The 106,885-nt window shown below is 51.6% G+C and overlaps 5 protein-coding genes across 7 annotated transcripts; 4 read left to right on the forward strand and 1 right to left on the reverse strand.

Moving 5' to 3' along the window:
• Positions 1 to 7,927: 7,927 nt before the first annotated feature.
• On the forward strand, positions 7,928 to 19,697 carry TMEM209 (transmembrane protein 209; the record flags this gene model as incomplete). The annotated part of the gene is made up of 14 exons (XM_084288549.1): positions 7,928 to 8,064; positions 8,181 to 8,239; positions 9,328 to 9,459; positions 10,351 to 10,589; positions 10,979 to 11,183; positions 11,798 to 11,973; positions 12,687 to 12,758; positions 13,848 to 13,944; positions 14,575 to 14,700; positions 15,151 to 15,248; positions 16,972 to 17,086; positions 17,181 to 17,278; positions 17,935 to 18,008; positions 18,600 to 19,697. The coding sequence occupies 14 exons, from the start codon at positions 7,928 to 7,930 to the stop codon at positions 18,652 to 18,654; spliced, it is 1,683 nt and encodes a 560-aa protein (XP_084144675.1). The 3' UTR covers positions 18,655 to 19,697.
• A 2,349-nt stretch (positions 19,698 to 22,046) lies between these two features.
• LOC311210218 (uncharacterized protein) lies at positions 22,047 to 27,847 on the forward strand (the record flags this gene model as incomplete). The annotated part of the gene is made up of 20 exons (XM_084288007.1): positions 22,047 to 22,104; positions 23,200 to 23,346; positions 23,420 to 23,541; positions 23,637 to 23,745; positions 23,836 to 23,952; positions 24,086 to 24,153; positions 24,243 to 24,380; positions 24,527 to 24,712; positions 24,796 to 24,898; positions 24,980 to 25,121; positions 25,207 to 25,390; positions 25,485 to 25,584; positions 25,667 to 25,785; positions 25,912 to 25,949; positions 26,121 to 26,233; positions 26,326 to 26,474; positions 26,684 to 26,778; positions 27,058 to 27,136; positions 27,383 to 27,491; positions 27,774 to 27,847. The coding sequence occupies 20 exons, from the start codon at positions 22,047 to 22,049 to the stop codon at positions 27,845 to 27,847; spliced, it is 2,250 nt and encodes a 749-aa protein (XP_084144133.1).
• A 3,007-nt stretch (positions 27,848 to 30,854) lies between these two features.
• On the reverse strand, positions 30,855 to 46,850 carry KLHDC10 (kelch domain containing 10). Of its 2 annotated transcripts, none has more exons than XM_084291310.1 (9): positions 46,683 to 46,850; positions 38,424 to 38,645; positions 37,633 to 37,787; positions 36,332 to 36,480; positions 35,716 to 35,800; positions 34,758 to 34,824; positions 34,174 to 34,221; positions 32,742 to 32,881; positions 30,855 to 31,535 (listed from the first exon to the last, which is right to left on the reverse strand). In XM_084291310.1, the coding sequence occupies exons 1-9, from the start codon at positions 46,831 to 46,833 to the stop codon at positions 31,326 to 31,328; spliced, it is 1,227 nt and encodes a 408-aa protein (XP_084147436.1). In that variant the 5' UTR covers positions 46,834 to 46,850; the 3' UTR covers positions 30,855 to 31,325. The 2 variants fall into 2 exon arrangements, with proteins under 2 accessions (XP_084147436.1, XP_084147435.1); XM_084291309.1 differs by having other exon boundaries at positions 34,150 to 34,221.
• Positions 46,851 to 47,158: 308 nt separating this feature from the next.
• Positions 47,159 to 57,292, forward strand: ZC3HC1 (zinc finger C3HC-type containing 1). Of its 2 annotated transcripts, none has more exons than XM_084302110.1 (10): positions 47,159 to 47,280; positions 48,788 to 48,898; positions 50,969 to 51,120; positions 52,392 to 52,475; positions 52,839 to 52,966; positions 54,128 to 54,285; positions 54,696 to 54,897; positions 55,593 to 55,802; positions 55,958 to 56,167; positions 56,841 to 57,292. In XM_084302110.1, exons 1-10 carry the CDS (start codon positions 47,168 to 47,170, stop codon positions 56,907 to 56,909), a joined length of 1,437 nt encoding a protein of 478 aa, XP_084158236.1. In that variant the 5' UTR covers positions 47,159 to 47,167; the 3' UTR covers positions 56,910 to 57,292. The 2 variants fall into 2 exon arrangements, with proteins under 2 accessions (XP_084158236.1, XP_084158237.1); XM_084302111.1 differs by having other exon boundaries at positions 55,596 to 55,802.
• Positions 57,293 to 59,376: 2,084 nt separating this feature from the next.
• Positions 59,377 to 102,905, forward strand: UBE2H (ubiquitin conjugating enzyme E2 H). Its single transcript, XM_084294064.1, has 7 exons — positions 59,377 to 59,659; positions 81,004 to 81,080; positions 81,779 to 81,853; positions 92,027 to 92,066; positions 92,731 to 92,783; positions 95,937 to 96,065; positions 101,500 to 102,905. The coding sequence occupies exons 1-7, from the start codon at positions 59,607 to 59,609 to the stop codon at positions 101,622 to 101,624; spliced, it is 552 nt and encodes a 183-aa protein (XP_084150190.1). The 5' UTR covers positions 59,377 to 59,606; the 3' UTR covers positions 101,625 to 102,905.
• The last annotated feature ends 3,980 nt before the right edge of the window (positions 102,906 to 106,885 follow it).

A 106,885-nucleotide genomic window follows, 5' to 3' on the forward strand; every position in this document is an offset into this window, starting at 1 on the left:
AGTGACCTGGTAAATATTTTTCTGCTAGGTAGAGGGGAATGGAGTTAAACTGAATGTTATCCCAGCTCTCACTGGGATGGAGCCCTACCATTAGATTCTTGCTCATGTTTTTTTCCTCCTGTAATAGGTTTCTAGTAGCCTACTCCTTGATCCAAAAAGTCAGCTAGCAGAAAGCTCTCACTCAAGCAAAAATACACAAATTGAGCAATTATTTTGAAGGATGAGCTCCAGATTCTGCTTGCTATACAAGTTGTCTCTGATAGACTGGGCCCAGACAATGCTATAAATTTTCTCTTATGTATAAGTTACACATTTCTAGGTGTACTCCAGGTGGTTTAAATACATCTTTATTGAAATTATTAGTGTCCCCCAGTCCTCAGCTTGGGTGGTTTCATTCAGATCCAGCCAGCCTTGCCAGTGCTTCAAGCAAATTAAAGATGCAGCAAGCTTCACATGAAGACAATTGTACAACAGGAGCAGAAGCAAAGCCACGGGTGAATAGGAACGCAGGAGCTCAGCCTTGGACAACCTTGCTAGACACCTCTTCCAAGGAAGAATTCTTCTCAAAGAAGGTGACATGGGTTTAAAGAAGTCCTGGTACAGTCACTGCTGGGTCCATGCAGCTCTACAACACCTGCAGTGCTGTTTCCTGATCCGATAGCTCTGCGTGTCCCTTTGCTCTCGTGTTGGATGCTGCCTATGCCTCATGTTACAGGGGAAGGCCTTCATCTCATTTCCCTTCCACACAGGTGCCCAGGTATCTGAGTTGTTGCTTTCCACACTAAAGGAGTAACGGTGAGCTTCGAGAGCTTCTTCTCTTGCCTTTGGTCACAGGAACACCCAGCTGCGGTCGTCCCAGAATGACAGGTCGAGCCGTAGGGCTGTTGGATGCACTTTTCCTTTGTCCCATTACAAATGTGACTGAGGAAGAGCCAGGCGTTGAGCCTGCTGCAATATGGATAGAGATCCCGGGAGCTAATATGGGAGAGAACGGAGACAGTTCAGCTCCTCCGTAATCAGCCTCGGGCCTCCCCTCCCAGGAACCACACCTTCCACTCCGAAAATCTAGGTGAAGGGCTGAGGGAAGGAAACGGCTGGCAATCCTCAGCGGGAGGTGTTGCTGCAGACCTCACCCACATAATATTCTCCTTAAATTATTTATCAACACCTCCCTGAGGGAGCTTCCCCCGGCTTCCACTCCCACCCTGCCCCTCTGGAGCTGGGGCAGGGGCTCCTCGGCAGCCGATTCCAGGTTAAGTCTCTGCTAAGGGCAGGCCCCGTGTTTTTGGGAAGAAATTGAGCTTCTGGCAGGGACTCTGCCTGTTTTGACAGATGGGAATTACTCATCCCGCAGTGGCCATATCTTGGGGGCACACTGCGGAGGAGAGGTGTGTTCCTGCGAGTCCTCAGGTCTTTGAGGTTTAACCTAACCCCGTCCTTGGGAAATAAGCAGGTATCTCCGCTCCCCTCAAAGTAAATCAGGTAATGCGAGCTTCTCCTAAAAGTCACGTTAGGATCCTAAGGGTCCACCATGAGAATTTCCTGCTTCTAGCGCTGCGATAATTCTGGTGGGAGGCAAATTCAAACTGTAGCTGATGGCCGTCGAAATGTCTTAAAGAGCTGATAGACGGTCCACACCATCTCCTGCAGATTCGCTCGTTGAAAACAGGAAGGAGGGACTTAATTTAGGGCAAAATTACAGCTTGCTTCATTATTCATGCTATATCCTGCATGGAGCTACACGCTGCCAAGAGATCCCGCCAAACATTATGTCAGGGCCCAGGGTACACCAACAAGCTCCAAGCGCCATCACCAGCCTCATCTAGGGCCTCCACCCACTGCATTTAAAGAGCTGTTTTTAAGCCCAAATCTTTGCACCCTTTCCTAACTCCTACTGAAGGAGTCGGGGGATACGGTGCTGTGAAAGCCCGTGGCGCTGTGTCCTCCCACTGCAGCCATGCGGTCCTGCAGGGTTTGGAGATAAGCCTTGAACCACACGAGAAGTCCTGTGGGCAAAATCCTGCGCAGGCTGAAAGGCAGCCTCACAGCTCAGGTTTCAAAACACCTGAGGAAATTAGGGAGCAGCAGGAGCAGGGGTGTACCACAAGAGTGAGCCAGAAGCCTGAGATGACAGCAAGGCAGGCAAGGGTAGAGAGCTCACCGCAAGCTGCATGGCCCCACAGGACCCAAATATGAGGAGCAAAACAGGTCTGGAGACACTGACCGGGGACAGCCGCGCTCCAGATCCCAGATAAATCCGCAGCTGCAAGGCAGGTCCAAAGCCGGGCCGGGATGTCACGAAGCACAACCCCAAGGACACCGTGCACCACCAGCAGAGCTGAAACAGGGCCCAAATCGAATGGCCTCAGCTTAAATGCAGCTCCCGGGTCAATGGGCGGAGGGTGCGTGGGTGGGGGCCCCACACGAGGCCGGTCTGGGCCCTGGCGCATTCACCCGGCAGGGTGGGACGTCTGAGCGCAGGCCCCAAGAGGATGCGGTCTCAGGCGGTGAATCACGAACACCACGGTAACACGTTAATAACCGAAAGGTTGAACGTATCTCAAGGTTTGCCTCCTTCCAGTTGCCTTACAAAGTTTGTCTGTGCTGTCTTTGATGCAGGACCGGAATGAGCATAACCCCTCCTGCCAAGCAGAAGGGCCTCCAAAGACATCACGCTCAGGTGGAGTCGCTCCTTTTTGTAAAGATTGGGCTCTCTTCCCTGTCTGGAAAAGGTTTTTGCAACCAAGATGCCAGCATAGTGGTCCAAGATGCCAGCACTGTGGGAAGGAAGAGGCAGCTTCTGTCCTCGCTGTGCTCTCAGGGTATGTCTGAGCCTGAGTCCATGCCTTGTGACACCATCCATGCCTGTCACCCGTCCTCTTCTGTGCCTCAAAACAAGAGTTTGGCAATTCAGCGAGGAGGGGGACTGGGAAGGGGAGATGACCAGCACTGGAGTGAGCTCTCCTTGTGCTCCTAGTTCCCCACGTGTCCCTTCTGCCTTCTCCACATACCTCCTGCATCACCTCCTGCCCTCTCACAGGGTCCCGGGGCATTTTCTATAAAACTTTTTTGAACTCTAGGCACAAATTTGCAAAACTTATCTTTACCTTTAGAATTAGTCTGCCTTTTGTCAGAACATAACCATTTATCTTGAGCTTTCTGGAGGACCTGCTGTAGGAAAATAGCATGCAGTACAGATTTTGTTACTTACAACAAAGTCTAAACATCGCTTCCTTAATATCTAAGGGGAAAATACATAATGCTAATTCTCACGGGGTGTGCAAGCTTGTGAGAATGGCAGTTGCCACGGCCCTGGGACATGAGACTGAGTGGTGTTTGCACAGCTACAGCACAGGGAGCGGTGCCAGATCGTGCCCTGCTGCCCTGCTGTTGTGCCACAGCATGGGCCAGAGGAAAATGCTGCCAGGAGGGGAGCCCTCATGTCCTTGGCCTTTCTGCTGAGTCTCCCAACAAGGCCGCAGTCCTTGGAAATCCAGCACACGTTACATATAAACATCTTTATTTTTTTCACCACCTCGAGTTCGACCTGCAACACCAGCGCGGCAGAGGGCTCCATCTGCAACTCAGCTCCTGGATGGTCAAAGTTAATCCCATGCAATTGGCTATAATGCAATTCACTTGGGATTACTGCTAGGAGAACTATTATTTCTGTTAAGTAGATTATTTAGGCATTCCTAATCCACAAGGCACCTTAGCAATGCCCTGGATAAGGAATGAGTCGGGATTTAAGTATGTGGCTCACCATTTGTAGACATCACTGGCATCATTTTAGGACCAGAACATTCATTTTGATCTCTCTGGAAAATTTGCAGCTATACGCCAATGTAGTAACACTGATTGCAGTGAAGCTACTTATTTCCAACTTAAATTTCTTCAAATCAGGAAATCAAGGCCTTCAGCTTTGCAGGGTTCCCCAGATTTCGTGTGTCTGAGTCAGACAGCACCACATACTGCATCGGATCCTGTTGTGGCTTTGCATTTTAGGACACCAAGCACACGTATGAACTGTAACTAGCAATAACAAGAGGATGGGAAGGGTACTGGGAGAGATACAATCAGCTACCTGTACCTGCAGATTAAAGACCAGTTTTAACCGTGACATCATCCCCTGAGTGAGATAGTTATAAATAATAACAACTTCCGAGGCTGTGAAAGCCTTTTAAGCAGGGAAGTGTTGTACTAGACCCACAATAACCTTCTGCTAAGAACCAGCAGATGTCAGCACAAAACGCAAAACTAAATATCTTACTCCAGCATAAGCAGAGCAGACAAGACAGGTAATCAAAATGCCAGTGCAGCACCAAGGCAGTATGTTCCCTAAAATCCCCCCAAAGCCTTCTTCATCTTCATCAGATTCCCTCTTATCTGTTTTCTGACTGGTACCAAACAGCAAGAAGTCATTTTGCCAATACCACAAAAGACAGGGAAAAGGGTTTGCCATGGAGCCTCGTTGCTGGATGTGGGACCCAGCGTTGCCCCTTCTCCGAGGGAACAGAGCAAGGGAATATCAAGCATCTGTTTGATATTGGAAGGTTAAATTTGACTTTTAACAGCCCCTCAATATTATCTCCACTTTATGCCTTTCAGGCTTTTCATCTTCTTGCCTAGGAAATGAGTCAAAGAGCAAGAGAGCTTTCAGACCTGCTGAGCTTGTCTCTTGGCATGGCTCTACAAAACCAACTCCCAGCCTCTTTGGGCACAACACCTCCCACCAGCCCAGGCTGCCCCCAGCCCCATCCAGCCTGGCCTTGGGCACTGCCAGGGATGGGGCAGCCACAATTTCCCTGGGCAACCTTTTCCAGTGCCTCACTACCCTCAGAGTAAAGAATTTATTCTTTCTATCTAATCTAAATCTCCCCTTTTTAAGTTTAAAGCCATTACTCCTTGTCCTATCCCTACACCCCCTGATAAGGAGTCTCTCCCTAGCGTTTCTACAGCCCCCTTTAGGTACAGGAAAACTGTTGTAAGGTCTCCCCGGAGCCTTCTCAACACCATGACGATGCTGTGTGATTTTCCATCCAGTCGTATGAGTCGAGCATGCCACCCAAAGCCATCCTGCCAAACAGGGATACCTTTACCTCAGGTAATACCGTCTGGATGCATCAATTCACCACAAAATTCACCCAGCCCTCTTCATTTACAGCACTTCAGGTCAGAAATATGAAGTTATGCCTGCACGGTGCACAAATAGCCAGTCTCTTTAATTTTTTATTGCAGCGTGCAGCGTGCGGTCAGATATACATCAGTGTGTCACCGACTGGTCGGGCTGTACAAATCTCACGGCGATGTGTGACTCTACACTACTGGAGCAGCACAGGGAGGCAGCAAATTCACACACATCCACACACCCCAAGGCATTTTCTCTCACACGTACACCCAATTTTCACACCTCGCACACTCACCCAGCCACCCACCCATTTTCACACCTCGCCCACGCACTCGCCCACACCCACAGACATTTTCACACCTCCTGCGTGCTTGCACACACACACACACAGAAACACAAAAAGTGATGTAACTTCCCAAGACTCATTTTGGAGAAATAGTAAGCAGATAATTCTTTATTAACAGCTCTGGGTACGTGGGGGATAATTCCACTGAACACGTACACCTAAGTAAGACAATGAGTACTTATTTATGGTACAGTGATACATGTAATGTATCATTAATTAATTTATTATTATTATTATTATTATTAAATTAATTCATGTAATTTCCAATAAAGGGCAGGATTTATGTTATTTATTTCTTAGAATTAATTATAATATTGTCCTGCCTACTTTCGCATGCACAGTACCCTCTGGTGGTCACCCTTGGGGGGCTTTCTGATGCAGGTTTGTGATCTTCTACACCTTGTACTTTCTCCTTTCCGTTTTTGTGTGTATTCTGTCATCGTTTACCACTTCAGCAGTTTTGCTTTTTTACAAATTCTGCTCATTTAACCCTTCAAGTTCTACTTTGGGCACCGCGTTCCTCCTTCAGCCTCGATTTCGTGAATAAAGCTGAGTCTTATTGCGTGATGCCATTACAATTTAACAATCCCAGCTTTCCACGTTACACATTTCGTGTTTTACACTCTATTTTTCACCCTTTTCACGCCTCGCACCTCAGAGGCGCCAACATGGCCGCCCGCCTCACGCGCCCCCCTCCCGCCCGCGTAACGGCGCGGCAGGGCCGTCGCCATGGCAACGCGCCGCTGACGTCATCGCTGCGCGCGCGGCGCCGTAGCGCAGGCGCAGAGGAGGCGGTTGTGGCGGTGCGGGCTGGGAGCGGGGCTGGGGGGGGGGGCACTGCTTTTTGGGGGGATTTCCGCTTTTTTGGGGATTTCTGCTCTTTGGGGATTTCTGCTTTTAGGAGAGGTCTGTTTTTTTTAGAGGGGTCTGGGTTTCTTTTGGGGGTGGTGGTGTCTGTTTTTTTGGGAGGGGGTGTCTGCTTTTTGGGGGGATTTCTGCATTTTTTGGAGAATTTTTGCTTTTTTGTGGAGGATTTCTGCTTTTTTGAGGGTTCTTCTCTTTTGGGTGAGGTCTCCTTTTTGGGGGACCTGCTCTGTTTTTGGGGGATTGCTTTTTTTTGGGTCGATCTACTTTTTTATGGGCTTTGCTTTTTGGGGGGGGATTTCTCCTTTTTGAGGGAGATTTCTCCTTTTTTAGTAGATTTCTGCTTCTTGAGGGGGATTTCTCCTTTTTGGGGGGGAATTTCTACTTTTTGGGGGAATCTCTCCTTTTTTTGGGGGGGGATTTCTCCTTTTTGGGGGGGGATTTCTCCTTTTTTGGGGGGTTCTGCTATTTTTTTAGGGCTTTTTTTGGGGGGGAGGCCTGTTTTTTAAGCTGGGGGGGTCTGCTTTTTGGGGTGTTCTGTTTTTTGGGGGGGATTTTCAGCTTTTTGGGGGAGGCCTGCTATTTTTGAACAGGGTTCTGCCCTTTTAGGGGGCTCCTACTTCTTTTGGGGGGGATTCTGCTAATTTGGGGGGCTCCTTTTTTAGAGATCTGCTTTATTTGGGGTGTCTGCTTTTTGGGGGGCTACTTTTTTTGTGGGTCTTCTGATTTATGAGAGGGGTTTGGCTTTTGGGGGGTCTTCTTTTGGGGGAGGGTCTGTTTGGGGGGGTATTTTTTGGGGAGGATTCTGCTTTTTTGGGGGTGTCTCCTTTTTGGGGGAGCTGGGGGAGGGTGTAGGTCAGGGGGAGATGCTCGGAAGTGAAACGGAAAATAACTTTATAAAAAAAGGTTTATAAAAAGGTTTAGGGCTGCTGCTGTTTTCAGGGCAGGGAGAGAAGCCTCAGGGCTCAAACCACATAAAAAACTTCCCCAAACTATCCCAGGCAACCTGGATAATTACATTATATTTAAATATATTATATTTTTTATTATATATTCCGTGTTTTTGTATAATTCTTCCAGTAGTCATGGTCCTGCATCGCCTCTGAGCCCTACCAGTAAGCAGCAGGAACGTGATTTTTGGTAGGAAGCACCGTTCAGTTGAAATATTTGTCCCCAAACCCAAATCATTCGTGTTCCTGTTTAATGATGAACGACGTCACGAGTTTTTAGGCGAGTGCCAGGCTGGAATGGCAAACTTTGGTGGCAGGACTGGCAGAAAATGTCCCTGCTGTTACTTCTTTCACGTGATGAGGTGTTTTGGGCGTAAAGGTAGTAAGTTTTGGAGGGAGTATTGAGATGTACTGGCTGACAGGAGGCTGCTTTATGGTCAGAAAACATAAAAAATACAGAAAATACAGAATTTGAGCCCTTTTTTGTATTCATATTAAATGACTCAAGGTCTAAAGGTGAAGCCAAGTGACATAGTTTGTTTCGGGTTACTCATTTTTCTTTAATTCTATACCGACTAAGGATCTTACTGTATAAAAGCTGACAAATTCTGTTGTTCCTCTGTGTTTGTTTTACAGATAATGACGGCGGAACAGAGTCCAGCAGCTTCCCTCATTGACAGGACCATCAAGATGAGGAAGGAGACTGAGGCCCGGAAGGTGGTCTTGGCCTGGGGACTCCTTAACGTGTCTGTTGCAGGAATGATATACACTGAGATGTGTGTTGATTGGTATATCTGCTACAAACCACCAAAGCATCCTGCTTTGTCCTTCCCTAAATACTTCCTCGGACCCAACTGCTGCTAAAAAGTAACTTAATTGGTTTTCTTTTCAGGACTGGAAAACTCATAAGCTCCTATTACAACATAACCTACTGGCCGCTCTGGTATATTGGTGAGTTGCTGCAGCATTTAAATTAATTTTCAGGGTTTTATTTTTCCTCTTTTCCTCTTTTCCTCTTTTCCTCTTTTCCTCTTTTCCTCTTTTCCTCTTTTCCTCTTTTCCTCTTTTCCTCTTTTCCTCTTTTCCTCTTTTCCTCTTTTCCTCTTTTCCTCTTTTCCTCTTTTCCTCTTTTCCTCTTTTCCTCTTTTCCTCTTTTCCTCTTTTCCTCTTTTCCTCTTTTCCGCTGTCAGTTTTCTTAACAGAGATGTTATTTTTAAGCCAGCATTATTTTTCTTTCTCTTCTTTCCTCTCTCTCTCTCTTCTTTTCTTTCTCTTTTCTTTGAACTCAAATGTTTTTCTTCCATGAAACTTTTGGCATTCTGTCATTTTTTTTAGTGACAAGTAAAGAGTGGTAACAGTTTTCTTAGTTACATCTTGAAACGGGACGAAAAGCTCATTTGGTCCCTTAAGTCTGATTAACATGTCTAATGTTAAAGGCCTTGGATAACCCTGCAGATTTTACTGCTGTGTTACCTTGTAGGTATACGTGGTGTTTCCCAATAATTAAAAAAAAGTTTTTAATTTATTAAAATTTTTATTTTAAAAAAAATATTTAAAAAGTGTTGTTTTTTTTTTTTTAAAAAAAAGTTAAAGTTTGTTTCAAGTGAGTAGAATCTAAGCTAGATGTATCAAATACAACCAGAGGATGAAAAAGAGCAAGAGGGAGAGAAAAATCACGAGATGAGTGACAGGTGATTTGTCAGAAGATATTTGAGAAAGCGTGAAACTATTGCAGTAGTTTATGTCCTTTGGGGAAATAATCTTCCATTAAAAAAAAAAATAAAATCCTTAGCAATATAAATTAATGTCAATATAGGAAGAGAAATTTTTATTTCATGTGTAAGAAGGTGAAGAAATCTTACATCCTTGCCCAAGCTGGTACTTACTTGAAGCACTGATAATGACATGTTTTTAACGAGCATATTTCTGTTTGTTTTTTTTTTTTTTTTTTTTTTTTTCCAGGGCATATACTTGTATAATTCCCCGTGCACAAACTACCCAGTATCATAAAACCTTCTGTGTTTTTTTTTATTTTCTAGAACTTGCGCTCGCCTCTCTGTTCAGCCTGAACGCCTTATTTGATTTCTGGAGGTACTTCAAGTACACGGTGGCACCAACGAGCTTGGTGATGAGCCCCGGACAGCAGACCCTGCTGGGGCTGCAGAATGCAGGTGGGTGTGATCAGTGTCTCTGGCTGCCTTCCTCTCGTGCTCAATTCTTTAGTGAAGGGTTCTGATCTACCACATCTGACACGAGCAGGAAGCTGAATTACCTTCAGCTTATTCAAACTCAGAAGATCAGGTGGTAACTTGAGTGTTTGTGAGAACTGGAGGGGAAACACACATAATAAAGGACAGGATAGCAGGCTGCTGGAGGACTGCAAAAAAAAAATCAAGTATTTTGAGGCTGGACAAGGAATTTGTAACCTGTACATGGGCCTGGGAGCAAGACAGAGAGTGCAGGTTTATATTTAATGTCAATATCCTAGTAATATGACATGAACCAGAGTAGAGGGACAGGGGTGTTGACGCGAAGTCTGCAAAATGACAGCCTAGAGAGCAGTCAGTCGGAAAGCTGGTGAACATCACAGCAAGTTTCTAAGGTACAGCAGAAGCTGGCAAGGTAAATACAGCAGGAGCAGAATGCTAATTCAGTGGTGGGGCCCTGCAGAAAGGTATGTGGATAGGAGTAGTGCTGTATCACCACAGCTCAAGGGTTATTTGCGCAGATATTTTAAGACATTCCATACACTAAAGATGGGTAAAGTATGCAGGTAGAGGAGCTGATGAAATAACTTATGCAAGGTGCCTGGTAGCATTAACTGAAATGTGAAATTGAGACCTGTGACCACAGCACAGTATAAATCCTATAGTTTTGGGCCTTTCCTTTTCTTCTGTCAGTGGCTTGATGACAGAGTTTTGTGGGGTTCAGATCTTTCTAATGTTCTTTCTAGCACCTTTATAAAATTGCCTTACAATAGCATTGTGTGTGTGCATTTACAGGGAGGAGGAAAGTTTGGGGCTGCTGCGTTCACACCGGTAATCCTGTTTTTCCTTTTGCAGTGGTACAGACAACTCCACCCCGTGAGCTGGCGGCAAAGAAAGTCCCTTCTTCAACGCCTTCTCCTCCAATCCAGGGGCAGAGCGTGCTGAGTTACAGCCCGTCCCGCTCCCCAAGTGCCAGCCCGAAGTTTGCTACGGGTTGTATGGCAGGGTACAGCCCTCAGCTGCAGGCTCTGTCCAACAACAGCGCTTCCTACAGCAGTAACGTCACCTATTCACCAAGCAGCAGCTACAGCAAGGTAAGGAGCAAGGCAAAGGCTGGATTTGCTCATCGTGTCCTCGTGTTGTGCCGTGGGAGGTGAAGAGCAGGTAGCAGAGTTGTGCATACGTGTGTTTGCTTCGTTTGTAAGGTGGATGTAAAATTGTCGTATCAGGATTCGCGTCCTCTTTCCCCGGTTTCACTTTATTTTAGAGTAGCTGGTTTGTTTCGGGACAAAGCAAAAATAAGAAACTAAAATGTAAATACAAAGCAGCTAAAAAAAAAAAAAAAAAAAAAAAACCTGGACAAAATCAGCTAAAAAAAAATAACACAACACAACTGACCAAGAGTCTTTTATATTAATGTAGCTTACAAATCAGAGTGGAATTCTGTCCTGTAGACACAACTGTCTGCTTTTCTTTGCCAAAGGTTTCCAGCTTCAGCCCATCTCCTAGTGGCTCGCCGTACCCTGCGAGTATTGGACCGATGGAAAGCGGAGGGCTGAGGTCTCGGTACCGCTCCTCACCCATCCTGTATAATTCTCCTACTGGCAAAGAAGACTACATGACAGACCTCAAGTCGCTGGACACCTTCCTTCGAAGTGAAGAAGAGAAACAGCACCGAGTTCAACTGGGTAAATAAAAGGAATTACTTGATCTGAAAAGCTTGGCAGTGAGAAGGTGTCGCTTGGATGCAAGAGGTGCTTTTGCAGATAAAGAAATTTGCAAAGGATTCCAGCAGAAAGCACTAGAAATTAAACCCAACACATGAGGTTTCACCTGTGAACCTGGTAAAGGTTGAAAAGTTTAGTCTTCTACTGAAAAATTAAGACATGAGGTAGAATGCTGTAATTTCTACACATCCCTACGGTTTAGGAGCTTCAGAAAGTTTCCTCCAAACTCCTTTTATCACGTTGTATGGGATCTAAAATCCTTTGTATGGGATAAGGGCTGCTGAGCTGAGGAGTGGGCTTCGTTGAAGTGTGTGCTGATGGATGATGAGAGGTATATCTTAGGGAGAAGGCGTTCTAGATAAAGAGTGAATCACCTGCAGGCAGTTCTTGTCCTGGATAGGGACAAAACTTATTGTGATAAAGTATGAAATCAGTGTTTAGGCAAACTGGCTTCAGTGTGTGTTCAGGGTAATTCAAGTCTGTCTCCAATCAAAGCCTTGCTGCGCTGACCTAGTGCCTGTGCTGTTGCTTCCAGAGTTACTTGGCCATAATTGCACGTGCATGGTTTGTTTCAGGAAGTTCAGACTCCAGCTCTCCTTCCAGCAGCCCAACTTTTTGGAACTACAGCCGCTCCATGGGAGACTACGCGCAGATTCTGAGGAAGTTCCAGTATCAGCTGGCCTGCAGGTCCCAGGCTCCATCAGCGCACAAAGATGAGGCTGATCTGAGCTCGAAACAGGCTGCAGAAGAGGTAAATTCAGCAGCGAGGTAGCCAAGAGAAAGAAATGGGTCTAAAATAAACAGCTTCATCCAGCGGTTTGGATTTGAGCTGTATCAGAAAAGTTGGAGAGGGAGAAATCCTGTAGCACTTAACCCATTGTCATACAGCTTGTAAGTTCCATGTCACCATAAAGGGACATTTCAAATTCCGAGTGGTCATTGAAAAATGATTTCTCCCTTGGAAAGCAAGGAGTGCTCTGGATAAAATGTATTTGTGATGTAAAAATTGAGCTAATGTGGATCTGTATATTTGTGTGTGTTCTGTATATCTGAAGGGTTTAAAATATTCTCCTTCACACTTACATCTCAAAGAAATGTGATTTGAAGAAATATCATTTATATCTTCAATTAAATTTGATCATTTTTTTTAATTATTTTGTACCTAAACCTAATGCAGCTTCCCGATTCAAAAACCTTTCAAATTTATCCTACATTTTAGACCAACGTTAGCTTAGCAGAACTGAGAACTTAAAAATGATTTTGGACTCCTGCAAGGCTTTTGTTCCACAAATAAAGAGCAGGAGTGTAGTATTGAAGCTGCTGTAGAAGTCATGATGCAGCCAGCAGTCGTATACAAATTTGGGAACACGTGATTTGAATCATGTGGTGTAGTTAGTATCAGAAATTATTTTAGTCCCTAGAAACTCCTTTGTTTTTACCATATAATTAATGCTTTTTCAATAGGTTTGGGCCCGGGTGACAATGAATCGACAGCTGCTGGATCACATGGATTCCTGGACTGCTAAGTTTAGAAATGTAAGTCCTGTCCCTGAGGACTGTGTGGCTTTTAGAAACAAGCAGAGAGGAGTGGAAGAGTGCCTCCACCTCCCCTGTGTGCCTAGGGCGGCGGGAGGAATCCCACCCTCTGTTTGGGGGCTGGGGTGGGCTTGTGCAAGGAGATAAAGACAGCGTGGTTGTAAGAGGGGAGTACTGGGATGTGTTTGCGACCTGCCCCGGGTGCTTTGTGTCCTGAAAATCATGCAGTTGTAAAGTTCAGCCTCCTTTGAATGACGAGCAAAAGCATCTTAGATAGGACAAGGTTTGTTTTTCCTTTCAGTAACTCAGAGGGCTGAGTTAATGTTTCTGCAGCGCTTCAAACATGTTCTTCTGGGTTCAAAGCGTGGAAAATTCCAACCCAAAAGTTGACTTTTTCTGACAATCCTGAGCAATGTAATAAAAATAAAAGCTCAAAATCTTGATCTTATCACTAGGACCTGCTATAGCAGAGATATAATTGCACACGATGGCCATGTAATTAGTAAATCAAACCCTGAATCCCCCTATAGTCATTCATATCTATAAAGTATGTGGTTTTGCTTATTAAAAAAAAAAAATGTAGTGAGATGGGTGGAAAACAAAGACTTGTGTGAGATCCTTACTAGATTCCTGAGCATCTTTTCACAAAAGTAGCTTGCTTCACTTCCCAAATCCCGTCACGTACAAACACCACATGGGGTGCTTATCAGCTCCTTGTTTTCCTGAAACCGACCTGGGAGGGAGCTGACCCATCTCAGTACAAATTATCTTTATGGATGAAGGGCTGCACTCCGTAATACCCCTTTCCTCATTGTTCAGAAAAGCTTTATCTCGGACTTGCTAGAGATTTGTTTTCCTAACTCCTTTACACTGATTTTTCTGGCCTTTCAGAAGGCCTTGAAGCCAGTCCTTGAAGTTCAGCATAAGTTGGCATTCTGATTTATTTGCTGTGCTGCTTTGTTGGCTTCAGTGTTCCTGTCAGTAACCATTTTTGTGACTGTAACAAGGACTAGGGGGTAAGCTGAGGGTGTTTTTTTTTAGGTATTCTTGTTGCTTCTGAGCTTTTGACTTTTCGTTTTTCTTTCCTAGTGGATCAATGAAACAATTCTCGTGCCGCTCGTCCAAGAGATCGAGTCTGTGAGCACTCAGCTGAGAAGAATGGGGTGTCCGGAGCTGCAGATCGGAGGTAGGGTGCAGCAGGAGCTTTGGGGTTCCTGGAGGGGTGCTCTGTAGCTGGGGCATCAAATGGGAGCCATTTAAATTCAGTCTGCTGGAGGTTATTGTTCCATTTCCATTGTGTGTTGGTGTGGGCTTGCTTCACATCATTAATTTCATCAAGCTGGAAAGGTTCTTCATAGGACTTCTGGAAATACTGATGAAGGCTTGGTGGTGATTTTTGTCTCGTATAAAATTCATAAACCCTTTTTTTCCCCCAAACTCAGGAATTACAGGATCAAATTATCATCCATTATTGTACATTAAACTGTCAGAAAACATTTCGAGGATAGACGTGCTGTAAACTCTGTTTCCAGCACTACGTGCTTTTGCAAACTCTTCCTTAAAATGAGCTTTCTGAAAAAACTGCTCGGGTAAAATTCTGATAAGCTAGAGCTCTTTTTCATTTGATTCTGAACATTTCAATTCTGAACAATTCTGAATTCCACTACTTGACTGCCCTTGAATATGGAGTGTTTAGGGTGCTGTGTCACACCTTAAGCATTTCTAGGGCTTAATAGTGGGCCAGAGAGGAGAGGTCTTTGTGTCGAGGCCTGTAAAGGGGGGCTGCTGATGGGTGCTGGTTGTTCTTGTGTTGCAGAAGCCAGCATCAGCAGCCTGAAGCAGGCAGCACTCGTCAAAGCTCCGCTCATTCCAACCCTGAACGCTATCGTGCAGTACCTGGATCTCACACCCAACCAGGAATACCTGGTGGAAAGGATCAAAGGTGCGTGGTGTCGCTGTGCTAACGGTGAAAGGCTTCAGTTACTGCAGCCAGGAGCTGCTGGTGTGGGATGCTGATGGCTGAACATCTCAACCGAAGCGCCATGGGGATGAGAGCTGCTTTGAAGTGGGAGAGCCGTCTTCACAACCTTCTATTTTTATAGCAATATCACGATGCAGGAGTTGGATGTAGCTGTTTTTAATGTTTTTAAAAGCTTGGTCTTGTGTTCCTCCCGCGTGCTGCGGTTGTCAAGTGCTGGATTTAATCCTTTTGTTAATTACAAAAAAAATTGTAAATTTGCTCCCCCTACTTTTATACCTTTACAAGCATTTCGTTAATTGTTTTTTTCCTATTTTGTATACTGTAAATATGCTTGAAGTCCCTGAAACTAGCACAGAATACCTATCTCATATACTTTCTACCCAGTAACTGAATAAATCTTGTTGCTTTCAGAGCTTTCTCAGGGTGGATGCATGAGCTCCTTCCGATGGAACAGGGGAGGGGATTTCAAAGGCCGTAAGTGGGACACTGACCTGCCCACTGACTCTGCTGTAAGTTTTTGAAGACGTAAAAACTGCTTAAAGTGGCTTGCTGTCAGCATCAGCTTTGGAGGTGGTGGCCAGTAAGTCTTTTGAGGAACTCAGTAAAAATCCTGTTTGCATCACTACACAGATAATCCCATTGTAATCAGTGAGATTACATGGGGAATGATACAAACGGGATTAGATGTCGTGTTTGTTACAAAAATGCAATTGAGTATCTTAGTCTTAGGCCAGCCTCTTACTTAAACTCATCTGAAAGAGCCTGAGATAATGCTGGGGAGCAGCATGAAAGTAGAGGTCTTGCTGGGGCAGTTCTCTTCTATACGTGAAAACAAAAAGCAAACTTTGTGCCTTAACTAAATCTAGTGATTTCTAATGCAAGGGGAAGCTTTCGCCTTGTTCTCACTTTATTTACTGCAATGGACAGGGAAAAATGGAGATTGGGTGGCACGTCTGCTCTTTGATTCAGTGTTTTTGGAGAAATTTGAAGATGCTGCATATTTTACTTCAGATTTGTAGCGGTGCTTATCCCATTAATCTGGAAGGTCAGGATAACACCACCTGAGTCATTAAACAATGACTTGAAAAGTCAACTGAGAAATTAATTAAAAATAATAAAAACCACAGAACAATCCAGGAAGTAGAAAACAGGCCTTGCAGTGTGAGTCTTCAGTTAAACTCTGTATTTGAAAGTAGAGTTAGTGATTTTCTTTTTCCCCCACTGTGTATGGATATTCAGTTATTTGGAAGAATATAAAATGGGAAATCTGAATGTCAGAACTTTGCAACTTGCTGACAAAGATACGAAATTCGGCTCCTAGAAGCCAAACTTGGACAAAATCAGCCTTGAAATAGAATTTACTGTGAAGATGATTAAATATTTGATTGTGACTGGCTGCAGAGCAACTCTTAAGAGCAAGCTGAACAGCTTGGAAGTGTTTAAAGATCCCAAGACAGAGTTCTCACACCCTCAAATTCAATCTTTTATCAAAACCAGGTAGGATAGGTAGTGTTGGACAGTATAATAAGCCTCTAAAAAAACGTCATGCTACAGGTAACACAGAAAGTATCATATTATAGAGCAATTTGGTCACATTGCCCATGTAAAATGTTGAGAATTGGGTTAAAATATGCAGAACGTGCAGCGTTCTCACTGTAGGGAACTAAGATATTCTTCCTAGGACTTTATTCCAAAATCTTGGCATAGTTAGTAAGGCTCGTGGGCATCTCGGGTTTCTCCAATTATTTTTGTTTTACCTGCTTTGAAGAAAAAGGCGAAATTTGCTAGATAAGGGGTAGTGTTTGCAAACCTGCAGTTTAATTGCATCTGCCCTTCTAAGCCAAAGCCTTGCAGCTAGGAGAAAACCCATCTCTGAAGCAGATGGCTTGCAGTTTGTGGCCCAAATATGCTAATAAGATTTGTGACTTTGCCAAATTCTGTGAGACACCAGGATAAAGTTACGTGTGTGTGAGTTGAGCTCCTGACATCCAGCATCAGTTCATCACCTCGTGCCTGACACTGTCTCATTTATTAGAAAAAAATGAGCTTGTCTTCGCCCCAGCAACAGGCCTGGACCACTGGAATGGTGCTAAAATGGTCCTAACCAGCGGGGTTAACTCAGTGTTGCAACCAGAGACTATCAAGTGCCCGAGATAAGGGAAAGAAAGGCGAGGTATGGTAGCACTTTGTCTCTTTCAGGACACTAAGTGCAATCTGTTTGTGTTTACCCAGATCATCATGCACGTGTTCTGCACTTACCTTGACTCCAGGCTGCCCCCTCACCCCAAATATCCCGATGGCAAAACCTTCACTTCCCAGCACTTCATTCAGACTCCGGATAAACCAGGTACTGGCATTCGCAGAGCGCTCCCTAAACTTGCTGCTCAGACCGTGACAGCACCCTTGAAATCCCCGTTTTCTCTTAATTTTTTCATTCACAGACACTTCAAATGAAAACGTGTTTTGCATCTACCAAAGCAGCATCAACCCGCCCCACTACGAGCTGATCTACCAGCGCCACGTCTACAACCTGCCCAAGGTACGGTGGTCGTGGTGTTCTGCTGTCAGAAAAGGATCAGCAGATGGGCTTTTTTTTTTTCCTTTGATTTGAGATGTTTTTAGGAACTAGCCACACACTGACTGTTTGCATTTTCAGTGCAGAAAGCAAATGTTAACTTGGTCCTACACTGCTACCTAGTACTAAGTCTGCTACTAAATAATACCTGTAATAGCTATTTTAAGGTTTATAAGTAACTAGACAGTAGCTTTTTATTGTTTTCTATTTTATTTTTTTTATTTTAGAGTAAATCATCAGGAAAAAAAAAAGCCATGTAATCTGTGAAGTGCCTCATCATCACCGCCTGGTGCTTGTCTGTAGGAATTCTGGGGGAAAGCTTTCAGCTTCAAAATCAACGTAGTGAAATTGTACAAATGTTGATTTTTATATTGAGCCCTGGTTGTAGCTGGATCTCTGCTTTCTGAGTATTTGGGGATAACACTCCAGCCAAAAAACGTTTTATTTTCTGAGATTTGCCTAGTGAAAAGAAGTAAAGTATTAAGGCCAAAAGCCTGACACCACACGCTGTGATGCCACTTTGTGATGTCCATATCGTAGCTGCTTCTTCCCTGAAATATTGGTGGGATTCCTCAGCAGTGACTTGCTTTCTCATCCCTTTTTTCTTTCTGTGGACCCAGGGCAGGAACAACATGTTCCACACCTTGCTGATGTTTCTGTACATCATCAAGACAAAAGAATCTGGGATGCTCGGGTGAGTACCCAGCGCCGTCCTCGTGCCAGGTATCCTGTTTGAAATGCCTTCGAACTGAAATTGCTACGATATTAATGATATTAAAATCATCTCACTCGAAATAACAGCTTTTAAATAAAATTAGGTACAGTTTATTTGTGTGAGAACCACGGGGGGGAAGGTTTTGTGCTTTTCTTGGTCTCGTGCTGCTGGAAAATGGGGTTGAATCCGTGCCAGGGAGCCGTGGCCTTGCCCAGCAGCCAGACTGCTGCTTTTTTTTGCTGCTGCTGGCCTGAGGTGCTCTGCTGTTTATAAACCAGGGACAAACACAACCATCGTGCCATAACCTCTTGTTTTTGGCACAGCAAGTTCTGTTCGAAGCATACACTGAAAGCCAGGAGGGGAATAAAAGCAGCGTCCTGACTTGCCCTCTGTTCAGAGCTCTTTGTTCTGGAAGTGCTCTGCTTGCTGCGGGGCAGGGCGCAGCACCTGGGGGTGAAAGGCAGAGCTGTGGAAGTGGCAGCTTTTTTTTTTTTTTCCTGTAACGAATGTTTGGTTTAAACAGGTGCTTTTATTTACTCGCGTTTTGTTGTCATAACTTTGTTTCTGCAGGCGTGTAAATCTTGGCTTGTCGGGAGTCAACGTCCTGTGGATTTTTGGAGAATAACAACTTCTCTGGCGGGATTCCAGGCCAGAAGAGCGATGATCTGATCCTGGCTTCTCTGGCAAGACAAACCCAGCAGGATTGTTACGTTACTTGAACCCAGAATTCTCTGAAACGAGATAATTTAAGCTCTGCTTTGTGGGCAGAGGGGAAGCGTTTGTAATTCTCCGCGGGTTTTGTGAACGTTTTCTTTAAAATGTTTTGCTGTTGAAATGCTCCTACATCCGAATTCCAGGCAGGTTTTCCCTTTCCAGCTCTTCACCTGAGCGAGTCCATCTTGCAAGGCCCTTTGCTGTCTGTGTTGTGTGTACCATTCCCTGCCAGATCCGTTTTCACTGATATTATTAAGGCTGATAAGAAAAACATTAATTTTTATCCCTGACTGCTGCTATAATTGGGTGTTGTAACCCTGCCAGCTGTCTCCGCGTTGCAGATGTAAAGGAAAGAGAAAACCCTGCTGCTTTCAGTATGTAAGGTGGTTTTTAAAAATACATTTTTATTTTTATAAGCAAAACAAGCATGCCAGGCACATGTGACTGTCTTATGAGCTGTGTGACACTGTGGGCATCTCGAGAACAACCGCGACATTCCCCTGCCTTGGCTTTTTAATTTTTTTTTAATTTATTTTTTTTTTAACCTCTCATCAGCTTTTCTGATAGTATAAATCCAGCCCCGCTTTGGAATGGACCTTTTGGGGAAAAACACTAGCCTTTGCTTCAAAGAAGAGCTCCTGGAATATTTGAAAAAAAAATCTTTTTTTTACAAGGAGGGGAGAGAATCTGTTCGGGGCTCTGGCAAAGCAGGGTTTCAGAAGTGTACATAGTCTGTAATTTTTATAAATAGGGATAAAAATTAATTGCTGATGGTTTTTGTGGGCTTAAGGCAAGGATGTCGCCTCGTTCTCCTCTCTGTCCCAGCGACCAACGGAGCCTGGTGTGCCTGTAAATGCCAAAAAAACATTTGTACGTGCAGGAGGGAGAATAATGGGCCTGTCACTGGAGCCAAGCATTCCGTGTTTTGTTATGAAAATATATTTTTGTACCGTGCTTTTTGTGTCAAGCTTTGTTCTGCCTTTGTCATGCACACAGAAAGGGGAAGGGGAATTTGGGATGGTCACTTTTTGGCTGATTTTTGGCGTGAGCCAAAGGGGAGAGCTGCCTGTTCCTCGTGCCTCTGCCCCCCTGGGGAGATGCGGATTTTTCCCGGTGCCTGCCAAAAAACTGGCTCGTTTGGTTCCTGGATTAATTGGGTTCACCTTATCAAACAGCTGTTGGGGTTTTTCCTGTGCTTTGGCATCACTGATTGAATTAATTGGGATTTGCACAAACGATAGCGAGGAGGAACAGCCAAGCTCTCAGCGCTCCGTTACTCTCAAATGCTAAAACCTCTTTCTGTGCAGATTTTTAATTTTTTTGACCAAAAAATGGATGTTTTGGAAGAAAAGCCTGCCCCCAGAAACCTCCCAACCTGTGCGCCCCTGGGTCCTGCGTGTTCCTGGGGTCCTGTGCACCCCCAATTCTCTAATTCAGTCCCCGTGCAGCCCTTAACCCTATGCACCCCAAAAAAAACAAGCACTCTGGTGCACCCCAGTTCCCATGTACCCCATGCATCGTGCACCCCATTCCCTATATACCCCAGATGCCCGTGGATCCCAACTCCTGTGTACCCCAATACACTGTGACCTCAGGTCCCTGTGCACCCCGGGACACCCCACAGCTCACATCTGCACCCCAATAATTCTTGCACCCCATTCCCATGCACCCCAGACCCCCATGGACCTGCATCCCCTGCACACCCCGATATATCACACCCCAACCCCATGCACCCTGCTTTCCATGCAGCCCAATACCCTGCAGCCCCCTGCACCCCACATCTGCCACATACCCCAATAAACCATGCCCCACAACCCCATAAAATCCCCATTCCAGTACACTGTGCACCCCAATAAACCACGCACCCCATTCCTGTGTACCCTTGTGTCCTGTGCACCCTGATCATTGCAGACCCCATTCCCATGCACCCCTAACCCCTGTGCACCCCAGTAAACCACGCACCCCATTCCCATGCACTCTTGTGCCCTGTGCACCCCAATACATCATGGACCCCATTTCCATGCACCCCCATTCTCTGTGTACCCCAATAAACCACGCACCCCATTCCCATACACTCTTGTGCCCTGTGCATCCTAATAATTGTGCACCCCATTACCAAGGACCCTTGTGCCCTATGCACCCTGATACATCATGGACCCCATTCCCATGCACCCTTAACCCCTGTCACCCCAATAAACCGCGCACCCCATTCCCATGCACCCTTGTGCTCTGCATACCCTGATAATCGTGGACCCTCTTCCCATGCACTCTTGTACCCTGTGCGCCCCGATAAACTGTGCACCCCATTCCCATACACCCTGGTGCCCTGTGCACCCCGATACACCGTGAACTCCATTCCCATGCACCCCCATCCCCTGCACACCCCGATAAACCATGCACCCCATTCCCATGCACCCTGTTGCCCTGTGCACCCCGCTACATCACAAACCCCATTCCCATACACCCCCATCCCCTGCGCACCCCAACAAACCACACACCCCATTCCCAAGCACCCTGTGCATCCCGATACACCGCACACTCCATTCCCATACACTCTTGTGCCCTGTGCATCCTAATAATCGTGCACCCCATTCCCATGCACCCTTGTGCCCTGTGCACCCCAATGCATCATGAACCCCATTCCCACGCACCCCCATCCCGTGCACCCTAATAAACCATGCACCCCATTACCATGCACCCTTGTGCCCTGTGCACCCCAATAAACCACGCACCCCATTCCCATGCACCCCCAACCCCTGCACACCCCCATAAAACACACCTCCTATCCCCAAGCACCCTGTGCACCCCGATCCACCACGCACCCCATCCCCACGCACCCCCATCCCCTGCGCACCCCAATAAACCACGCATCCCAATAAACCACACACCCCATTCCCAAGCACCCTGGTGCCCTGTGCACCCCCAATAAACCATGCACCCCATTCCCATGCACCCCAACCCCTGCATACCCCCATAAACCACACCCCCCATCCCCAAGCACCCTGTGCACCCCAGTAAACCACGCACCCCATTCCCACGCACCCCCATCCCCTGCGCACCCCGATAAACCACGCACCCCGATAAACCACGCACCCCATCCCCATGCCCTCCCCATTGCGCCCCCCTCCCCATTACGCCCCCACCCCACCACAGGTGCTGCAGCCCCGGCCCCTCCCGGGGGCGGCTCCCGGGGGCGCGCCCGGCGCATGCCCGGCGCCTCCCGTTAAATGGGGCCGGGCGGGGGGCTCCGGGACCGCTGCGACCCCCCCCAAATCCCCCTTTGGGTCCCACCGCCCCCTCCCCATGGCCACCGAGAGCGAACCCGGGCGGCGCCGCCGCTGCTGCACGCAGGATGCGCTGGGTGAGCGGGGTTGGGGTCCCCCCTAAACCCCCCTTTCTGGGGTCTTCACCCTCTTGTAGGGTCCCCCTCCTTATGGGGTTCTCCCCCCCTCTCCAGCATCATCCCCTTTTTGCCCGCTGTGGGGGTCCCGTCCTCAGCCCGCTTTGGGATTTCCCCGTTGTGGGGTTGTTGCCCCACTCCGGGATCCTTTCCCACTCCCCTTTTGGGGTTCTGTTCTCTTCCCGCTGCAGGGTCTCCCCTTAGCCCCTTGTGCGGTCCTTGTCCCTCTGTGGGATCCCTCTTTATCCCCTCCTGTGGGGTCCCATCCTCACTGCACTTTGTAATTCCCCCCCCTTACTCCTCCTGTGGGGTCCTCGCCCCATTGCAGGATCCCCCTTTACCTCCCTGTGGGTGTCCCATCCTCACCCCATTCCAGAATCCCCCCCTTTAGGGCCTTCACCCCCACTCTGGGACCCCCTTTTACCCCCCCCATAAGGATCCTGTCCTCACCCCACTGCGGCATCCCCCCTTTCCTCCTTGTGGGGTCCTTGCCCTGCTGCAGGATCCCCCTTTACCCTCTTGTAGGGTCCTTGCACCCCTGTGGGGGTCCCATCCTAACCCCTCTATGGGATTTTCCCCCCCTCCTTATCTCCCCTGTGGGGGTCCCATTCTCACCCCAGTGCAGGATCCTCCCCTTACACCCTTGTGGGGTCTTTACGCCACTCTGGGATCCCCCCTTACCCTCTTTTGGGGTCCTTGCCCCCTGTGGGGGTCTTGTCATCACCTTACTCCTCCTCCGGGGTCCTCACCCTGCTCTGGGATCCCCCCCCTTCCCCCCCTATTGGGGTCCCATTCCCACCCCACTGCAGCATCTCCCCTTACCAGCCCCCATAGGATCCCATCTTCACCCTACTTTTGGGATTGCCCCTTATCCCCTTGTGGGGTCTTCACCCCACTGCGGGATCCCCCCTTACCCCCTTTTGGGGTCCCATCCTCACCCCACAATACCTTTTCCCCCCCTTTATGGGGCTTGGGGACCTCCACCCCACCACCCCAACCTTCCCATGGTTTGACACATCCCCGGTGTGACTCTGACCCTATATTCTCCCCCCATAGATGTCCCCAAACCCCCCGAACCCCGTCCTGACGGGGACGCCCTGCGCCGGGGCTCCCTCTGCGACCACCGCTGCGCCGCCATCAACAACGCTCAGGGGGACCTGGGCGACCTGGGCTACCACCAGCATCGGCCCCGTGGCCACGCAGGTAGGGCCGTGCCGGCTTTTAGGGTTATGGGGATGTCCCTGCACCCCGTAACGTCCCCCTTTTTCCCCCGCAGCCGTGTCCTCGCCGCCCTGCTGCCAGCAGCACTCGGAGGAGGTGTGCGAGAGCTGCGTGGTGAAAACCACGCTGACGGCCGAGAACGTGGTGGAGGCCAACAAGCTCTCCAACAACTACAAGGTGTGGGCGCCCATCCCGTGGGTGAGGAGCACCCGTGGGTGCCCCTGTATGGCCGCACGGGGTTTTTATTACCCCCAAAAAATCTCTTTCTGCAGTTTGGCTTCAAGAAGTGGAAGAGCCACGTGACGGCGCGCCCGTGGGAGGACCGCTCGGAGATCGTCAAGGAGCTCTACTCCGACCTCAACGTCATCCGTGGCCACGGAGGTGGGTGGCTTCGGGGCCCGGATTTGGGATGGAGGAGGTGGTGTGGGTGAGAACTGCCCCCATTTGGCTCATTTTTCCCCCCTCCTGTAGGGTCCACGGTGACTTTTGGGAACGTCCTCTACCTGCTGCTCTTCGGCTGGTGGCTCTCGCTGCTCTACGTCCTCGTGGCCGCTCTGATGTTTGTCACCGTCGTGGGGGCTCCCTATGGTGAGCCCCAAATTTGGGACCCCCTTGGGAAGGGTTTAGGGAGCCACAGGGGTCTGAAATCCCCCAAGCTCTGGGTCCCGTGCCATGGGGTGGCTGTGGGGAGGACGTGTCCCTGACCCTTGTGTCCCCGCAGGGCGGCTCTGCTGGGACCTGGCCGGGTATTTCCTCTGGCCTTTCGGCAAAGTGATCCAGAAAACAGAGGTAACGACATGCCCCGAATTTTAGGGCCTGATTGGGGTGGCCACGGTGCCCCAAACTGGACCTTAACTTCCCCTCCCGATCTCCCCCAGGCTCCCAAATCTCGCCGGGCGCTGGGTGCCTGCGAGGCCACCGCGGAGGCGAGCGGCACGGGGGAGAGCTCAGCCCTGCTCGGTGGCCCCGTGCCCCGCCGCTGGCGCCCACGCTGCTGGGATGACGAAGGATACTGGGTGAGCCCCGTGTTGGCCCCAATAACACCCCCCTCCTGGGTTTGGGGACACCAGGGGTCGCCGTTGTGGCAGGGACAGCACCCACGGGTGGCCTCCGCTGCTCTGGGGTGGGTTTTTTGGTGGCAAACCCTAAATACCTGTCCCAGCAGCGTGCCGGCACCGTGGCGTGGTTGTGTTTGGGGTACCCCATACTGGCGTTGGCCCATGGGTTGGTGTGCGTCGCCGCCTGGCTCCTCGTCTTCCTCATCCCCGTGGCCAAGCTGAGCGCCCGCACGGCCGCCCGCGTCCTGCTGCTGCCCCCGGAGAGGGTGCACGTCCGACGCCTGAGGATGGTGGGTGCCTTTAGGGCTGTTTTTTATTTTTTTGGGGTGGGGAGGGAGGCCCGGTGTGGTGTCACTGAGCTGTCCCTCTGCAGACGGAGGTGCCGCTGGACGCGGAGGTGATCCTGTGCTGCTACCGCGCCGTCAACCCCTACTACTACAAATACGCCGTGGACGGCATCAACGTCTTCGCTGTCAGTATCCTTTCCTGTCTTGGGGTGCTTGGGGTGACCCCAAATCCCACCCCAGCGCTTGGTCCTTGACCGAGCAACCCCCCAGACCTGCTGCCCCTGGTGCTGGTGACGCTGGTGCTGGGCTACGTGGACAGCCACAACCTCCTGACGAGCTCTCCCGTCAAGTTCACGCTGGCGCTGCTCTCCATCATGCCACTCTCCTACTACATCGGGATGGCCATCGCCAGGTGAGGAGGGGACACACGGGGACATCCCCCGCGAGGTGGGGACACGGGGACGGCCCTTCTGATGTTTTCTGCCCCCCTTTTTCAGCATCTCGGCCCAGAGCAACTTCGCGGTGGGCGCGGTGGTCAACGCCACCTTCGGCTCCATCACGGAGCTCACCTTCTACATCACGGCCCTCATCAAGGGCTCGCGCGAGGGCAACCGCTGCTACGCCGAGATCGTCAAGTCGGCGCTGACGGGGACGCTGGTGGGCTGCGTCCTCTTCGTCCCGGTGAGCCCCCTCCCGAGCACCCAATTCCTGCTGTTCCCGGTGGCTGGGTGCTGATGGATTTGTTTTATTTGGGGTTGTTTCTTCCATCCCGCAGGGTTTGTGCATGGTGATAGGAGGCATCCGGCACCAGGAGCAGCGCTTCAACAGCCGCTCGGCGGGCGTCAGCTCGGCTTTGCTCTTCCTCTCCGTTGGAGGTGAGGTGGGGACAGGGCTGTCCCCAGGCTTGGTGGGGTGCCACAAGCTTTGTGCCCACCCCGTGTCCCTCTGTCCTCGTAGGTGTCTTTGCCCCGACGCTCTTCTCCAAGGTGTATGGGAAGCTGGTGTGTGGGGAGTGCCACAACGTCACCCAGAACCCGCTGGGCCACTACCTCTGCCAGAATTGTCACTTTGACCTGGTGAGCAGGGCCACCAACGTGGGGGGGGGACACACTCTGAGCCCATCTGGCTCCAGATTTGGGGTCAGGAGGCGGCAGTGGGGCTGTCCCTAGCCCCGTGTCCTCACTGATGTTCTTCATCTGCAGATGGAGAACAACGGCACCCTCTACTACAGCCACGTCCAGTGAGTAGGGCCAGGGGGAGGGACAGGTTTCTCCTCACTGGGGTGGCATCTCTTGGTTCCTCTGTGCCACCCCAGAGGGGTTTGATCCCGCACCACATCCCCAGCCGGTGCAGGGATGCTCCAGGGTCTCGGAGCCAGACCCCGGTGGCACTGAGCACCCTCATCCCGCAGGCCCCTGGTGTACACCGTGTCCCTCCTGCTCCCCGCCGCGTACCTCATCGGCCTCTTCTTCACCCTGAAAACTCACTCGCACATCTACGACATCCACATCAGCGACTGTCACAGTGAGTGGCCCCAAACCACGCGATGCCCGGCCTCGTGGATGGCTGTCCAACCTCCCCAGGGTGTTCAACCCATTTTTTTTCTCTTCCCCCAGTGCCTGGTCACCACCACAGCGCTGTGGTTCACTGGTCCCGCTGGCGGGCCCTGGTCATCCTCCTGCTCTCCACCCTCTGCATGTCGGCCTGTGCCGACCTGGCCACGGAGCACATCAGCCCCATCCTCACCAACTCCACCATCTCCCAGGTGAGTGTGGGGACGGTGACGAGCCTGGTTCGGGTGGCTCTGAGGATTGTAGATGGTTCCTCCAGCCCAGGAACCTGCCATGAGCCCTAAAATCTGTATGATATTAGGGGAGAAGACGCTGAGATGCTCCACGTGCTGGGGAGATGTGGTTGCCCAGGGCTTGGGTATTATTAGGATCAGACCATGCACTGACCCCTCTTTTCCTGCAGTACTTCATCGGTGTCACGGTGTTGGCCATGGTGCCTGAGCTGCCAGAGATTGTCAACGGCATCCAGTTCGCCCTGCAGAACAACCTGAGCTTGAGGTGAGCACATGGATTTTGGGGTGTCCTCCTCCAGTGAAGCCCCATCCCAGCCCCATAGCACTGCCAGCGATGGGCTGCCCTACTCCATGGTGCCAGCAGGGCAGCTGCCTGCAGTGATGGGCTCCAAAGTGGGTTTAAAACCACAAGGAATGGGGCCAGAACCAGGTTTTTCTCCACAAGTGGGTTCCCTGGGGTGGCTTTGTCCTCACCCCAAAGCTGAGCTCCCGGGGGCTGCCAGAGACCTGGTGCTCAACCCCTTCAACCCCTCTGTCCTCCCAGCATCGAGATCGGGAACTGCATCGCCGTCCAGGTCTGCATGCTCCAGATCCCCATCCTGGTGCTCTTCACCATCTTCTACGTGAGTAGCCCCGGGTGGCCTCTCCTGGTGGCGTTGGGGACACAAGACCCCATGGCAAATGTCCCCTCCATCCCTCCAGTGAAGGGGAAGTGGGTTCAGATGCCTCCAGCCTTGGCTGACGTTGTCCCCAGCCTTAGGGACTTGTGGTGGAGGGGACCCAAAGGGACACACGAGCTGCTGTGGGGTTGTGCTGGTTGGCCATAAACCCAAATAAACACCCCCAAAAAAATCTTCTCTGCTTCGCAGCCGACCAACTTCACCCTCGTCTTCAGCGACCTCCACGTCTACGCCAGCATGTTCAGCGTGGTGCTGATGAACTACATCTTCATGGATGGCAAATGTGATTACTTCCAAGGTAACTGCCAGCTTATGAGGCTGCTGCAGGCCTTGGTGTGCCCACTTTCCCTGTGACAATGGGGTGGGGGGCTTCTAGAGCCACCTTTGGGGTCACCTCTTGTTGCTTCAAGCCCGGAGTGGCGGTGACTTCACCAGGACTTTGTAAAAAGCCATTCAAGTCCTTTATGGCACACACTAAAAAGCCTTAAAAGAGGCCTTAAACCACCCCAAAAGGCCTTAAAAGTGAGCTCTCTCCCTGCTGCAGGCAGTAACCCCGTCCCCATCCTGCTCTGTCTCCTAGGCACGGTGCTGGTGATGGTTTACTTCATCCTCCTGGCCGTGTACTTCTTCGCCCCGTCGCCCAGTGGCTGCTGAGGCCTGGACTTGGTGGCCTCCATGTTGGGCAAGCGCCCACCAGGGCATTTTCCGGCATCTCAGGGACTTGGATCAGATTTTGGAGGTGTTATTTGAAGCCAAAGCTTCTGCTGCTGTCTGTTTTTCCTCCCCCATGTGGGCTGCAGTGGTAGGGAAGGTGGTGGCAACGGGATCGCTGCTGAAACTCCCGAAGCGAGGAGCCTGAAGGCCCCAACACTTCACAGAAGCATTCCCGGCTCCCGTCTACGTGGCTGGGAGGAGAATTGTCCTCGGGGAGGGTCTGGAAGGACATTTCTGGGTGGTCTCGAGGATGGACCCCTCCCCGGGATGTGTTGCACTGGGAGAAGGTGCCTGAGAAGAGCCTCCCCCCCTTAGGGCTGGGGCCATCCTGGCTTCCCCATGGCCTGGGGGATCACGCAGGGCTCCTTGATGGTACCAGAACCACACCAAATGGCTTTTTTTCAGCTGTTTTGTCATTAAAGCAGTTTTGTACGAATCAGAAATGAGCTCCTCTCTCCTTCAATGAGCTCACGGTCCCCTCTGCGCCCACCAAGGAGGTGAGTGGAGCTTTTGGGGTGACGGCAGCTTGGTGCTGTCATGGTGAGGAGCAGGGAGATCCTTCACTGTGTGATGGGTGAAGAGCCACCAGGATGTCCTGAGGGCTGTGTGACTGTCCCGGGTCCCTCCTCAGAGGTTTTTAAATTGATCAGGGCCACTCCAGGCTCTGAGCTGCTTCCCCTGGGTGCCATGTGGGGTCAGAGGTGGTGGCACTGTGATGGGGTCCAGATCCTGTGAAGGGGAACACCAGCAGCTGAGGTGAGAGGTACAACGTGAGTAATTTGGACAGATTGTTTAATTATCAGAGCTTGGAAGGGGGGAAAACCCCCCAAAAAACACCATCCAAGCAGGCACTGCAGCTCCTGTGCTTCTCAGCCCCTTGTGGCTCCTCAGGGATATTCGTACCCTGCATGAGAAGCAGGAGGGGAGCAGTGCTCAAAGGTCCTGCAGCAGATGGAGAAATTGGGCTGGAAACAGCCTGAAGGGGGACAGGCAGCAGCCTGGGATCTGCCTCCTGTCTAGAAAGGGGGGTGTGTGCTGGTTTGTGGCTGGAGATGTTGCTTTGAGGTCTTCCTTTTCCCAGTACAGCATCAGTTTGGGAAATCCTGTCCTTAATGTGATGTCTGGGAAGGTTCCTGTGTGAGTATTGGGTCTGCTGGTGGCAACAGATGGACTCAAGAGCATGGGGCAGTAGGGAAACTTCAGAAAGAAGTGGGATGGGAGGGCAGAAGCTGATGGCAGCAGGTAGGTTCTCCTGTGTCTCATCTGAGTGTCTCTCCTATGTCCCCCTGGGTGAGCAGTGACTGTGGGGAGGCCCCAAAGACCCCACATTGCCCTGAGCTCCTCTGCTGGGTGCTGGCAGCAGAGGGAAGCCTCTGAGAGCACCCCAGGCAGCCTCAGGGATGCTCTCACCTCCTCTCCTTAGTTCCAGCGGGGGAGCTGAGCCCCTTCCTCCTCTCTCAGGTCCATGTCAGAGACCCCTGGAGCACAGAGGACGAGGAGTCAGCTGGAGCTGAAGTCACTTTAAGGAGTCAGCTTGAGCAGAGGTGGTTTGAATCATCCTCTGTGATGATGGGAAGCCTCCTTTAAGGGAGGGAAGGGAGAAAACCAGCAGCTGTATCATCGGCCTGGTTCATTAAAACCTCCCCAGCTCACCCACAGGATACAGGACAGAGATCCAGTGCAGGCATCCAGTTTTGGGGTGTGAAAGCCACAGAGCTCAGGCCAGAAGAGGGAGCTGGAGGTGGGGAGAAGACCACCTTGACCACCAGGGTCCCAGAAGCTTGCTGCAGAAGAGGACAGGGCAGGAGAGCAGGGCCAAATCTTGCCAGCCTGCTGAGAAAACATTCAGAGAGCACAAAATACCCGTCTTGGAGTTGTGCTGCCCAACCTTTCTTGGGCTGGGTCTGGAAAAAAAAATGGCAAATAAGATGTGGGGACAGATCTACAGCCAAGAACGGGAAGGGTTTAACAGCAGGGCATGAGGTAACGCTGCCAGTGGCTGCACCCAAAGATGGGTGTTGGATCTAGCAGGCAGTGCAGGGCGGGTTAATGAGGTGAAGTCAAGGCCAGGGTTTATTTCAACAGAAATGCAATCTGTTAAAAGCCTGCAGAACCTAATCTGTGTCTTAGCTGATAGAAGGGGAAGGGATTGGGAAAAGCTGGTTTGGGTTTTCTTTTTCTTTTAAAAAAAAAAAAAAAAAAAAAGAAAAAAGGGGCACTTTAAAAATGATCTGTAAAGAGAGTTGGCATGAAGCTGGTGCCAGCAGGTGGAGCTCAGAGGAGGAGGGCACAGTAAATGGAGCAGAGTAAGACAAGGGACAGGCACATCCCTTCTCCTGCTGGGGCAGGGATGAATGCTTACACCATGGGAGATGTTCCCTCACTCTTCTTTTAATGCTGCCTTTCCTGGAAGGACAAACATCTCCCACCCCCAGAAGAACAAAAACTGAACAAGGGACTGCTCCAGCATGTGGGAGGGAAAGCAGAAGACTCACAAGTAAGTTGTGGAGCAGATTTTGGAAGCCAGACAGGGGTTTGGGGGAACCTGAACCAGAGTGTCACAGAGTGGCCCTGGCTTTGTGCAGCTTCCTTGGGGGCTGAGGGCTGTAGGGGAGCCCCAGCTCTTGCAGCCTCTCCTTGGGCTCCCCCCAGCCTCCTCTTGTACTTTTCACCCTCTTTGCAGCAAAATCTTCCCCCCCAGCACCCCAAGTAAACTACACAGCAGTCCAGTAAATGGTAACTTTTAACCGGTCTTCCAAGCAACCCTTTCAATATGAAAAGGCCAAGAACACAGACACAGGCGCTTCGACTCGACACACACAGCACCAGAACCACTGCACGGGCTGAGACTCGCTCAGCACCTCCTCATGCAACCTTCTGGCCCCCTTCCGAAGCTCGAAGAGGCTGGGAACGTGCCCACAAAACACATGCAGAGCCTTCAAAGGGCAGCAGTTCTCATTTTTTATAGAGGGAGAGCTCAGCTGGGCAGCACCCAGAGCAAAAAGAACAGGGCAGCTGTCGTTCTGCAGTGAGTGGCCTCTGGTAGGTACAGCTCGTGGAAATGCTAAGGTGGATGTGCCCCATGGAAGTGTGAGGGCTGACATTCATGAAGCTTCCCCAGCCCACCCCCCTGTTAGATTTGCAAGCGGGTGCTGATGAGGGTGGATGGCATGAATTAGTCCCAGAGAGTATTTTTTTTTTTTTTTGATTAACGGCAGGGATTTGGAGCTCCATAAATTAAAAAGTGGGATTTCCGACAACTGAAAGTAAAAATTTCTAGAAAGGCATCGATGTATTTGCTGAGTAAGGCGTTGAGCAGCTTCCTCTCCGTGGTTTTAGTGAGACCATCCGCAGTATCCATAAATAGGGGAGGGGAAGGGGCCTTTTTTTGGCCACGGGGCAGAAGCACGAGCTGGTCTCATTTTAGTCGCTCCACCAGTCCCTGCGTCAGTCCAAGGTGCAAGAGCTGAGCTCTGGAGAGAGTTGCTAGGCGAGGGAAGTAGCCGAGGAGCTTCTCCCACGACAGTTCCAGCAGGCTGGGCACCACCAGCCACATTTTGAAGAGGGAGCCAGTCCGTTTGTTTTCGTGGATGTTGACCACCCCACCGTGAACGTACATACAGCCGGCCTGGAGGGGAGAAAGGAATTAGAGGGGGCACAGACAAGCAGAAATGGCAAACCAGAAGGTGCTGGCCCACAATGAAGCATGAAACCATCAGAAAAATCAGGATTTGACTTCCTTTATGTGCCTCAGTGAAGGTGTCACCACCTGAGCCACTCTCTCTGGGCTCCTTTCAGAGCTGAGGGGAGGAATCTCAGTGCTGAGGGCATGCTCCTCTCACCCTGAAGCACAAATCCAGCAGCTTAGGGCTTTACGCAGTGTTTTGTTGGGTGAATTCTACCCCAAGGAATCAATTTTAGGACTGGGGCAAAATGATGATAACTTATTATACAACCATACTTACATTTAAGAAAATATATTTAGCTAAAATGTCAAAAAAACACACAAAGAGATGCTCTGTTCCTCTGCTGGCTCAGCAGCACAACACCAGCCTGCTCCAGGAATCACACAAAGGTAGAGAGATGGGAAAAGCTTGGCTGCTGGCCTGCTCTGAGTGGCATTTTTTTGGTGTACAGAAAAAGAAAGGGCAGTCCTGCTCCCATCACCTACCTTTTTCTTGGTAAATGTGCTCATCCAGCCTAGATTTCCCAGAAAAAGCTGCATTTATAACAACCTCTAAACAAGATGATGACTATTAAAACAAAAGGAGCCTGAGCATCTCATCCTCTTGTTTCCCTGAGGTGATGATTAGGTACAGGAGGCTGAAGTCACAGGTAAATGCACTTCATGCTGCCTGTCAGTCACACCTCATTCTGCTTCAAGTTACTGCAAAAAGCACTTTCCTCTCTTTTCCACAGAAGGCTGCTCATCTTCCAACCCTAGCTGTGCTCTGGAGGCCAAATTCAGGGCAAGAACATTTACTCAGGGGAGTATTTGTGTATTTTGGTGGTTTTTTTTCGTGTGTTTTGGTGTTTTTTTTTTTTCCTTTTGCAAACAGGAATTGATGCTCACACACCGAATTACTTCCTGGAGCTAGAGCTAACGCAGTTTAAAAGCTAAAATCCCACATCGCCGCTTTCAGAAACTCCGTGCTACAGCTCTTCAAACAGAAGGAGTCGGTGGAGTAACCTCAGAGCAACTCTCAGCCTCACTCAAGATGCTGCAGCCAGGTGGTAACAGCTGCTCAGCTCCGTCTGCAGCCCACGCAAGCAGCAGGGTGCTTGGACAAACGCCCTGAACTTGAGCGACGCAGGCAAGCAGTGAGTCACTTACCGGTGTGACGGCAGCACAGTGGAAATACACGGGTTCAGGCATGGCAGCTGGCAGCTTGACCCACTGGAAAGTCTGCAGGTTCAGCTTCCAGACGTCTCCCAGAATCACTTCTCCGTTATAGCCCCCGCAAACGAACACATCTGCAGGAGAGAGGAAACCCGCAGTGCTTACATCCCTCGGGAATCACAAAACGTGCTGCAGCTGAGGCACCTTGCTAAGCAGTTTTAGGATCACCACTTTGGTTGTCTCAGCACAAGCTCTCAACGCCTCCCAGGTCAGTCCCACCCCACTGAGGCCTCTTCCCAGCCCCACTATGGCAGATGAAGGGATGAGTGCCTCTGAGAAGCAGGAATTGGGGATGATTCCAGGAATTTGGGATGATTTCTGCTTTAAGGAGCTGCAGCAAGCCCTAACCTGCCTCAATTCAGAGCTTCAAGCTGATTCCAGGGTTTGTAAACCCCTAGGGATCGGTTACAGCCCTGGACTCAGGCTGCTGTGCACCAGGGCCAGGTCCTCAGCTCCTGGCTTTTTGCACAAGTTCTCAACTCCGGGACCTGCACGATGCTGCTGAAGGTGGCTGGAAGCATCCCCCAGCTCCTGCCTTACTTTTTTGCCATATTTAGCACTCCTAAGAATTGTAATCTGCTACAATGCTCTTCTGCGTGGTTCAGAACGTTTAACCATCCAGCATTCAGTAGTAGAAAAGGGTTTTAAAAAGAAGGATCAACTCTCTAACTACTTCTTCTATCTATTATGAGCTATATATTATTTATCGAGGTTGGGAAAATGCATTTTTTGGGACAGTGAGGCTATGGAGGAGGTTCAAACCCTGCTTTAGAGCTCCAAACGGGACAACTGAAGCAGACTGCACGTGCACGGCCCTCTTTAAGCTGTGCTTCCAGGAGCACTGTGCAAGTTCTGTACAGCGGGAACATCTGGAGGATTGAAATGAGGAGCAAAAGGCTCTGCTGAGCCTCAGCTCCCAGGACTTGGCCCCACTTTGACTTTCACAGCAAACTGCAAAGCCCACAGGTGAGTCACCTGTAACAGAAGCATCCTTCAAACCCCCATGTAAGCTCAGCACCAAGAAGTTGCAAAGTATCACGGACACTCGTGGCTAAATGTTATGTTATCGTGCTAAAATGTGTGATATTTTACATTAAGGTAGCCACGTGTCCAAAGGAAACCTGTAGGTTGTACAAAATCCTGCCAAATTCCAGACAGGGACAGCACCGTGCATTTCAGGAGTGAATCTGCCTACAAAATCAAACTCCCTCATATGAAGAGCAGCATCAATTAGGTGGTTTAAGGCAGTTAACAGGAAAGAAATCCTCTTCCAGAAAAGATACGCGTGCCCTGCAGTTCCCTCGACCGTGGTTTGTCACTGCTAGGCTGTATCAAGATGTACCAATTTTCAGCAGGCAGGCTTTACCATTTTTTATCTGAACACAGCTATGGCATCTTCGGGCTGCTGGGAAGCCTGAGAGGGAGAAAAAAAAAGAAAAAGGTATCAACTCTAACTGCTTTTGAAGTGCTGACACAAGTGGTGGTTTTACCTCAACATATAATCAAGGACGAGAATCCCTTTTTTCATTGATAAGGGCTGCTGCTTCCCTGCAATCACAGGTCTAACATCTCTAATTTAGCAACTGGCTGTTTCAGGAGGTTTGGTCTCTATTTGCTCTCCAGGGAAGAACGATGTGCCAGCATTTCGCTCCCCACAGCCTCCAGCTCTCCCCTCTGGCTTTTCAGGGAGACTCTCACCGCTAACCAGGCCTGCAACTGGTCCCTCAGAGGGAGCAGAGATGGGCAGGGAGGGAGAGAAGCCAAATAAACTTCTCCTGGGTTAGTTCTCACTGCTAAAACTATAAAGAAGCAGGGTCCTGAAGCCACTTTTAAGTCATGACTACAACAAGGCTTCAAGGAAGGCTTTCAGACTGCCACCTAACAGCATTTTTGCATGTTTTTGCAACTTTCTGGCTTAAAGACGATGACTCGTGACATTTCCAGACTCACCGACTTTTTCATGAGGTTTCGTGGCAATTTCCTCCCAGGTGTTGGTCTCAAGGTTGTACGCGTGGATCTGAAGGAACAAAGAGGAGCCGTGAGTTCCTCCTGGCTCCGCCAGCACGACGATGACGCAGCTGCAGGGTGACAGAACTAGACTCTGACCCGGGGAGCCACTATAAATAACACCCCTGGTTCATCAAGTGTAAGAATGAACATAGCTAATGCAGCCGGTGACTAAGCAGGTATCAAATCACCTTCAAAACCTACCAGCTTTCCTCCTCAACTTTGCTATTTTGTCTAAAGCTGGACAAAAAGAATATTGCTTCTAGGAAAAAAAAGGAACAATAAAGCCCACGCCCTCCAGTTCTCAAGGGTATTTAGAAATGTTTAGCTCATACTGCACCTAAGGAGAAAAAAATGCAGAGAATGAAGCGGAAAAGTCACGGTAACTTCTACAGTTTCAACTTTTTTTTGGAAGTGGAGCGCTATTTAAAGCCTCCTCATTTATCACCTCACCGTTCCAAGATGAATTCACTCTTTCCTCCCCAAATTTTAACGGGGAGAAATGTTTACCACAAGAAGGGAAATTAAAACTTAGGATTAAGGGAGAAGACAAGAAAAGAGTCACCACATCAAACATCAATATTCAAATTAAATATCAAGGAAATAATTTCTTTGGCATTCTTCTGTTTTGGCATAACTACAGGATTTAGAGAGAAGTCCTGAGAGTTTTTAAACAAGAATCTTTGTTAACAGAGCTGCAGAAACAAAGCTAATCTGCAGATCTGTGTTGTAATTGGGCAACATAGATTCATCATTTTTAAGTTCTGCTCCCAGTAATTACTTTAAGGCAGTTAATTTTTAAAAAACAGCTCTTCAGAGAGATGAAGTGACTGCACTGGCTATGTTTCACTGCAGAAAGTCTCCTGTTGAGGCAAGCCCTGCAGGTTTCTGATCATTTTACCTTATCTAAGGAATAAGCTGTCCAGGAAGTTCCACCTCCCAGGATATAAATCCGTTGACCATCATGGGCGATTTCATGTCTGTACCTGCAGGCGCAGAGACGGACATTGAGCAGCACGAGGAATTGGTGCAAGTGAGCAAGAAAAAAGCTTTCTGCAAACACTACCCAATTTGAGTGGTTTGAGGAGGCATCCCAAGCCTGCCCATGCTGTGCCAGTCCCTCAGGCTGCCAGTTTTCAGATGTGGAAGCTTTTGTGAGCAACCCAAGCAGCACTCCTAAAGCTGGAAAGAAGTTTTCTGAGAGCAGAGCAGCTCGGACCTGAAGTACAACAATTTCTGGAGCACCACGAGAGCCCTCAGTACTCCTTTCCCTTCTCACCCTGAGGACACTAAGAAATTTCCTTCCTCTGCACCTTGCTGCAGAACAAGACAAGGGAGAGGGCGCAGGCAGAGTCTCAGCCCCTCCACAGCACTCACCAGCTGCCCCAAGCCCCCTTCTAGTCCCAGACACTGCTCTAAAAGCGCTCAGCAGCCCGTCCAAGCTCTCTGAGCTTCTCAGTCCCAGTAAAAGTGGAGATTCCCCAGCCTAAAAGCTCCCCAGACCGACAGCTCCTCACCTCTCCTCTGGCATGTCGCAGGACATGTTGTTTGGTTTCAGCTGGATCCACTCCCTAGTGTTGAGGTCTAGCTTATGCAGGTCAGTGCTGTAGATGTAACCGGTCGTCCCACCAAACACGTACAAGGAGCCGTTGATGATGGCCATGGCCTGCAAGGTGACAGAGAGAAAACAGTTAGGAAGGAAGGACACGTGGCAGCAGCGTCTGAAAAAGAATTCCCATCCTCCTGAAGCGAGACGTTGCTTGCAAAGCTCTACCCACAAATTCTTCAGAAGGTATTCGAAGGGCAAACGAAGAGAATACACAAAATCTAGTGGGGTTTCTGTAGCAGCACGGTCACAAAATGAGTACCTAAAAGGAACAGGAAGAAAAAACTCCCAAGGGAAAAAGGAAGCAGAGGCGAGAGGAGAAAGCTGGGGCACGAGGCAGGGAAGAAAGCACAAGAGCTTGAATTCTGTAAGAAAATTCTTCAGTTTCATCAGGGAGAGCAGTGTCATGGCAACACTAACATTCCTGGAAAGAGTTTCTAAAACCCAGCAGAGAGGTTTCTTAGCAGAAGCCTCGGTGATGCTTCCTTACAGACAACAACTGGTACACCGAGCCCTTTGCAAGGCCAGGCCTGATGCTCGCAAACAGGAGCTGGCATTTGGACTGGCTCACAAATCCAGCAGCTGTAGCAAAAGGATCCCTCTGAACCCTCTGTAATTGCAAGAGTGGAGAGCTCTAAAAGCCAAGGGGAGAAGGAAGGGAAAGAATGTTCAAAGCTTCATGGAGAACGCAGGGAGATACAGGACTGGACTTCCCAGAAAGGCAGTAGAAATGGCATGAAATACTGTGTAAGCAGCAGAAGGTGCCAAAAAGATTAAAAAAGGAAGAGAGAAGCAAAAAGCCACAGCAGAGACACGTCTGAGCAGCGAGTCAGATGAGCCGAGAGGAGCTGCTACGAGAGTGGATCTAAGTTTTTGTGCTGTATTGGACATCAAGCTCATTCAGGACACCACGGACAGTTTGAAAAGTTGCTATTTTAATGCAAATAATTCCTACTAAGCATTGTTTTCATTTATATCTGGGATTTTAAAGGCTCTGAGGAGGCTACAGGGCAACTCCAGAAACCACCAGCTACTGCTTGTGTCAGATGTAGCTCTTCACTCAACTGCATCTGGCATTTAGTTAAATTTGGGGTTTTTAAACTGCAAGATTCTTGGAGATTTCAAAGGAAAGTAAGTTTTCAAGCTCTGACCCCTGCTGCAGGACACGACGTAGCGCACTCAGGCACACACACACCGTGCTGTGCCTCCTACCTGGCCGTAGATTCGATTGGGTTTCTTCCCTCGGCAGCTGAGCAGGGCCCACCTCTTGTATTTGACGTTGCAGACGTGGACGTCGTTGCCGTTGCTCTCCCCGAAGGGGATCCCGGTGCCCCCGAACACCAGCAGGTTGTTGCCGTGCAATACGACTAAGAAAGACAGAGCAGAGAGACTTGTTGCTGCGAGACTGGGCTCCGTTCAGCTGCCCTACAACTCACACCACACATTCACGGCCTTGAAACGCTCTAAAAGAGAAAGAATGCAAGGTAAAACCATGGAAACCAAGGGCTCGGTTTTAAAAACAACCAGTGAACAAAGAGAGATCTATTTTGGGTGCCGAGATGGCTGCATCAAGCACCTGTCCACTGAAAACACAGCGGCCTCGCAGCTGTTAAGCTAAATTCCCAAAGACTCCCTCCTGCCGTTGAGGTTTTTTTCTTCCTCTTGGCCTCAACCCTGGAGAAGAGGAAGAAAAACGAAAAAAAACAACCTAAATTCATGGCCTATGTGGACAAGAGATGGAAACAGGACCCAGACTCATGGCTTATGTGTGTAAGAAATAGAAACTGGACCCAAACTCATGACTTACTTGTACAAGAGATGGAAACAGGACCCAAACTCGTGGCTTACATGTACAAGAGATGGAAATAGGACCCAAACTCATGGCCTTCGTGCACAAAAAATGGAAACTAGACCCAGATCTCCCAGTTCTTGCCTGGTTTTGCATGCCACCCGTTAAAGCAGCTTCAGGAGTCGATGCCTAGGCACCGCATTTCCATACGTACGTGACATGGAGGCTAGCTCCCTGGGCATGTAGCCTTCCGTGCCCATCTGATGCCAGGTGTCTGTGGCAAAGTTGTAGCGCCAGAGCTCCCTGAAGAGCGGGTAGTCCTCATTCTCCGGCCCACCAGACTCGTCGTAATCAGGGTTGTAGCCTCCAAACACGTAGAGGTTGGCGTTGTCGGCCACGCACCGATGGCCGCTCCTTGCCGGGGGAGATCTGTGACCTGGAGAGCAAAGAGAAGGCAGAAAAAATTTAGGGGGATGTCTGCGGCCAGGCTCGTGGCTGAGGGTCAGGACCACGGTGGTCCGCAGTGGGCCCGCAGCTCAGGGCAGGAGAAGCCTTTCGGATGTCAATCCTACTGCAAAAGTCACCCTCGAGATATTTTTAGTTATTATTTGTTAACAAATTCCCCTTTCTGGCATTCTGCGTGGCCGATTTATTTCAGAAATAGCTCTGAAATGTCTACAGGGAGCTCAAGCTCAGGCCTCAACCACAAGAGGCAAAAAGATCCGGTACACGCACGGCAGTCAGTCCAGGAAAAACTCAACAGCAATCATCTTGGGCAACTGAATTCCTCGCTGATAAGCAACCAAAATTCCAAGCTCGTTCTGATTCAGTGCTCATAAGAAGCTAGCACAGAGCCAGGGGTTTTCCTCCAGTGCAACACGAGGCCACAAAAACGGAGGAGAAAGAGGAAAGAACAGAGAACGGTCGGGTCCCCGAAAAAAGGAGCTGGTTATGAGACAGGTGGAGACCAGCAAGGTTCCAAAATTTGCATTTTTCTAGGCAATATAAAGCTGCTTTGGGGAGACTACCTCTCAGCCTCCCCTTGAGAAGGACGAGATGTAACGTTCCCCTAAAATTCAATCACTCTGCTCACCACAGACTTCGGTTTAGCTGCCAATAAAGACCAAAAAAAAAATAAAAATAAAAGTCAAAAGCAGATGCCCACGGCCAGCAACCCGCGATCTGCACCACCCACCTGCTCTCACAGCTCTTTTATGGGATTTTAAGAGGGAACAGGACCCGGGGAAATGTCTAGTTAGGACCCATGGTGTTTCTTCTTAGGGCCTGTTACAATTACAGCAGTGAATCGGACGCACGGGGCGATAAGAAAGGAAGCAGCAAGCATCTTTCCTAGAGAAAAGGTGAAATAAATGGGCAACAACCATCCGTCCCTCCTGGAGCTGTGGTTTAAAGCCTGGGACTACCAGAAAAAGGGACTCTTCTGGGAATAATAAAGGTATTTATGGGGAAGGCAATTGGCCAGCCTCCTGCAGGCAGCATTTCCAGAGGGCAATTCTTCTCATCCTGGATGTCTGCAGCCAAAAGGAGACCCGAGAGGTGCCCGTGTCTCTCTCCACGTAAGGACTGGCAGCACTGAGCACAAGCTAGCAGGGAGGATTTGGTCCAGTCACGCCGTGTTGTAGGGAATTAAGAGTTAAAATATTACTTTTACTTTCACTGTGGATCCCGTTTCCCTGTTCAAACACCCGCGGGGGGAATTTTCCAGAGGGAAGAGGGGCATAAGGCTGAGCTTTGGACGAGGCGAGCACATTAAAGGGCTCAAATTGAAATAAATTAATTAATAAACAAAACCAAGGAGGCATTTTTGTCACAATGACCAGGGAAGACACCCGGCCTTGCCATGAAGTTAAGGCTGGACACGAAGGGCTCAGTGCTTGGTGCCCGCAGGTCCCTGGCACAGCGAGGTGAGAGCACCCCAAGCGCGTTTGCAGCCCGGCAGCCCTCACCTCTCCCCATTTATAGAGAAATCCATCTCCTGCCTTGAGAAAAATGCTGGTTCCTCCTGCTCCCAGAGGCCCACGGAGCACAAATCTGCCCCTACAACAGGGGAAAAATCATCAGACACCTCTTCCAAGACACCTGTGTGGACACATTCGTGTATTAATCCACGAATTAAGCAGTAAAACGTTAAACTGAGTTAAATTTGACAACTGAACTCTTGCATCCAGAATCGCAGCGGCCTTAATCCACTTTAGGAGAGAGTTTTAAACCAAGATTTCTCCACTTCCGCCTTCTAAAGAAAGGAATCGCCCAAGTTGGGTGTATTTAGGAGCTAATTAAGCTGAGTTTCTTCAGCAGATGAGCTTCTACGGCCTGGACCTCCAGCGAGGAGATCCATTTCCACTTAATTATGCTCAATTTAATGACTCACACGCTGACCTGTCGACACCCTGCTGGAGTCAACGCTCAAGGGATGCAGCAAGGGACTTCAGAGGGAGCTGCTTGCACAGCCCAGGTGAACTTCATTAGGGCTGCCTCCTAATTGCACGCCTCTCAGTAATAAAATAAAAGGAGAGCAAGGGAAAAGGAGGGGTGAGCACCTGCTGCCGGGCTTCCTGACATGGCACAGCCCAGCCTGATGCAGAAATTTGTTCCCTACCTCTCAGAGAGCTCTGAAGGCAGCACAGATCTGGGGAGAAGATGAGAGAACAGAGGGGTCAGTGAGAATAAAGAAACCCTTGAAATTAAAGGAGGAAGGTTTAAGGGTCCGGAATGGCATCCAACACGGCTCCTGGGCAAATTGTCCCTCTTACAGGGAGGAGGACACTCAAATTTTAAAGCTGAATTGCATCCTAATGGGAATATTGATCCTATTCTCACCAACACAAGCTTCAAAATGAATTAAATTCTGCCTGTGAGCTCCAGAAATCTATGAAAAATCTGGAAAAAAGCACTCTGTTTCAAGAAATCAGACTCCTTGAGGCTACACAGCAGCTGTTGGCTCACCTAGAACCAAGCCACCGTGTCAACAGCTCCACAAAGTTGGACGGGAGAAGAATTAAACGGGGAAGTAGGGGGTGAGTCAGTGCAGCAAGAGGTGAGAGGCTCTTCAAAGAGCAGCACCGAGACAGGGTGCAGGGAATGATCGGTTTTCCACCTGATTCTCCTCCCTCTGATGGCTGCAGGAAAAGGAAGGTGGGCAGCACCTCACCGGCTGGGTTAATCGAGGGGGGAACAGCTGCTGTGCCAGCCAGATCGCTTTTGTTTTATTTTTAATGACGAGAAAAGGTGTAATTAGGTGAATTCATTTATCAGAAATATAAATAAACAGCGAAAGAGTTGAATACGGAGTTGTTTTGAGAGCCTGTATGAAACTATCCCTGTCCTTCTCGTGCCCAAGCTGCCAGAAAACCAGAAATTAATCTGTTAATTAGCGGTAACGAGCTCTTGGCAGAGCGAGGTCTGCCTCCGCCATCGGCTTCTGTGGAGTTTACTTTTACTTTTGAAGGGAGTTTTCTGTAATCGCCACAAAGCCTCGCTGCTGCTTCCCAGCAAGGCGATGCTGGGCTGTTTTCCTCAGTGACCTGCAGGAGAAAAACGATTCCTGGGCTTTTTGGGGGCAAAGACACGCAAAGTGAACCTGCCTGCCTTGAGTTTAAGAGGCAGGACTCTGGAAACGGGCACAGGCCACGCTCTTCCACCACCACAGCCACCAGAATCCGCAGCCAGGGCTCCTTCCCACGACCACAAGGCCTCGTTTCTAAACTCTGCCGCGTGCTGGTGCTTGCTAAGGAGCCAAAAACCATCCTTTTGCACGGCCAGGGGGACAGAGTCCAAGCTGCAGGTGCCCTGTTTGATGTTTTGCCTCTGTTGGCGGTCCCAAAGAATCATTGAAGACCCACCTGAAGCTGGGGAGTGAACTTAAAGCTCTGACACGCTGCTTGCTGCACCCTGAGCCACTGGAACACAGAAAGCTCCTTACACCCCTAAACCATTTGTGTTTTGGTTTGTTATGTAGCGCCGGCTGGTTTCAAGCAGCTTCTCCTCCTGCTCCTTCTCCTCCTGCTCCTTTTCTTTCTTCCTGCTCCTTTTTCTTTCTTCCTGCTCCTTTTTCTTTCTTCCTGCTCCCTTCGGCTGTCTGAAGGCACTGCTGGTCACAAAAAGGCAAGCACACAGATTAAAGATGACGGAAGTCAGAGAATTGCCTGCTCCTTTCAGAATCTGCAGTCAATGAAATAATTAAAGGCACGTTTTGAAGGCTTCACTCATCATCACGGACGCCCAGCGACACGGCGAGCACGCGCAGTTATCTGGCACCTCGCAGGGATGAGCAGAATTAAAGAGCACGGCCCGTCTCGGCGATCAGGGCTTCCACGTGGAGGTGAAATTCGAGGTGGATTCAGGAGCAACGCCCAAGCTCCCAACCTCCAGAAAAGAACCTGATCCAGTAAAAGTTGCCAACGTTTCCAAAATCTCAAGGACGAGCTGCTGCTGTGCTTCGTTTCCAGCCCAGATGCGCTTGAGGAGCGACTCCAACATCGCAAACGCGCGTTTGAAAACATCCTTTGTGGTTTTTTTTTTAATGAACGTGTCCAGCCTCAAAGCTCTGTAAACGCTGCGAGCCCCTGAAAATGAGGAAAAAAAGGGTTCCCAGATCTTTACTGATAACAAAGCTCGATTGAAACATTTTACTGAGCTGATGCAGAGCAGCCATAAGCTTGCAGCAGGCACCCAGGGGTTCCAGGTGCCAGCATCGCCCCACCTAAACCCTCTTCTCCAAGCAGAAGTGTTCCCCCACGTCCTCGAGTTCCCCTTCTCCTTAAATATCGGCACCCAGAGAGGATCCTCCTGGAGCCAGAGGGCTGCTGCTCACTGCTGTGTGTCCTGGTGAAGCCACCTGCACGTCCAGCTGCAAATCCTCTCCGTTGGATGCGACTCGAAGCGCGATTTGAAGCCCGAGCTCAAGGAACCGAGGCCTTCTCTCCCCCTCCTGCAGCCCACCTGGAACAAAGCTCGTTAACACAAATTAATTAGGTCCTGGACAGGGCTTTTACACCCTCAGGGAACCTCTGGCTCCTCAGATGAGATCCTTTAAGCCTCGGTGTTTTGCTTAAGCTTCGTGGAAGCAGGAGGCACCGCCTGTATTTCCTCACTTTGCACGTTTTTGGTCGCCACCTCCCCGGAGCAAAGCAGAAAAGGGTTAAATGTTTCTGTAAACCTCCCTTTTTACCAATTTTCAAGGCTTTACGAAGACTTTTTCAACACTCTGCTCGCTGGGAAGGGAGCAGAAGGGAACAGCTCCTCCACGCGGCGCTCAGGACGGGTCCTGGGAGGGAACGGGGCCAGCTGAGAAACCAGAAAAAAAAACTTTTGCCCCGTAAAATTGAACGTTACAGATCATGGGCGTGCCTCGGGCAGCTCTCTTCCCTTTTTCTTTCTTGTTGTAAAGAGGAAAATAAAGAAAAGCTCTGGGGAACGAAGGTATCCCCCCCATGCTGCTCGGAAACCAGCCCAAGACACAAACGGGTACAGGACACTCGTCTTTTTTTTTTCTGGTGTTTTTTTTTTAAAAACGTAGCAGAAAATGTGACACTTTCTGCCCAAAAAAATCCCTCTAACCCTATTGTGACTGCTCGGCTGGGAAAATTCTAGCTCAGGAGAAGAGCCTAAACCCAGAGGATGGGAGAGGGAGGGAGATATTCGTGTCTCTGGATCATTTTTGCCCCCAAAAGCATGAGGAAAACACTCAAATGTTGCTGCCACAGCTCTGTTTTCAGCATGGACGGGAGGATTTCCTCCAAGGAGACCAAAACCCGCCCCACCTCTGCTGGAAACTCAGGATCTTTCTAAAACTTACACCCACCTGAGAGCAGCTCCTTCCTTTTCCACCTCCAAGGGGCAATTTTAGCTGCTTTTGGTTTCCAGATACCTCCAGGCAGCAAAACCACACGCAAATTGCTTCTTTTTTTCCTTAGCTGGCTGCTGCGAGCCCTCCCCTCACCTCTCCCTGCGTGATTTAAATTCTTGAGGGTATAAAAAAGGGACAAAAATGTATTTTTGAACGCATTTTTCGTGGCTGGGGAAGAAAGAAGAGAGGGAGAACGCGAGAAGAGCGGCGCCTACATAAAAAAGGATGCTCTGGTGTTTAACCTGCACCATTTTAGTGAGGAGATAACCCAAAAAATGGGAGCTAAAGGGCTCTTGAGGACTCACCGGGGTGCAAACACCGGTCCAGGAGCTGCTGGCTGCTGTTTTGGGGGCGCTTTAAACCCCCATGAAAGGGATCTGTGAGGTGGGGATGGGGTAAAAAAGGCTGGGAACCCCTCATGGGTGGCAGCACCCCAAAATCTGTGCTCCTGGGGGGTGAGGGCTGATGTGGGCACGAGGAGGGGAACGCCAAAGCAGCTGGGAGATGCATCACAGGAGCGTGGGGTGCCCCAAATCCTTCTTAGGATTGCAGGGTTGATAAAATGGGGGTGATCACCCCTCCTGTGGGATTGTGGGGTGACCCAAATCCCTCTCAGGATCACAGGATGGGGCCAATCACCCCTCCTGTAGGATTAGGGGGTAACCCTGGGGCACCCCAAATCCCTCTCAGTTTCACAGAATTGATAAAATGGGGGTGATCACCCCTCCTGTGGGATTGGGGGGTGACCCTGGGGCACCCCAAATCCCTCCCAGGCTCGCAGGATGGACGGGATGGGGGCGATCACTGCTCCTGGGGGATTGTGGGGTGACCCCAGCATGCCCCAAATCCTTCTTAGGATCGCAGGATTGATAAAATGGGGGCGATCACTCCTCCTGTAGGATTGTGGGGTGACCCAAATCCCCCTCAAGACCCCACTATTGATAAAGTGGGGGCGATCACCCCTCCTGTGGGATTGTGGGGTGACCCTGGCATGCCCCAAATCCCTCCCAGGCTCACAGGATGGACAGGATGGGGGCAATCACTGCTCCTGGGGGATTGTGGGGTGACCCTGGGGTGCCCCAAATCCCTCTCAGGATCACAGAATTGATAAAATGAGGGAGATCACCCCTCCTGTGGGATTGCGGGGTGACCCTGGGGTGCCCAAATCCCTCTGAGGCTCACAGGATGGACAGGATGGGGGCAATCGCCCCTCCTGTAGGATTAGGGGGTAACCCTGGGGCACCCCAAATCCCTCTCAGGTTCGCAGGATTGATAAAATGGGGGTGATCACCCCTCCTGTGGGATTGGGGGGTGACCCTGGGGCACCCCAAATCCCTCCCAGGCTCGCAGGATGGACGGGATGGGGGCGATCACTGCTCCTGGGGGATTGTGGGGTGACCCCAGCATGCCCCAAATCCTTCTTAGGATCGCAGGATTGATAAAATGGGGGCGATCACTCCTCCTGTAGGATTGTGGGGTGACCCAAATCCCCCTCAAGACCCCACTATTGATAAAGTGGGGGCGATCACCCCTCCTGTGGGATTGTGGGGTGACCCTGGCATGCCCCAAATCCCTCCCAGGCTCACAGGATGGACAGGATGGGGGCAATCACTGCTCCTGGGGGATTGTGGGGTGACCCTGGGGTGCCCCAAATCCCTCTCAGGATCACAGAATTGATAAAATGAGGGAGATCACCCCTCCTGTGGGATTGCGGGGTGACCCAAATCCCTCTCAGGATCACAGGATGGGGCCAATCACCCCTCCTGTAGGATTAGGGGGTAACCCTGGGGCACCCCAAATCCCTCTCAGTTTCATGGGATTGATAAAATGGGGGTGATAACTCCTCCTGTGGGATTGGGGGGTGACCCTGGGGTGCCCTAAATCCCTCCCAGGCTCACAGGATGGATGGAACGGGGGCGATCACCTCTCCTGTAGAATTGTGGGGTGACCCCAGGGTGCCCCAAATCCATGTCAGACTCACAGTATGGGAGCACTCACCCCTCCTGTAGGATTGGGGGGTAACCCTAGGGAACCCCAAATCCCACTCAGTTTCATGGGATTGACAAAATGGGGGCAATCACCCCTCCTGTAGGATTAGGGGGTGACCCTGGGGTGTCCCAAATCCCTCTTAGGATCGCAGGATGGACGGAATGGGCAAGATTGCCACTCCTGGGGGGTTGGGGGTTGACCCCAGGGTGCCTCAAATCCCAAATGTGTGGGATGGGGGCACCCCTGCCCCGGATTAGGATTAGGAGAAGAAGAAAAGGGGAGGAAAATGGACAAGGGGGAGTAATTAGGGGGGAAAAAGGGGACAAAAGAGAGCAAAAGGGGCGGCAGAGAAACCCCCCCCAAGGGGATCAGGCCAGGCTAACGCCACCCCCAGCCCCAACGACCCCAAAACCCCCCAGGACGGCTCCAAACGGCCCCAAACCTCGACCCCAACCCCCCCAGGACCCCAAAACCCCCTCGGGGACCCCAAAACTCCCCCAAGGACCCCAAAACCCCCTCAAGGACCCCAAAACCCCCCTGAGGTGATCCCTGAGGGGGGGGGGGGGGGAGGGGCGCGGCCTCCTTCAGCCCCCTCAGGGCCCGGCCCCCGCTCACCCGCCGGCTGCGGCCTGCCCGGGAGCTGCACGAAGCGGTTGAGGAGCTCCCCCCCCGCTGCCCCTTTCGGTTCCCGGCCGCCTCCTTTTTCTTCTTCTTCTTCGTCTTCTCCTCTTCTTCCTCCTCCTCCTCCTCCTGCCGCCGCCGCCATGGCCCCCAGTCCCCTTCCCGGCCGCCTACCAGGCCGCGGCTTCCCTCCCACCCCCGCGCCGCCCAATCCGCGGGCGGCTTCTAGGGGAGGAGCCAATGAGGCGAGGCCTTCTTGCGAGGCGGGGGAAGACGGGCAGGGCGAGAGGGAGTGTGGGCGCGGGCAGGCAGGCGGAAGCAATCGAGCGCCGAGCGAGCGAGCGGGGAGGGAGGCGGAACGAAAGGAAGGCGGAACGAAAGGGAGGCGGAACGAAAAAGCGGCGGAACGAAAGCGCGCGGGGGAGGGGGGGGGGAGCGGTTTCCCGCCCGGCCCCTTTTTGGGAACGGAAGGGACCAAGATGGCGGCGCCCAGCCCGGCGGGGGCCCGGGGGAGGCCGCCCGGGGTCACCCCGCAGCAGATTCGGGACCTGATCGACGGCGGCATCGCCCCGGAGGGGGACGGCACCGACGGGTGGGGGCTGTGGGGGGGGTGGGGAGAGGCCTAGAGGGGGGGTACGGGGGTTGGGGGGGGCGGGAGGGGGGCGTTGGGCCCGTGTGGGGGGGGATGGAGGTGAGGAGGGGGGGATGGGAGGGGGGTTGGGGGGGGGTTGGGGGTTGTTGAGGGGGTTAGGGGGTGCTATGGGGGGTTTTTGGGGGGGTGGGGGGCGTTTGGGGGTGATGAGAGGGGGTTTGGGGGGTGATGGGGGTGTTTGGGGGGCACTATGGGGGGTTTAGGGGGCGCTGAGGGGGGTAGAGGGGCGTTGGGGGTGTTTGGGGAGTGCTGAGGGGGGGTTAGGGGGGTTTTGAGGGGGGATGGGGGGCGTTTGGGGATGCTGAGGGGGGTTTTGAGGGGGGATGGGGGGCGTTTGGGGGTGCTGAGGGGGGGTTTGGGGGGCGATGGGAGGGGTTTGGGGTTGATGAAAGGGGTTTTGTGGGTGATGGGGGGGGTTGGGGGGTGCTGAGAGGGGGTTTGGGGGGTGATGGGGAGGTTTGGGGAGCACTATGGGGGGTTTAGGGGGTGCTGAGGGGCAATGGGGGCGTTTGGGGGGGTGATGAGAGGGGGTTTGGGGGGCGCTGGGGGGGTTATGGGGTGCTGAGGGGGGTTTTGAGGGGGGATGGGGGGCGTTTGGGGGTGATGAGAGGGGGTTTGGGGGTAATGGAGGGGTTTGGGGGGTGCTGAGAGGGGATTTAGGGGGCACTGAGGGGGGTTTGGGGGTGATGGGGGGCGTTTGGGGGCGATGAGAGGGGGTTTGGGGGGTGCTATGGGGGGGCTTAGGGGGTGGTGAGGGGGGTTGGGGGGTGCTGAGGGATGGATTGGGGGGGCTGGGGGGGACTGAGGGAGGGTTTGGGGGTGATGAGGAGGGTTGGGGGGTGGTAGGGGGGTGCTGAGGAGGGGTTGGGGGTGCTGTGGGGGATTTGGGGGTGGTAACAGGGGGTCGTGCTGGGAGCACGGGGCTCTGGGAGGCATGGGGAGGGGAACTGGGAGGCACTGGGAGGTGCTGGGGCACCAATTTAGGTCTTACTCGTGGGCACTGGGGGGGCTCCGAGAGACTCAGCTCTTACTGGGAGGCACTGGGAGGACTCCGAGAGGCTCGGCCGTTACTGGGGGGCACCAATTTAGGTCTTACTGGGGGGGCTCCGAGAGACTCAGGTCTTACTGGTGGACACTGGGAAGGCTCCAAGAGGCTCAACCCTTACTGGGAGGCACTGGGGAGGCTCTGAGAGGTTCAGCCCTTACTGGGGGGCACTGACTTAGGTCTTACTGGGGGGGCTCCAAGATACTCAGCCCTTACTGGGAGGCACTGGGGGGTTCCAAGAGGCCCAACCCTTACTGGGAGGCACTGGGGGGGGGCTCCAAGAGGCTCAACCCGTACTGGGGGAGCTCGGGGACTTCTGAAAAAGGGCCAGTGGCAAGGACGAGGTGACAGAAGGTTTTTTTTTTGGGGGGGTGAGGACGTTTTGCTCCCTGTCCCCTTCAGGAAGGACGCGGTGGCCGGGCCGCAAGCCGCTAACGGGTCTCCGCAGCCCGATGCCCCCCCCTCGGAGTCGACGAGCAAAGAGGCCTACTTCAGCAGGGTGCAAACCTTCACCATATCCTTCTGCCGACCCCAAAGGCTCCCCGCGGCTTTTCTGGGGTTGGTTTTGTAGGGGATGAGCCATCGGGTGAGGAACCAGGCGGCTGAAGGTGGAGATTGACAGGGATTTGGGGGTTTTTGTCTGTGAGGGATGAGGTGGGTAAAGGTGGAGATGAACAAGGGAATTTTGGGGTTTTGTCTGTGAGGAATGAGGTGCCTGAAGGTGGAGATTAACCAGGGAATTTTGGGGTTTTGTCTGTGAGGAATGAGGTGCCTGAAGGTGGGGAGATCTACAGGGATTTTTGGGGTTTTGTCCATGAGGAATGAGGCATCTAAAGGTGGAGATCTACAGGGATTTTGGGGTTTTGTCCATGAGGAATGAGGTGTCTGAAGGTGGAGATCTACAGGGAATTTTGGGGTTTTGTCCGTGAGGAATTGAGGAGTTTAAAGGTGGAGATTTACAGGGATTTTGGGGGTTTTGTCTGTGAGGAACCAGGTGTCTGAAGGTGGAGGTTTACAGGGATTTTTGGGGTCTTGTCCATGAGGAATGAGGCATCTAAAGGTGAAGATTTACAGGGATTTTTTGGGTCTTGTCTGTGAGGAACGAGGCATTTGAAGATGGAGATTAACCAGGGATTCTGGGGGGGTTGTCTGTGAGGAATGAGATGTGTAAAGGTGGAGATTTACAGGGATTTTGGGGAGTTTTGTCAATAGGAACGAGGTGTCAAAAGGTGGAGATTAGCCAGGGAATTTTTGGGTTTTGTCCATGAGGAACCGGGTGTCTAAAGGTGGAGATTAACCAGGGATTTTTGGGGTTTTGTCCGTGAGAAACCAGGCACCTAAAGGTGGAGATTAACCAGGGAATTTTGGGGTCTTGTCTGTGAGGAATCTGGCATCTGAAAGTGGAGATTAACCAGGGATTTTTTGGGGTTCTGTCTGTGAGGAATGAGGCGTCTGAAGATGGAGACTTACAGGGAATTTTGGGGTCTTGTCTGTGAGGAACCAGGTGTCTAGAGGTGGAGATTAACCAAGAATTTTGGGGTTTTGTCCGTGAGGAATCTGGCATCTGAAAGTGGAGGTTAACCAGGGATTTTGGGGGTTTTGTCTGTGAGGAATGAGGTGTCTAAAGGTGGAGATTAACCAGGGATTTTTGGGGTTTTGTCCATGAGAAACCAGGCACCTAAAGGTGGAGATTTACAGGGATTTTTGGGGTTTTGTCTGTGAGGAAGGAGGCATCAAAAGGTGGAGATTTACAGGGAATTTTGGGGTCTTGTCTGTGAGGAATGAGGTGTCAAAAGGTGAGGATTAACCAGGGAATTTTGGGGGTTTGTCTGTGAGGAATGAGGTGCCTGAAGGTGGGGAGATCTACAGGGAATTTTGGGGTTTTGTTTGTGAGGAATCTGGCATCTGAAAGTGGAGATTAACCAGGGATTTTTTGGGGTTCTGTCTGCGAGGAATGAGGCGTCTGAAGGTGGAGATCTACAGGGAATTTTTGGGGTTTTGTCTGTGAGGAATGAGGCATCTGAAGGTGGAGATTAACCAGGGATTTTGGGGGTTTTGTCCATGAGGAATGAAGCGTCTGAAGGTGGAGACTTACAGGGAATTTTGGGGTCTTGTGTGTGAGAAACCAGGTGTCTAGAGGTGGAGATTAACCAAGAATATTGGGGTTTTGTCCATGAGGAATCTGGTATCTGAAAGTGGAGATTAACCAGGGAATTTTGGGGTTTCCTCTGTGAGGAATGAGACGTCTAAAGGTGGAGATTTACAGGAATTTTTGGGGTCTTGTGTGTGAGGAATGAGGTGTGTAAATGTGGAGATTTACAGGGATTTTGGGGTTTTGAGTGTGAGGAACCAGGCATCTAAAGGTGGAGATTAGCCAGGGAATTTTGGGGTTTTGTGAATGAGGTGTGTAAAGGTAGAGATCTACAGGGAATTTTGGGGTTTTGTCTGTGAGGAACAAGGCGTCAAAAGATGAGGATTAACCAGGGAATTTTGGGGTTTTGTCCGTGAGGAATGAGGCGTCTAAAATTGGAGATTTACAGGGATTATTGGGGACTTTTTGGAGTTTTGTCCTTAACTCCGGCACCCGCTGAAGTGGGCGGGCAAGCCCCACGAGCTGTCGCCGCTGGTGTGCGCCAGGTACGGCTGGGCCAACGTGGAGTGCGACATGCTGAAGTGCTCCAGCTGCCAGGCCTTCCTCTGCGCCAGCCTGCAGCTCGCCTTCGACTTCGCCAAGTGTGAGTTATCCCAGGGAGGGGGCTGAGGGCAGGGGCAGCGTTCCTACAGCCGGCTTTTGGGATCCTGCACCTCGCTGGCTGCCCAAACGGCTGCTGTGGGCTTGGCTGGGTGGCGCCGGGCACCTCCTGGCCCTGAAAATGAAGTGGAAAGCTAAGAAAGTTCCTTTAGTTTGTGAGGAAGTGGTAAAACTCCCTGCTGATGCTGTTAGAGGTGGGTTTCCAGGCTCCTTGGGCTGCTCCTCGGCTGGTTTTTCTTGACTAAAAAGACTTTGACTCGACTAAAAAGACTTTGACTCGACTAAAAACACTTTGACTCGACTAAAAACACTTTGACTCGACTAAAAACACTTTGACTCGACTAAAAACACTTTGACTTGATGAAAAAGACTTGAAACTTTTCTTAATTAAGAAGGGCAGGGGGCTGCTGGTGCTGCCAGTCCGTGCAGGTGCTCGGCTCATGTAAATCAATTCAGAAAGCCCTCCCGCTGCCCTATTAACACCAGGTTGGATTTCCAGCACTAAAACTCCTCCCGTTGGCCTCAGGTTCCTCACACTGGTGCTGTGGCACACGGGGAGAGAGCGATAAAAGCACAGGGCTGAGGGTGCCAGGGAAACACCGACCTCTGCGACGTGCTCAGCACCTGCAGGACAGGAGCAGGACTTGGTGCCTGGGGGCTGTGCTGGCTCCCGAGCCCTAATCCCACCCAAATCCCACCCAAATCCCACCCAAATCCTGCCCAAACCCTTATTTTCCTTCACCTGGTTCTATCCCAGATATCTGGAAAGGGGTTTTTTTGCCCGCCATCAACGAGTTTCATCTCCTCTCCTCAATTTTTTTGTCTTTATGGGGCCGGTGCCCGCTGTTTGCTCAGGCTATCTTTGTTCAATAAACCTTGGCCCCGCTGCCCCGCTTAGAAATCACGCCGCTTTAGGAGGACCTGGAATGAGCAGGGGGCAGAGGAGGAGGAGAGGAAGCGTTAAAAGGAGCGTTTCGGTTCTGAAACTCCTAACTTTTGGTTCCCAAACTCGCAGCGTGTGGCCAAATGAAAAGAAATGGTGGATTTTTAGGGAGAGGGGAGCTGCATTTCCAGGCAGGGCTGCGATTCGGCTCCTGCAGCCGGGGTCTGGCAGCAGCCCAGGTCGAGGTAAAATCAGGGAGAGGAACCCCCCCGGGCTGGGGGCTGGCTCGGGTGCAGCTCCCCTCGCCCCTGCTCGCTGTTGGTTCTTCCCCTCCCCTTCCCCGAGGAGTAGCAGTGGGTTTTGCCTTGCAGACAAGGAGCGCTGCTCCGAGCTGAAGAAATCCTTGAGCACCGCGCACGAGAAGTTCTGCTTCTGGCCAGACAACCCCTGCCCAGGTCGGTCTCTCAGAGCCCAGCACGGCTCCGGGATCTCCTTTCCATCACTTTTCCCTTCTCCTCTTGTATCTGTGGCTTGTGTCTCTTCTGTTCTCTTCTCCTCTTGTATCTGTGGGGTGATTTGGGATGCTCGGAGGCTCGTAGGTTTTATCTTCCTGCTCATCTTGGAGGTCTGAACCAAAACGTTTCCGTGCTTCAAAGCACCAAAATGGGTCCCTGTGAAGAGACAAGAGGCTGCCCAGCTTTTATTTAAAAAAAAACATTCTCAGACCTTTCCTGGCCTCGTTTTCTCTCATCCTGTGGGCTAACGAGGGGCGAGGAGGCAGATGGCCCCAAAACCACCTTTTTTTTTCCCTCCTCCAGCCCGCTTCGCCCTGCTGCTGGTGGACGAGCCCCGAGCCCTTCTCCAGGATTTCCTGGAGCGCTTCCAGAGCCTGTGCCAGCTGGAGCTGCAGCTGCCCTCCCTCCGAGCCGAGGACATGAAAACCATGGTGAGTTCCTCTCTGCTCTGGCTTTGGGGTGTTCCAGGGCCCCGTAACGAGGCGAGCCGGGCACGGCCTGACTCAAACAGCTCCAGGTGAGGACCTGGATCGTGCGTATTAAGGGTCTGGCGTCGCCTTGGTTTTCTCCACGGGTGCTCCCTGCGGGGTGATTTTCCCCTGGCCTTTGTGGAAGCATCTTAAAGGGGGTTTGGGGGGGTTTCTGCCACTTTGGGGGGGGGTTCTTGCAGGTTTGGGGGGGTTTCTTGTGGGTTTGGGGGGGTTTCTGCCATGCAAACCCTTGCCCAACACGGTTGCAGCTGGCTCGTGCCATCGTGTTACTGGTGTCAGGGGGCTGCAGTGCTGAGGTCCTGCTCCAGGCCTGTCCTGGCAAGGTCCAAAAGTCATTTTGGGTCCCACAGCCCTCTTTGGGACTGTTTTCTGGCAGCCCTCACCCCGTTTATTACCTCCAGGGGCTCTGAGGATCCTACGAGAGGCTGGAGATGAGAGCTCAACCCTGCAGGAGGGAGGAGCAGGGGGGCAGGAGCTGAAGCGTAGCCTCTGAGGGCTCTTTTCTCTCTCTGCATCACACCAACAGCCCCAAAAGTGCTCTTGGCTTGCCCCAAACACCAATATTTTCACAATCCCTGCTTGGGATCAAAGGCACAGCCTCCTGGTGGCAGAGCTGAGATCTGCTCTGCATGCGGGGAAGCAAACGGTGCTTGGACCCCTGCAGGCAACAAGGGCAGAGGCAAACGGGCACAGGGAAGGAGAGAGCCATGGCTCTGGGTGGCTTTTGTGTGCTAAGCAGGGAATTTAAGGGCTGAGCGTGCTGGCTCGTGCCCCTCGGGGCGGTGAATTGGGACCTTTCTCCACGCCTTGTGTGGTTTGTGGTATTTTGCCGGGTTAACTTGCCAGATTTGGGGCTCTCGCTCTTTTCCCGACTCACTTTTCTAACCAGAGAGTCCCTCACCTGTCACGCCGGGGGTTTTCCCGTGCTCCTTTTGATATTTAAGCATTATTACCAGGCCAGGAATCCTGAGGACAGCACTTCAATAACAAAAAAAAGGAGCTGCAGGGGGCAAATCCAGCCCCAAAACACCGCTGGACTCGCAGGAAGGTGAGCGCTGCCTCTGACCACCCGTTCTGCTGCCTCTCTCTTCCCTTCCCCAGTCCCTGACGGAGGAGAAGATCGCCTCGCTCCTCCAGCTGCTCCGGGAGGAGCTGGAGCTCAAGGCAGAGGGCGAGAAGGCGCCGGTGAAGCTCTCCTCTGAGGCTCTGCCCCTGCACGTGTCCGCCTGCGTCCTGGCGCTGTGCGGCTGGACCTGCGGGTGAGTAGCTTGGCTGCCCCCAAATCAAAAAGATCTTTCAAAAGATCTCTTCCCGAGGTGGGGAAGGGTCTGAAGAGACACCATTGCTTTGAGTTCGGTGCCGATTTCCACGCTGAAAGCTGGTGGGGCTGGGGGCAGCGACATTTTCGGGCTCCAGGCGGATAAGCCGAGCGTGCTGCTGGGCCGTGGCAAGCCGAAATGTAAAGGAGAATTTAAATCAGGGATATTCGGGGGGGTTCCACGTCCTTCTCAGCACACTGGGCTGCGAAACCTATAACCATCCGCCCCTCAGCTGAGGCTGTGAACCCGTGACCCTTCCCAAAACCCGCGTCCTTTATGGAAGCTGCGATTTTTGGGAAGGACCTGGGCTCGCCCTCACCATCCCCCGTGCCTCGGCTCCGTCCCCGCAGCGCCGTGTCCGGCTCCTCGCTCCTCTCGGTCATCACCTGCTCGCGCTGCATGAGGAAGGTGGGCTTGTGGGGTTTCCACCAGCTCGATCCTGGGGGCTTGGAGATGGATTCGGGACCCTCCGAGCGCTGCCCGCCCGTGCCCACGTCCCCACGCAGGATGCTGACGCGGAGCCAAGACGTTTTTCCTCCAGGCTCCGAGCAGGTAGGGCCAGCAGGCTCGGGTTTTGGGGTTGCTGGGGGCTCGCAGGGCTTGAGGGTGAGGTAGTTGGGGTGCCTGCTACCCTAAAAGGGGCTTTGCCAGGGGTTTTGATGTCTGATTTGAGCTGGGCAGCGCCTCCCTGGCCCTTTCAGGCTGTGCTGGTGGCCCGAGGAATCACAAAACCACAGAATGGTTGGGGGTGGAAGGGACATTTGGGGTCCTTCTGGTGCCACCCCGAGCTGGTGCCCAGCCCCACGTCCAAGAAGATCCTCGAGGAGGGGACACCAAAACCTTTGGGTGCCTGGGGCAGGGCTCCGGCACCCTCCCAGCCCAGAAATGCTTGGTGGTGTTCAGAGGGAACCTCCTGAGCTCCAGCTTTCAGCTTTTCCCCATATCAGAGATATTTAAACCCCTTCCAGCATTTTGATTATCCTTTACCGAGCTCTTCCTGCTCCATCCATGTCCCTCTCGTACTGGGGAGCCCAGAACTGGACCCAGTTCCCCAGGGGAAGCCTCAGCGGTGCTGAGCAGAGGGCCAAAATCAAAACCCCTCCAACCTGCTGGCGATCCTACACCCATCAGCAGCGACACCACCAGCAGGAGCACGTCCCTTAGCTCGCATCCAGCAAATTTCCTGCACGATTCCTTCCCGGGAGGGTTCCCCCAGTAATTAATTCTCATCCTTTCCCCTCTGGCAGCAGGAGAAGAGCCCCTCCCCGGCGGTCTCTCGCCCACGGATTTGGGATTCCCCCAGCCCCGGGGAGCGAGGAGGAGAATTGGAGGCGGCCAGCCCCGCGCCGCGCAGCCGCCCCGTCACCCGCAGCATGGGGCAAGGGGAAAACGTGGACGTGCCCTCCAGCCCCGTCCGCAGGGCCAAACGGGCTCGGCTCTGCTCTTCCAGCAGCTCGGTGAGTGCCACGGGGCCGGGAGGGAGCAAAAATTGAGGGAGACGAAGCTCTGGGACGGCTCCCGGCCGCCGTTTGGGCACGGAGAGGGTTTTATGGCCTGTTTTAAGCTATCCCGTCACTGATATCCTTCTCTCCCGTCTTCTCTGCCTTCCCAGGACGTTTCTTCGAGGAGTTTTTTTGATCCCAGCTCGCAGCATCGCGACTGGTGCCCCTGGGTCAACGCGGTGGAGGGCGCGGAGGCCCCGCAGGATTCTGCAGCCCGGGCGCCGGAGGAGCCCCCCAAAGCAGAGCCCGGCTGGCGAGTGATCCTCAACCTGCTCCTGACCCTCAGAAAATGTGACAGAGCGCCCGAAACCGAGCCCGTGGTGAGCCTGCGGGGTTCCCAGCCCCGATCCTCAGCACCCGAGCGCTGTTTGCTGCTGCCTTCCCCAGGGCTGAAAGCCTTCGGGTGGGATTTTGGGGCAGATGAGCCTCTTTTGGGCAAAAAAACAGAGCCAGCGACGGGGTGGAGAGCACCAAGGAGGTGTTTTTAGAGCTTTTTTCCCCTCTGGCTGCTCTGGCAGCCTCCTGGCCAGGTCTCGTCTGCTCTTGACGTGCTGTGAGCGGATCTGGTGGGGGGGCTGCTATAAATACCGGCCCTCCTCAGCTCCAGTTTCACTTCGTGTCCTGCTGGAGAGCTCCCAGCAGCGTCCCGCTGGCCCAGCACCCCCAGCCTCGTGGAGCTGTGGCTTTGCTGAGCCTGGGGGAGGCTGCAGCCCACCCCGAGCGGGTGCTGGGTGCCCCCAAAAACCCCGTTAGCTGCTCCTGCTCGGGACTGAGCTGCAGCCCTCCCGCTTCACCCTTTGTCCTGAGCCCTTCGTACAAGTTGCAGCCCCCCCAAGGGCTTTTCCCTCGTGATTTTCCTGCTGGGAAACGGCTCTAACACCAAAAAGAGACGCTCGCTGACGTCCTGGTAGCCAGCGGGGGTATTTCAGGTTGCTTTTTTGGGTCTGTAGGGCCGGTCTGGAGGCTCTTTGACCTCTCTTCCTTCTCTTGCAGAGCCTCTCGGTGAAATCCTCCAAGGTTTTCCGCATTTTCCGCCAGTGGGAGAGCGTGGATCCCTCCTGAACCTGCTGCTGCCTCCGGGGGAACCTCACGCAGCCCCTCGTTGAGGGGGGACACCGGGCAGCGCCTCGCTCCGGCACCGATCCACCGGGGAAGCCTCCAACGTGTGCTGAGAAATCCCCGGGCTGCCCCAGTGCCAAAAACAGCCCCCCAAGAGCCTCCGGGGACCCCCCTGATCCCCAAATGCCTTCCTCGAAGCCCCCTCACCTTCACCAGGTGCTGCTGTAACCCTCAACCCCGAGGGTTTCGACAGCTCCGATTGCGCGGGGCGGCCGTGGGGGACGCGGTCACCCTGCTGGGGGTGATTTGGGGTCCGGCTGGGATCTGCCCCCATAAGCACGGGGAGGTGATGCCAGGTGGGAATAAACATTTCATGGTTTTTCTTACGGCTTCTGTGGCTCTTTTTTTGTGGGGAAAAGTGATCCCTGGGCCGGCAGCGGGGTCGAGCCAAAGAGCTGGGTGTTGTGCCCAAGCTGCTGGGAGCAGATAATGTCCCCGTCGTCTGTCCCGGGGTGATAAATCGCCCAGGCAGGAGCTTTGGGGCCAAAAAACGGGGTAAATGCTGCTCGGGGGATTCCTCTGGCTTGGGTGGTGATCTCCTTTCCCACGAAAGAGGGAGAAAAAGGTGAGGGAGGAAACCCCGAGCTGGTGTCTCCATCCTCGAGGATGTGGAAGGGGCTTTGGGGAGGGCTCAGACCCCACAGCTGCCCCCAGAGCAGCCTTGGGCCTCCTCACTTTGGGTCTGCTGCTCTCAAATTTGTGGGGGAAAAGGCACAGGGATGTGGTGTTCCCATATTTCAGAGCAAAAGCTCTCCCTTGTCCCTATTTTAGGGGTCGGGATGTTTCTGAGCCAGGAGCTCATCACACCGGGGGGGCCCTGCCTCGTTTCCCCTATTAAAGCATCTCACAGAATCGTCACCATCTCGTCTTTTTGGGGTATTTTCTGGTTTCCCTGTTCTCAGGAAGGCAGCAGCCGCCGTGCTTGGGGCTGGTCCCTGCCCTCAGTCACAACAGTGCCACCGTGGCCGGCCCTGAACCCCAAAACTTGTAGGTTTACCTGCCCAAGTTTTTTGGGGGGGCTTCTGGGGGACATCTAGGGTTTGAGGGAAGGGGTTCTCTTCCTTCCTGAAGAGGACCTGTGGTCCTTCACCCCATGGATCACAAATTTCAGGGTTTTTTTGTTTCAGGGGGGCTCCCCGGTCCCTTCCGTTCTCTCACCCACCCCACAAAGCACGGGGCAGTGTCACAGTGGGGTGGGGGGCGTGATGCCATAATCCCTGCTCACCCTGGCCAGCCTCAACCCCCTGTTTTTAGGCAGGGGGGGACTCGGAGGGTCTCCAACCCCACTGTGAGCCCACCTACAGGGATCCCATGGGATCCCACAGACGTGTGGGTGCTGCTCCAGGACCGCCAGCAGCTCAGCCCCAAGGATAACCCCCCAAAAAAAGGGTCAGGATGCCATCGTGGTCCCTGTCACCCCATTTTATTTAAAGAAATAAAGGAAAAAAAATGCTTTTTCCCCGTTTTTCTGCCTGGATGTGACCGAGGAGCATCAAAGTTCAAGGGAAACGGGGACCCCATAACCCCACAGCTTTACTCACCGCTGACCCCATTGCTGTTTTCCTCCCGGATTCCTCCGGGTTTAACTCACCCAGGATGTGAATCCAACCCCTCGGCAGCAGGTTACATCCTGCCCCGTGACGGAGGAGCTGCTGGGGGACGTCGGGGCCCTAAATTGAGGAAAAAACAACCCCCGGCTCGTATATAGGGTGGGGACTTTATGGGGTTCCCCGGTTGCGTGGCCTCCCCGTGCACAGCGGTGCTGGCTCATCGCAGGCACGGGGAGGTGACGCTGGGTGAATTTGTGGTGATGCCGGGGTCAGGAATGCGGGATGTCCGCCCTGGGGCGTGGAGGTGCCACGGCATCCCGAAAAATATCCCTTAATGTCACCCTCCTGCCACCCGCTGTCACCTCCAGGTGCCTCCTCTGCCCTGTCCGGTTGGGTAAACCGAGGCAGGGCGAGATGCCTCAGCAGCACGACACCCCGTGGTGTGCCTCATGATGATGCTGTGCCCATTTGATGTGATCCTAAATACGACCCCACAAATTTTTGGGGCGGCTGGAGGGCGACGTTGCTGCCCTCCCTGAGGCCACCTGAGACCCTGTGGAGTTCTGTGGGGGCATGTGGAGTAACATGGTGTTTTCACGGGCTGAATTTTGAAGTAAACCCCCCCGGAATCACCACAATTTCCCCCAAACCCCCAAACCTCCCCCTTTTCCTCCCGACAGCAGCCTCGAACCCGCGGCCCTTCGCATCCCACCCCCGCTCTGCGAACTACAACCCCCCTTGTTGGAACTACAACTCCCATCACCCCCCGCGCTCCGGGCGGGCCCTGGGCCGTCTCGCCCAATAGCAGCCCGGCGGGGCGGTGAGGTCACTGCGGGTGACGTCAGGGGGCCAGAGTGAGGCTCGGGGCTGAGGCGACCGGAGCGGGGCTGAGGCGGCGGCGGCGGCGGCGGCGGCACCACAGGAGGGGGGCGGCGGCCGCGACCCCGGCCCCGCTTGAAGGGAGAGCCCCGATCGCGCTCCCTTCTCACCCTTCGAGCTCCTTTGGGTCCCGGCGAGCCTCTTCTGCCTCCTCTTCCTCCTCCTCAGCGGCGCTGACAGCCCGCCCGGAGCCCCGGGGGCGGCGGCCACCATGTCGTCCCCCAGCCCGGGCAAGCGGCGGATGGACACCGACGTGGTCAAGCTGTATCCTTGGGGCCTCCTCTTCCTCTTCTTCCTCCTCTTTAGGCCTCGGGAGGGGACCGGGAACCCCCCCCCCGTATCGCTTCTCCTCCTCCCGGTGTCCCCCCGGTATCGCCGACCCCCTTTTATATCGCGACACCCCCCCCTTATATCGCGATATCCCCCCCTTTTTATCGCGACACCCCCCTCTTTTATCGCCACCCCCCCTCCTTTTATCGCCCTTTTGTCAGGCCGGGCCCAGGCCTCGCCTCACAGCAAGGCCGGACGGGGCCCCCCCCACAGCCTGGAGCCCCCCCCCTTTTATCCAGGGAAAGGCCTCACCCCCCAAAAAAATCCCAAATCCCTCCTTATTTTCCTTTTTTTGGGGGATTTTCCCCCTTTTTTGGCACCCCCCTAACCCTAAGGGTGCCCCCCTCCAGCCCCCTCCCCATTAACCCCCCTGCCCGCTATGAGGACTCCCCGGGTGGCCCCAAACCCCCGAAAAAAAACCCTTTTTGGGGTTTTTATTAGGGTTATTATCCCCCCCCCGTGATGGCAGCCTGCCCTTCACCGAGCTGCCAGCTTCAGGGCTTTAAGTTAAGGTTTATTTTTTATTTTGGGGGGGTTTATCTCCAAACAAACCCTTATTAGCAGGTGGGGAAAGGGCTTTTTGGGGCCGGGAGGAGGTCCCGTTTATGTAACACGCCAGGTTAGGGTAGGTTTCCCCCCCCCTCTCAGCCTGGATCTGTTTATATTTTCCCTTCCTTCTTTTATTTTTTTATTTTTCCCCTCTTTTCTCCTTCTTGCCCCTCGGTGGGGGGGGCAAATCCTTTTCCCCTGCCTCCCTCCGGGATGGAAAACATCAAGAATTGGGGTATGGGATCGCTTTATTAATAGGTTTTGTTTACAAGGCAGCAGCGTGCGCCGAGGAGGGGGGGACACGGATGACAACAGCCCCCAAAATCTTCCCCAGGACCTCCCCGAGCAAGACCCGGAGCTGCCCCCTCCGAGAGCTCGAGGTCTGATTTCGGTCCCGGCGAGATACCCAAACTTATTTGGCTTTTGGGGTTATTTTTTTAGGGGTTTTTGGGGGGTTGGGGGGGGGGAAAGGAAGAGCGCCGCCGTTCGTGGCTGGTCGAAGGAAACTTGTGCTGACGTTTGGCGTGCTCGCTGCTCCCCTCGGCGTATTTTGGTGGCGGTGGTTGTTTTTTTTTTGTTGGTTTTGTGTTTTTTTTTTTTTTTTTTTGAGCAAATAGGAAATGAGCGGCGATCACGGCTGAATCGGGGCTATTTTTATCCGGGGGTTTAAAGTTACACACACGGCGAATCGGGGCCGGGAGGAGGGTCGGCGATTCCAGCTGCTTGGGTTTATTTTGTTGTTGTTGTTTTTATTTTTTTTGTCCCTTTCTCCCCCCCAAAAAAAATCACGGATAGGGCCAGCGCCAGGAGGGCTCCGAGCTGCAGAGGGGCCGAGGCCCGAGCTGAGCTGCTGCCTCTCTCCTTTCCCCTCCCCCTGCCCTTTTTTTTTTTTCTTCCTTTTCTTGATTTTTCTTCCTTTAGAAGCCGGCACCGCGGCGTTTTGGGAGACAAAGAGCAGCTTTTCAGAGCCAGCAGCCTTCCTGAACCCTCTCCTCTCCCCTTTTCCCATTTCCAGAGGCGCCGGGGCCGTGCGCTGGTAGGTTTTTGAGCCCTCGACACCTCCTTTCTGCTCTCTCCCTGACAAAAGAAACCCGAGGGTGGCTCTCCCCGGAGCCCAGCTCTCCTCATCACCCCATAACCCTCGGTGTTTTTGGGGTTTCGAGCGGCCGGCGTCCTGCGGCCAACAAACTTGGGAAGTTGTGCGTGTGTCAGATGACTGCTCGCCGCTCCTCCCTCCCTCCCTCCCTCCCTCCCTCCCCAGCCTTTTTTTTTTTGGTTGTTTGCCTCCCTAGGCCCCGCTTTTGCCCCCCCGAGCCCTAAAAACAAATCCCGGGGGGAGCCCAAAATTAGGATTTGCCCTGAACTCCCCCCTTTCCAGGTGCCTTTTGGTGGGCACCGAAGGATCGGGGGCGTCTGGAGGAATGTTTGTGGTGCCCGCACCCCCCCGGGGCTGGAGGGTTTTGTTGTCGCGGCGCTTTTCTCCCCGTTTCTGCTGCCATTTTCGTGGCGTTTTTCCCTTTTCGGCCTCTTTTTCGCCTTCCTGCTGGGGAAATAACAGCGGGGATCCACGCTGGGGGGGTGCCTTTAGAGAGAGGGGGGGGGGCACAGCTCGAGCAAACGCCTCCTCCCCAACCTCTGACAGCTTCAGGAGCCGAGCGGGGGCTTTTGGTTTTTAATCATTTTTAATTTTTTCTCCCCGTTTTTTCAATCCTAACGCGTCCGGGGGCCTTTTGTGGACGCCCCCCCCTGCTTTGTGAGCGGGGAAGGGGGGAGCTCGGGCTCTCCCCGTGGATTTCCAGCGGGGAAAAAAGGGGGGAGAGAGCCCCTTGCTTGGGGTTTTTAATAACCCCTCCTGGGCGAGGATGTGCTGAAACTCTGAGTCACTCATTGTTTCTCCCCTGCTCACGCTGCAGCCGCCGTCCCCGTGTCCTAAAGGGGGGGGGGGGGGGAAGGTTTTCAGCCCCATTTATGACCCCCAAGACTTCTCCAGGTGACCCCAAACCCTGACGGAGCCGGGGGGCGCCGTGCCCGCACCCCAAAACCTTTTGGGATCCGCCGGGCGCCGATTTGTGGAGGAAAAGGGGAGCGCCCCCAACTCCGGGCTCCTGATGGAAGGGGTTGGGGGGGGGATCTTTTTGCTTCCCCCCCCCCCCCCGAGCTTTTAGGGGCGAGCCTTCGGCCTCCTCCTCGCCGTGTTTTTGCAAGCGAGAGGCCTCGGGCAGAGCTCGCAACTCCGCGGATTGGTTGCTCTGTTACTACCCGGAAACCACGGCCGGGGCGGAGCGAGCCGCCAGCTGATGGGGGAAACCTCGGCCCCGAGGCCTTCACCCCATCAAGGGGGGAGCACCCGAGGGTCCCCAAACCCCCCCTGGATCCCCGACGGCCGCCCCGGAGCCGCCTTTTGTTGTTTTACACCAGGAGTTGGATTTGGTGCCGATTTCTTTTGTGGCTGGATGCTCCCGGCTCTATTTTTAAGCAACGGGGCTGGCAGTGGGGGAAAAAAAGGAAGCGGTGCCCTGCTCGGTGCGTGGAAGGAATTAAAAATAGTGCCTGGATCACCAGGAATCTCCCAGTTCCCACCAGGATCTCCCAGTTCCCACCAGGATCTCCCAGTTCCCACCAGTTTATGGGGTCGTGGAGCTTTCGGGTCTTTTCCCTGCCTTAATTTTAGGCTCGTCCCGAGGAATAAAAGCACCGAGCTCACCCACCGAGCCTTTACTGCTGGCAACCCGCTGTGTGCTCTGCAAAGACGGGCCGAGGGTAGGCCGGGCTTTGTTTTGGGGCTAAAATTCCCCTTTTCTGCCCGTCGCAGCGGGCTTATCGGCCGGCTTGAACCCCTTCCAAGGGCGCGTTGAGCAACGGGGCCGTCACGTGCCTTTGTTCTCCTTGGCCTGTCCCCAGGGGAAGAGGAGAGCGAGCGTTGTGCTGGAATGTCTTGTTTTGGTAGGGCTCGGCGGCCGGCTTTCCCTCACCACTTTTGTTGTTTTTTTTTCCTTTAAGGAGAGACGATTCTGGAAAAAATCCTTTATTTTTTCCCCCATCGGGATGTGGATTTCCCGAGGCCGTGCCGCGCTGCCTCCTGCTCTGCTTTAAACAGGTCCCCGGGGACGAGGGGAGCGGCGTGGTGGCACCTGGGGACGAGCAACGAGGTGCTCGTGGTCTGTTTTTTGGGGGCTGGGAGAGCCCCAAAACTCCTCACCCCGCACCCTAAGAGCTGCTGGCACAGCTCGGGGGTTATAAATAAACCCCAACTCAACGCCACCCGGGGCGGGCAGAGCTACCTGCCGTGGTGGGGGCCCTAAATCCCTGCTTTGTCCTGCCCAAACCAAACCAAAAGGGGGCAGGGGGATCTCGGTTGTCTAAATACCAACTTTTAGGGCATCCTCTTGATGTTTTTAGGGCTGAACGTGGCGTTTTGAAGCCTTCCCCTGCCTGGACGGGCTCTTGGCTGGAGCTGGAAGTCCTCCACTTTAGGGTAACTAATTATTTCCCTGCCTCAAAGGGATTTGGGGTGTTCCCAATAGTGAGGCAGCCTCTGCCGGGGCTCCGTGCCTGGTTCTTAGGACCCTACTGTTGTGGGATCGCTGATGAAACGAATCTCGGAGGCTGTTTTTGTGCAGTAACAGCTGGATTTCAGTGAAAAACAGGTGGCTCGTGTCGTGAAATGGTGTCCCCGTGCTGCCGGGCCTCTGCGCCCGCTGTCCTTTATGGGATCGGGGGGTGCGGGGATCCCTGCGGGCTCGGCCCCGTAGTAGGGGGTCGTGGTGGGTGTCAGCGTGGCTGTCGTGTGATCCCGGTGAGTTTTTGGAAGCCCGTCTCGCTGAGCGTCCTCCCACGTGTCCAGAACCAATAACAGGGACTTGTAACAGGGCTGGGAATCTCCCAAACCCATTAAATGCCTCACTCTTGTAGGATCACCCAGAAGCTGCCCCACAATGAGGCTCTGCGTGCTGAATATTGCCTCTAATCCGTGTGCGTGCCTCGTCCTGGCTGTGCAGCATCATTAAAGTTAGGTTCTGGGATATTTTTTTAATTAAAACACCGACGTTGTGGAAATCCTAAAGCCTTGCGGGGTGCTCTGCGTGCAGCCAGAGGCAGGATGGGGCTGGGCCGTGCTGCCTGCTCTCGGGGGAAGCAGGGCCGTGCTCTAATTTTTGGGGTGTTTTGAGAAGAACACAAATTAATTACTCCTTCACGTGCACTTTCCTCCTCATCCCTTTTCTTAAATTTCTCTTGAAGCGAGGCGGGGCGGCAGGAGCTGGCCGGGCTTTTAGGAAGGGAGCCGTGCACCCAAAACCAGCCCCGTTGCGGCGTTACTTCCCTCTGAGGCCATCTCAGCTCAGATTTTTGCCAGGTTTTTTTCCCCTTTTCTCCCTGCTCGGCCCCTTCGGCCGCTCCGATCTAATCGCTCCATCCTCATCTTCGTTCCCCGTCATCTTCCAGTTCCTCAGACTTCCTGATAACGATCTGCCTGTGGATTTACAGCCTCTCGGAGAAAGGTGACTTCACTCCCTCGTGTAGCCGTTACCATTTCCCTGCAAACGGGGCTGATCCTGGACCAGGACTGAGGTTGGTTTTGTTGTCATCACCACTGCAGCTTCCAGGAGCCATCCTTTGCCCTTAAATCATTCGATTTCTTCTCTAGAGCAAATTCTTTCTGCCTTCAAAGCAGCCAAACCACTCAGAGTTCATTTTTTTTTGGCGTCCCGTGTTCCGGGGCAGGTAGAGGGCGTATCTGCACGGACGGTTTTTAAAGCATTGTTGTTATTTTCTTGACTTTAATTCCTTTTAACCTGCAAGTTTCAGAGCCTACCTGCACAGCCTGCCTGCAGGTCACGCAGGAATGATGTGCAGAGGCTTCCAGATATTGGTGAGGCAGCGTGGGGAAGGGGTTTTCAGTCCAGCCACTCGGTTATTCTCAGAGGGTCGAATAATTTCTCTTCTGTCCTGAAGGAAAATAATTTCTTTTCCTTCAGAAATTATTACATTGCCTTGGTGCCTGCCTTCCTGGGAGCAAATGCTGATAGAAACGTAAAATATTTTCTCTGAGATTGTACAAATAGCACGTCGGGGTGGGTTAATCTAAAATATTTTGTGCTATTTGGGTGTAGCCAGCTTCATTTTTCTGTGATACTCCCTTAAATATGAGCGTTTTAAGGGAGTGTTTGATATTTGATTGGATAATATTTCTTATTATCCAATACTAATATTTAATAATTTGATATTGGATAATATTTAACTAATATTTTAATATTGGATAATATTTCTTATCCAATCCCTTCGGAGGCGCAGGGGTTTCTCACCTGCTCCTGTGCTGCTCACCCCAAATCCGAAAGAGCTGGGGGAGGTGTGGGACGGTGCTCGGGGCTGGTGTGGCCTTCAACGAGGTGCCTCGAAGAAAACATTTGATGTTTTTTAAATACTAAAAACAAAGAAACAACCCAAAACACGCGGTACCGAAGCGGGCTGCCGTGTCCCCGCTTCACCTCCCGCGTGGTAGATTAACAGCTGCGATGTTGCAAGGATGGATAAATTATTAACTGCACTGCTTCGTGGGTTTTTTTTTTTTTTTGGCCCTTTGCTTTGCTTTGTTTTGTCTCGACGGCGGCCGGATCGGCCACGTGCTGGAGCCGTGAAGCGAGGAGTTGGGGCGGGGAGAATGTCCGCTAGGACACCCGCTTTTTGGGGCAGAAAAATAAAAAAACAAACAAACAAACAAAAAAAAAAACAACAAATAAGAACCTAAAGCAGGTTGTCTGCTCAGGGCTGGCTGGGGCTGGAATAAAACTTTGCTCTTCCAGGTGTTTCTGGATCTAAATGGTACTTAAAAACTACAGTTTAACATCGGTTTTAATCACCACTTTGAAGATTTGAGATTCATCTTGGTTTTAGGGGCAGGTGAAGCTGCTTTGAGTCTTGCTTAGTGAGCTGTGAATGGCTTGAAGGCCTTTTTTATTCCAAAAAGAACCCAGTTTGGCTTTCGGATGCGTTTATGGAGAGAGTTTGTTGGCTTTTTCTTTTAAACCCAGTTTCACCCTTGGGATTGCTGCGCCAGGAGGAAGCTGATGCTTTGGAGACGTGGAGGAGCGGACGGTGGGATGGAACTGGTGATGGATGCAGAGCAGAACTGCTCATCGTGTCCTGGTGGTGCCCAAACTTCATTTTTAGGAGCAGAGAGAAGTTATCTCCTTGCAGTGAGAGCTTCTTCATCGGAGGAAGACTTAAAGCTGCTGGAAGCCGATTCCCTTTTACCATCTCCTTTCTGCTGAAGCCAAATGGAACCGGTTACATCTTTCTCCTGCCTAATATCATTAATTAATCCTCGCCGACCTGCCCCTCAAATCTTTAAAGCCCCCACGGATAAATGGGAACTCGTGCAGGGCGCTGGTTTCATGTAGCAGCCGTGCAAACCCTGAACCTCACGAGAAGTGGGCTGCTTTTCGTGATGCTTCTCGAAGGTGTCAGCTTCGTGGCCAGCAGCACGTGGGGAAGAACTCGTGGTGGAACTGATTTCCCTGAAAGTTTTGGGGCCGGCCTTGCTTTGTGATCCCCTGTAAGGCAAACAAGGCTCCACCAGCCCTTCCAGGAGCCAGGCACTTGTGGAAATGTCAAATCCAACCCCGGCGTGACTCAGCACCCTTCAGCTTGCCCCTCGGTGCTACCAGAGGAACCTCCCACTTTATTTTCTTTTCTTTTTTTTTTTTTTTTTCCTCTTAAGGCTTTCGACCTGCCACCCTGCCGGTTGCGAAATGAGGGAAGCGGCGAAAAGAAGGAAGCTAAATCAAAAAGAAGGAAGCTAAATCATTGTTGCTTTGTTTTTGGGGCCTCCCGTCGCAGGTAACTCAATACCTGCGGCCTGACAGAGGAATCGGGGTGAGCGGAGATCCCAAAAGGAGAACGTGGCTCGGAGGGACAGAGGGGGAGACGGTGACAGCTCCCAAGTGGAGTTGTCAGAAATCAGATCCTGGTAACCTCGTCCCGGAGCCTGTGTGCCTTGAAAGGGAAGGTATGCGGGGAGGTGTGAGCTCCCCCTCGCCCTGCCCGATGGCAGTAGCTGCCCCGTGAAGGGAGCTCCCTGCTAGCACTGCTTCACCCTTTTAAAAATCTTAAAATTTTAAGACCTTACTGAATTTGAACACTTTGCGCAAAGATTTGTGCGGAGGTCTCGGATTAAAACAGAGTCTGGCTTGCTTGCAGCTGCTGAGAAACTTAATGGTAACCTTTTCTGTTATTTTTAACTTCCCGGTTTCTGCCCCGTTTCCTTCTGTTTGCTGTTGGCAACGTGACCAGAAGCTTGCCATAAAAAAAATAAAAATAAATAAAGGTAGATTTAAAGACTTTTCCTCATTTGGGCCACGAAGGAGGAGAGTCCACCAGTAAACGGCCGTGCTCTGCTACCTGTGCCCAGGGGAATCTCCGAGCCCTGGCTGTGAGAAGTGCGAACCAGAAGAAATAAATAAATCCCCGTGGCCTCAGCGAGGTGCTGGAACTGCGAGTCCCCTTCTAAATTATCAGACTTCCACTTGAATTTCCTCGGGATGATTCCGGGATTTGCGTCTTGCCAAATGGGGAAAAAGAGAAAATGGTGAACCTGAAACGATGAGCAGGAGCGTCCTCGTGATGTTAAGCCCCTGCATCGAGGAGAAAGCTCGAGGAGGAGGCGTTCCTTTGCTCGTAAAGGCACCCCACAAACCTGTCTGCTCTAAAAGAGGTGAGAGAATTTGCTGACCCGCTGCGTCGAACTCCGTATCGAGTCCTGCGAGGCTTATTGACTGCTTAAACCACCTGCCCACCTCTGGTCTTCAGCTCAATTTTACGGATTTAGTGCCTAGATTGGCTGGGAGAGGAGCTTTTGGTCCTCGGCACGCGGTGAAGCCGAGGGATTGGGTTCTCGTGGTGGGATTTGGGGCCATCAGATCCGAATGTGGGAGCTCCTCGCCCTGAGCTGCTTGCCGTGGCTTCGTGCAGGTCCTCAGCTGCGCCCTCCTGCCTCACCTCTGCAGGGATTTGCCGAAGAACTTGGCCTTTCAGACTGCCCTGCTTCAGTTTTTTTTGTTGTTTTGTTTTTTAAATGTCATCTTTTGTGAAAGGAGAGATCTTTCATCGCTTCGGCGTGATGCGTCGGAAAAAGATCTCGAGTCGAGCAAAGATTTGTGCCTGCTTCCTCGTACCCAGGAGCACGTTTTGTTGTTTTATTTGATCTGCACAGGTTCTAGCAAAGGAGCTTTGAGCAAAGGGTGCTTCAGGAGATCCGAACCCTCCTTGTGCCTCTGCTTAGCACGTGTTTTTTCGGTGCCTTCCAGGCTTTTTTCCTCCTTTTGGCTTTTATTTGGATTTTTTTTCCTCAAGGGGGGGATGGTGGCTGAGAACAGCTTATATTTTAAGAAGCTGGCTGGAGTCTGCTCCCGTTTCTGTCTCGTTAGAGCCAAAACCTTGTCCCGCACTCACAAATATTGCACTTGGTGTAGTTTCCTTTTTTCGCTGGCACTTTCTTTGCAAGAGCTTCCTGCGCGGCGAGGCTGGGGTGTAGCCGGAGTCGTCGGGGTCAGGAGCTGCGCTGGGGCTTTGGGGTTTTGCTGCTTTTTTTAAGAGCCTCAGCGTACAGCCAGGTGAGTCCTTAAGTTGTCCTCCGTGCCTCTTGGTGGCTCCCAAAGTCGGATTTCTCTCCTGCTGCCTGAAGTTCGTTGTAATTAGGACGCTTCAGGGCTTTCTGCGGACTCAGACAGCGCGAGGAGCAAGTCCTGAGGCACGTGAAGCCCGAAATCCCCTGAAGGTTTCACTTCAAATAACCGGGGACCTGCTGCTGAGCACCCGGGAGGAGAAAACACCCTCAGGTACGCGGCGCTGCAGTGGCGAGGGCTCTTCCTCCCCTTCACAGGGGGGTTTCAGACCTCAGGAAATGCCCCCCTCGTTCCTCAGCAGGACGTAGGATGGATCAGAAGCCGCCACCACCAAAGCCAGAGGATTTCGGTTTGACTCCCCGTCGGGTTCTTCCCTTCCAAAACCTCCCAGGAGGCGCGTGAGGACTCCGCGGGTGAGCGCATCCTCCTTGTGGGAGCTGGATGGAGCTGCCCAGGCTGCCCCGTGAGTCACAGAAAGCCCCAGCAGCCGTTTTTAGGTCATTACCAACCCGGGCTAAATTTAGGAGATGAGGCAGAAGCGTGAGGCTTCGCATCCAGCCTCCTTGCTTGGCTCCTGGGCTGTTGGCTCGGGCTGCGCCCCTATGTCTGCTGGAGGCGATTCCCTGCCTGCTGCTGCTGCTCCTGGAGCAGGTAAAGCACCAGAGCTGCTAAATAACACCCTGCGAGGCGGAGGGGGAGCTCTTCATCTCACAAATTATGAGCTCAAACCCCATCTGGATTGATGGCACCTCCAGGAGGAGAAGCCTGTCCCGTGTCTGATAGATCCTGCATCGACCGCCCGCTGCTGGAGGTGTGCACGAGGTCCGGGGATTCTCCTCTCATTAAGGATTCTCCTCTCATTAAGGATGCTCCTCTCATTAAGGATTCTCCTCCTATTAGCATTAAAACACCCCTCGAGCAGACAGCATCCCCTCCCTCCTTGCTCTGGAGCCTCACATCCCTGCTAAAATCGCAGAGATGAGTCAAAAAAGGGGGAAAAAACAGTTCTGCTGAAGGTACAGTGGAAAATTTGAAGCCTGCTGGGAGCCGAGCAGTGCTTCTGCACCTCCGAGCTGGTCTTGATTTATTTTTTTTTTCCCTTGGTTGTTTCGGGATCCTGTTTGTTTGCTGCTTAATTGGGGGGTTTCTGGGGATTAAGTGTGTTATAAAAAGTGGTTTAGAGTGCGTCGAGTCGCCTTAATTCTGATTTATTGGAGGCGTGTTTGGCTTTGGAAGGCTCTGCCGGGGGTCACCTGGAATTGGGAGCATCTGGCAGAGGTCGCTGCTCGGCTTTTTGTGCTGCCTCCTGTGAGCTTTGGGTGCTTTTTTTTTTTTGTTGTTTCAGCTCATTTCTGAAAGAGGAGGCGCTACGAACTCGGGGACAAAATCCCCCTCCCCAGGCAGCTGCGCCGCTAACGACCGAGCTGCGTTAATTAACTCTCCCTGCTCTGAGGGTGACCCGACCAGACGATGTCAAGGAATCTTCTTTTTTGGCCAGATTTAACTAATTACACACAGTTTCTGCCTTCTCTCTCCGGACCAGCAGTGGCCCACCGGTGGCCTGGCTCGAATCGTGGCTCTGGATGCGAAACTCGGTCGCAAAATTCAGTTTCAAGTTGCCTGCTGCTTTTTTTTTTTTCCTGAGCCACATCATAAATCTGAGGTATCGCTGTCCCCGCAGGAGTAGCTGGAGGCCAGTTCGTGTCCCCCCCGGCTAGCAGAAACACGCGGGCGTTAATTGGGCTGCTTAATTTGTCGGAGGGTCCCCTGGGCTCTGCCGGTGGGCCTCTCGTTAGGGGACCGAGCGAGAAGGGGCTAATTAAGCCCCTTCTGATGGACTAGAGCAAGCTCTTGGCTCGGAAGCAAGAGGGGCCGGGAGATGGAGCTGCTCCTGACCTGAGCAAACACAAACTCGCCCTGTTCTGCTCCCCCTCTGGGGAAGGACTTCGGACTTTGGCAGGGGGAGAAGCCCCAGGAACCTTTTCCAAGGGCTTCGAGGTTATCAGCCCTGAGAGCTCCTTCCAAACCCTTCCAGGGAACGTTCCTGGTCTGCCCCTGGGGCTCGGCGAGGTTGTTTCGGAGGAAACCACCGGGTCGGGGCACCGAGGACTGCGTGTTCCCTGTTTTTTTAGTCTTCACGTTGTTGCATTTCTTATTTTTAAAGATTTTTTTTTCCCCTTCCTCCCATTGTGGCGGCGCCGCGTGCGCCAGAGCAGCTCGGATGCCCCCTGCGAGGTCGAGTTTTCTTCGTGGAGCCTTCACCACCGGGACAGAGGCAGCCACAGCACTCGGGACACAGCCTGGACGACCTCGTTGTCTCTTTCTTCTTGCACAAAAGCCTGGCCTGCAAAATCCAGCAGGTATTTTGGAGGATTCAACGCCGCGTGGCCACCGGCCTAGGGCGAGGGCTCTCTCCGGCTCTGCCTCGGTGAATTTTTGTCCGTGGCTGGCGAGCTGGGGCCTGCTGCTGCATTCCCAGCCCCGAACAAAGCCCCGAAGGCTTTGTTCAAGCTTCTTCCTTGGCAACCTTTCTGCCCCAGCCCTGACGCTCGCCTTTCCGTTGCACGAGGAAGCTCGTGGGGGGATCATTGTTCGTCTCCGGGTCCGGCTCTTTTCATGTCTTCCTCTCGAACACAATGTCGCTTTCTACCTTAAAACTCCAGGAAAATCCTGCACGGTTAATCCTTTGGGAAAGGCCAAAGGATTAAATTCTTCCTCAGAAGAGCTCCAGGATTTTAAAAACCTTTTTTTTTTTTTAAGGCGAGCGTTTCGATTTCGCTTCTGGCTCCCAAACTCGGGGCTGGATGCAAGCAGAATCGCCGAGCCTGGCTGGCGATTTTTGATTCTTTAAATTTCCAGGGGTGATAAATGAACTTTTTGCAGGTGGTTTGCTCATTAAGCAGCAAGGCCACGCCGTGGTGGCCGTTAGTGGCTCGAGGGGGGGTGGGAAATGGTGTGCACAGACCCCGAGCTCAGCCTTGGGAGCGCGTCTGCTGGGATTTTTGGGGACCTGAGCTCGGCTCCAGCTCCCAGGCCAGGCGCAGGAAGCTGAACCCGTCTTATAAAGGAACCCAGCACGTACAGGTGGCCAAAAGGGCTGAAGGGAATAAAGCAGAGGCCAAACTGCTTGCCCTGCACACTTTGTGTTTCTGGGACGTGGGATCCAGGTTGGGGATCTCCAGAGGAAGCGCTGGATACCCCACACAGTAAGGATATGAGGGATAAGTCATTTAGCAGGGGTGACAGTGGCACGTGGGGTGGTTGTAGGATCTGTGTACCAAGCTGTCGTCCACGGGAAGCCCTACACCTTTTTTTTTCAAGCCCTACACCTTTTTTTCAAGCCCTACACCTTTTCTTTTACAGCTTTTCTTTCAGCCCAGCTGAGCTGGCTTCCTGCTTTGGTGCATTTTGTTTGTTTTTTTTCACCTTTCAGACTGCAGATGACCCAGAAAGAAAGAGAACAGCGTCTGTAGGCTCCGACTGCTGCGTGCAAGGGAGGTTTGAAAGGTGCTCATCCCTAAATGACTTCTTCCTGCGTTGCTTTGAGGGCAAACAGGGTTCGGTCTGTGTTGGAAACCGTGGCTGTGGTTGTCATAACGGGGCCAGGCCTGCTGTAAGGCAGCTCTCCCTCCGTCCTTCGGGGCTTAAAACAACAAAACAAAGCTCGGTGTGGAAAATCCCACCCGAGCTGTTCCTCTAAGACAAAGGACGTCTTTCCTAACAAAACCGGGGTAGGGAGAAGTGAACGTGATCCCTCCAGGAGTCGTGGGGGGCTCCTTGCTGGGGCACAGGCGAGGAACAAATCTGCTCCTTATTTTTGCACCTGATTTCGAAATCCTTATTTTTGCACCTGACTTCCAGCAGGCGTTCTGCCCTGGTCTCTGACTTCAGATCTGTGCCTGCCTGGTGTGGACGTGGTATCAACAGGCTTGTTAATGAGCGTTGTGTTAACGAACCTGCCGGTGTAAGCCCCTCTGTGTAGGTAATTGCTGCGTGGTGCTGTTCGTCCTGAGGATTTCCTCCTGCTAGCGAGCAGCCTGCGTCGTCTGCTGAGCCCCAGCGGCTGAGGAAGAGCAGAATGCGCCTCCTTCTTGGGGGAAAAAAAGGAAAAAAAACACATTTCTAGTGGTTTGCAAGGCTCAGAAATCCCCAGGTGCCTCGGGGTGCGACCTGCCCTGAAACCACCTGCGTGGGGAAGGGCATCGCGCGTTTCTGCAGGTCTGGCTTGAAGCCACCCAGCAGCTTTACCCCGTGTCACCCGAGGTCAAGGGAACTGTTCCGATCCCCGGTTTGTTTGCTCTTGCTTCCTGCACCCACGCTGTAGAAACGCTGGTTGTTTCTGAGGCTTGTTGTGAGTTTTTTTGGATTTTTTTTCTTTTTTTTGAGGCCTGGCAGCTTAAAACCCTTTTTGAGGCACTCAGAACTGCAGGAGCTTTTTGCTCTAATGGCAAAGTATTCCGTAAGAAACGAATGTAACTCGTGTCCTGTTCTTCAGAGGGAGAAATAATTCCCAAAATATCTTTGAGAGACCTTTCTGCCTTCGTGGTAGGTCAGGAAATGGGTGACAGCTCAGCCCCAGGATGTTGGACGTTAAGCGTGTGAGCTCAGCACACTAAATGTTGCTGAATGCTTAAAGATGAAGCTTCACGGGGACTGGCACTGCTCAATTTTCCCTGGCATTGCCCACTTCGATGCTTGATCTGGGCTCTGAGTTTATTTAGAGTTGAAGCACAGCTTGCTCTAGCTGGCTTTTCGTGTGGTTGTTGCAGTCTTGATTCTGAAGAATAGTGAATATTTACAAATTTCAATATGACAAATATTCAATATTTCAAATATTTCAATATTTCAAATACTAAAATATTTGAATATTTACAAATTAAAAAAAAAAAACACGTGGATGTGAGCTAGTGCTGCATCATGGGGTATTTCCACGATGTCTTAGGGTTGTTTTAGGGTTATTAGGAACCCCAAAACAGCGCCCTGCTGTAGGTGCCTCAGTGTCCCTGGTGCGAGAGGTGCCTGCGGAGCCGCTCATTCTCGTGTTCCTGCTCTGGTGTTTCAGGTCTCTGCCCCAGCTCTTGGGTTTCTGACAAAGGATCAGCAACGCAGGCTCTTCCACGAGGCTCTCCCACAGATCCAGCTCGTAAGATCCAGCAGCACATCCCAGTAGGTGCCCCACAGCATCTTTTCCCAGTCCCATTTCCCAACCAACCCCTTTGTACCTGTCACAAAGGCAGCCCGAGCAGCTGCCCATCTCGCTCCCCTCACATCTGCTTATCACCCGCCGCGGTTCTTGGTGTGCTGCCAGGCTTTTCGCCCTAAACCAGCCTTTCCCGGTCTCAGTCTCACCTCTTCTGGGGCTGTAGAACAAAATAGCACCGAGCTGTGCTCCTGGAGGGCTGCAGGGAGCTCTGTGTTGTACGCAAAGTCCTGGACAGGACTTCTGGGGTCGTTGTTCCTCCACCCAGCCCCGGTGTTTGAACAGTTCAAGCTCGAGCGTGTTCGTGCGGCGCCTCTGTTAGCGAGGGCTTCAGGATTTTTGAAGAAGAGGCATCCCGGTGTGCAGTGTGTACTGAAACAACTTGCAGGACTCCTTTAACACCCTTTAAATTCGGCGTTAGGATGTAGCTCGAGCTGCTGCAGCTCTCTGCGTGCCCTCGGGGAGTCTCTCTGGCCTGAAGGAGCATCCCTTGAAGGCAAGGAAGGGGAGCAAAGGATGGGGACTCCGTTCCCAGGACTAGCAACTGCTCGGTGCCAAAGCATCTTCTGTTCAACACAACCTAACTCTGGATGTACCAGAATGAAAATACCCACGTTGACTCTTTCTCCTTCCCCTCGTGAAGCAGTTCTTCGTGTTCAAAATGAAGAACTCGAGATTTCTGGCCTTCTCATAACCGAAAGCCCGTGCAGGAGCCCAGCTGCTCACCTCCTCTGTGCCTGTGCCCACAAAGACGCCGTGCCCCGAGGGTTTTGAGTTCCCTGTTGCTGCCACAGAGGTGTCTGGATGTCCTCACACTTCCTAAATAACTGTGGAGCTTTATTGGAGCAAAGAAGCGACTCAGTGAAGTCTGCAGGAATCCCAAAATTCATTTGAGGGAAAAGTCTTAGGCTTCCTGAGGACATCTTTTACTCCAAGTGAAGCATCCACCTGCGGGAGCACCATGAAGTGTTCTGGACCCAGCACGTTGCTGAGAAATTGAGAAACGCTCTGTGGGGCACAGCCCCTTCGCAGCGCGGTTAAATCTCACGCTCGGCGTCAGGTGTAGCACAGTTTGGAGCCAAGCTCTCAATTCTGTGGTTTTACAGCCCTGGTTTCACTTTCAGAAGCTTCTTTTTTTGCTTCTTGAATTCTCGCAGAGAGAGGAAATCGGCTGTACCGAACCCAACTGGAAAAAAGAAAAGCTGCTGGTGGTGGTGGTGTTTTTTTTCCTGCTCTTTCACTTGAAATGCACTTGAAATTTCTCGCTCGTTTGAGAAGTTTGATTATTCCTGCATTAAATACTTGGTTCCCACCAGTAAGCGCAATCGCCATGGTAACAAACTTCTCCTGATGGGAGCCGGAGCAGTGCAAACAGATCTGATGGCTCAGCTCAGAGGCAGATGCGTGGCCCTGCAAGCTAACGCTGCCGGCGTCTTCGGGGCTTCCAGCCACAGGTTTCCCCTGTGGCCAGCTGGAAATGTCAGCGTGCTCGGTACCCGATGATTTCCACCCTGTTCCTGCCTTGTCCTCACTCTTCTGGGAGGTTTGAGCGTTTGGCCAGAGGGTGCAGAGGGACACGAGTGCATTTCATGGGCTTTTTGCCTCTCCAAGCAGCAGTTCTGGACTAATTGCCCTTAAATTCTCTTTTTTTGGGTGGAGGGGACGTCGCTGTTGTGTTACGGCCGTGTGCAGTAGCATCAAATTGTCTTGATCACAACTTCATTCTGACCGCCTTTCATTACAGAATCACAGAATTGAAGGGATTGGAAGGGACCTCGAGAGATCATCGGGTCCAAACCCTCTGCCAAAGCAGGTTCCTTAGATCAGGCTGCCCAGGTAGGCGTCCAAACAGGCCTTGAATATCTCCAGAGAAATCTGGTCCTTCCAAGTCTGGTCATTTCCCTTCGTATTTAAAAATCCTGTGTATCAGCTTCTCACCTTGACGAATCCCCACCTTTCTCTTGGAGCACCTCAACGACCTTTCTCAGGTCAGTTTTGAGTGATTTCAAGCCTTTTCCTTCCGACGCACTGCTCCTGGGACTGAGCAGCAGCACGTGGAGCACCAAAACTGAATTATTTCTCAGGCAGAGCTCTGCTCGATGCACATCGGGAGGCAAAAATACCCATCTGTCTGCTCTCTGTTCCTAAACGAGCCGGAGCTTTTCGAGGGAACAGCATCGAGGGGACAACGAGCTGCTGGGTCTCCTGGAGGAAGAGAACGGCGTCACTCCTCCCAACAAGGTAGGAGGTGCACCTTGCTGGTGGGAGAAGACCAGTTTTGAAGCCTGGAGCGTCCTCTTTACAGGAAAAATGTTGCTTAGCTTCTAAATCAGTCGATAGCAGAGACTTTTCTGTCTGCTGGGGGAAGAAAGCTGCCTTTTCTTCGCCTTCTACCTCATCCTCGGTGCTCCAGCTTCTTGGCACGAGGCTCGGTGCACAGCAGCCAGACAGAAATCATCAAGAGCTCCAAAGAAAGCAAAGCCAGACCGGAGGGCTCGCTGGATTACAGCCTCCTTCTCCCCGAGCCCCCGATGGTACCCCCAGTGTGGCTCTCGGTACACGTGGCTGTGCTAGGGAAGGGCTTTTTGACAGGGTTTCTGGTTACCAGGGTGTTTGTCTCGGGGAAATTTGCCATCCTTGACATGAAACCGTGGAGGGCGTGTGCAGAAGGACTTAAAAATATTCTTTCTTGTCTGATTTCTCATCTCAGCTGGCTTAAAATCTGGTAGAGGAGCAGCAAGCGAGGGTTTTTTTTAAAGAAAAAATGTATTTCTAACAAGAAAACGGGCTTGTGTGCCGTGTCCAAAATAAAACCCAGTAAAACCCAGCACAGGTTCCTGCTGTCAGATCGCAAGGAGTTTGGTCCTGCCAGAACCTGCACGAGGTGGTGTACTCAGCAAACAGCATCCGTGTTCCTGGCGCTTCAGGGAGAGCTGGGAGCAGAGCTGAGCCCCGTGGCAATGGGAATAACGAGCTTGGGGGAAAACCGGTGGATTTTAATAAGGCGAGCGTGGTTTGCCCTGAATTCTCAAGAAGTTTCTCTGCTCAGGTTCTTCATCTGGAAGAGGAGCTGTAGAGGAGTTTCTGTGAGTAATACAACACGTGGCAGGGATCCTTAGAAGGCAGGAACTTGCTTTCTGGTGAGACTCGAACCGAGATGCACGTAGATAAACGCACAATTTTATTTTTCCCTGAGGCTTTTCAGCTTTTTCCCCTGTCTCCTTCTTTGTGGCTGGGTGCTCGCGGCCACTCGTGTCACCAGGCTTGCAAAAATATCTTCAGCGAAATATTTTTAGCTGGAAAACCGACTTGCCCAAGCTCATAATTTATATTAATTTCAAAGAAAACTAATGGAGGAGATCTGTTTTAAGGCTAAATGTTTGCCAGGAAAAAAAAAAAAAACAGCCCTACAAACAAACTGGCCATCTGTTGGCCATGATGTTCACCTGGGATTTTGGGAGATCTGGGCGTGCTGTCGTACCCTAACAGTTTTTTTTTGTTCCTTCAAGCCTGCAGCAGTGGGTGGCCCTCTGTGGGGCCACGTGGGAGGATGAGGGAATGGGAACTTGACCCTACAAGAGGCGAATCCACAGCGGCCGCTTTATTTTTGTCTTGCTTGGGCAGAATTGAAAGGTTTTGTGTGTTTTGGTGTGGGTTTTTTCTTTTTTTGTCCCAAAGCAGAATGGGCAAAACGCTGCGGATCACTTTTTCTTCTGGCTGAAGAAACGATTTCCTACGAGCTCAAATCGGAACAATAGGGCCTTGATCTTGATCGGGGCCTCTAGATGTTGCTGTCATGCTAATAGGGAGCACGTTTCAAGCCCTATATAGGGTGCCTGCAATCAGCTGCAGCGAAAATTCCCTCCTGTCTCTCTCCTAGCAACCCCTTCTGAACTGATCATTCAAAATTTCTGCTTTCCGCATCATCATCCAGACAGTTTTGATGCTTGATGCCATGAAAATTCTCCCAATAGCCTTGGGACTGCAATAATTTATCTCCGGGTCCTCAGGACTCCCTCCTGGTTCCTGTGGTCGTGATGTGGGACTGCTTTTGAACTCCTTACCCGTCGGAAACAGCACCCGATTTGCCTCCAGATTTTGCTGCTTTCTCCTGGTTCGTGCTCTGACTGTGCCAAAAAAAAGGTGAGGGGTTTGTGGGCTTCCCCTTAAACACCACGGGCACGGGAGCGTTTTCTGCACAGAATTGCATCAGGACCTGTTGGAAGAGGTAGGGGAAAATCCTGGAGGCAGGCACAGCTATCCTGGGAGACGTGGCTTGGGGTGCCACTAAATACTTCTCATCACTTCTGATGAGCTCTGTGTTCGTGCCCGGATTCCTCACCGACCTGAAGAGCCCTGGGTTGTGGACGTTTTGCTCCAAATTATCAATCTTTTTTAATTGGATCTTCCTGAGGCTGTACTTGGTTTGAAGTTTCAAAGTATTTGACTCCCTGGGAGCTACCTGGGCTCACTGTGGGATCTGGCTCCTGGCCCCTCATGCTCCAAATGCAGGCGAGGGGTTTTTTGTTGTGCCCTTGGCTTCCTGACGTCCTGCACGTCTCCACAGTGACAACTCTCTTGGATCAATTATTGGTGTGTTTATGACAGGATTCATTTGGGATTTTCTTGTAAGGCTTTCACCCTACGGAGAAAAAAAATAAATCCATCTGATCTGAGCCAACAGTTGGGGCAGATTCTTGACCCCAAGAAGCATTGCCCTCATGGAGGAGCTTTCTGCTGTTCCCCAGCACTTTTCCCCTCTGCTTTTAGACGTTTCCTTGGTACAGTTTATAGCTTTACAGCGACAGGGGAGATGAGGAAGCCTTCAGGTCTGCCTCGAGTCATCCTGGAGCCCTGGCTCGTGCATTAAATGTTTTCTGGGGATTGTGTGCACCAAAGGAATGGTTCTGAAGACCTTCATCCCTTCTGCTCGTGTTTTTCTAGGCTTCTGTGTTGATGGGAGGGCTTTGTTGTGAAGTTCACCTTGCTCTGAGGTTGCCTATGCATGTTGATAAATAGTTTGGTTCCTCCCAAACCACATTTGCATCCCAATCCATGTTCCTTGTATGAATATAACTCACTCTTCTCTTTTAATAGGGATCTGAGGTCTTTGTCACGACAGGGAGAACCATCAAATACAGCACCGCACCGCTTACTAATTGCTTTTTTTTTAATTTGGGAGCACTTGGACTTGAGTCTGAGTGCAGAAAACTCCAATTTTATTTATGGCCAGCCTCAACTCGTGCAGCCTGCAGCTCGGAGAGCTGCTTTTTATTAAGTGGCTCTTGATTGAGTCCTGAGGAAAACCATTCGTGTGTCAGCCAGAGCTGCAAAGCTGCTCTGAGTGTTAACATGCTTTGGTGTTAAACGTCTCGCTCCGGGGCATCGTCACACACAAGGGGTTGGTGTCGGAGCCCCTGTCTGAGTGGGGAATGGTTCTTCAGTGCTTGTTTTTCCTTTTCAAAGGAGCTCAAACTCGGTCGAGCCTGTATTTAAAACGTCCTGCCGTGGTGCTGGGTGATGTGAGGAGATGCGGTGAGTGTCCCTTAACGCCAGGTCTGAAGCAAGCTCCTAAGCTCTTCTCCCCAAAGCTTCAGGGACGAAGCAAAGCCTGGTTTTTAGCAGAGAAATTTGCTAAATCTGTCACTGGAGGTGACAGCCAGCAGTGGGTGCCTTGCTGTTTGAACTCCAGGGCAGAGCAGCTTGTGCTGAAGCAGGAGAAAGCTGCTGAGCCAAACCAAACTGCTCCAAACTTCTCCCTCCTCTCATTGAGAACGAGTGGGGAAAAATATTGCTGCATCCAAACCCTTCTGGAGCTGGCGCTGTGGGAAAACCTCCCCGATCTCCATTGTGCTCGAGGAGCTGTCACAAACCCTGCTGGACCCTGCGGCTGGGACGTGGATCTCCTGCACACAAGTACAGGCTGCCAGGCTGAATTGCTCCTCCTGAATTTGGATTCTCTTCTTGTTGTGTGATGCATCCTAAGCAGGCTCCAGAGATGGTAATTGCGCCGAGAGCTTTGTTCCTGGGGGTAAGTCCCAAGCAGTTACCTTCTGGTGGCTCAGGGAGGTGTGAGTGTGTTGCTTGGTGCCACGCAGATGAAGGAGCATCAGAATTACTGCTGCGAAGTCCAAGTTTCTGCCCAAAATCTGTGCCTTGAGCAGCAAGGAAACTTCTTTGCATCAGGGGGCAGGATCATGGTTGTGGAAGGGGACCTGGCTTCGGTTCCTTTTAGTCCAGGGGTTTCTGCCAAGCTTGCTACAAAGAACTTAAGCATTTTTTTGTTCAACCCTGTGCTCTCGCCCTCTTCTCAAAGCAGGGTGGCCTCAGGGGTGCGGAGCTGCAGCAATTCGAAGCTCAGATGGGAGAAAATCTTTGATTTCTTCCTCTGTTTTCCTGATGCTTCCCTTGCAGTTCACTTTACGATTATTGATTACAGGTAATTGCTGTAGGATGTTATTCCCAACCCATTAACCCTGATTCACAGTAGAACCCTTCAAGTTTGGGTGCCGAAACATCGCCGCTCGTTGTCTCAGCTGCGCCTTGCTTGAAACGAAAACCTCGTGCCTTGCGGTTTGCTCCTCTCATCTGGGCAGGAGAAAAAACATGAAATGTGAGTAAAAAGAGCGACTTTCTGCTCCGAGGGAGGCAGCAGTGCTAACTGGAGGTTGCTCAACGCAGGGGCAGGGATCCTCGGGGCGTTGAATTGCCTCTTGGTAACGTCATCGTGGTGGTTTGGTGGCTCGGATGTCGCTTCGATGTGTCAGGACGTGCAAATTGCAAGGTGCAGGGTGCTTTGAATACCTGGTTCTAAACAGTGTGGCGTCACGGGCTTTTAACAGCTTACCTGGCTCTGAGTAAGAGCTTTGTTTCGCGGATGAAACGTTTTCCTTGACTTGATTTCTCAGTATCGAGAGCAAACACGAAGTCACGATCCTAGGAGGACTCAACGAATTTGTCGTGAAGTTTTACGGACCACAAGGAAGTAAGTACACAACCCAGCCCTCCCTAAAGGCAAACTAATAATTCCTGGGGGGGAATAATGTAATGACACCACCTTTTGGAGTCAAGGAAGGGATGAGCACATCCAAGTGGGGGTAAAACCTCAAAGGGTGGCAGTCCAAGAGGTGTCAGCCCTCAAGAGGGCGAGAGGAAACCCAACCGTGGGCATTAACACGAGTCAACCACGATGATTGAAGCTGAGCAGAGCTGGATATTTGCTGCCTTTCCTGACCACCAAGCCCTCTGCTGGGGTCTTAAGCACTGCTCTGGTTGATCCTCAGCTCTTCTAGACCTGGCTCGTGAGCTTTGCGTCCTCACCATCTGAATTTTTTGTGGGCTTGGCCATTAAGATGGCTTTTCTGGTGACGAAGTCACGAGTCAGGTCTCCGGCACGCCTTCATTTAGTGACATCTCTGAAGGTAAGTAGAAAATTCTGAGCTCTGCTTTGAATAAGGCTCCGGGGCCTTTGTGCAGAGGTTTTCTGCAGCATCAGTTAAATCAAGTACTTCTTGTGAGGCAGTACAGGAAAAAAGCTTTTACTGTAGGAGGTTTGATGTGAAATCTTACCCCCTGCTGGGGCTAAGTATTCTTCCAGAGATGTGTTTTGCTTAATGCTGTAGTGCTATTTATTCTCTCCTGAGCTACCAAGTGTGTCTAATACCTGCGTTTCTTTCCTTGCAGCACCCTATGAAGGTGGAGTATGGAAAGTTAGAGTCGACCTTCCTGATAAATACCCTTTCAAATCCCCGTCTATAGGTAACCAATTCGCACTTTTTCACTCCAAATCTTGTTGCTCGTGCGGGGGAGGTGTCGCTGCTTGCAGCGCTGGTGCAGGTGAAGTTGCTCTTTAAGTCTGCAGAACATTTTTTACCATAGACTTCGAAATAAACCGCTCAAGTGTTGAGTGGAGAAGAAGTTTGGGCTCCTGGCTGAAGGGCTAGGGGGTGGAAATCTGGTTTTGTTGCACGTTTTTGTACTGATGAAGTTTTCCACGTGCTTTTTTTTGGATAAATCTGTTCATGGGTAAGGTGTGAGTGGGGTTGGAGATCTTCAGAGGTCCCTTCCAGCCTTGAGATAACGATGTAATGGTGGAGACTGCTTGTGTAAAATGATTTGTGTAGTGTGGAGAGCAGAGGCTGCAGTGCACGATCATGATCTCGGGGTTCACCTAGCTGCTGGGACCTCTCGTCCAGGAGTGGATGGAAATAAAGGCAGGAGCTCAAGCCGTTTTTCACTTGGGGTAGGTGATGCATGTGTGGAAGAACATAAAAGTGAGGAGCCATCACCAGAATAATTGTAGCTGGCTTGGCTGGTCGGGCTTGTTTCTATTTCTAGAGCAAATAGGAAGCTTGATAAAGAAAAGTTCTTAAAGCTGCATCCATCCTGCCTTTGTCCTCGAGTGGCAGTGATTTAACTCAGGTATCTTCTAGGACCAACCTTTTCTAGGACCAACCTTCCCCAGTCGCTCGAGCTGTGAATAAAACAGCTGATATTGCTTGAAAAACTGGAGCAGGTACGTGAGGAGTCAACGTTTCCACTGTGGCTCCTGAAATAAGAGCTGGTGACTCGGTGACGCGGCGTTTCTCAGAAGGGTGTGCTCGTGGCTTCAGCCACCAGAGGACCCTGAAGAATGGAAAAAAACAGAGCTGGGGAGAAAGATGTGGGAACTCGACTGTACGGGATGGACGAGATGGGTCCCTTCCAATATCAACATCCTGATTTGGAGCTGATAAGTGCTGGCTGCTCGCTTAAAATAGGCTGCTGAGCTACGGGTGCCGTCTATTTAAAATCTCGGAGGAGTAAACCCTCTCGTTCTGAAAGCAAACTCTGCCTTCTGGGAAAGCAAGGCTGCTCTCACACCATCCTTTACCTTTCTTTTTCTGGTGAAACCTTAACTGAACCACAGAAGGGTGCACACAGAGGAGCAGCGACGCGGTGTTGCTGCAGCTCTAACCAGTTCCTGCTTCCTCTCGAGTCGGCTCTGAAATTCTCTGTGAACCTCCTAAAATGAAGCCTGAAGTCACAATCTGCGACTTGGTGCCGGTCACTTTCCCCTCTCCTCTCCTCGAGTGCCATGAAGAGGTGCAGATCGGGGCACTCTCACATTGGCAGCCTTAAACGTGAGCTGGCTGCGGATAATTCTCAGGGGAAAAAGGTTTTTGTTGTTATTCCTTTATTATTTTTTTTCCTTCTGATGTTCTCCCTGCGTGAATTTGAAACGAAGATCGCTGGCTTAATGCAGAAAAGCCAACTTTCTTCCCAGTAGCCTTATTCCAGACTCGTCAGACCCTCTGGCATGCTCCTGCTGTGCTGTGAGTCCCTGTTTGTGCAGCTAAAAGCCCCTGAAGCTCGTGCTGAGCTCCCCAGGAGGCTGCCTCTTGCTCTAGGGGGTTGCCTTTCGGGCAGAACCTCGTGCAGCTTAGGTTTCGGGGCGAATAAACAGTCGGTGCTGGATCAGGAGCTGGTGGAGAGCTGCTGGGGAGCTCTAGGACCCGGGCAAGCTCCCAGCCAGCTGCAGGAAAAGGTTTGTTTTTCTTTGTCTGGTTCCCATTTCGGCTGCCCCAGCCCGGCTTATCGGGACATCCAGGGCCCAGCGACGTCTCGGCCCCTTCCTCTGAGCCGCTCTGATTCGCGTTTCTCCAGGCACACTTGGTGTTCCCTGCTGGTTTTTGGGCGGTGCTGATAGCTTCAGGACGGGTCCTCAGCCCTGCTGAGTCCTGGGAGCAGCGCTGGGTGCAAAACGAGCTCAAAAATGAGACAAGAAAAAGCGAAACGAGATCTTTTTCTCTCCCTGGTCAGCTGGGACTCGTTCCAGGGGAGCGCGAGCGTCCCAACCCTCGGCCAGCTTCAGCTCTGCTTAGCTTGGGGTCGGAGTTACGGGGAGGAATTTGATGTGGGAGTCCCTGATCTGTAAAGAAGGGGGGAAGTGAAGGATTTCAGGGGTGGAAGAGCCCAGAAACAGGCTGAAAGGTCGCCCAGAGCACACGTGTAGCTTGCTTGCAGCCCTTCTGTTCTCAGCAGCACCCAGATCCCGCTGCTGCGGCGCCGTGCGGAGTTCACATCAGCTGTCTCCATCCCTGGGATGGATAAAGTGTAGAATCCAGCACTTTTTCCTTCAATCAATTAACGCTTTTATGATGAAGCTTAAAGCAGAAACGCTGTCCTTGCGGCTTTCCTTGTTTCCTCCAGGTCTGCAGGCTAAAAAAATTTTCTTTCAGTCTTGGAAATCCTTCATGCAGCCTTAAACACGGCGTTGGCTTTTTTACAGCGAGTAACATGGTGGCTGGCAGCGTACCCGTGGGTTCCAGAGAGCTGCTTCTGAAAAAAAAAATGAGTGCTAATAGTGGCTTTCTAACCTCTCCAAGTTGTTTTTATCCCAGCGTGGCTCTGAGAGTGAGGTAGGTGAAAACTTAGCCCGGCGCAACTCGGTGTCCTTTGCCAAAGCGTGCCTGGCAAAGCTGAGCAGAAAAAGGGTTGAAAAGCGGATTCTGGGCGTGTGGTGGTGCAGAGCTGTTCTTAAACCCTCAAGGAGTGGTGCTCGTCCTCGCCTCCGAGGGTGCTTTGGTTTCTCCAGGAGTCTTTGTGCGGTGGCTCTGCTGCTGAATCTCAGCTCCCTTTGTCCCATCCACAGCTCCCCTCTCGAATATCACCATCACAGAATGGTTTGGGGCGGACGGGACCTTAAAACCCAGCCAGTTTCACCCCCCTGCTGTGGGTAGGGATGCCACCCACGAGATGAAATTCCTCAGGGCCTCGTCCAACCTGGCCCTGAGCACCCCCAGCTCCTCTGGGCAACCTGTGCCTGGGCCTCGCCACCCTCTGAGTGCAGAATTTCTCCAAGCCTCTAATCTAAATCTCCCCCTTTTTACCTTAAAACCATTCTCCCTTGTCCTGTCATTATCTGAACGAGCAAAAAGTTGCTCCTCATCTTTATCAGCCCCCTTTAAGTATTGAAAGGCCACAGTGAGGTCACCCCAGAGCCTTCTCTTCTCCAGGCTGAGCACCCCCAACTCTCTCAGCAGAGGGGCTCCAGTCCCTGCAGCATCCTCGTGGCTTTCTCTGGACCCCCTCTAACAGCCCCACATCCTTCTGGTGCTGGGGGGCTCCAAAACATGGACGCAGGACTCCAAATGGGGCCACACAAAGGGGGACAATCCCCTCCCTGCCCTGCTGCCACCCCTCTGGTGACACAGCCCAGGACACAGTTCCCCTTCTGGGCTGCAGGCACTCACTGCTGGCTCATATCGAGCTTTTTCTTCCCCCCAGAACCCCCAAATCCTTCCCCACGGGGCTGTTCTCCATCAGTTCTTCTCCCAGTCTGTGCTCAAGTCTGGGATTTCCCCAGCCCAGCTGCAGCACCTTGCACTTGGCCTTGTTGAGCCTCATTTGTTTCACGTGGGGCTGCTTCTCCAGCCTGTCCAGGTCCCTCTGGATGCTCTTCCTTTTCGATATCGACTTCCCCACTCAGCTTGGTGTCATCTGAAGAGCTCCTGAGGATTCACTCGATCCCATCATCTGTGTCATCGATCAGGACAGAGCCCTGAGGGACACCTCTCGTCACCAGCCTCCACCTGGACACGGAGCCATCGACCACCACTCTGCGGGCAGCCTTCAAACCAACTCCTTACCCACTGACTGGCCCACCCGCTGAGCCAGATCTCCAATTTGGAGACCAGGATGGCACGTGGGACCGTGTCAAAAGCTTTACAGAGGTCCAGGTAGACGATATCACTCAGTTTTCCCTTGTTGACTGATGCAGTCACTCCACAAGAGGCCACCACGTTGGTCAGGCACGATTTCCCCTCGGTGAAGCCACGCTGGCTGTCTTGGATCACCTCCTAAAACACGCGTGGCATTTATTTCCTCTTCTCCTCAGGCTGGTAATTATCGCTGTGGTCTGTTAAACGATGCCACCCCAGGGACAGCGCTCTCCTGGCAGCGCAAACCATCCTGGGATCTGCGAAAAGAGCAGTCACAGCAAGGGTTTCCAGGGCTTCATCACAGCCTGCGGTGGCTTTCTGGTGTTTCTGGCACCGCCTGGGCTTTGCTGCGTGGATTCCTGGTGACCTTGGTGCTGGGTGGCTGCTTCCAGCAAGAGAGGAAAGGGAAAAAGGCAGAAAAAAGGCAGGAAAAGGGAAATGTGCACACTAAAAGAACAGAAATGGAGCGAGGTGTGGGGCTATCGTGTTGGCTCGAAGCTCGAGTGCTCCTTTTGAGATTAACCCTGCTCATGATCCCCAAATATCCAAGTCTTTGGGATTTAAAAAGGACTCGAGCAGCTCGTTGGAACAAAACCAAGCCCTGAAAGATGCCCAAAGCTAAGCCCTGAATGATGCCCTGTTGCTTTCTGGAACCGCGTGCTCTTTCTCTTCATGCTTTTGTCACTTCACCTCAATATTCCCTGCTCTTACGAGGCCACGAAGTGCTCTTGTGCTGGATGTTTTCTTCCTTTTTATTTTTTTTTGCCTTCTAGACAATACCCTTTGAGCTGCTTCTGATTTCGGGAACCTTGCTGGCACTGCCTCGCTGCCGTCCCCTTCGGGATTCGGTATCTTCAGGGGAACTCGGTGCCCGGTCTGTTCCTGCTCTTTCAAAGGGGAGCTGGGAAGTACTCGAAGTGCTGTTTTCAGCTCCCGTATCACGAGAACACTTTGTGTAAACGCTGCATGTTTTTAATCTGCCCCTACGCCTGCCAAGAGCCGGAGATGAATGCGGTACCGGAGCCCCAGGAGGAAGTGCAGCCATGTCCTGCCTGAAAGGCTGAGACCAGGACAACAGACCCAGGAACACGGGAGCCTGAGCTCTTACCTGGAAGCCTTTTGGCACTTTTTTTATTGCTAAAAACCTGCAGAAGCGTTAGGCCAGCACCGAGTCTCCGTTTTCCTTGATGATCAAACATCAGAGCTGCAAAGTTTGCACGCGGAGGCCTCGATTTCTCCAACAACCCGCGTGCATTCATGCACAGCTCTCATTTTTTTCCTCCCGCCTCTGTCCTCGTTCTCTGCAGATACCTCACATTTGTATTTTGCCTCTCTTCGAGGTGTTTTTCCAAAGAAAATGGGAAAATCTCACGTGCACAGAACGTGCAGAGGGGCCTGATGTACGTGTGTGCCTGCAATGAGATCGTGGCAGCCAAGGTGGGAACGAAGCCGCTCAGCTCCAGCCAGGATTTGCCACATCTCTCCTGGCCCGTGTTTAATTTCTTTGAACCACAGCTGCTATTTTTACTCCCAGCTCCTCTCCGGATTGCTTTACGCTTTGCTCCTTAGAGTTTCAGGACTCTCTTTTCACCGGTGACCACTCCAAGCTTACTCTTCCTGCTGTGCGTTGATCCTCGTGACCCGTGAGTGCTGTGAAAATCCTTTTTCTTCCCCAAACGCGGAGCTTCGTGCGTGGGGAAAGACGAGACACCCGAAGGTAATCTGTATCCCCGGCTCTGCTGCGGTCTGACACTCTGCAGCTCGGGAAGAGACAAAATTGGGGAGGTGTTTTCGAGTTTTCGAGCCTGGCTTGGCACGGATTCACCACCTTCTGTGCCAGGCTCTGGGCATCAGGTGACGGTGCACCTAAGCAACGAAACAAATTGATATTGGGCAATTGCTTTGTTTTTTTTCCAGAGCTTGCAGCTCTCAGCCACGAGCTCCCCACCTGGTGTTGCTGCCTCTCCCCTCCCGGGAAGGGGCAGCTCAGTCCTTTTGGGCAGAGTTGACACCATTTCCCGCCCCCGACAGCCGTATTTTTCTGTCCTGCTCTAATTTTTCCGTCCTGCTCTTCCCCTCCTCGAAGCTGCTGCCCAATTATTTATGGCATTGTTTTGAAAAGCCACGAAAAGCCGGGGGTGGTAACATAAACTGTCCTGCTGCTGCTGGCGAGCTGATGTTACGCAGCCCCTCACACCCTGACGGATGCCTCGGCGGTCAGCACGCAGCCTTGCGCTTGCCTCGGTACCCTGAAGGAGCTCCTAGCCCCTGAATTTCATTAAAAAACATGAAATCCTTGTAATTCTCAGCGAGATCTCTGACCTGAGAGCGCTGGATAAGGTGTCCCAGTTGTCCCAGTGTCCCCACGCGGGGAGGGCTGGGGCAGCAGCCTTGCTCTCGTGCCCTCTCCTCCCTCTCCCACCAGGGTTTCTCAACCCGCGGCGCGTGGCGTGCTCGTGATCGGTTACACAAGCAGGCAGGCCCTGAAATGAGCACAGCGTGGGGGTTTTTTTTGTTGTTTTTTTCAAAAAAGTGCATGTTCTCTTGCTGGCGTTTGGGGGCAGGGAAGCACTGAGCAGTAAATTTAGCCTAATCTTATCTGGCTGTTTGGCCACGTTGCACAAGTGTTTGGAAGCGCGAGCGTTGGGAAGGTTTTTTTCCCATGAGCGAGGTTGTCCTGGGGTTAAAAAACGGGAGGAAAAACGCTGCTCTTGACCTCGCTGTGCTGTACTGAGGCCCTTTGGCGTGCTGATCTCTGTGCACATCGTTCTGCCCCGTGCTTTGGGTGCTCACCCAAGCCACGTGGATGTGATGTGGTGGTTAAACTCCCTCCATCCTGCTTCGGAGAGCCTGTAACCACCTTCCCACCTCTTCCTTACCTTTCCAGGCTAGATAAGTCCCTGATATCACTGGCTGTGCTCTGGCACATCCCTCTGAGCAGGTGGGATGTCCTTTTTGCAGCTACCACCAGCGTGGGTCCGCCCGTGGAGCTCTCCCCCTGCTCAGCAAGGGGGCTGGGATGCACTCCTTGCTCGTTTTTCCCCCTCATTTTCCTCCAGGTGTGCTTCAGCACGGCTTGAAAGAGCACAAAAAGCATCTTTTGGGGATCTCTCACACAACTGCCCAGCTCGTCTGGCTGTGCTTTGAGCTCGGAGAAGCAGTGGGTGCTTTTTGAGGTGCTTCTCGTTGGGTGGTGCCCAGCGCCTGACCTGGAGAAGCACCCATGGGTGCAGAAACCCTTCTGGTGCCATGGACCAGCACCCATAGCAGGGAGGTGATCTCCAGGCCCGATCCCTCTTCTCTCCAAGTTTTCAGGTGAAAACAGAGCCATCTATTTACCCGAATCGACGAGGGATGTGCTAAGGTAGGAGCCTGAATTAATTACGGTCCAGCCGCGCAGGCGTAATGCTAGGGGGAGTGATGAGGATGGAAGTGCCCCTCGCAGGAGCTTTCTGCCTGCAGGACAAAGACAGGACAAAGCTGCTCCGTGTGCCCTCGGTGTTCCCAGCTCACCAGAGCTCTCAGGATTTGCCTCTTGGAGGAGAAGCTCTTGGAGCAGAGCTCGTTGGCACGGCAGCTCGCCGGAGCATGTTGGGTCTGGCAGCGCTTCCCAGCCCGATCCTGAGAGCTTCAGGCTGGAATTAATTGAGCTCCTTCAACACCAACACAAATCTGAAATTCCTTCTGCTTTTCCCTTGTGCTCAGCACCTCTTTGACCCCCCTGTGGCTCAGCACCGGGCTTTTTGGGCTCATCCTGGCTGCTGCAGGAGCTTGCAAGGAGAACTTCACCTGGAGCACAGCCCAACCCCACAACTGGGTTCTTCCAGCAGTGGAAGAGAGGTCCCTTTCTGGTGTGCAACTCCTTTCTGGGTGTATTTTTTTCTGTTTTCACCCAAAGCTTGCTGTCAGCACAGGTTTCCTGCAGTCCTGCTTTACCTCGAGAGGCTCTCCTGGATGGTGGTGTAGATTGGACTTGTATCTGGGTCAGAAAAAGGAGAAATACGACCAAAGCTGTCATATTTATACGACATAATACGACCAAAGAGGATATTCGTGCTCTGCCTTGGACAGCGGCTGTTCAACGTGGAAAACTCAAGACCAAAGGCACTGAAAGAAGGGATTGGCTTCGGGTGGATGCGAAGATGATGGAGAAAGAAGTGGAAATCTCCAGGGCAGGAGCGGGTAGCTCTGTGGATGTGGTGTCTGCTTTAAACACCGAGGTGTGGACGCGGTCTGCCAAACCTGCAGGTGTCTAGGCGGCACAGCTTGGTGCATCCCGGGAGAACTTCCCACAAAGTAGCTGAGAAAAGGAGAAAACCCAAAGGAGAGAAGGCAGAGGGATGCCTGCCTCCAGCTTGTCTCTGGCCCAGAAAGCAGAAGAGGCAGCATTTAACTCAGCAGCTCTGCACGTTGCTGCTCTGTTCTGGCTGCCTCCTGCCTTCTCCTGTCCTCCCTTTGCTGCTTTTTCAGAAACTTCTCCTTTTTTTTTCCCCCCTTTCAAGAGAGGCAGGATTTAAATCTGAGCTCGGTGCTCGCCGCATCCCTCCAGTGCCTGCCATAAAGAATCTGTGACCTGCCTTAAACCCAGGGGAGCTACCACAGCGTAAATATTTGATGGAGCTGCAGCCTCCCTCCTTCATTCTGCTTCAGTATTCCAAGCTAAACCACGGCAAGGTTTTCCTGCAAGACACTTGTTAGCACGGGCTTGCTTCTGCAGCTCTTGCTCTTCCTTCCCGAGATCGTTCTGGTTCCGGGCATGGTTTCAGTCTTGGGTTGTATTTAGGCAAAATCCCGAGCGGTACGAGGAAACACGGGATTATATTTGTGTCACAATACGTGGAAAGAAAAGGAGCTGACTCCATATGGCAGCTCTTACCCAGATGGGAACCAAGCTGCCACTCAAACTGAGCTCGCTCCTGCTTCGGGCAGAGCTGCATCGGGGCTGCGAGGTATTTCTGCACCTCCATGGCCTGCTCGGAAGAGAAAATGGTGTTTTCTTTTGAAATGGATTGAGTCAATACTCCAGATTTACATTTTTTTTCCTGTTTTTGTAAGCACACCTTTATCAGGAGTGGTTGCTGTTAGCTGCAGATTTCTGTAGGTTCCCACCTGGGCTTTGTAGGGCTTTGTAGAGGATGGGATGGTGATAAAGCAAAGGAAGCAAGGCTTTATTTTACCTTCTGGGAAGAAGAAAAAGACAGCAAGGTAAGATCTGGAAACCTCTTAAAGTGCTGCAGAAACAGGGGCTGCAGCAGCTTTTCTGCCAAGCAGAAGTGTGGAGGGACCCAAGCAGCATCTGGGACACTCGATCCATTTTCCAGTGAAGTAACTGGAAAACCCAGATCTGTTTCCTTCACCCCCTCCTGCGGTGGGGACAGGTCCCTCACCAGGGGTTTTGGTTCCCCCCTACTGAAAGGGAAGAGTTTGGGAGCAGGATTCAGCATCCCTGAATCTGCTGAACTTGTTTTTTGGGGTCGACGTGCTTTACTTCTACACAGCCTACAGTGCTGAGCGTGGCGTGTTATAATCCCTTTATAGTACTGCTTTATAAGCTCTATTTGTGGGAGAAGAGTGTTTTTTGGGGCTCCATCTGTCTTTAACTCAATGTTAAGGGACGTAGCTGGAAAATGTGGCTTTGCATCTGGTAGCAGCAGCCAGAGGTGTCCCTAAAATACGAGACCTCTTTTACCATGGTGCTGTAACTCTTGAACCACGGGGTTTTTGCCAAAAAAAATAACCTTGTGTCTGCAGCAGTCTCTGCTCCTGAATGGCTTACAAACGTAGATTAACATTGTAACTTCGAGTTACAGAAAAACTCTAAGAAATATTTTTAAAAATAGACAACAACTTAAACTAGGGCTTAAAATCTGTGCCTGCCGTGTATTGAAATGATCCCTGCAGCTTAGAAATCACTGAGATTTCTGGCTAATTGTGCTGATGGGCAGATCTCCTCAGTCTCACGCTGGACCCACAGCCTTTGTGGTCCTGCTGAGCTGGGAGTGGGTTTTTTTTTTTTTTTGAATTTCAAGGGAAAGGCTGAGGACCCCAGGGTCAAGCTGCTGCCTGCGTGTTTTAAAGGTTACGTGGCTATATATAGCAAAGCTGGGTTTTTCTGTGAAAATAGAAAGCCGAGCCCCTGTTCAGTAAATTCCAGACTTCTCTTGGTTTTTAAAAAAATAAATAATCTTTGGCTGTTTTCTGCTATTTACCAGTGTCTCCTTCTTTGCAGGATTCATGAATAAAATTTTCCATCCTAACATCGATGAAGCGTAAGTAAATCCCGTGCGCCTGCGTGGTTTTCCTGAGGATCTTATTGAACTGTAGCTGTGTCCTGGCTCTGTAAGAACATGCCAAAAAGTTAAATAACGCTTTGATTTAATCTAGCAGTCCAAAGGATGTCTTCTGAAGTGCACTTCCAGGAGTGGGTAAGGCAGGGGAGATGCGTGCTGCAGGCTCTCAGATGGGGTCTTTGCACTGTAACGTGCCTCACTTGCACAAAATTTGGAGCTGTAAGACCCCTTCTCCTTGGCATCGTGCTGGCTTTCTTGAAAGAGGGAATGGTGCTGGCTTGGCCACAGCTCCCACTTCAGCTGAAGCCCACGTTCTTGATAAAATGCTTTCTGGTAGAAATCAGTTTAGCCACGATTTTTAATTTCAGGTGTAAGGGGAGCCTCCTACGCCTCAGTCTCTCCAGTAGGTCCCCGTATGGGCCAGATAATTTAGTAATGGCTCCAATTTGCTTCCCTTTGTGCAGAGTACAAAGATTTGTGTAGTTAAAGGCTGCCCCCCTCTTAACCACAGGACTGGAGTAAATCAGTGCTTATCTGGAACAGCGGGGAGAAGGCAGGGCCGTGGAAGGGGGGTAGATTGTTAAATCCCCAGGGTGTTTCTGAGTGTGGCTGTGTTTAATTCCATCTTTCCCATGTGTTTCAGGTCAGGAACCGTATGTCTAGATGTAATCAATCAAACTTGGACGGCTCTCTACGGTGAGTTCTGGCATTCCCCCGAAAATCACACGAGCATCCGTATTTGGTGGGTTAACACACCACAGACAACCTTAGGCTGACTCCTTTGAGTTAAATTTTGGTCTTCTCACTGAGCCAACATCGCGTGAAAATAAGATTTTCATGCAAAAACACTTCTGTGACCTGCCTTTATGCCACTTCTGCAGAAGGTGACACCAAAAACTGTTTCTCGTGGCAGCACCGCCTCAGTGCAGGTTAGGAGGGGATCGTGTATCTAATAACTGCACTGCTGGCTGCAGAAGGTTTGGGGTTTCCACTTGTTCCTGGCTGTAACTCTCCTTTGCAGGGCTATAACAAGGTCAACTGATAGTTGAAGATCTGTTGAAACAGCATTTAGGGAAGGCTGAAGTTGTTAAAAAGGAATACGTTTGAGGGAAAAAAAGGAATACGGTTGAGAATCTAGTCTAGGTTGGCTGTGCTCTAAAAATATAATCTAAAAAACATAAATTTCTTCAGGTGTTCCAATCCTGTGCTATGGAAAAGTATTCAAGGGAACGTGCACATCAAATCCTTCGCGTTTTCCCTTGAAAGCCCAAATTTACCCGTGTAAGCTGGAGTTTTCGAGCAGTTGAGCCACTTCACCTTCCTCACCAGCACAGTTTGGGAGGGAAGATTGGGCTTGGCCAATGCTGGCTGGGAAATTGCTGTAGCAGCTTGTTGATCCTGACTCCGAACCCAAATGCCTCGAGCCCTCCTGGTGTGGCTGTGTGCTCCACGTGGAGAGGTTTCCTAACGAGTGCTGCTGTATTTCTGTCACTGCTGTTGCTCAAAAAGGTAGAATAAAATACCAAGATATTTCCTTTGCTTCTGATGTATTAATATCAGCAAGCTTGCAGAAAATCTCCCGTATTTTTCCGTGTGAGCTCGATGTGAGGAAACTTGAAAGTATCAGGTGAGGATTTGGTACAGAGCACCTGGTGAAATCTGGCATTACAAGGTGAAAGCTTGCCTTACAAAGTGCATTTTCTGACAGTCCTCTCGTTGCAGACTCCCCTTGCTTTGCTGTAGGATGCCTCGAAGCTTGCAGAGAGGGTGGAAAAGGGGGAAATATTTCCCCAGTGCTTCTCAGCACAGCTGTGTTGTTGGGAGCGTCACCCCTCAGAGCACTCCTGTGCTGGCAGAGGAGCTGGGTCAGAGAATTCAAGGAGGAATTAAAGTGGAAGAACCCCAGAACAGCTACGGATAAATTCACAAGGACCTCATGGCATTAGGGAACGACCTTTTTGTTCCCTAATGAAGTAGCAGGTCCTTGGTGCTGTTGGCAGGCTCCCTGCTCACATCCAAACCAATCCTCGTTCAACTAACGCTGCTTTTAGTGATTGGAAAGAAGGGGGACACCCCTCAGGTCTTAAAAACAATAACAAAAAAAATCCCTGCAGCATGTTCAGCGAGTCACGGTGGTTTTTAGGGCTCTGCTGAGCAGCCACTGGAGTTTAGGTGTCCAGTGGCTATAAAGGGAAGCTTGATCTAAGCCTGCTCGTGGGGAGATTTGATCCAAGAGCAGGTGGCACCGCGAGCTGGAGTTCACTTCTTGCTGATACGTCTGAACCCAAGCCCTAGGATGGTGAAATTTGGTTTTCCAAGGACAGGCAGCTCCCAAGGCTGTGGCAGAAAGCATTCCTGCAGCGTGCTGTCACTGTTTTTGTGGTCCCTTTTTGGGTTCAGATCCCTCTTCCAGTTGCTGCTGTGCCTCATCCTAGGACTGGTTGGTGGCTCTGAGTGCTCAGCGTGCCACCAGTGGCAAATTTGGCCGAGGCTCTCACCCTGTGTGCGCCCTCCAGGGCTTTGTCACCGTCCTGTGGTGGTGGAAGGGGCAGCAGCTTCTAATACTAGAAAGATTTTAGGGCAAAATCACCAAATTTCTTAGTGGTGCTTCTGCAAAGCAGAGACCAGCTGGTTGTGACCCGTAGCGATCGATGACACCTTGATGCAGGAGGAAAGGACTGACAACAACACCTGGAGTCTCCCTGGCCTTAGGTAGGATCAAATCCATTCAGAAAGCACATGTTTGTAGATCCGCAGGGGATGTAAGCTTTGGGCAGCAGCAGGGACCTGCTGCATGGTTTTTTTTTGGAGGCTGCATCTTCGGTGGTGAGGCTGGAGCCTGGTTTTGCGTGGCTGCAGCCCGGAGCTGTTGGCACAGGGGAGCTGTAGGAGCTCTGCCCACCCAAAACTCCGAGGTACCAACCCTCTAGAGGGGGCAGGTGATGCTCATCCACGGGCAGGAATACTCTGATAAAAGACACGGAGAATATTAAAAACAGAATAATTAAAAAACAAACAAAGCTCTGCCTCTACCAGCAGCTCAACCCCCCTGGGGAAAGCGAAACGTGGCAGGCAGCCCTCCTAACCCTGATTAATCTCTGCTCTGGGGGGGTCGCACAGCCCTTTTGAAGCCCCCGAGGAGGAGGGGTGATGCAGGGCTGTGGCTGAACACCCCCACTGGTTGTTTTAGAGATGTTTGTAAAGGGCTTCGTGCATCCACAGTTACTCACCAGCACCAGGAGATGTTTGATGGTGGGGATTTACTGACAGATGCCCACTGGCACTGCGCTGTTCCTGGGATCTCTCTGCGTCCTGTGAAGTGGTTTGGGATTGCAGGGGGGGGCTCGTTGCTTGCTCTTTCCCTTAATGCAGTCGTCAGCTAAGGCCCTGTAGGTGTTTTGTGCTCGAGGTGAGTCCGTTTAGTCATGGAGCACGAGATCTGTGTAACGATGCTTAGAGAGGGAGGCAGAAGTGGGAGAACTCAGCGAGGTGGGATGCAGGAATTGTGCTGGTTTTGTTCTTTCTCTCTTTTTTTTTTTTTAAGCCAGGGCTGAGCATGCTTCCACTGATGCTCCAGACAACTCACCTTCCACTTCTTTAACCCCCAGATTTCTGTATTTACGTTGTAGGGATGTTGAGTAGTTGAAATTAGCTGAAGAGCTGCAGCCACATCCCTCTTACAAGCCCCGTGTGCTCCTTCCCCGGTGCCCTTCTCTTTATTTAACCTCGTGCCCAGGTTTTCAGCCTCTTTGCCCAGCTTTGTGCTGCTGTTTCGGTGTCAGTGCCTGCAGGATGATGAATCCACCTCACTCTGGCCCCGTGGATGTGAACGATGTCCTTCTCTTGCAGATCTCACCAATATATTTGAATCGTTCCTGCCCCAGCTGCTGGCCTATCCTAACCCCATAGATCCTCTAAATGGTGACGCTGCAGCCATGTACCTCCACCGACCAGAAGAGTACAAACAGAAAATTAAAGGTAAGGGCACGAATAACACGCTGAGTTTATTAATAACAACGTTTATAACAGGTTTAGTGCCCGTTCCTTCCCGTCACAGCAGCCCCGTTCGTTTTAAAGGAAAGTAGCCAGAAATACGGGGTGGGTGATTTGACACTGCTTCAAGATGGTATGTGTGGGGTGGGCAGTGTGTGGGCAGGGTTTTAGCTCGTTAGCAGATCCTAAGCAGGGAGGTAAGCATAGTAGGTTAGGATTTGATGTTGTTTTTTGGAGATTGGTGGGAAAAAAATTAGGAAGAAAAGGTATTTCCTTGAAGAAAGGGACAAGGAAAAGTGCTCAGATGGAAATATCCGGTTCCCAATCACTGAATAAAAGTGCTTGTTAGCAGTTCTGGGGAAACGTGGCAGAGCAGGAGTCAAAGAATCAATGATATCACTGCAGAAAGCCCTTCTGTGGGGTGACAGAGCAGGAATTGTCAGTAAATGCCAAGTAATCCTTCGCTGGTGCTGCCTGCTCCAGCCGAGGCTTATTAGGGCTCTGCCCTGCTCAGGGAGTGCCACTTCAGAAAGCTGCAAGCCAATTAGTGATGGCTTGAAGAGTGTGACAGGGGTAGATGGTCTTGAGGATGCCTCTGATGATGAAAAAGGGAAAGAATTAGAGTTTAATTTTGAGGGCTGAGTGGGGCTCGGGGTTTGGACGTGTCAAAGGGACCTTCAAAGAGGAAAGGAGTGACTTCTCCTGGGGTCACCGGGAGCAGGATGTGGTCACGGGCTTCCAACTCAGCTCGGGGAGCCCAGGCTAAGCATTAACAGTGGCTGGGGAGGATGGGTGAGCCTTGGGAGAGCCTGTGAGGGTGCTGCTGTGTCTGCCTGCGGAAGGACAAATGAAACCAGTCGAAAATAAAGAGCCAGTAGCTCCTGGGGACCAGGGAATGGTCCCAGGAAGGGCTATTATGGATGAAACTGAGGATAGAAAGACTAATTCTGGCAAGCTGAGACCCAAACTGAATTAGTTTTGCATCTGAAACCTGAGAAATGAGAGAAAATAAGAACACAGGTTCTTGGCCTTCCCCTGAATCAGCTGCACGTAGGTAAGAGAGGAGGAAATGAGCCAGTGGCAAAAGCTGTTGGCTTTTTATCCCTCGATCCAGTGATCACAATCAGTGTTTCAATCTGGAAGTTGGTAATTTGCAGCCTTTGGTCTTCAGATTTGACCAAATTCTTCGGATTTGGTCTTTAGCTAAGTTTTGAATAGAGATCATGGCCAAGTTTTGGGTTTTTTTTTTTTTTGGTCCCTGAATAACCAGGAGACTTTGTTTGCCTGGGGGAGCCCAGCCAGCGGGGTGTGAAGGGCCTGCTCGGCCAGGAGAGCATCCCAGAGAGCAACAGAGCCCCAACAGAGCATTGCAACATCCCTCCCGTGTCCCGAGAGCGTGGGCACACCAGAGAGATGTGGGATTTGGTGGAGGAGCCCTTTCATCAGGGCTGCCACGCCACGCCGGAGCGGTTAAACCTCGAGTTGTTTTTGTTCTGATGCAAAATGACCCTTCATCAACTGCGGGGTGGTTTTTTTTTTGAGGGTGGGACTCCAAATGAGGTGAAGCCAAGCTGTGATTTAAGTGCTGAGTTATTCAGCACGCTTTGCTCGATTCCTCTGGCAGCTGCCTGACAAGATCATAGGAGCTACCCTGCAGAGCTGGCCTGTTCGGGATCCTCAAGTCCATTGCCTTTTTTCTTTTTCATACAAACAAGCTTCAGGCAAAGTGGTTTGTCCCAGGAAATCTCCAGGGTCAGCGTGAGGGATGCTTTGGGTGCCCTCTGTGCTTTAATGAACCAGGGGGGAAAATATCCAGCATTTTTCCAGCACCCTGGTAAAAGCGATCGGACTGATGGCAGCCAGCAGCAGGTGCTGCAAGGAACATCCTACAGGAGGCTAAATAGGGCAGTCTGCTCCCTCCTCTCTGTCCCAAAAGAAAGACACAGCCCGTGAAGATGATCAGGAAGGAGTTTGAAGGAGTTGAAATGTGTCTCATGCTCCGTGCACCCAAGAGCCCTGCCTCTGCTGTCTCTTCCCAGGCTTGCGTGACAAGCAGAGCAGAGCTAAACGTTGCTGCTCCTTATTGTCGTGTTCTTAAAAATAGCCCTGGACACGTAAAAAGCGAGGCAATGGATTGTAACAGCTCTGCTCTGGGAAGCTCGGGATTGCAGATGCATAATTTATCGCTGCTTTTCTTCATTTTTTAGCGATGAGCGCGTGGAGCGGTAGCGAAGAGACAGGCGTAGACTTAGAGAGGTTGCACAAGGTTTGGAGCCGCCGTGATCCTTGGCGTGAGCCCTAAACGGATCAGGATTTATTGTGGGAGGTGTAAATATTTGATATTGCTGATACAGAGCCGGAAAACGGGATGCTTAGCCTGAGAGCCTTTACGTTGATCAAGCAGTGAATGGACACAGAACCACATCCTCCTCTTTTTTTTGACAGTCCTCATCAGGGTGCTTTGTCTTATGGCTGGGGTGGGCTCCAGACAGGCAAAAATGGCTCAGGATTAGCTTCTGTTGAGCTGGTAACCCCCTCGTGTCTTCCTTTTGCCTTCTCTTTGGTAGATCTAGCACGAAAGCTGCTTCGGGGAGGGCAGGGTGGTGAGCAGCAGCAGTCAAAGGGCGCTGAGGGCGGGTTGGATGTTGGTGCTGGGAGCAGCTCTCCCGTCCTGCCTGGTGGCTGTGAGGTTCCAGCGTGGCTGTGCTGGTGTTTTGAAGAGCTCACAGGCGTGCCCCAGCCACAGGGCATAACCACAGCTCCTTCTTCTTGCCCCAGGGTTTCAAAACAGATGGATCCGAGTGGAATTTCCCCGGTAGGGACGGGTGCATCAAGGCTTTTCTTTGGGGATTTGAAAGGGAAGATGGTTTCTCAGTATTATTTAGGTGTTTCCGTGTCCTTCCCTTAATATCTTCCCTTAATAGACTGAAGATCCAAGTTCAGGACAGCGTTCAGCACAAAAGCTCCCTGGAAGCTTGACCTCTCTCAGGTTAAACCTCCAGAAAGGCCCAGCCCAGGGGCCTGGTCGTTTTCCTGGGCAGAAGATGGCATTTTACACTTGACATGCTTTTAAGTCGCGTTTTATCTGAAACAATTTAGGTTCAGGCAGTTTCCTACAGTAAGAATTGGTGGCTTCTGTGTCTAAATCATCAGCAGCTGGAGAAAACTCAAAGCAGGCAGTGAAGGAGCACTTCTGGCCCCTGTCCTGCCATCCTAGGTGGGTTTGGAGTAAGCATAGAGTGAATCTGATCCTGAAGTTCCCAGGAAAAGGTCATTTTTGTCATCCAGGACATCCCAAGTCTTGCAGGAAGGGAACTTTGGTTCCCTTTGGATTGTGCAAGGAATAATAGCTTGTCTGGGAGATCAGTTCCTGGAAAGCTCCAGGGAGTGGCTGCTACAGGGACGTGTCCTGTTGGCACCATCCCATCTCCTTATCTCAGCTCGTCGTCTGCTGCCCACCCACCCATGTAAATCTTCTGAGGGCAGGATGCTTTTTTTATTTTGCATCCCTCTTTCAGTCACTGCCTCTCGTCTTTAGATGCAATTAGTTCTGCTGCTTCGTTTTCTTTCACCTTGCAGTGTCCATCTCTTTGGGCAGATGGCTCCTGCCCCAAACTCTGCGGCCCCTGATCTCTGCTACAGGTAGGAGATGTGATCAGGCGGGGCCTAAGCACCTTCATATCATAGTTAAGCACCATCATCACAGTCCAGCACCTCCTGAGAAGGGGATTTTCAGTGCCCAGAACCCGAGGACAGGGGCGCTTTTCTGTCCACGTTGTGTGCTCCAAGATCCCAGCAGCACCCTGAGCCTCTGCGGTGCGTGGAGAGGCCCCGAGCACTCCCTGCTTCCTGCTGTTTACAGAGCTGCTTTTAATACTTCATCAGTTCTTACAACTTCTTGTAAAACAGATTTGAACAGCAGCTTCTGCAGTCTGAGTGAGCGAGTTAATAATGTATCCTAAACAGTCAGACTGAAACTACATGCGTCATTAGACACAAGCTCTTTGGTCACATAAAGCTTTTCCAGGGCAGAGCTGATCTGTCGAGGCCACCAGCTGCTCCGTCCTGGGGACCCCTCCGTGAGGATTTGTCCTCAGGTTCTGCCCGTACCATCCTCCTGGGCCTGGAGGAACTGCCTGAGCTTCGTGTCCCTGTATCAGCTCCAGAAATGGAGTCTTAATATGCAGTCTTTAAAAAGCCCAAGCTTTGAAACCTGTGCTTTAGGGCTCACAGATATTCAGTGTGTCCTCCTGCAGCTCTGCAGTGCATCCCCCTGCCAGTGGGATAGGGGATAAAAAACTTTCTGTGCTCCTGGAGGAGGTCCTTGTGCACCTCCTTCCCTTCTGTTCCTGGGGAGAAATAACAGAATTCACGATTTGGAAGGCTGCTAGGCTGGTACGTGGCACGTTTCCATGCAGGGACTCATCCTTGAGCACGAAGGGCTGGTGGAATTCCCCCTCATTTCAGGGTTTCAGCATTGCTGTTTGGGGAAGGCTTTGTGTTTTAGTACCTTCGTGTCTGGAAGGAAGACGAGTTTGCAGCTGAAATTCCCCGAAGGCAGCACAAGCACAGCTCCCGTTTCCTTGCTGAAATGCAGGGTGGAAGAGGTGCTGTCGGGACGTTTCTTCACTTGTTTGGGCTCTGAAGCTGCTTTTTTAGCATGGATGTGTAGCAAGAAGGCTTTCTCTGCCGAGATAACCTCCGTGCTGAGGACACCAGCACCTCCTCGAGCCTCGGAGGGGCTGCTCCAGGAGGAAAAGGGGACGTGCTTTGGGTTTTCACTTCAAACAAACCCATTCCCGCAGTAGTCTTCTGCTCTTTCTTTATCCATTCTTCCTTAAACTCCACTTAGGCACGGTCTCTCCCATCCCAAACTGGGGACACCTGGTTTGTCCTGGGATTTCTTCTCTTCCTCCTCAGTCTCTCAGGTAGGTTTCGGTGACTCCTGTCCTGTGCTATCAGTTCAAGTGTTCAGATCCTAATTTTTTTAAGCCAGGCTACATACTAGTGTCACCTCGATGGCTTTTAGGCTTGTTCTGTCACCATGGAAGCTTCTGCTTTGGCAGCAAACGTAATCCTATTACAGTAAGTGTGAGAGAAACTCCACGAGGGACAACTTGGGGTGTTTCTAGCTGTGTGTGTGCGTGTGCCGGTGGTGGGGGAGCGTGGAGACAGCAGATTTTCAAGGATTTTCAGCACATTTTCAAGGATTTTCAAAGATCGTGCACGTCTCTGATTGCCTTTGGGTGTTTTCATCCCGTGTTGCTGCACAATTCTGCCTTTGGTCAGAGGAATATGGTCATCCCGCAGTAACCCCTATAACCCACACGATCTACCAAACATGTTAGCCCTAGCTTAGCCATCCTCTCCCTGTTGAATAGATGCTGTTTTAATGTCTTCTCTTTTCTGTCACACGCAGAATACATCCAGAAATATGCAACAGAAGAAGCACTAAAAGAACAGGAAGAAGGCACCGGGGACAGCTCATCCGAGAGCTCCATGTCCGACTTCTCGGAAGATGAGGCTCAGGATATGGAGTTGTAGTAGAAGAGGCAACCTGCTTTTCAGAGAGACTCTAATTTCCTAACCATGAGAAGCAGACTATAATATTCATATTTAAACAAAGCAATTTTTTTTATTACTAAACAAGGTTTTTATGAATAATAGCATTGATATATATATATATATATCACCCTTTAGATCTTGATTTTTTTTTTTTTTTTTTTTCCTTGGTCATTTCTCAACCCGAGGTGCATAGCATATTCCCACATTCCATTTTGGTAGCAATATGCAGCCCGAATGCATGCATTCAGATTCCATTTGGCCAAGTCAACTTGTGTGCTACTGAACTGTCAGCTACAACAGCTGCCCTGGGAGGTAGGGAGGTAGCCGAGACGTTTGCTTTCTGATCGATGGTTTCCAAAGACACCCACCTTGGATGCTGACGTGGAACAGCGTTGGTTTTTTTTTCTCAAAAAGTGACAAAAAATATATATAATAATCTGGGGGATAATATACTAACCGTGTAGATCAGACAGTGGAATAAAAGGTGCTCCTTCAGGTCAACCTTGCTGATCGTATTTTGTGTGGAGTCACGTTTAGGGAGGAAAAAAGGAAAAAAAAGAGTAAGTAAAAAACCACCACAAATGCATGGAGCTATTCAGAGCCTTGGAGCTTAAGGATTTTGACTTGGATTTTCAGTCCGTTTTTATACGTGGACTCCTGCCTGCCCTTCTGAACTGTAGGGACTGACAACCACTGGTCTAGTTGCTCTTGGGACTTTTTTTTTGAAAGCCTTCATCTGGATGTTGCTCACTTTTCTTGGTCTGGATTACGAGCTGTTCCCTTCTCGGGAGGAAAAAAAAAAACCACAAAAACACACAAACAATGCTCTCTAAGCAGTGCTTTGATTTAGCTGGAGCACAGGTGAAGTCAAACTCTTCCTTTGTCCTAGGTTTGGAAACTGCTGCCCTTTAATGGCTTCAAGTTTTTGCTTTTCCTCTTGCTTGAAGTATGGTTAAACACCTCGCAAACACCTCTGTCCCCTAGGAGGGTTCTCTGACCAGATGGATTAGCCTTGCTGAGAGCTTCAGATCCACGAAGATTGGCCCCGTTGGCTGTAGTCCACGAATCCATCGGCACTGATTTTATTTTCCTCCTTTTGTTTTTTCCCCCCCATCCCCTTCTGCACCAGCTTGGTAGCCATCTGCTTGTGTGTGTACAACAGGATTAAAATTTCTGAAAGTTAACAAAGAATATGATCTAGAAAAAAACAAAAAACAAAAAAAAAAATTGAGATGAATAAAAAAAAAAAGACTAAAAGCACCGATTGAGGAAGCAAGTGAATCTGCTCGTTTGGGTTTTTTTTGGTTGTTTTTTTTTTTCTTTTTTTCTTTTTTTCTTCCTTTTAGGATACTTCTGTCTGAAACGTTTTGTTTGCTTTCTCCTGGTGTCTCTCAGCGAGCTGAGGTTTTTGTTAACGATGCTCCAGAACCCCATATAGCAAATGTCTACCTGGGCTGCTGGTATACTTGAACTCGGATAGCTGTGTCGTGGAGGTTTGAACTGAGATGGATTTCCAGTCGGGACGTTGAATGTTACCTGCTGTATTTTATTTTATTTTTTTTGGGGGGGGGAAATGGGGTTTCTGAGGGGTTTGGACAAGGATTATTTTCGTTTGTGGTGCAACCTCCAAGGACGGTGCATGGAAAAATCCACCCACCCTGCGCAACCCTCGAGCGGAGTTTTGGATGTCATTTGGGGATGTTTTTCCTTTTCCCAGAAGTGTTGTTTTTTTTTGTTGTTTTATTTTTTTTTTTTGCCTTTAGGAACGCCACCGAGCTTTGAGTCAGTGGGGTTGGAAGGTTACAATCCTCTTAATTCATAAAGCACAATCAATTTTTTTTTTTGTCGTCGTTTCGGAGAAAAAAAAAAAGAAAAAAACTCGTACCATTTTTGCTTTAGCATGATTTTCCTTAATAAAAATATACAAAGAGTTTCCTTTATGTTAATTACGGGCATGAAGCAAAGGGTTTTAAAGGGTTTTCCTCCCCTTTCCCCCATTCCCACCCTCTTTTTTTTTAATTTTCTTTTCTGTTTTGAAGCAGTAATGTAGGGCTGTGGCTAGTGACTGTGCTGAAGTTCTCTATCTCTAGCATTTGTGGCTTGTTGGAAGGGTAATATTAACTATTTAACATGTAAAGGTGTACTTAACTCTTATCTAGCACGCTGTTTTTTCTCATTTTTTGGGGAATGGGGGGGGGACCACGGGTGGCTGGCACCGTTTTTACCTCGCTTCCCTGCCCGCCCCGCCGTCTGCTTGTGCTGTAACCTTGCCTCTAGGTGCTACGTAGGAGTAGAGCAAGTGCTGGGTGGTGATTTCGGTTTAAAAAGGAGAGAAAAAAAAAAAAAAAAAAAAACACAATAAAAATTTGTATTTTTTCAATATTGTATTAAAAAAAAAAAAAAAATAGTGTTCTGATTAACCTCCTCCCCCTTCCTTTGCAGGTAACCTTTTCTTGTCCCCTTCCAGGTCAGATTCGAGGCATCCGAGCTCGCCCCTTCCCCTCTCCTTTTGGGGGATGAGCGCGATCCTAAAGAAGGTGCCCCCAAAATAACGGGGTGAGGACACGGCAGGGCTCGTGGGTGCTGGATGGGGGGCTCTAGAGCTGGTTTTTTTCCTTGGAAAATGCCCCTGACCGGGGCAGCACCGCTGAGCTGGTGCCCAAAATCACCACCCTGGCACCCTGCCCTTGCTGCACGATGCTTTTAGGGCGAGATGCTTTTAGGGGATGAGCTGGAAAAGGGTCTGCGCTGCGGGTCGGGACCGCCTGCTTGTGGCCTCCTTGCACCACTCTTATTTTTTTTTTTTATTTTTCCCATTTTACGTCATTTTTTCACCTTTTGGTTTCCGAGTCTTCCTCCTCCTCCTCCTGAAAGAAGTAGTTTGTAAATAAAACCCTCTGCGTGGTCCGGAAGGAAAAGGTGGAGCCCTCTTGCAGCACGGCAGCTCTTCTTTGGGTCAGTTTGAGCTTTTTTTGGGTTATTTCACGAATAATTAAAACAAGATTGCTGCCACCTTGCCCTCTGCTGTGGGGATGGGAGCTGCTCAGCCCCCTAGCCCCAGGCTCATCCCTGGGTTCCCCAAACCACGTGGCACCGCATCCCGTTTGCTCTTTAGGGTTTTTTTTCATGCAACCCCAAAATCTGCCTCGCCTCTTGGTGCACCAACCACCCCCCCAGCTCCTTGGGGACCCCTTGGCGTCACCGAGGCCGTGGTCCCCAGCCCCTTCCCCAAAGCTTTGACCCCACAGGTGGAGCCCACAAAGCCCCTTTGCGACCATCCCAAGACCCCACAGCCTGGCTGGGACGAGCAGACCCCAATGGGGGTGGGATCACGGGGCAGGGCGGGAGGTGTTTGACCATTTTCTCTTCTTTTCGCTTCCTTTTCACCTGTCCCAGTCCCGCTGGCACTTTAAGCAGGGATGTTTGAGAACTGGCCATGGTCTTACTGCCCGTGTGATACTTGAAGAGATCGGGGTGTTTTGCAATTCATTCGAGTCAAAGGGTTTGGTTTTTCCTTTTTTTTTTCCTTTTTCCTTTTTTTTTTTCCTTTTTTTTTTTGGATTTCCCCCCTTTTTTTTTTTTCCCCCTTGCGTCGCGATGTAGTGGGCACGTCGCCGCCCGGCCCCAACGCCTCCTCCTCTCCGCCTATAACCTCCCCCCGAGTTGTGTATAATGAAAAAACTGTAAACATTTTTTTTTTTTTTTTTTTTAATAAAAAATAATATCTATACCTCGGAGCCCGCCTCCTGCTTCAGCCCCTACAGCTCCTCCTCGCAGGAACCTTGCTGCTGCGTCCTGGGGGATTTGATGTCGTTTTTTTGGAGATTTTGCAGCCAAATTCGGGCTGGGAGCAGAGCTCGGGGCTCTCCCAGTGCCTTACTGGGGATACTGGGAGAGCCCCCATGCCCCTGGTCACCTGCTTGTGCCACGGATTTGGGCCCTGGGGGAGTCCCAGCACCTTGAAAGCGCCGTCTGATGGGGGGGGGGACACACAAAAACGGGGCTGGGCTGTGCCAGGTCTTGAGCACACCCCAATTCTTGGCACTGGGGCGCAGGGTAATTAATGCCCATGGGATTTGGGGTCCCCAGAGGTGACATTTTGGGGGACGGGACAGGGATGTCACCCTCCTGGCTTTTGGCAGGGTGCCACCTGCTGCCAGCACCCAGCCTGGCACCCTTGGGTGACACTGGGTGCTGGGGGGGGGGGGGTGACACCCCGTCTTGGGGCCACCACCAGCCTTGGGGAGGGAGCAGGGCAGGGGGCACAGCCTTTTGCGCCCCCCTTTTTGTCCAATTCAGGGTTTTTTTTTAGGGACAGCTGGGGGTGGCGCTGTCCCTTCTGCCCAGCAGGTGGCCCCCGAGCCCCACCAGTAGCCTCCCACTCTGCCCAGTACGCGCACAACTGGTGCGCCCCCGTGTCCCCCTCCTGCTCAATGGGTTTGGGGCACGGCGTGGCCGGGGTTGGGGACTTTGGGGACACCCAGAGGGGGGTGGGTGCTGCTTGGTGCCCCCACGAGCCACCTCATGGGGCTTTTGTGCCAGCCCTAAAAGGTTCTGGGTGCCTTCTGCGTAGGCAAGGGTGCCTCCTCTGTGGGGCTGTGGGTATCAGCTCCATGGGGTTTTGGGATTTTTCCCCCATGGAGCTTTGGGTGCCAGCCCTTAAAGTCTCTGGGTGCCTGCCCCATGGGGTTTTGGGTGCCTTCTTCATGAAGCTTTGGGTTCCTTCTTCATGGGGTTTTGGGTGTCTTCCCCATGGGGTTTTGGGTGCCATCTCCATAGGGCTTTGTGCGTCTTCCCCACAGGGTTCTTGGTGCCACCCCTGAAAGGTTCTGGGTGCCTTTCCCACAGGGCTTTGGGTGCCTTCTTCATGGGGTTTTGGGCGCCATTTTCATGGGGTTTTGGGTATCTTCCCCATAGGGCTCTGGGTGTCTTCTCCATGAAGCTTTGGGTGCCAACTCCATGGGGTTTTTGGTGCCTCCCCCACAGGGCTCTGGGTGCCACCCCTGAAAGGTTCTGGGTGCCTTTCCCACAGGGTTTTTGGTGCCATCTCCATGGGGTTCTGGGTGCCATTTACATGGGGTTTGGGGTTTCTTCCCCATAGGGCTTTGTGTGCCTTATCCATGAAGCTTTGGGTTCCTTCTTCATGGAGCTTTGGGTGCCATCCCTATGAGGTTTTGGGTACCTTCCCCACAGGGCTCTTGGTGCCACCCCTGAAAGGTTCTGGGTGCTTTTCCCACAGG

This window comes from Netta rufina (genome assembly GCF_964035555.1).
Source record: "Netta rufina genome assembly, chromosome: 1".
NCBI classification, from domain to species: domain Eukaryota; kingdom Metazoa; phylum Chordata; class Aves; order Anseriformes; family Anatidae; genus Netta; species Netta rufina.

Coding starts and splice junctions, on each gene's coding strand:
- KLHDC10 (XM_084291309.1), bottom strand. CDS start 46,833: ATGGCGGCGGCGGCAGGAGGAGGAGGAGGAGGAAGAAGAGGAGAAGAC. Junction 37,788..38,423: donor GGAGCTAGCCTCCATGTCAC/GTACGTATGGAA, acceptor TGTCTTTCTTAG/TCGTATTGCACGGCAACAAC. Junction 34,825..35,715: donor CAGCTTATTCCTTAGATAAG/GTAAAATGATCA, acceptor TTGTTCCTTCAG/ATCCACGCGTACAACCTTGA.
- UBE2H (XM_084294064.1), top strand. CDS start 59,607: ATGTCGTCCCCCAGCCCGGGCAAGCGGCGGATGGACACCGACGTGGTC. Junction 59,660..81,003: donor GACACCGACGTGGTCAAGCT/GTATCCTTGGGG, acceptor TTGATTTCTCAG/TATCGAGAGCAAACACGAAG. Junction 81,854..92,026: donor TTTCAAATCCCCGTCTATAG/GTAACCAATTCG, acceptor CCTTCTTTGCAG/GATTCATGAATAAAATTTTC.
- ZC3HC1 (XM_084302110.1), top strand. CDS start 47,168: ATGGCGGCGCCCAGCCCGGCGGGGGCCCGGGGGAGGCCGCCCGGGGTC. Junction 52,476..52,838: donor GCCAGACAACCCCTGCCCAG/GTCGGTCTCTCA, acceptor TCCCTCCTCCAG/CCCGCTTCGCCCTGCTGCTG. Junction 55,803..55,957: donor TCTGCTCTTCCAGCAGCTCG/GTGAGTGCCACG, acceptor CTGCCTTCCCAG/GACGTTTCTTCGAGGAGTTT.